At 37.2% G+C, this 144,179-nt stretch overlaps 1 protein-coding gene, 1 long non-coding RNA gene and 1 pseudogene across 3 annotated transcripts; 2 read left to right on the top strand and 1 right to left on the bottom strand.

The window, feature by feature from the left end:
- The first annotated feature begins 23,004 nt into the window (after positions 1–23,004).
- LOC133082694 (uncharacterized) lies at positions 23,005–30,588 on the top strand. Its single transcript, XR_009698976.1, has 3 exons — positions 23,005–23,162; positions 23,490–23,582; positions 30,378–30,588. It is a non-coding gene; the product is annotated as an uncharacterized LOC133082694 (long non-coding RNA).
- A 314-nt stretch (positions 30,589–30,902) lies between these two features.
- On the bottom strand, positions 30,903–120,170 carry USP9X (ubiquitin specific peptidase 9 X-linked). Of its 2 annotated transcripts, none has more exons than XM_061179407.1 (44): positions 119,978–120,170; positions 115,777–115,922; positions 113,146–113,225; positions 110,979–111,091; positions 109,452–109,670; positions 106,724–106,839; positions 106,011–106,262; positions 105,796–105,934; positions 103,393–103,545; positions 102,374–102,478; positions 98,035–98,241; positions 96,516–96,652; positions 95,196–95,329; positions 89,254–89,341; positions 86,205–86,547; positions 84,144–84,239; positions 83,104–83,315; positions 80,909–81,149; positions 80,397–80,546; positions 79,497–79,617; positions 71,998–72,128; positions 71,520–71,798; positions 67,846–67,971; positions 66,758–66,883; positions 65,534–65,700; positions 60,181–60,289; positions 59,804–59,950; positions 59,069–59,215; positions 58,047–58,269; positions 55,222–55,442; positions 52,463–52,653; positions 48,713–48,886; positions 45,850–45,991; positions 43,847–44,600; positions 43,329–43,452; positions 42,243–42,468; positions 41,604–41,733; positions 38,732–38,917; positions 38,064–38,284; positions 37,745–37,833; positions 34,109–34,265; positions 33,548–33,760; positions 33,087–33,182; positions 30,903–31,275 (listed from the first exon to the last, which is right to left on the bottom strand). In XM_061179407.1, the coding sequence occupies exons 1-44, from the start codon at positions 120,071–120,073 to the stop codon at positions 31,138–31,140; spliced, it is 7,665 nt and encodes a 2,554-aa protein (XP_061035390.1). In that variant the 5' UTR covers positions 120,074–120,170; the 3' UTR covers positions 30,903–31,137. The 2 variants fall into 2 exon arrangements, with proteins under 2 accessions (XP_061035390.1, XP_061035389.1); XM_061179406.1 differs by having other exon boundaries at positions 33,500–33,760; positions 119,978–120,073.
- Positions 55,678–56,898, top strand: LOC133082627 (large ribosomal subunit protein eL33-like; annotated as a pseudogene).
- Positions 120,171–144,179: the final 24,009 nt, after the last annotated feature.

The following is a 144,179-nucleotide window of genomic DNA, read 5'->3' as shown; positions in this document are numbered from 1 at the left end:
GAATGGAAGTCAGCTGTTGCACTTATGTTCATCAGCACCTTTTTACTGATAAAAAGAGCTGCTCCAAAGCACACACATGTCTCAAGAAAAGGGGTCTTGTGCCTCTTTTTACTTAATGAGCCTATAGTTCTTGATTCTCATGTATGTGATGAGTGGGTGTGTGTGGGTGTCCGTATGAGGTGGCTCCAGGTTTTGTCGGTTTTTGAAGATTATATAATTTGGAGGGACTTAAAAAAACCCAGCAAATTAGGAATACAGAATTAGGAAAGGAATGTTCTTTAGAATCAGAAAGAAAACACAGTACATAACATTTTAAAAGCTGAGAAATACCTCAAATCTCACATAATTCAGAAAACTGACATAACGTTTTGTTAACTGCCTGACAAACCTCTATAACACTTTTTTCCCTACGATTTTTGTCTGCAGATGCTTTGCTTGCCTTTTCATATGACAACAATCTTGTAATATCATTTTCTAGCAAGAGGATAGAAAGATAATTCATTGTGATTTTCTTTTAGCATGGTTGATGGAAATTTGGTTTTCATTATTGATACTGTAGAAAAATTTCAGCTTTGCGATTTGTTATTAGTAATGCTGTGTACATTTTTAGGACTGCTGTCAAATTGGGGGAAACCTCTATCAAGTTTCTTTCATATAAAAGCTGTAAATTTTCTGGGCATATCAAGGTTTCATGTTCAGAGACCCATCTTAAATACTCTGAATTGACAATACTCAGGCAACCTGACCTCAGTGTCTTGTAGAGATCTATTAGGAGATTTGTGTTATTTTTGTCAATATCAGTATTTTGGTCAAGTCAGCAAGACATTTAATTTTTTTCCCAGTGTGTTCATATACTTCACTTCTTCTCATTAAGTATATTATTAATCCCCAAACCCATATATTGTCTCTTTTCGGATTTTATCTCTCTCTTTTGGTATAATCTGAAAAAAATTTTGTCACAATTTACTTCTCCATGCCAGAATCATTTCTGTTGGTTACAGATGGGCATACTTGAAAAATAATTTCATTTTATAGGGAGTTTGCAATTATATTCACTGCATTTTTTTTCCCACTGCATTATTGATGATACACTTAACAAGAAAAACTTCCGTTTTGAGCTGCTCGTAAGTTTAGGCATTTGATGATTGGAAGAATTTCCCACAGATCAGCTTCCGGCTCTGTACATTTCAAACCTTGTTTCTCCTCCGCCTCCTCCCACATCCCAGCTGCTCTAGTGCTCAGTGTCATGATGCCAGGTGGGCAGTGGGATTATTCCTGGAAGTCATTCCTGCCCCAGGATGGTCAGTAATAACTATGTAAACAGATCCCATGAAGGTCACAGTAAAATGTGTCCCCAACTCAACTTCCTCTTAGGCAGCTTCTAATGCTTCAGGACCCGAGGGGAAGTGTGACAGAATCAGGGTGGGGAGAGAGCCATCTTAACCAATTACAATTCAATACAGATCTTAAACTAATTTACAGTTCACTTCTGCAGATTGTACCAACACGTATGACCGGGCGAACCCATTTCTGAGGGCCCTGCCAAGAGTCTTCTGCAAATGAGGGGCCCTGCCGCTTAAGCTTCATCAGCTCTGTATAGGTACGAGCCTGTGAGGGGTTTTTGTTTGTTTCTTTGAATTGACAAGCGGCAGCGAAATACCAAAGGGCCGACTCCGGAAGGCTTGGATCTGTGTTTCCCCGTGACCTTGAACAGATCGTGCCCCTCTCTGTTCGCCTTGGTCCCTCACCTCCCAGCCTCCCACGCACGAAGGGCCCCCTAGCGCCCGCCCAGTCCGGGTCCCCCGCCGTGTCAGCACGCGGCCACTAGAGGGCACCACACCCCCGTCCCGGAGCCGGGGCGGCCGCGGGACTGGGGGCTGGGTTGCCAAGGCGACGGCAGCGGCAGTCTAGCTGCTGCTGGCCAGTCTCCCAGGGCTGTAGATACTTTGTGCGACAATCACGAATCGTGCTCCATGGGAAACGTCGACACCCACAGAAAACTGGTAAACCAGGCAGGGCCTTGTGCAGAACCCGCTTGGTCTTGAATGGCCGCTCGTGATGGGACAGGAGCCTCAGAGAGCTAGCCGGTTCCCTACTGATGGGCAAAGGGCCGTGACCCCTGCCGTGGCCTGGGAGGGGCCCTCCCTGCTACCAGGCCTCCCCTGGGGATTTTGCCATCCCTCAGGCTCCTGAAGTGCATGGGACACTCCTTGATTTGAGGTGTCTGGGATGGGGAGGGGGTGTTCACTAAGTGATCTTGGGGTGCTTGTGACGGGCGGGACCACCAGCTAGAGAATAAGGCTCAGGGCCTCCCAGGCTGCTGCTCTTCCGGCTCCAGTCCTGGAGGGCCTGTGTTGGTGACACCACCCTGGGCTGGGTGGCAGGATCTGATGGGGTCCGCAGAGCCCACTGGTCCCTGACCAATGCCAATCACCCTCTAAGGGGGCCACAGGGCAGGATGGGCTCCTCTCCCGCTGCATGGCCTGACCTCCAAATGGGGGCTCTGTGGACCCCATCAGATCAGCATGGGCTCGAACCCATGTCCCCTGCCTTGGCAGGCGGATTCTTAACCACTGCTCCACCAGGGAAGTTCTCCAAAAAATTTTAAAGCATACAATTCAGTAGCATTTAATATGTTCACAGCGTTGTGCAACCATCAACATTCTCTAGTTCCAGAACATTTTCATCATCCCAAAAGGAAACCCACACCCATTAGCAGTCACTCCCTATTCCCCCCAGCCCCTGGCAACCAATAATCTACTTTCTGTCCCTGTGAATTTGCCTATTCTGGACATTTCACTTAGATGCAGTCATACAATGTGTGGTCTTTGTGTCTGGCTTTCGCTCAGCACAATCTTTCTAAAGTTCATCCATGTTGTAGCAGGTATTTAGTACTTCATTCATCTTTATGGCCAAATAATATTCCATTGTGTTGATAGTCCGCATTTTGTGTATCCATTCAGCTGTTTATGAGCACTTGGGCTGTTTTCACATTTTGGTGATTGTGAATAGAAGCACATGTACCTTTACGTCTGCATCTTGCTGTCATCTGTGGGCCCCTCTGAGGGCGGCTCTCTGCGAATGTTGGGCTGTGAGCAGGTCTTCCGGCATCTACCCCACCTCCCAACCCACCCCAGCCCAGGGGACCTTTGTGTGGTCTGGGGGGGCTTGGACTCATCAGTCACCACCTCAAACAGAGAGGGTCCACTGGAGTTATTTTGTTTCCTCTCAGGGGCTAGGCCTTTACAACTCAGACACCAGAATCTGCTCCTTTTTCTCTGTTTTCTGCTAATACATCCGTAAGGCAGAGAACAAGACTGGTCTGGTTGCTGCCACAATGAGAGGGTGGATGAGCCAGGACGACGGAAGACACTAGAAGATGGGGGACATGAGGGAACAAAGGTGACAGTTTGAAAATATGAGCCTACATACTTTCATTTTTACTTATTCTCTTGATGACAACTTGTACACATGATTAGAGGGTGGGACAACGTGGGACATGGAAGCCACGGCCCAGGAAAATGCGGAGGGGAGATCGGGAGGGGCCCTCTTCCCCCTCATCAGGGCCAGTCTGCCCAGGCCCTGATATGAAGCAGGAAGGGGGGAGGCAGGGTCTGTATGTGGAGCAGGGGGGCAACCCCGCTTAGACAAGCAGACCCAGGTGGTCCTTCTTTACCAAGGGAGATGGGCAAATTGTGATCGCCAGTTCTGGAAAAGGTAGCCAGTGGGCCTTGGCAGGGGAAATCTCTCCCCAAATCCACAAAAATCCACATGGAGGGAATCCTCCATAAGCCTGTGGATCAACGAACAAACTACGTCAAGGTAGGATTTTAATGGCCTGGGATCCTTTGATCCATCGAGTCCTCTAGTTACAGAAAAGAAACCCTCCGCTCTCCTCTCTGATCCGCCCTGCCCTTTGCTAGAGTCTAAATCGGCTGTTCCAGTGAACACAAGCAGCCCCACCCAACTTACCGCATTTGGGATTCAGCATTTACTGAGATGTCCTGGATGAGCTGCTCTCAGATTCCCAGGTTTCACTTCTTTTTTTTTAAAGATTTTTTCGGATAAATTTATTTATTTATTTAGGCTGCATTGGGTCTTCGTTGCTGCGTGCGGGCTTTCTCTAGTTGTGGCGAGCGGGGGCTATTCTTTGTTGTAGGTTGCAGAGCACGGGCTCTAGGTGCGCGGGCTTCAGTAGTTGTGACTTGTGGGCTCTAGAGCATAGGCTCAGTAGTTGTGGTGCACGGGCTTAGTTGCTCTGCGGCATGTGGGATCTTCCCGGACCAGGGCTCGAATCCGCGTCCCCTGCATTAGCAGGCGGATTCTCAACCACTGCGCCACCAGGGAAGTCCCTCACTTCTTTTTTTTTTTTTTTTTTTTTTTAAAGGGGACCAACATTGGTTTGCCAACTTTGTTTTGTTTTTTCTTCTTTAGATCCTTTTTTTTTTTAATTGAAGTACAGTTGATTTACGATGTTGTGTTAGTTTCTGGTGTACAGCAAAGTGATTTAGTTATATATACATATATATGTATTTCTTTTTCAGGTTCTTTTTCATTATAGTTTATTATAAGATATTGAATATAGTTCCCTGTGCTATACAGTAGGGCCTTGTTGTTTATTTTATCAATATATATTGTAGTGTGTGTATATTAATCCCAAATTCCTAATTTATCCCTCCCTCCTCCCCCTTCCCCCTTTGGTAACCATAAGTTTGTTTTCTCTGACTGGGGGTCTGTTTCTGTTTTGTAAATAAGTTCACTTGTATCATTTTTTAGATTCCACATATAAGTGATATATTTGTCTTACTTCACTTAGTATGATAATCTCTAGGTCCATCCACGTTTCTGCAAATGGCATTATTTCGTTCTTTTTTATGGCTGAATAGTCCATTGTATATATGTACCACATCTTCTTTACCCATTCATCTGTTGATGGACATTCAGGTTATTTCCATGTCTTGGCTATTGTAAATAGTGCTGGTATGAACATTGGGGTGCATGTATTTTTTGAGTTAGAGTTTTCTCCAGGTATTTGCCCAGGAGTGGGATTGCTGGATCATATGGTAAATCTATTTTTAGTTTTTTAAGGAACCTCCCTACTGTTTTCCATAGTGCCTGCACCAATTTACATTCCCACCAACAGTGTAGGAGGGTTCCCTTTTCTCCATGCCCTCTCCAGCATTTATTTTTTGTAGACTTTTTTTTAATATTTATGTATTTATTTGGTTGCCCTGAGTCTTAGTTATGGCACGTGCGCTCCTTCGTTGCAGCAGGCAGGCTCCTTAGTTGTGGCATGCGAACTCTTAGTTGCAGCATGCATGTGGGATCTAGTTCCCTGACCAGGGATCGAACCTGGACCTCCTGCATTGGGAGCGCAGAGTCTTATCCACTGCACCACCAGGGAAGTCCCTGTAGACTTTTTTTTTTTTTTGATCTAACTAAAATGATGAACTGTTTTTTATCTTTTTTTTAATTGGAGTATAATTGCTTTACAATGTTGTATTAGTTTCTGCTGTACAATGAAGTGAATCAGCTATATGTATACCTATATCCCCTCCCTCTTGGAAAGCCCTCCCACCCACCCCCCCCATCCCATCCATCTAGGTCGTCACAGAGCACTGAGCTGAGCTCCCTGTGCTATACAGCAGGTTCCCACTAGCTATCTATTTTACACATGGTAGTGTATTTATGTCAAACCTAATCTCCCAATTCGTCCCACACTCCCCTTCCCCCACTGTGTCCACATGTCCGTTCTCTACATCTACGTCTCTATTCCTGCCCTGCAAATAGGTTCATCTGTACCATTATTCTAGGTTCCACATATATGCGTTAATATACGATATTTGTTTTTCTCTTTCTGGCTTACTTCACTCTGTATGACAGACTCAACAAATGACCCAATTTTGTTCCTTTTTAATGTCTGAGTAATATTCCATTGTATATATGTACCACATCTTCTTTATCCATTCATCTGTTGTTGAACATTTAGGTTGTTTCCATGTCCTGGCTATTGTAAATAGTGCCGCAATGAACACTGGGGTACATGTGTCCTTTTGAATTATGGTTTTCTTGGGGTATATGCCCAGTAGTGGGATTGCTGGGTCGTAGGGTAGTTCTATTTTTAGTTTTTTAAGGAACCTCCATACTGTTCTCCGGAGTGGCTGTACCAATTTACATTCCCACTAAAAGTGTAGGAGGGTCCCCTTTTCTCCACACCCTCTCTAGCATTTATTGTTTGTAGATTTTTTGATGATGGCCATTCTGACTGGTGTGAGGTGATACCTCATTGTAGTTTTGATTTGCATTTCTCTAATGGTGATGTTGAGCATCTTTTCATGTGCCTCTTGGCCATTTGTATGTCTTCTTTGGTGAAATGTCTATTTAGGTTTTCCGCCCATTTTTTTTTTTTTTTTTTTTTTTTAGGTTTTTTTTTTTTTTTTTTTTTTTTTTTTAGTTTTATTTATTTATTTATTTATTTTTGGCTGTGTTGGGTCTTCGTTTCTGTGCGAGGGCTTTCTCTAGTTGTGGCAAGCGGGGGCCGCTCTTCATCGCGGTGCGCAGGCCTCTCACTATCGCGGCCTCTCTTGTTGTGGAGCACAGGCTCCAGACGCGCAGGCTCAGTAGTTGTGGCTCACGGGCCTAGTTGCTCCGCGGCATGTGGGATCTTCCCAGACCAGGGCTTGAACCCGTGTCCCCTGCATTGGCAGGCAGATTCTCAACCACTGCGCCACCAGGGAAGCCCTTCCGCCCATTTTTTAATTGGGTTGTTTGTTTTTTTGATATTGAGCTCCATGAGCTGTTTGCATATTTTGGAGATTAATCCTTTGTCCGTTGCTTCGTTTGCAAATATTTTCTCCCATTCTGAGGGTTGTCTTTTCATCTTGTTTATGGATTCCTTTGCTATGCAAAAGCTTTTAAGTTTAATTAGGTCCCATTTGTTTATTTTTGTTTTTCTTTTCATTACTCTAGGATGTGGGTCAAAAAAGATCTTGCTGTGGTTTATGTCAAAGAGTGTTTTTCCTATGTTTTCCTCTAAGAGTTTTATAGTATCCGGTCTTACATTTAAGTCTTTAATCCATTTTGAGTTTATTTTTGTGTATGGTGTTAGAGAATGTTTTAGTTTCATTCTGTTAATATAGCTGTTCAGTTTTCCTAGCACCACTTATTGAAGAGGCTGTCTTTTCTCCATTGTATGTTCTTGCCTCCTTTGTCATAAATTAGGTGACCATATGTGCGTGGGTTTATCTCTGAGCTTTCTATCCTGTACCATTGATCTATATTTCTGTTTTTGTGCCAGTACCATACTGTCTTGATTGCTGTAGCTTTGTAGTATAGTATAAAGTCAGGGAGCCTGATCCCTCCAGCTCCGTTTTTCTTTCTCAAGATTGCTTTGTCTATTCGGGGTTTTTTGTGTTTCCATACAAATTGTAAAAATCTTTTTTCTAATTCTGTGAAGAATGCCATTGGTAATTTGATAGGGATTGCATTGAATCTGTAGATTGCTTTGGGCAGTATGGTCATTTTCACAATATTGATTCTTCCAATCCAAAAACATGGTGTATTTCTCCATCTGTTTATGTCATCTTTGATTTCTTTCATCAGTGTTTTATAGTTTTCTGAGTACAAGTCTTTTGCCTCCTTAGGTAGGTTTATTCCTAGCTATTTTATTCTTTTTATTGTGATGGTGAATGGGATTGTTTCCTTAATTTTACTTTCTGATTTTTCATTGTTAGTGTATAGGAATGCAAGAGATTTCTGTGCATTAATTTTGTATCCTGAAACCTTACCAAATTCATTGATTGGTTCTAGTAGTTTTCTAGTGGCATCTTTAGGATTTCCTATGTATAGTATCATGTCATCTGCAAACAGTGACAGTTTTACTTCTTTTCCAATTTGTATTCCTTTTATTTCTTTTTCTTCTCTGATTGCCGTGGCTAGGACTTCCAAAACTATGTTGAATAAGAGTGGCGAAAACGGACATCCTTGTCTTGTTCCTGATCTTAGTGGAAATGCTTTCAGTTTTTCAGCATTGAGAATGATGTTTGCTGTGGGTTTGTCATGTATGACTTTTATTATGTTGAGGTAGGTTCCTTCTATGCCCATTTTCTGGAGAGTTTTTATCATAAATGGGTGTTGAATTTTGTCAAAAGCTATTTCTGTATCTATTGAGATGATCATATGGTTTTTATTCCTTAATTTGTTAATATGGTGTATCCATTGATTGGTTTGCATATATTGAAGAATCCTTGCATCCCTGGGATAAATCCCACTTGATCATGGTGTGTGATCCTTTTAATGTGTTGTTGGATTCTGTTTGCTAGTATTTTGTTGAGGATTTTTGCATCTATGTTAATCAGTGATATTGGTTGGTAATTTTCTTTTTTGTGATATCTTTGTCTTGTTTTGGTATCAGGGTGATGGTGGCCTCATAGAACGAGTTTGGGAGTGTTCCTCCCTCTGCAATTTTTTGGAAGAGTTTGAGAAGGATAGGTGTTAGCTCTTCTCTAAATGTTTGATAGAATTCGCTGGTGAAGTCATCTGGTCCTGGACTTTTATTAGTGGGAAGATCTTTTATTACAGTTTCAATTTCATTACTTGTGATAGGTCTGTTTATTTTTTAAAATTTATTTTATTTTTGGCTGTGTTGGGTCTTCATTGTTGCGCATGGGCTTTCTCTAGTTGCTGCGAGCGGGGGCTATTCTTCGTTGCGGTGTGTGGGCTTCTCATTGCGGTGGCTTCTCCTGTTGTGGAGCACAGGCTCTAGGCACGTGGCTTCAGTAGTTGTGGCACGTGGGCTTAGTTGCTCCACATCATGTGGGATCTTCCCAGACCAGGGATTGAACCCATGTCCCCTGCAGTGGCAGGCAGATTCTTAACCACTGTGCCACCAGGGAAGCCCTCATAGGTCTGTTTGTATTTTCTAATTTTTCCTGGTTCAGTCTTGGAAAGTTGTACCTTTCTAAGAATTTGTCCATTTCTTCCAGGTTGTCCATTTTATTGGCATAGAGTTGCTTGTAGTAGTCTCTTAGGATGCTTTGTATTTCTGCTATGTCTGTTGTAACTTCTCCTTTTTCATTTCTAATTTTATTGATTTGAGTCCCCTCCCTCTTTTTCTTGAAGAGTCTGGCTAATGGTTTATCAATTTTGTTTATCAAAGAACCAGCTTTTAGTTTCATTGATCTTTGCTATTGTTTTTTTTTGTTTCTGTTTCATTTTTCTGCTCTGATCTTTATGATTTCTTTCCTTCTACTAACTTTGGGTTTTGTTTATTCTTCTTTCTCTAGTTCCTTTAGGTGTAAGGTTAAATTGTTTATTTGAGATGTTTGTTGTTTCTTGAGGTAGGATTGTATTGCTATAAAATTCCCTCTTAGAACTGCTTTTGCTGCATCCCATAGGTTTTGGATCGTCGTGTTTTCATTGTCATTTGTCTCTAGGTATTTTTTGATTTCCTCTTTGATTTCTTCAGTGATCTCTTGGTTATTTAGTAATGTATTGTTTAGCCACGATGTGTTTGTGTTCTTTACGTTTTTTTCCCTGTAATTCATTTCTAATCTCATAGCGTTGTGGTCAGAAAAGATGCTTGATATGATTTCAATTTTCTTAAATTTACTGAGGCTTGATTTGTGACCCAAGATGTGATCTATCCTGGAGAATGTTCCGTGCGCACTTGAGAAGAAAGTGTAATCTGCTGTTTTTGGATGGAATGGCCTATAAATATCAATTAAATCTATCTGGTCTATTGTGTCATTTAAAGCTTGTGTTTCCTTATTAATTTTCTGTCTGGATGATCTGTCCATTGGTGTAAGTGAGGTGTTAAAGTCCCCCACTGTTATTGTGTTATGTAGATTTCCTCTTTTATAGCTGTTAGCAGTTGCCTTATATATTGAGGTGCTCCTATGTTGGGTACATATATATTTATAATTGTTATATCTTCTTCTTGGATTGATCCCTTGATCATTATGTAGTGTCCTTCCTTGTCTCTTGTAACATTCTTTATTTTAAAGTCTATTTTATCTGATATGAGTATTGCTACTCCAGCTTTCTTTTGATTTCCATTTGCATGGAATATCTTTTTCCATCCCTTCTCTTTCAGTCTGTATGTGTCCCTAGGTCTGAAGTGGGTCTCTTGTAGACAGCATATATATGGGTCTTGTTTTTGTATCCATTCAGCAAGCCTGTGTCTTTTGGTTGGAGCATTTAATCCATTCAGGTTTAAGGTAATTATCGATATGTATGTTCCTATTACCATTTTCTTAATTGTTTCGGGTTTGATTTTGTAGGTCGTTTTCTTCTCTTGTGTTTCCCACTTAGAGAAGTTCCTTTAGCATTTGTTGTAGAGCTGGTTTGGTGGTGCTGAATTCTCTTAGCTTTTGCTTGTCTGTAAAGCTTTTGATTTCTCCATCGAATCTGAATGAGATCCTTGCCGGGTAAAGTAATCTTGGTTGTAGGTTCTTACCTTTCATAACTTTAAATATATCATGCCACTCCCTTCTGGCTTGTAGAGTTTCTGCTGAGAAAGCAGCTGTTAACCTTATGGGAGTTCCCTTGTATGTTATTTGTCATTTTTCCCTTGCTGCTTTCAATAATTTTTCTTTGTCTTTAATTTTTGTCAATTTGATTACCATGAGTCTCGGCATGTTTCTCCTTGGGTTTATCCTGTATGGGACTCTTTGTGCTTCCTGGACTTGGGTGGCTATTTCCTTTCCCATGTTAGGGAAATTTTCGACTATAATCTCTTCAAATATTTTCTCGGGTCCTTTCCCTCTCTCTTCTCCTTCTGGGACCCCTATAATGTGAATGTTGTTGTGTTTAATGCTGTCCCAGAGGTCTCTTAGGCTGTCTTCATTTCTTTTCATTCTTTTTTCTTTATTCTGTTCTGCGGCAGTGAATTCCACCATTCTGTCTTCCAGGTCACTTATCCGTTCTTCTGCCTCAGTTATTCTGCTATTGATTCCTTCTAGTGTATTTTTCATTTCAGTTATTATATTGTTCATCTCTGTTTGTTTGTTCTTTAATTCTTCTAGGTGTTTGTTCTTTAATTCTTCTAGGTCTTTGTTAAACATTTCTTGCATCTTCTCGATCTTTGCCTCCATTCTTTTTCCGAGGTCCTGGATCATCTTCACTGTCATTATTCTGAAATCTTTTTCTGGAAGGTTGCCTATCTCCACTTCATTTAGTTGTTTTTCTGGGTTTTTTTCTTGTTCCTTCATCTGGTACATAGGCCTCTGCCTTTTCATCTTGTCTGTCTTTCTGTGAATGTGGTTTTTGTTCCACAAGCTGCAGGATTGTAGTTCTTCTTGCTTCTGCTGTCTGCCTTCTGGTGAATAAGGCTATCTAAGAGGCTTGTGCAAGGTTCCTGATGGGAGGGACTGGTGACAGGTAGAGCTGGGTGTTGCTCTGGTGGGCAGAGCTCAGTAAAACTTTAATCCGCTTCTCTGCTGATGGGTGGGGCTGGGTTCCCTCCCTGTTGGTTGTTTGGCCTGAGGCGACCCAACACTGGAGCCTATCTGGGCTCTTTGGTGGGGCTCATGGCAGACTCTGGGAGGGCTCATGCCAAGGAGTACTTCCCAGAACTTCTGCTGCCAGTATCCTTGTCCTCATGGTGAGACACAGCCACCCCCCACCTCTGCAGGAGACCTTCCAACACTAGCAGGTAGGTATGGTTCAGTCTCCTATGGGGTCACTGCTCCTTCCCCTGGGTCCCGATGTGCACACTACTTTGTGTGTGCCCTCCAAGAGTGGAGTCTATGTCTCCCCGAGTCCTGTTGAAGTCCTGCAATCAAATCCCACTAGGCTTCAAAGTCTGATTCTCTAGGAATTCCTCCTCCCGTTGCCAGACCCCCAGTTTGGAAAGCCTGATATGGGGCTCAGAACCTTCACTCCAGTGGGTGGACTTCTGTGGTATAAGTGTTTTCCAGTTTGTGAGTCACCCACCCAGCAGTTATGGGATTTTATTTTATTTTGATTGCGCCCCTCCTACCGTCTCATTATGGCTTCTCCTTTGTCTTTGGATGTGGGGGATCTTTTTTGGTGAGTTCCAGTGTCTTCCTGTCGATGATTGTTCAGCAGTTAGTTGTGATTCCGGTGCTCTCGCAAGAGGGAGTGAGAGCACGTCCTTCTACTCCACCATCTTGAACCAATATAGCTCCTTCAGTATTTTTATAACCTCCTTTTTTAACTCAGGATCTAGTAGACTGGAGAGGTCTGTTTCACTGTTTTTTCTTTCGGGGATTTCTCTTGTTCTTTTAATTGGGAGTGGTCCTCTGCTTCATTTTACTTATATTTGTCTGACTATGAATTTAGGAGAAACAGTTATTTACTGTCATCTCGAAGGTGTTTGCCAACTTTGTGTTGAACCAATTAGAGAATTAAAAAACAAAAAAACCAAAAAAACACAACCACCCACTACTATCTTCACCATATAAGGATGGAGATTTAAATTTCAAAAGATCCATCTATATAAAATTGATAACAAACACGGACCTACTCTATAGCACAGAGAAATACATTCAACATCTTGTAATAACCTATAGTGGAAGAGAATGTAAAAAAGGAATATATATAGATATAGATATATACACACACACATACACATTTCAATAAAAATTTAAAATAAATAAAAAAATAATTACCAAAAATGATCCAAAGATCCTATAATCTCATAGGGCAGTCTTTCAAATGGAGCAAATTCAGTCTTATGAAAATCTTACTATGTTGTCCCGATTTCTCTCATTCTTCCTCAGTTTGACCAGAGAAGTGCTCAGAGTATGAGGTTTGGGGACCAGCCCAGGGTTTAGAAACCTCCTCCCTGACCTCCCCACCAGGACCCCTGGAATCTTCTCATCTGGTTATCTTGTTTCCTTCTTCAAGTATTATTCCCAGTTTGCTTTTAAATTTTTTTATTTATCTTTTTAATTTAATTTTTGTTTTATATTGGAGTATAGTTGATTTACAATGTTGTGTTAGTTTCAGGTATACAGCAAAGTGATTCAGTTATGCATATACATATATTCATTCTTTTTCAGATTCTTTTCCCATATAGGTTATTACCGAATACTGAGTAGAGTTCCCTGTGCTATACAGTAGGTCCTTGTTGATTATCTATTTTATATATAGTAGTGTGTATATGTTAATCCCAATCTCCTAATTTATCCTTCCCCCCACATTTCCCTTTTGGTAACCATAAATTTGTTTTCAAAGTCTGTGAGTCTATTTCTGTTTTGTAAATAAGTTCATTTGTACCTGTTTTTTCTTAGATTCCACATATAAGTGATACCATATGATATTTGTCTTTCTCTGTGTGACTTCACTTAGTATGATAATCTCTAGGTCCATCCATGTTGCTGCAAATGGTATTATTTCATTCTTTTTTGTGGCTGAGTGATATTCCATTGTATATGTGTACCACATCATTTTTTTTTTCTTTTTTGGCCATGCCCTCAGCAGTGAGAGCACAGAGTCCTAACCAGTGGACCACCAGGGAATTCCCTGTACCACATCTTTTGTATCCATTCCTCTGTCGATGGACATTCAGGTTGCTTTCATATCTTGGCTATTGTAAATAGTGCTGCTATGAATGTTGGGGTGCATGTATCTTTTCAAATTAGAGTTTTCTCCAGATATGTGCCCAGGAGTAGGATTGCTGGATCATATGGTAGTTTTGTTTTTGTTTTTTCCAAAGAATTTTTTTTAGCAGTTTTAAAATTTTTATTTATTTATTTATTTAAAAAATTTTATTTAGTTTTGGCTTCGTTGGGTCTTCGCTGCAGCACACAGGATCTTTGTTGAGGCATGCGGGATCTTTCCTTGCGGCGCATGGGCTCTTCATTGTGGTGCGTGGGCTTCTCTCTAGTTGTGGCATGCAGATTTTCTCTTGTTGTGGCACACAGGCTCCAGGGCGCATGGGCTCTGTAGTTGTGGCGCATGGGTTCCAGAGCACGTGGGCTCTGTAGTTTACAGCGTGTGAGCTCAGTTGTCCTGCAGCATGTGGGATCTTAGTTCCCTGACCAGGGATCAAACCCACGTCCCCTGCATTGTAAGGCTGATTCTTTACCACTGGACCACCAGGGAAGTCCCCATATGGTAGTTCTATTTTAGTTTTCTAAGGAACCTCCATACTGTTCTCCATAGTGGTTGTACTAATTTACATTTCCACCAACAGTGTAGGAGGGTTCCCTTTTCTCCACACTCTCTCCAGAATTTATTGTTTGTAGATTTTGTGATGATGGCCATTCTGACTGGTGTGAAGTGATATCTCATTGTAGTTTTGATTTGCATTTCTCTAATAATTAGTGATGTTGAGCATCTTTTCATGTGTCTTTTGGCCATCTGTACGTCTTCTTTGGAGAAATGTCTACTTTGATCTTCTGCCCATTTTTTGATTGGGTTGTTTGTTTTTTTGATATTGAGCTGCATGAGCTGTTTGTCTATTTTGGAGATTAATCTCTTGTCAGTTGCTTCATTTGCAAATGTTTTCTCCCATTCTGTGGGTTGTCTTTTCATTTTGTTTATGGTTTTCTTTGCTGTGCAAAAGCTTTTAAGTTTAATTAGGTCCCATTTTTTAATTTTTGTTTTTACTCTAGGAGGTGGATCCAAAGAGATATTGCTGCGATTTATGTCAAAGAGTGTTCTGCCTATGTTTGCTTCTAAGAGTTTTATAGTATCCTGGCCTTACATTTAGGTCTTTAATCCATTTTGAGTTTATTTTTGTGTATGGTATTAGAGAATGTTCTAATTTCATTCTTTTACATGTAGCTGTCTAGTTTTCCTAGCACCGCTTATTGAAGAGACTGTCTTTCCTCCATTGTATATTCTTGCCTCCTTTGTCATAGATTAATTGACCATAGGTGCATGGGTTTATTTCTGGGCTTTCTATCCTGTTCCATTGATCTATATTTCTGTTCTTGTTCCAGTACCATACTGTTTTGATTACTGTAGCTTTGTAGTATAGTCTGAAGTCAGGGAGCCTGATTCCTCCAGCTCCGTTTTTCTTTCTTAGGATTGCTTTGGCTATTCCAGGGTCTTTTGTGTTTCCATACAAATTAAAAAATTTTTTGTTCTAGTTCTGTGAAAAATGCCATTGGTAATTTGATAGGGATTGCATTGGATCTGTACATTGCCTTGGTATTCCCAGTTTGCTTTTTTTCAAATTGAAGTATAGATGATTTCCAGTTTGCTTAAAAAAAAACTTTATTGAGGAATAATTGACAAATATAATTGTATTTAAAGTGTACAACATGATTATTTGATATACATACACATTATAGAATGATTACCAAGATCAAGATAATTAACACATCCATCACCTCACATAGTTAACATAGTTAACTCTTTTTGGGTATGTGTGTGGTGAGAATGCTTACAATCTACTCTCGCTGACTTTCAAGTATCCAGTACTGTATTATTAGCTACAGTCAGCATGCTGTACATTACAGCCTCCAAACTTATTCTTCTTGTAGCTGCAAATTTGTACCCTTTGACCTACAGCACCCCCTACCCTCCTTCCGCCCAGTTTTCTTTGTCAGGCATTCATAGGGTCTTTGGCTAATTAGAAATCATACTGCTCAAATTAGAACGTCTTATAGCTTCTAGAAATCTCTACATTAGTATATTAGTGTGAGCCACCTTTATTTTCCCCTGCAAGAGCCAATTTAGGGGGAAAAATAATGCTTAGAGGCTGCCTGTATTTGCATTCCAAATGAGAATAACTTTGAGTCCTGTGGGGGGGAATATGTATTTTCTTCCAGGGGAGCATGCCTGTGCAATCAAGTAGATTTATGCTAATGAGCAACCGGTGCTACTTGCCAGTTACTAAAATGGTAATATCGGCAGAATTGAAAACTAGTCACATAGAGGCAGCTTTCTAATTTTTTATCCTAAAATTATTTGATAGGCTGAAGGTATAGATAAATAGAAGAGCATAAAACCATTTATTACAAGCAGTAGGCTTCATCTCTCCCCCTTTGATCAATCAGTTAGATTTGTTTTGATGCACTACAGGAAACCAGCTTATTAAGAATTCTGCTTGTTGTTAATACGTTGCAAACTGTACATTTCAGTCAGAACTCAGATAGTTTCTAAGGTGTAGCCATAAAGGCCAGTGATCAAAACAGCTGCTGTCCCCAGGGAGTGAGGGCTTCGTAAGAGGTCCTTAAGGGACCCCAGAGTGAATCTACTGGAATCATTCTTTTTGGAGGCTTTAAAAAAATATATTACAAAAATAAGTGCTTATGTGTTATCAGGCAGATTTTTACATCCAGATCATAACTTAAATTACTGTGTGGTTGACACTTCTATTAACTAAATCACTTGTGTCCTAGATGACTAAAGCTATGATACAAGGAATTTGATTCCTTTGATTCTTAGGTGCCTGAGTTTGCATCTGGAGTCAAACTGCCCAGGTTGGAACCCCTGAGAAAGCACTGTTAACTAACAGTGGTAACTGTTAGTTACCACTCTGTTCTGGCTACTAGTACAGAGGGACTTACAGAAAGGACCAGAGGAGGGTAAGGGGGTTAGCAAGATGTCAAATATGGGAACTTATTAATGATTCAGCAGAGGAGGAACAGACACAGGGTACAGAAAACTTGGAGAAACCACATGATCTAGGAGATGCTTCAGAATTCATTTCCTTATGTTTGTTGTTTCAGGTGAGAATATTCCTTACCATAGCAAGACTAAGTACAATTGTCTGCCAGGCCTTAATTCTTAAATGGGTTTCGTTGTTAAAAAATGACTTTAAAAAGTCTGAGTGGTGCTTTCTGTGGAATCTGCAGCATTGCAGAGCCCATTTATTAGAGGCCATGAAAGCTACAGAAGTTCTCCTTATCTTATTTTCTGCATTTCTAGTTTTATGCAATTTCATTAGACTTTTCTGCTTTGGTAGTGAATTTAGAAGGGAGAAGGAAAAAAATCACATATTTAAAAATACAACCCTTATTACAATTTACTCGCCAATAATTAATAACTTTAATCCCTGCAGCGCAGTTTTTCTAACTGCAATATATCTAACACATAACGTTGTGCAAATTTAAAGCTCAATTTTTCCTTTGTTTCCTTTGAAGATAGTGTAACCTGTTTCTGGACAAAAACATCTTCAATATTCTCTCCTCTGGGTATGTAGCATTAATCTTGCGGGGATAGAATTGGTTAACAAATAGTATCTGGCACAGCCATGTAACGCCACTGATCTCTTCAAAGAAATAAAACCATGTATTTTTGTCCCCAGTTATGCAGATGAAACATTTCATTGTTAAATGCTGACGGATTACACAGTCAACAGTCATGACACAAGAGCCACAGCCATCAGTACCGTTCATAAACCATGCAGTACGTTTGAAATGCTACCTCCTGTTTATTTATTTGACCAATAGTTTAATACAAAGAAGGCAATTTCTCATTTTTCTCTCTCCCTGCTGAGCAACCCCAGAAAAGTCATTTAAGCTCTTTGAGCTGAAATTTCTTCATGTGTATGATGAGGATATTCTGTCTACCTCATATGATTATGAGGATTAGGGCTGTCCTGCTTGCTGAGGTTGAAATATCCAATCTTTTCATGTCTTCCTATTCTGTAGAAGAGAGCAAATAAATATAATACTATCTTGTGATATCACTTAGCAAATCAACAGGGAAAAATCCCCACAGGATTTTATGCAAACATAAAACTGGATTTTTATGTTTGTTATGCAAACATAGAGCAAAGCTAACTGCCATTGGTCCTCCATGAAAATCGTCCGTCAAGCGTTACCAAGAATCGCTTGGTGAACTAGTTAGGCCGATGTTCCAGAAGATCCTTTCTGCTAATTTCAGCAACAAAGCCAAATTTAAACATAAAAGCACACCCTCAAAGTTGTGACACCCCCATGTTTTCTTTGCTTTTCTTCAAAAAGGAGGGGTGCCTAAGCAACACCAGAGCACACTGCATTTGTTGCTCGAAAGCAAATTACATGTTCCCAAAACACCTTGGCTAAATATAAATTAAGTTGTGTTTCTTTCTGAGATAGAAATTGCTTTTGGCTGCTTACCCAACCATGCTTTTTGCTAAACTCTGGGCTTTGTTTTTGCTTTTTATTGAAGCAGGTTTATAAACACCAGAGGCAAAATGCACCAACTCGAACAGATGGCTAAAGTGCTATTTCGTTCGTCATTATTTGTTCGGGGAATATTGCAAAGTCGGGCTGCTGGGATTGCAGCCTTACGGCTAGAGGAATTGTCTTGGGCAGAAACAAAGCCCCTAGCTGCAAAGCTGGGGCTCAGTACTTTCCTAGTAAAAAGGAACATTCAGCAAAGAAACCATCCTCTTCTTGCCCATGGGACTCTTCCCACAGGTGAGAAAAATCAGATGACTAGAAATCTTGTTTCTACAAATGGGGGAAGGCAGTGTTGATAAAAATAATCAATAAACAATCTATAATAGGAATAGAAAAGAGTTTTATTTGAGCCAAACTGAGGACTATAGCCCGGGAGACAGCCTCTCAGATAACTCCAGAGGAGCATGGTTTTCAGCATAGTTTTATATCTTGTCAGAACAAAGAACATTAAACGAGTCAGGGATACATTCCTTCAAGGTTTAAAAAAAAAAAAAACAGATCAGCACATACACAGCAAGTCAGTATGGCGTCAGCACCTGGGAAGGAGTCTTATCAACGAAGGAGTACCAGCATGAGCGTCCCAGGAAGGGTGGCCTTTAATCTTTATTTTTAACATGGACTTTCTTTACTTCTGGTCAATGTGCCCTTCTCTGTAATAATTAAAGCAGATGTACAATGTATGTTTCATAAGCCACAAACAGGCTGTTTCAGTTAGCATGAAATTCGAGTTAAATCGTGTATAAGCCAGAATGACTTCCCCATACCTCAACGTGTGAAACCTTCTTCCATCAGCAGTCATGTCATATCCCACGTCCATGGAGAAGAAAACCATTTCTAACCCAGAGCCCTGTGACCACTTCTGGAGAAACACTGTCAATTCCTTTGGACCTCTGACACCTTTGCCTAGAAAATACTACGCTATGGTCGTTTTGCTCACACAATGCGTTGTCGATGTTCCTGAATTTACCAAATCTTTTTCTTTTTTCGTGGGGTTCTTTAAGTAAGATCCTCCCGCTCCTTCTCTGGAGAAACCCGACTTCCGCTTTTCCCTGTGAAATGCCCAGTGTCAGGTTGCTGCGGCTCCTGCACTGGCCACCTGGCAGCAGGGCTGGGCACCATCACAAACGGAGCCTGAAGGACGTGCGCTGAGTCACGACCGTGGTGGCTTCTGAAGCGGGGGACGGGAATGGGGCTGAGGATCGGGGGGAAACGGGGGCTTTATTGTAGTACCTGATTTCTTTTTTTTAATGTATTTATTATTTTATATTTATTTTTGGTTGCGTTGGGTCTTCCTTGCTGCGCACGGGCTTTCTCTAGTTGCGGCGAGCGGGGGCTACTCTTCGTTGCGGTGCACGGGCTTCTCATTGCGGTGGCTTCTCTTGTTGTGGAGCACGGGCTCTAGGCGCGCGGGCTTCAGTAGCTGTGGCTCGCGGTCTCTAGAGCACAGGCTCAGTAGTTGTGGCGCACGGGCTTAGTTGCTCTGCGGCATGTGGGATCTTCCCGGACCAGGGCTCGAACCTGTGTCTCCTGCATTGGCAGGCGGATTCTTAACCACTGCGCCACCAGGGAATTCCAGTATCTGATTTCTTTTAACGAAAATAATACTTGAAGCAAATATGACAGTTCTGGGTAATAGGTACCTGGGTGTTTGTCTACTTCTCTATAAAGTTTGGCAAACCACCACCTCTCCTTTTTTTAAGAACAGCAGTGCACTATGGAAATGGTTTTCAAACCTGACTGCAGTTACACGTGGAACTTTAAAAAATGTTTCAGATTCCTGGGCCTGCCACACCTGTACTCAGTTTCCAAGAGTGGGACCCAGAAACTGGCTTTCTTAAAAAGCTCCCCACATGTTCCTCATTCAGCCAGTCCGGTGTCAGCCCTCAGCTTTGAAGCACCGCTACCTTGCAAAAGTCATTCTGTGTATACTTATAAGTATTATAATACAATCCTATGGATAACCCCAAACTGTGTTAACTTACACTGCTGGGTTGTTGGGGTTTTTTTAGTCTTTTTTGTGAAAACTGGGTCAAAACTCATTTGACAACATATAGACTAGGATCCTTGTGCAGTTTTAGAGCTAAAGTTTTAAACGTTAATAGCTTAGATTACAACACAATCTGTAAATGGCCTTTCAATATAAATGGAATTTCCTTTTCAATCTGTAGCTTTAATTCTGCCAGGTTTAGGCCAGTTCAACTTGACAATAGCATCTTTTTCATGGTAGGATTGGATATTATCGAATTGTACACAAGATTTCTTTTGATTGTCCTCGTTTTTAGCCGTAAGTTTCTTTTCCAATGTTCACTCAATTTTTAATTTTTATTTTTCATTAATTTTATTTATTTATTTTTTGGCTGCGCAGCTTGTGGGATCTTAGTTCCCTGACCAGGGATCAAACCCAGGCCCGCAGTAGAAGCGCAGAGTCCTGACCCCTGGACCACAAGGGAATTCCCCCATGTTCACTCAAAATGATTGTTTTGAAGGTAATGAGTTTAAGTCCACATATGCATACTTACATTTACATGTGCACAGTCACTCCTTGGCACTGATGCCCCAGTGGCACACGTGAAGTCCCTCACTTACTTCTTGCTTATTATTATTATTATTATTTTTTTTAGTTTTGTCTTTTATTTTATTTTATTTATTTATTTATTATTTATGGCTGTGTTGGGTCTTCGTTTCTGTGCGAGGGCCTCTCATTATCGTGGTCTCTCTTGTTGCGGAGCACAGGCTCCAGACGCGCAGGCTCAGTAATTGTGGCTCACGGGCCTAGTTGCTCCGCGGCATATGGGATCTTCCCAGACCAGGGCTCGAAGCCGTGTCCCCTGCATTGGCAGGCAGATTCTCAACCACTGCGCCACCAGGGAAGCCCTTGCTTATTATTATTTCTTTTTTTTTTTTTTTTTTTATTTATTTAATTTATTTTTTGGCTGTGTTGGGTTTTCGTTTCTGTGCGAGGGCTTTCTCCAGTTGCGGCAAGCGGGGGCCACTCCTCATCGCGGTGCGCGGGCCTCTCACTATCGCGGCCTCTCTTGTTGCGGAGCACAGGCTCCAGATGCGCAGGCTCAGTAGTTGTGGCTCACGGGCCCAGTTGCTCTGCGGCATGTGGGATCTTCCCGGACCAGAGCTCGAACCCATGTCCCCTGCATTGGCAGGCGGATTCTTAACCACTGCGCCACCAGGGAAGCCCGCTTATTATTATTATTACTACAATTATTATTATTATTTTGCCATTACCCCCATCCTCCATGAGATGGTAAGCAAACAAAACAAGGAAGTGAAATTAAATAGTTCTCTTTGCTGTTTGACAGCAGCTTGGTAGCAGGTACCTAAACCTAATAAATCAAAACCAGGACAATTCTATGACCACCTATGGCTTTCTAGCAAGCATTTTTTTTTTAACATCTTTATTGGAGTATAATTGCTTTACAATGGTGTGTTAGTTTCTGCTGTATAACAAAGTTAATCAGCTAGATGTATACATATACCCCCCTATCTTCTCCCTTTAGCAAGCATATGTTATAGTTTGCTTCCATCATGACAGCTAAGGCTAGGCTGTATTTTTCTGCTTCTTTTAAAATTTAAGATTGATTCTCTAACAGGTGAGAAGAACTTCCGGGTTGGAAGGGCCCTTCGGCCCCAGCTATCAGGACTGTGCTCGGGACGAGTGTGCCGGTGAGGCTGGCCCGCTTCAGGCTGGGCAGATTCTTCGCCCAACTCAGTAGGAATCATCAGGTGCTCCTGGGACCCCTGTCACGTTCCAGTGTCCTACATGCATATTCCTGGGATACCTGTCACATGTCCAACAATGTCATACGTACATTTCAGTAAATAGCAAAAATTGAGAAGATTCCCCTCTTCTCAATGTAAAATTCTCTTATCCTCTGACTTGTTTACAGATTTACTGATATGGAAAGGCTTATTATAAGAGCAGAGCCGGAGACCTAGTGACCAGCTCTACTCATGTGAGGTGTCTCTGCTCTTTTTGGCCGGCTCCAGGCCTTTCTTAAGGGCCACTGCAGCCCTTGCTGGTTCCTTGATTTTATAACATTAGAAAAAGGAAAGCAAGTTCAAGTCTACGGGAGCACTGGAATAGCAAAGAGCTCAATCTTTTTCTTTCTTTCTTTCTTTCTTTTTTGTGCTGCACCACGCGGCATGTGGGATCTTAGTTCCCCAACCAGGGATCAAACCTTGTACCCCCTGCAGTGGAAGAGTGGAGTTTTAACCGCTGGACCACCAGGGAAATTCCTCAGTCATTTTCACTGAAAATTAATACAAACAAATACAAAGAAAAGTAGACAAAGTTGGACAAAATAATATTCCTTAAATGTGTTTATGTTCAAAATCTGAATAAGATATTAAAAAGTAAATACGAACAAGCAACTAAAAAGCCAACAATACAAACAAACCATTTTGGGCTGTATCAACCTATCCAGGTAACCACGCTCAACATTAAGATTTTATTTACAGAAATCCTAAACTTACACTTTTTCGATTTTAATTCAAAGCTGAAAGATTTGACTGGTTGCCTTTCTTAAAACATGGAGGTTGCATTGTCTGTAAAGAAAACTGGCTTTTCTTATAAAAGACACAAATACATCTGAAAACCCCCAGCAAGGACATGCTGACCCTAGCATTTTTCTGGACCGAACACAAATGACTTTACACAGGATTAAAGACTATGCACTTAGTGACAGAGACCAGAGCTTTCCAGAGATGCAGTTGGGACCGAATCCCCCATATCAAGAGAGCAACTGAGACAATGCAATTTAAGGCATTATCGAAAGAGTTTGCGTTTGAGTGAGAAGTGTGCTTGACACGCAGAACTTGTGCTCTGTTCGTTCTGATAACCGCCCTCACCTCCTTAATTGGCTACATTCATTTATTTCTTCAGGGCCCATAACATGTTTGCTAAGTACTATTTCGGAATGACTGTTACAGCAAAATTAACTTCTGATGAAAACTCATTTTAACAAAGACCAGAGTGAAATGCAAATGAGAAAAATCCCTGGTCTGAGGCTACCCATGTGCAGTTTGAATTCAGACCATTCCAGAAAGGGTTATAAGGAGGTGAGTCTTTAATCAAAATTACCATGGTTGGGTTTAATATGAATAAACAAGCTTTTTATTTTTTAATGGAGGAAAACATTCATAGTTGAGATCCAACTTAAAAACCATATACAAAGACTGTTCTATTAGCTCTAGGCATTGCCATTTGACTGGGCAAGAACACAGCTCACAGGCCACCTCTTCTGTTTGGTGTTGGACTGAAGTCACCCACTGGGGCCCATGGCATCCATACTTTAGAGCTGCCGAGGACATGGCGGGGAGCGGTGCTGGGTCAGGGTACATCCTGCTGTCACTTGGAAATATGAGTTGCCATTTTCTTTTCCCCAGGGACCTACGTTTTTTGAAGAGAACGTTAGCATCTTTCCTTCTCATTCCAAGAATTGGCTACAAGAAACCTCTCATCTGAGCTACTAGAAATGTGTGAGTATAGCTTTTCAAAATGTACTTATTTTCAAATCAGAGCTAAGAAAGAGTAAAAGGCATATTTCAGTTCTCAAAGTTGTAACCCCACGTCAAATTCTTAACTAAAGCTGTTCCTCTATGGGAGCTCACACTAAATGCATGGCAAAGGTCTACCTACAGTTAATGTAGAGCATAATTTAAAATACAGGATATTATTTTAGGCAGCTGTATTTCCTCTTTTAACCTAGACTCAAAATGTAACACTATGTTTCAGATTTAATACATCTGTAAACAAATTCAGAACACACAAAAAAGCCTTACTTTTTTTTCCTTATTCACCAGCCAAATTTAGAAGGTCACGTTTTAACAACTGCTTTTAAACCAACCTAACATTGAACCTCAGTATTTAGGAGATTCAGGTATGACATTTATGTCTTCCTTTGGTTCTAGCTTTGTATTTTCAGTTCATTCTTGACTTTAAAGAAAGCATTTAAATGTAAACATTCTGGAGTTAAATCGGCTTCTCTCTTACTCTTCTTTTCGGCCTCAAACTGATTTTATAATGACTGTTGCCCGTCACACTTCGGCACAGGGGAACAGCTATTAATAACTTAAATGTGAAAAAAAAAATGGTCATGAAGAACCTAGGGGCAAGACGGGAATAAAGACGCAGACCTACTGGAGAATGGACTTGAGGACACAGGGAGGGGGAAGGGTAAGCTGGGACGAAGTGAGAGACTGGCATGGACGTATATACACTACCAAATGTAAAATAGCTAGCTAGTGGGAAGCAGTCACATAGCACAGGGAGATCAGCTCGGTGCTTTGTGACCACCTAGAGGGGTGGGATAAGGAGGGTGAGAGGGAGGGAGATGCAAGAGGGAAGAGCTAAGGGGGATATATGTATATGTATAACTGACTCGCTTTGTTATAAAGCAGAAGCTAACACACCATTGTAAAGCAATTATACTCCAATAAAAATGTTAAAAAGCATAGTCTAATTTTTTAAGTTGTTGTAAATTAAGGCTGATTCTGTAAACAATACTTAAGAAACACTAAGCCTTTATCATTAAATAATTTTAATAAAATAAAAACATTTCCTTTCAAACAAAACCAAAAAAAAAAAAAAAAGACTTAAATGTGAATTGCATATTGGTAAGTTATAACTGCTGAAAAGCACCTGAAAAATATAACTGCTGCTCTTGGTTACTTGGCATCATGCTTTTCTAAAGACAAAAACACAGTGAGAGGGACATCCTGTAGCCATTTCTCGTTTATCATGAGTGTAAGGTTTTTCCAGCACTCACTACATTCTACTCTAGCGTGCACTCCTTCCAAAACAGTATGTTGGATTCTTTTCCCTGTAAGAATGGAGTATCTGCTAACCTCAGTGTAAGAAGCCTATGTCAAGTGTCTAATGCTGTGTGGATAAGTGCTAAACAAAAACTCAACATCCAGTTTATCTAAGCACTTACATTACTAGTGACAGTTAAGTAAACCAAGCTTCAGTAAATTAATTAGAAAGGCAAATCTGTTCATATTTTACTGCAAATCTGAATTTTTGGTTTTTAATTAAAAAATCCCAACCTTGGGGCAATACAGAAGGCTACCTACAACCTAAGAGCTTGGTATTTAAAACTGACTTAGTAACTTAAGCTTTTAAGTCTCTTTAGTACATTCATGGTCTTAGCCTTTGACCTAGTCAGACTTCCTAAGGAAGATATGGTTAACACAGCCTTATGGGAATCTGCATAAGGCCCATTTTGCTGAGAAAGGATTTATACTAAATGCTTAAGACATCCTGAAAGTAGATGGCTGAAAGAACGAACTACTAGTACTACTGATTAATATTTCCAGTAAGGGAAGGTACTCACCAACTTTAAGCAGTCACCATCTAGATTTCTGATTTTAAACACACAGCTTGAAAAAGCTGTTTCCCTATTCACCGGAACAGAACACAGTAATTTACATCCCCTTCAGGGACACATCCTAAACGTAGAGGCCTTTGGAAAAAGGATTACGAAGGGCTCTTCCTCAACACACACTGAGCCCTAGGCATTGACCTATTTCCTTGGCATCCCGCAGACACTCTTCCTTGCTGACAGTTGTGGTTCTTAAGTCAGTCAGAAGGGAAGGACATTCCGAACCTTCACGATACGAATACTTACTTCTCCCCGGTCCCACCTAAAGCACCAGATTTAAGACTCCAAAGTTAGTTATCTTTGCTTCTGAATTCCAAAGAAGGTGCACCCAGTGTTTTAAAGGGTGGGGAAAAATTAAATGGGAACTCTAAGAATACATTTCGACTCCTCACGCAGGTGAATCCCTCCGCAGGACTCACTCATGGAAAAACTTTCCAGTATCCAAAGCAATCGTTTTGAATATTCTTACATCTATACAATTGAAGAGAAATAGAAAATGAATAACTTCTATCATCTTGCAGGGTGGCCCCCGCTGGGCTCCCTCTGGGGCAGGAGGGTGGCGAAGGGAAGGCAGCGAGGCCGGGGCAGCTGGAGAATACCCACGGGGGGGGCGGGGGGCGCCAGAAAGTCGGCCCGGTGTCTGGAAAGTCATGTACGTGAAAAGGGAACTGGAAGCCATGACACAGAAACGTCTCAAAGGTCTGCCCCTACTGGACAGTACCGACAACTCCTCAAAGGTTCAGTTCCGTCAAGCCTTTTCTTCATAAAAGTGGCCAATTTACAAGTTTATCACTAATTACACATAAAAATAGGGTTTTTATATTTCGGCAGGTTAATGGAAAAATAAGCAACTCGAGAAAAGCCCACCACAATGAAAAACTTCTATTTCTAGATAAATGTTGATGGAGCCCAAGGAGACGACCTTGTTTTCAGATGACAACTAAAAGCATTTCCATTTTACTCTTGAGCTGTGTACATCTCAGTGGAATGTCTTTAAAACAATTAACTGATTTTTGTATGGGTCTGTAATTTGTTTTGTGGAGGAAAGTTTTAGTGTGGTTTAAGAACATTTCCCTTGAGACTTTACAACCTAAGAAAACGAGTTAGTAAAACCTTTGATATAACCCCAACTTTAAACTTTGAGGTATAAAAACTGTCAATTTTCTACCTACCTGTAAATTATCAGATTACAATGAAGCAGTTCAAAATATTAGTGGCCATATTCTCATTGTTGTGTTCACGTGGCTAAAAATACTTAAAATTCAAACGGTTTAATCCAACTGGAGTTTTCCAAACTGCAGAACACTAGTTTATTAATCTTCTGGTTCTCTTAAAAAAATAAGAGTTTGAGGAAAAAGAGTATGTCTCTTTCTTTCTTTAGCAGTAATCCTTGCAGTAACCCAACTGTAGGGAAGCACCAACAGGTTTCTATGGAAGTCTTATTTCTTTGGAACATGGCAACAAATAATTACTTCTCAGATACCCAAAAGCAGAGCAGATGGAATTTGCTAGAGAATTAAATGAATTTTCACTTCTATCACTCCCGTCAAATACGTGACCTGCTTTATTTCTGATTTAAATGAACTTTGAAACACCAAAGTGTTTGACAAATCTTGGTCTTAGAATGAACGGTTAAGCCAGCAATTAGATCACAATCCCATTTTTGAAAGGCTTAGATGTGAATATAGAAAATAAGGGCTGAATTCCTCTACTTGTAAACATTTCCCCTTTAAAGTTCCCTTTAAATCGATTACACCTCTAATTTACTTTCCGTTTAGAAATCTTATTTTAATAAATAAAAGGGGAAACCGAAATTTAATTTATAAAGTTTTATTTTTGTATATGTGCTAAATCTTAGGAACTGTGGACAATCTTCAGTCAGTCTGTTGGCTTGTAAAAGGCTGAGAAGTATGTGATCTGGGTGGTGAAATTTCCTCTTGGGAATCTGGATTTCAAAATGAAAAAAAATTTTCACTCATTTGCAAGTTTAAAACATGGTGCACCTTTCCCCCTTTTTTTCTTACACCTAATAAATTCGGAGGAAAAGTGCTACATTTCTGCAAACGTAAAATAATCTAAAATAATCGTTGTAAATACAATCGGCAGCAAGTTCTTAATACATTTAGCACTTCTGTAGTGATTTACCACACCCAAAACCTTATTTTCAAACACTAAACACTCACATAGGTGCAGGACCAATTTTGGTTGAGCCCTGCTAGGAAACCAGGACTGAATGGTTTTTCTCAGTAACACAAGAACTGGGGGGAGGGGAGGGGTGTTTTACTTTCTCGGCAGTATGTAGTACCTTCAAACTAGAGACCAAAATTGGGCACTTATGAAAAGGCAATTTTAAAAAAAATCCAGTTATAATTCTAAATAAGGCAGGATATATCCACCAAAGTAACCACAAAATTCAGCAAAGTAAGAGTTCACGGGAGAACATATGCTGGAAAAATACTAAGAAAAAACGGAAAGGAACTATTTCGGAGTAGTCATCTGAGTATTCACAGACTTGCTTTCATTTACAAACGTAATTCAAATAAAAAAGGCTCCTCATCTTTTTAACCCACTACTAGGATTAAATACTTAAGTTGTTATCATTCACTAATAAAAGTTAATCATGAAAAAAATATAAAACATTTTAATTCTAAATTTGTACATATAACAGCTAAAAGAGACAAGGTTGGGAAATGATCATTGAGAGAAAAATGAACCAAGACAAAAACCCCAAATATGATTATGTTCTTATTTCTGCCTCTACAATGCTGAACATGAAAATTTGGTTGGTGGAGGGCTTAGAAACAGCAGCAATATGGTTTTTACCAAGTTGTGCACTGAAATACTTAGATCCTATAGGGCAAAGCCCTTGTTCACACAGATTAACAATGAAAACATCTTCAGTCTTTCTGTTAACAGATTCTACTGTCTTCTATAAAGTAATCATGCCATTTAGAATTCCGGGGGTACTTCTTTGAAAGGAAGACTAGTGATTCCGCAACAAACATGTAAAGTAGGAAATATATATATGGCTCAAGAAATCAGTTGAGGGAGAATTAAATAATCTTTAGGCACTTTGAAGACTTGGAAGTTTAAAATGTGCCATTTATGTTCAGAAAAAGACCTCGAAATCCACCACTATGTTGCTCTTACAATAACATGCATCTTAAAATTTTCAGTTATACATTAATGCTTGCTTAAGAGTTAAATATAGAAAATAATTTGCACAAACAAACAAAAATAGCTCTCTCCATTCACCTCTCCTAGATCCTGGTCACAACACAGACCATTCTTCCTCAGATGGAGGGGGAAAGGACTCACAAGCCCTCACCTGGCACTAGGGGACTTGTAAATTCAAAGCAACGAAGGTGGGATCCCCCTCCAAGGAGAAAAATTCACAGCCTTTTAAAATGTCAGGTTTTTCGTGTCTAGGAAGTCATTCGTTTTAAAATTAAGTATATTACATACTTTTGTTAAGGACCAGGAAACACAAAAAATCATCTCAGATGGTTAGATGGTGTATTTAATGATAGCAACTTGTCCAAATAAATTTAGCCTATTCTGCTCCTTGTTAAGGAGGCTTGGAATTGAGGAACTTCTAAATTAGAATTACCAACTGGAATTGCAGACAGTGTGTATGACTCTGGCTCACACTTAACAAACTCAGATGTAATATACTTAAGGCAAAAACAGGATCTATCTGGTGTCAAAATTTCCTAATATTACAGAAAACCTAGAAGCACAGATTGACTACAGAGTACTGCAAATAAGATACCCAAAGCTTTATCTTAAATACCTGCCCCTTTTAATCACAAAATAACACAATTCTCAATTTTGTTTCTGCTTTGTTCAATTCCAACTATAGCCTTTTTGACAAAACATTTGCCTATTAACTGAACTGTAAAAAATACAACCAAGCTTGTGCTCATTAAATATACATGTATATAAAAAACATACAAAAAGTACAAGATTGATTATGTTAGGAAACTTTTACAGTGTCAACAATCCTGTTTTTCTCTAAATCTGTTAGTAAAGGGCCAAAGGTCAAATCTTTCTGTGCACAAAAACTCAATGTGACTGAACTCCTGAATTCAGTGTCATGCCTAGGCATGCTATGCACAGAATTATTTTTAATGTGCAGTCCTTAAAAAACAAACAAACAAAAAAAGACAAAAAATTAACCAAAAAACCAAAACACACCACAGGACAAAAAGTTCTTCTTAAATCAAATTCTATTTGTGAATTCAGCAAAATAATTTCTATAAAATAAAACAGCAAAATATTTAAATAGAATAGGGTGGACTGTATCTGTTTGCAGGGGTATTTGGTTTTTAGACAGGTTCCAAAAAATTACACACATTCAAGTTACCAATTCTCTTTTAAATACAGTATTGATTGATGAGTTCCTTACCTTTAATTAAATGCTTATTCTGAAATTATACCTCAATTATATTAACTAACCAGTTTCCTTTTTAATTAGACCCTGCTTCAAATGTTAAAATTTTTGGAATAATGGAAAAGGAGCTAGGACAATTCTTGCTTTCAAGTAAAACTGTGACTGTGCAGCGGTACTCCAAGTACTGTGGGATTCTGATGACTTCCACTTCACTGGGATCCAGCAGAAGGACAGTTTTAAAAGGGTCTCCTAATAAGCTCTACCAAAGAAACAGAACAAGCACACCAAATACAGTCTTCTATTATGCTCCAAGCATCCTGGCATAGCAAATTTTTGCATATTTGTTTTAAATCTTTTAAAATTCCCATTACTGATACTTAAGTTTCCTTATCCCACCCAGAGGTTGAACTGTCAAACATTAGATGTAAGCAACATATGTGTAACTGAAAACCACCTGTTTATCACATTTCTCCCCTTGTTTTGTATTTTATATTCTAGGTGTAAGACGGAAAAGCTCTGAGCAATACAGCTGTCGCGCTGGGACAACTGCTGTCATTATGGTAATTTTTTCCTCATTGGCTACACTAACCTGGTGTGAAGCCATGCTACATGTTACAGCGTAACTATAGCTTCAAAGTGATTAACCTACCCTCAGAATAAAAAGGCAATGAAAAAGATCTAGAAACAATGTTACATCACCAAATTTTCCACATCAACCAAATAATTTAAAGGTTACCAGCCTTTCACTGCTCATAATAAAACTGACTCCAGTGGCAAAGAATTAACATGAAACTATTGGTGTGGTTGAAATGGATGGGCTCTGGTTTGTTGCTGTTGGTTTATTTTTTGTTTTTGTAAAGGAGTTGATCCAACTGCCGTTAAGGCAGGCAACACTGGTTGCAGAGTGCAATGGGTATGACAAGGAAATTAACTTTTGTAGGTTTTGTAGATCTGTGAGTCTCATCAAGAAAAAAGTTTCTTGCTTAAGAATTAACAGTCAAACATTAATATACTATATACACCTTTGCCATTTACACGTTAGCATCAGGCCATTTATTACAAAACACTATACACTTTCCACTGCAGGCGGGTTATATATTGACAGCAAATTTCTGCAGGTAAGACAGTGAATAAACTTTCCACTCCATGTTGATTAGGAATAGTTTTTCTAGTTTTAAATATTAGCCAGACACAGAAAAAGGTTGGACTGTAAGGCCTGGGTGCACAGTCTTGATGGAACCAGTTAATCATGTGCATTTCACTGATCCTTCGTCTGAGGTGGGGATACTTCTTCACTGCCTTCATAATTTTCTTGTGCTCGTTGGCCAGTTCTCTGAGGGTTGTTCATGTGATGTGCTGCTGGGCCTGTATACGGCTGTCCATGCACATGGTTATTCTGGGAGGGGAGAAGAGATCTGCATGTTAAAACTTTTCATACATTAAACTTCAACTTTAAAGATCACAGGCTGAAGTTTGTGGAAATGTAAACATTTCTTTTATTCCTAGGACTTACAAAGAGTAAATACACTTGGGCTAATGATGGAAAAGAAAGAAAAAAAAAAAAAGTGGTTTGAAAGAGAAAAGGTAGCCTAAATTCAAACCCCAAAGCCCCAAATAAGAGCAGTGTAGGTCTGTTTAATTCTTTGGCCAAAGTGATTTTAAGTGCCAAAAATTATTTAGATTCAAGTCTGACAAATAAGGGATAACACAGCCCATTATTGCTCGTGGTAAAAAATATTCATGAAAAGTATCTGTAAGCTGGAACACATCTATCCTCACACTCTTCTGAGCACCTTGAAACTCCCATATGAGAAATCTGATTGAATGATCATATGAGGTCTGCATGAGCAACAATCCGGAACACAGGATGATGTTAATGAAAACAAAACAACACTGAAGATGTGGATTAACCGGGCATGATTAATATATGAGTTTTCTCAGGGCGGAGGAAAGTAACTCTTCTCCTTGTGGATTTGGGTCCTTAATGTTTTAAACCCCTGAACTCTCATTTTTCTGTACGTTCCCCACCAGTCAAGCCAAGAAGATTATAGGCTTTAACTTTCTATAATTTCTATTACGAAAATTATGAATATGCATTTTCCAGTCATATTCAACATTTCTAGTCAGCATGCTTCTATTTCCACCCTGAAATATAAGACAGAATGCTTACATAATGGTTTTGAAAGCATGGTTCCTAGACCAGTAGCAGCAGCAGCTGGGAACTCGTTAGAAATGTACTGAGGGGGATTCCCTGGTGGCGCAGTGGTTGAGAATCTGCCTGCCAATGCAGGGGACACGGGTTCGAGCCCTGGTCTGGGAAGATCCCACATGCCGCGGAGCAACTGGGCCCGTGAGCCACAATTACTGAGCCTGCACGTCTGGAGCCTGTGCTCCGCAACAAGAGAGGCCGCGATAGTGAGAAGCCCGCGCACCGCGATGAAGAGTGGCCCCCACTGGCCGCAACTAGAGAAAGCCCTCGCATAGAAACGAAGACCCAACACAGCCATACATACATACATACATACATACATACATAAATAAAAAAAAGAAATGTACTGAATGAGAAACGCTGGGGTGGGGCCTAGCACTCTGCTGCAACAGCCCACCAGGGGATTCCCATGCTTGTGCAAGTTTAAGGACCACTGCCTCAAAAGATCTGAATTAGTCACATCTGGGGTTTAGAAAGAGACGCTCTCATTTAGAACGTTTCTTCATCTAAATTTATTTAGTTATTGATTTCACAGAAAAATTCATGGAAATCTGTCAAATCCCTCATTTTTTTCCAACAATTTTTACTGTCATTGTCTTGGTTATGCTAAGTAATAAGCAAACACTTCTTCCTTCACTGCCATATCTAAGTGCCTTCAAAATCCACTCACACACTTAGCCTAACAGGAAATGTGGTCTTAATCCATTATACTAAATATTGATTATCATTTTATATTGACGTGAATAATCATAGTTTTACGAACTTCATCTACTAGTACAAGAGGGGCACATATTTGACCAGGAAAACACCACAGGGGCAAGCTCAAACATGCCACATTGTGACCCCATGCCAACCATTCCTCTTTTGATCATGCCCCCAAAGCTAGTCTAGATAATCCCTCTATTACTTTACAGTCACAACAAGAAACTTAGCCATCCTTTAAATAAAGCATAAAGATTGGTTCTAGGGAATAAAAACACGAACCAAGCCCAATATACCTGCTGATACTGAGATCCAGGTGAATGGGGGTATAATGGGGCATCTTCAGGTGGAGGCGACTCATGCTCATCTGGGGCATCTTGGTCATCTGGCTCCTGATTTTAAGTATTTAAAGATAAAGAATTATGTAGCCAAATTCAAGTTTATTTTTAATTTTTTTTCTATTTGAAATAAAATCTTTAAAATCTAAAAAACTGACCCACTAACAACTTTTCTTTTACTACAGATAAACAAAGTAAACTGAAAGGAACCTGATTTGGGTTCTCTTAGAAATACTAGATTCAGGCAATTTCACAAATATTTCTCTAAAAGAAGGTTCCCTCATTAAGACCACATATAAATAAAACTTCAACATAATTTTTTCCCCATTATCATTAATACATAAACACTGGCCTATAAAGTAAAGAATTACTTTGCTTTCTTCCATTTCTATCTGCTGCACACTGGTGGCTTTTTTTACCTCCTCTGGACAGAGTTCACAAGCTTTTGCAAGTGTCATCCTAGCACTATGTGATCTCTCCAAGAAATAACCATTTGATGTTTCATTGCTTTGCACCGGAGGAGACCAATTGTTGTAAGTGTACTGAGGATTGCCAGTGTATGGTCGTCTTTCAAGTTCATCTCCAAGCCATTCCACTGCCCAGGTCCACTTTCTTTTAAGATCTCCATTGCCCTTCAAAAGAAAATAAAACTATATATGTAAAAGGTTTTGGAATGCTTTTCAAAGGTAACTTTAAACGACAACTCCAAATTCTCATAATTCTCTTCTTTTAAAACAGAATCCTTAATTCTGATTCAGATTTCTACAAAATTATATGTGTGTGTGTATATATATACACATATATATATATATATAGAGAGAGAGAGAGAGAGCGCGCGCGCGCGCGCGCGAGAGAGAGAGAGAGAGAGAGAGAGAGAGAGAGAGAGAGAGAGAGAGAGAGAGAGAGAGAGCGAGAGAGCAAGAGAGAGCAAGAGAGAGCAAGAGAGAGCAAGAGAGAGAGAGGGAGAGAGAGACCCTCACCTGCAGAATCTGGTAAGCAACAGGACAATTGCTAAAGAGAGCTACCATACATTTTATACACTGGTATGCTCTTTTTTGATAGTGATTCTTAGAGCGCTGGATTGTGTCAAAGAGCCCATCTCGGTCATCTGGGATTCCTTTAAGTGCATTATGAATTCTGAAAGAGAACCAGATAAATAAAAACTTCTAAAATCAAATAGCAGCTAACATTACTGAGTGCCTACTATGTGCCATTCAATAAATGTCTTTGATGTAGTCATGTAATCTAATGCTAGACAGTAAGTCCTCTTCTTAAACCCTTGAACACAGATAAGAAAAATAGAGAGGTTAAAAGACTTGCAACCCAAGGTCATATGGCCGCCTGGTACCAACTTATTACCAATCCAAAATGACAAATATCATATGATTCCAGTTATATGAGGTATTTAGAGAATAGGCAAAAATCAGAGAAAGCAAGAATAATGGGTACAGAGTTTCAGTTTGGGATGATGAAAAAGTTCTGGAGATGGATAGTGGTGATGGTTAACACAATATTGTGAACGTACTTAATTCCACCAAATTGTACACTTAAAAATGGTTAAAATGGTAAATTTTGTTATGAATATTTTACAATGTTTCAAAAAATATTTTAAAATTTACCTGCCTGCGATTCTACTCTAAGCTATATATCCAAGAGAATTGAAAACAGGTGTTTAAAAAGAAATACAAAACTTGTACATGAATGTTCACAACAGTATTATTCACAGCAGCCAAAAGGTGGAAACAACCCAAATATCTACCAACAGATGAACGAGTATACAAAATGTAATGTACCCATACAATGGAATATTATTCAGCCATAAAAAGCAATGAAGTACAGATATGTACTCTAACATGGATGAATTTGAAAACATTATGCCAAGTGAAAAAAGCCAGATACAAAAGAACACATTGTATGATTCCATTCATATGAGATGTCCAGGCAAGTCCTGGATATTTTGCCTATGGACAGACCAATTCATAGAGATAGAAAGCAGATTAGTGGTTGTCAGGGGCTGGGGGATGGGAGGACTAGGGAGTGACTGCTTAACTGGGTTTGGATTTTCCTTTTGGAGTGATGAAAATGTTCTGGAATTAGACAGTGGTAATGGTTGCACAACACTGTGAATGTACTAAAAGCCACTGAATTGTATGCTTTAAAATGGTTAAAATAGTGAATTTTACGTTAAGTGAATTTTACCTCAATAAAGAAACATTACCTAAAAAACCTTTTGTATACCTTATATTTTACTTAATAGAACGTTCCAAATCAAAATTCAAGTTTGTTTTGTTTTTTTGTATTACATGCATTTATAAAATCTGTTTTGTTTGGAAATCATGACTTTGTAATTTTGCAAAGTTTAATCATTTCAGACCACACAATCAACCATGTACAGGCTTCCTGCTATTTAATCTGAAACACTGCAGTGTATATTCTGTTTTTACCTTCAGTTTTGTCAAGTGATAATGAATCAACTGCTTTCAAATGCCATTTTTATCAATATTACCTTTCCCTCCCTTGTTCCCCAATGCTTAACGGTGCCAGGCCCACGGGAGATGCTCCATAAATACACACTGCTTACTAAATGACCTAAAAGCACACTATGAGAAAATTATTTTCAAGCTTGGTGCCAGGGACTCGTAACAACAATCTTATCATTACACAAAAGTCAAATTCCCATGTTTAATCCTGCACACATGCCTTTAGCATTATTACTTGCTCTAATGAAACAAGAGAACTAAGATGTGGCTAATTGGCTTAAAGCTATAAATGCATACAATATTTTCAAAAGAAAATAATGAAAAGTTAGATTCCATTTCAACCAACTCTTAAGTTTCAGATCCTTTGATCATATTGAGAAGAGTACTGGTAGTATTCAAAATAAGCGGCTATAGTTTTAGAACTACTAAATTTTGTGTTTAATGAAAATTGATTTCTGGTTTAATGCTATTTTTACAATATTAATTCAACTGTTGGAAATCTATGATGGTAATTCTGGTGAATAATTTGAAAATATTATTTCATGAATTCTGGCATTTGCAATCCCCACTAAGACTCAAGATTTTAATTTCTCTTTAAGCATTTTGTTGTTATAAAACTTGTTTTCAGGTTTCTGTTATTGATTGATTGATTGATTGATTGTGTGGCCGTGCCGTGCAGCATGTGGGATCTTAGTTCCCCGACCAAGGATTGAACCCTTGCCCCCTGTAATGGAAGCGAAGTGTCTTAACAACTGGACTGCCAGGGAAGTCCCAGGTTTCTGTTTTAATTATTACACTGACAGACAGGAGGCAGTCTGTTATATGGATTCTCAGTTGTTTCCCAACATAAACTCTTACACTACTGTCCATGTAGGGAGGGAAGTTATACAATCTGGCAAAGTTGCCAACTAATTCCATAGTTCATCATCATCTGTATTGCTCTTGGGATTAAGGATAATGTATTAAGCTTTTACGTAAAAAGAGGAATTCTGGAGGAACCTTGAGGGACAGCTAAGCTGGATAACCTTAGTCCTAAATTAATAAATATTAAAAATAAAATTTAAAAATTAAATAATAAAATAAAAATAAATAAAAAATTGCTAACTCCTAAACCTCTCGTACGTATACTGAAAAACTAGTTACGGTTCATGCTCATTTATTCACGGATTCCGTATCTGCAGTTTTGCCTACTTGCTAAACTTGATCTGTAATGGCAAAAATCAACTCTTTGCAATTGCAGTCACGTGCAGAGTAGCAAAAACAACTGAGTTGCCCAACACACGTTCCCATCTGAAGTGGAACAAAGTGATATTCGGCCTTGTTTTAGCTCATACTGTAAACAAGTATCCTTTTTCCCATCTATTTCAGTGACAGCTTTTCACATTTTTGTGCTTTGTGTTATCTCACTGTTTAGAAAGGGCCTCAAATGTGTAGTGCTAAAGTGCTGTCTAATGTTCCTAAGCCCAAAAAGGCTGTGATGTGCTTTGCAGAGAAAATGTGTGTCAGATAAGCTTTGTTCAGACCCGATTTATTGTGAATTCAATGTTAATAAGTCAGCAATATATATTAAATAACGTGTCTTTAAACAGAAACACACATTAAAAAAAGGTTATGTATTGATTGGTTGGAAAAAAAAAGTAACCAGAGACTGGCAAGAACCTAACCCTGTTTTTTCCCCAGGAGCAATGATTTAGTATTTGCTCATTCAGTGTTCACAGTGACTTTCAGACCGTTAACTACCATGAATAATGGGAACTGACTGTACTTACTGAAGGCACTATTTTTAGATGACCAAGTGTTATCTCATGTAATTCTAAAACTAACGTAATCTTATCCTAAAATAACCCTAGAGCATCATTAATGAAATGGAAACATTTACAAAAAAATCCCCCCAAACAAAAAACACAACAATTGAAAGAAAAAGGTTAGTATATTAAGTATGCAACTTGGGCAATGAGAGCAAAAAATAAAAAATGAAATAAAACTGTGAGGAATGGGGGACCTTTTTATTCATTCTTATGTTTTGTTTAAGATAAAACATTTATTAGATCTTCACGAGGTAAAAAAAAAAATATGTGCCGACTGGTAATTTCAGTTACTCTAAAAGCTGGGCAAGGAACAAAAAAGGGTATCTACCTGTGAGTCTGCCAGGAGTCCTCAATCAGTAAGATCTGCAAAAGCAGATCCAAATAGGGCCGGAGTTCATAAGTATAGGAATATGCAACCTAAAAACAGGTAAGACATGGTGAAGAACTTATTTAAAGCAGCAACAGTGGTGATCCTTTTGTAATGTGTAATGTATAAAAATATCAAATCACTATGTTGCACATCTAAAACTAATATAATTGTAAAGTCAATTATACTTAAAAAAAAACTATTTAAAAAAATAAAAATATAAAATAAAGGAATAACAAATCAAATTATAGAGACATATGAATGTGTATTTTCCTTTAACCTGCCAGAGAAGTTCACTGAGGACAGTAGATGAGAACTGAGGATTCTCCCAGCAGCAAAAACGAAGCAATTTGACGGTTTCCTCTGAGTTACTGCAGTCCTCAATGATTTTCTTCACATAACTTGTCCTCACAAATAAAATGTCTGCCACATTCTGCTGAATTGGCATTATAGGTTGTGATAAATTAGGATCACCAAAAGGATTGGGAAGAGGAGGATTACCTAGAATACAGATTTGTCATCAATGAAAAACAGATCGGCTTCTCCACAGAAAATAGCTTATGAATTTTTTATTTTATGAAAATAATATTTTAAATCAAGTTTCCTGAGTACAACAAAGAAAGTAATATTAAGCATTATAATGATCACATATATCAAGATGATAAAATGTAAAACTGAAATGCCAACACTGGCGTTTTCTTTATATAAAAGTTAATTCTTAAACTACTTTATAAACAAGGTACCAACCTCAGTAACAAGTAGACAGAAAGATTCCCTTTAAATATGAGGAAAAAGGTGCAAGACTCAAAATATTATAAAATATTCCAAGCATGGACTTTCAGACTCTCGTTTTATTTTTAAATATCTTTGGAATTACTTTGAATCAGGTACTATATATGGCCAGCAGTACTTTAAAACCAACGTAAAGAATGGAGTATTTGACTTTACCGTTGATTGAAGACTGCATTCTTGACGAGACATTGCAGCATCGGATTAGCTGTGACACTACTGAGTATAATTTGCCTAATTCAGCATACTGATACTTGATTGGAGGACCTGGACCTTCATCTAAAGACACAAGCATAAAGGTAGCAGGTACACTCAATTTCAGAAGCTGTGTCTTCTCCGCCACACCTACAATAAAGAAGGGAGAAGCAGGAAGAGAGGGGAAGAATTATATGAGAGGAAAGAACTGGGACGGAAGGGCTTCATAATAAAATATCTTTCTACAACTTTTATGATCAGAAGATCACTTTTACTTAGCATTTACTTACTTCAGCAATCAGAACCAAAAATCTACTGAGTTAGTATAACTGGATTTAAGTATTAAAATGGTTAAACAGTGACTATGACATTCCAATCCTACTGGGCATAAGGAAGAGGAACACTTTCTATGGCCTGGGGAGTCTCGGCAACTAGCCTAGTCTGCAATCCTCATCATTAGGTGAATGATGAAAACTGAGAAATAAGAATTCTTTTATGAATTGCCTTTCTTCCTCAGCCAGGCTTCTTGAAAGACGCCTAAACTCGTTCCCTCTACTTTCTCATCTTCCCAGTCCTCAACCCATGCCTATTTGGCTTCTGCCCCCTTTTCTGGTTTAAAGCTAAGGAATAGTTCTCAAACCATAACCATTTCCTCCTTTCTTGGGTTCCTCTCTTATTTTCTTTCTACCTCTTCTTATTCTTTTTTTTTTTTTTTTTTTCTTATTCTTATTTGTGAGTCCTCCTTCCTCTCTTCAAAAGTGATGGTCCTCAAAGTTCCCACGTCAGGCTATCTTCTCACACCGTATGCCTTCCCTGGACGATCAAACCCACTCTAATGGCTTCAAGTTCCAGCTATTTTCATTCAGCTGATTCCAAAATATTTCCAGACAAATAGATCACCGCTCTACTGGACAGCTCTATTTGGGTGTCACAAAGACTCAAATTCCCTGTCCACGTTCTTCCTCCTGGGTTTCCCCTCTCAGTACATGGCACTACTACCTGCTCAGTTTGTCAAGTTGGAATTCTGGGCATCATTCTTAACATCTCTTCTGTGTTCCCCTTCCCTGAATACCCAATCACCAAATCCTACTGTCCTTATCTCCAATAAAAAGCACCAGAATCTGACTACTTGTATCCCGCTCACTGCCAGTTCCTCAGTATAAGCCACAACGATTTTCTATCTATAGATTACTTTAACAATCTCTAGTCTTACTCCCCAATAATCCATTCCACACTGCAGCCTGGATCTTTCTAGAAGCCATGTCTATTCAAAACTCTACAATGGCTCATCAATGCCCTCAGGATAAAGTCCAGAATCTCTCACAAGGCTTGACAGAATAGCACAATTAGAGAATTCTGCTCACCACTCCTGCCATCCCCATATTACATCAATTCTAGTCAGACTGAATAACTTTCATTTCCTCCAATAAGCCATGCTGAATTTATTCCAAGTCTCTGCACCTGCTGTTCACTCTGGATGGAAAAACTCAACCGACCAATTCCCACATCCTCTCCACTAAGTCCCCCACACTCCCCCTATGATGTACTTCCATAGCACTTTGTATTTTCCCCATTATAGCCATAAACATATTTTATGGCAAGTACCTTTTAATTTGCTTCTATACCCCATTAGAAAATAGGTGTCTTATTTATTGCCATGTTCCAAGAAGTATAGTAAATACAGGTCCACAAATCCCTTATCTGAAATCCTGAGATTCAAACAGCCCTTAACATCAATATAAACAAAGTTCATTCATAAAGTTGCCGTGAAAATCTGGCCTGAACTGACAAGAGGCTATTTACATCTTCAATCATCCCCTCCCAGTGTGAATATTCACGTGTATGATTACAAAATGCTGTTTCGGACCCTGCTCTAGGGATGTTACATAATTTAGGGCATATGGGCTATTTTACCTTTCTTAAAACCAAACAGTTCTGAACCACAAAGCGTATCTGGTCCTAAGGATTTCGTATTAAAGTTTATAGACCCATATTTGCTTTTAGCAGGGAAATTTTAATTAGATTAGATTATGGACCAACGATGCATGTTTTCTGAACAGGGAATACCTAAAAAGGGAGTTGAACAGAGTGAGATTTTTATAAATACCTAAGATTTGGCATTTCTAAGTATGAAATACAGATTCCCCTTATGCTTGTTTGCATAAATATTCTTTTCAACTACAAATATGCAAGCATCTCCAGTATGGGAAGGTAAGGGAAAAGACGACAAACGCAAAGTAGAATGTTGCTTATGTTAAAAGGGCCATGGATCAACTGGCAATTGGTAAGTTCATGCACAAAAAACCTGGAATGACAGGGATGTTTGGGTTTAGAACTTAACATAAATAACAGGTAATTTAAGTGAACATTTATATTATCCCCGATTTTAGTTTAGTTTACGTCAACAAAAACTTACGTACAGACTAAGTCCTTTACCCAAACTTGGTGAGTATTACACATCCATCTGGGACCTTTTGAAAATGTGGATTCCTTGTGTTAGCTCTGAGAATTCTTATTCAGTTGGTTTGGGATGGGGCCTAGGCATCAGTATTTAAAAAAAAAAAAAAGGTCTAGCACCACTACTTCAGGAGATAAAAATATGATTAAGATACAGATTTTGACCTGTGTCTGGTGCAGAGATAAGACACATGCATAAATAATGATAAAATACAAGGAGAAAAGTGCAGTGTAAAAAAAAAAAAGCTTCAGATAAAATTCACAATAGGTTTTATGGAACACTGTTTCTATTTTAGACCAGGTTATATTTCATCATGTGACTTACATGACTTCATTACTTAATACATTAAAAGAGAATTATGAAAACTTAAATTCTTACCTAAATTGGCATACATTACAAACAGGTTGAAATACTGCTGTAAATGACGCCCATGCTCTGAAACTTCTCTTCTCAGTAGATTTAGTACTGCTCTTAGTAAGTGATCACTCAGGCTTAAGTTGTCATAAGCCTGTAAAGGATAAAACGTTGGTTGTTTTTCAGCAACAAGGTGCAGGTACGATATAATTCTCTTTGCATGAAAAAGGGACATGCACATATACATGTTAAATATAGGCAGAAATTTCTGGAAGGACTGATCACACAAGAAATTATTAAAAAGGGTTGCTTTTTAGGAAAGGGGATGAAGATCCAATGTAGATTTCATTATAGAGGCTTCATACTGTTCTAAGTTTTAACAAATGGAAGTCCACTTAAATTTATATAACAGTAAGTGTATAACTAAGCCACTGAATGTAACTGAATTAACAGAAAATTCCGTTATGTTTTAAAGAGCCAATAGTCACTATTCACTGCTGGGAAGTGCTTTAAATGGAACTCATATAAACATTGAGGCATCGGACTCTATGGTTATTACGTGCTCATGCACGTTTGTTAGGTAAACGTATCAAACAGATGCACATATATCTGTGACTTCAACTTCCAGGAAACAGAATTTATTTCTGTTAACTGGGCAATTACCTGACTAGAAGGTCCTGGAGATGCAAAAGGTGAAGGACATGGCCCATCTTGCAAGGAAAAATGTGCAATAAAAACTATAAGTTTTGCAAATGCACCTCTCACTTCTGCACTAGGGCACTCCAGAAGGTATTCAGAGAAGCGATTTGAAACATTAAAAAGGACATTGTGAGCAAACCAAAAACGTACATTCTTGCTGTGACGAAGGAGAATACATAATGCATCATACCTAAGACAAAACCAAACAAAAATCTATGAATATCGATTCAGTAACATGTTTCCTATAGTACAGGGATGGGTCTCTATGAACCAAACAAACAAACAAAAAAATCAAAGAACCTCTTTTACTACTGGAGGGAGAGAACCAGCAATGGTAGCTTCTAGTACTAATATTAAAAAGATAAATACTATGACTTGGTCTATTTTCAGAGTGACAAAATAAATAGACGAAAACTTATACAGTCCTCTACAAATCCATGACCAAACTCTTCCTAGGTTCAATGACAAAACAATAATCCCCATTCCCTTAACATCTTACTACTAGAATAGTAAGTAAATATTGTTAAATCGAGGTATTATAATGGCCTCTAAATTTATACAGTTAGAAACTTAAACTCATTTTAAGTTTCTACCTTTTTAATCTATGGCTGAATTTAATCTAGGGAAGCTAAAATGTTAACACTTTTGTGATTAGACAGCTTAGACTTTTAAGTATCATCCTGTAATGTTTTGTACAGAGATGTCAAAGATATGATACAAGGTAACAGAAGCAGAAGCCAACTTCTGAATAATAAAAGGCGGTATTTAATCTCAGTAATTATTTTTTTTAATTTATTTTCTATACAGGTTCTTATTAGTTATCTATTTTATACATATTAATGTATATATGTCAATCCCAATCTCCCAATTCATCCCACCACTCAGTAATTATTTAAATATGATTTCTCTCACTATCGCTACCAAGATTTTTTAAATTCTGCATTCCAAATCTGAAATGAGATTATCATGGCTTGGAAAAAATAAAGCAGTATATTAAGGAACCAAACTAAATGCCAGTAATAATAGGAATGAAAATTCAAAGCAATGTACCAATCACTGGCAGAGCCACGGACTACTTTCTTGGTGTGAAATCCTGTGGTAAAGAGGAACCTAGCAGCAAGCTGAATACTAATCATAGTGATTTCTTCTGCTTCAGGCAACAGGTGATCTTGCCCTAAAAATAAAATGTAGATTAAAAAATAGTCAAACAAATTTCTGTGCTCAAGCCCCATTTTCATTTTCAAAAACAAATCTGCATTATCAACAATTTTCCAAGTCCTAACTATGTTAAAACCCCTGGGCTACTTATGAAATAATTCTTAGTAGTTCAGTAAAGCACCCTTCAACTAATGCTTGAGTAAAAAAACCAAACTGTTGTAACAAACAAAAGCTCCTCTGTCTCTAAATGGCAAGACAATATATAAAGCTCAAAGGTAACAGTCATCTGAAACATGACTTTAAAACAACCAAAAAGAAAGAAAACAAACATGTTGATGCCTGCTAAGAAACCCTGCAAGTAAAAGAAGAGGTATGCTTTATTACTAAGAAGCTAAATTCTTGACACTTACCTGGAGGAGGATTTAAGTAAACACCATTACATGTAAGCAGTTTTTTCATAAACTGAAAATATTCCGTACTGTACTGCATTCGGTTATGCATGAATTGCACATTCTGTTTCCGTACACTTCTCTCAATGGCTGATGGCATAATGATCTGATGGGGTCTTGTGGTGATAGCAAGCTCTGATATATACCTTATCAACTCATCATCTTGGTCTATTGTGTCCAATCGTTCATAAAAAAGTATATAAGCATTCCACCACCTTTTCTGGCGCCTGTATGACATGCGCTTCATCATGTGATCGAATACTTCTCCCATGTACTCTCCACCAAAACACTGGTTTTTCATTTCTTCATCGTCATCCATTTTACATTCAGTTACATCTCCATCATCAAATTTATACCAGCGATTTCTCTCGCCATCTCCTCCGTTCCTTTGAATGATGTAAGAGTAGTAATGTCCCCCGCTCGCCTGACCGCTGTGTACAAGCACCCCCACAAGTCTGTATTTCGTGCTTCCTGCTGGCTCACTGTCAGACTGCTCGTTCTGTTGTATCAACTGACTCTCTGGGTTTACGTTATCTCCTTCCAGCTTTGCCACACCGGCAACTGTGTAAGGTTCCATGTCCAGTTCGCGAGGAAATTCAAAGTAATCATTAAACTTGATTGCACATTCTCTTTCCCAGTCATAGTCGAATCGTTTTAGTTGGATAGCGAGAACAGGAGGTAATTTTTTAATAAGCAAGCGCTTTACAGTATCAACCTAAAATGAACAGAGCAAATTACTAGATGTTCTCTTATAATCCACTGCAAAAACCCCCCAATTTAAAACTCTACTATTAAATTCTCAGGATTAATCTGAAATTTTAAGTATAAACAAATATATGATAATGAACATAATCAGAGCATTTCTGTCAGTTGATATTTTAAACATGTTCACTAAAACTAATACGAAGTAGCTGATGCCTTTTGCTACAACTTGCAAAAATTAGTGATATAGACATTATTCGCTGTCTGATTTCTATATTGGAAGTGCTATCTAACCATTATTACTTGTTTGATATTTACTGTTATTTTAATGAAGTTTGCTGTGAGCAAACTACAGAAATATAATAATAGCAGCTATTATTTATTGGGCAATTAGGTGCCAAGTTATATGATGCTAAGAGCTGTCCAAGTAGTAACATGTTTAATCCTTACAACCCTCCCAACCCTGAAACTTAGGGATGAGACTTAGGAGTAGTAGAGAGATAACTTGCCTCAAGTCTTAGAGCTGTGAGAGGCATGGAGTATGGCTTTACAGCTCATGATCTCAACCTCTAGATTTTAATACCTCTCTAAGTGGTATGTAAAGTCAAAACAATACAGGTGACTTAGAGGTGAGAGGGCTTGGGAGCCCAGAAAGATACACATTATTTACCATATGTATGCATAAATTGTCTCTCCTAAAGAACTGTTAAATGCCCACAGACAAAAACCAAGCAAGTGAGTCTAAAAATCTGATCCAAGTGGTTTAAAAAACACAGGTTGTAGAAGAAATCTTTTGTGGCTAAATAAAGTAATTAACGGTTTGGCTTCAGCAAACTTCTTGGTCTTGGGTAGCAACTCTGGACATGAGAGGAGAAATGTTTTCCTCTATGAGCTCTGTAGCTTCGAGGAGTTCAAGAGCAGGTTGGTTGAATATGGATGAAAAGTGCCTGTGTAACTCAGACAAGAGACTGATATTAAGCTACTATGAACTCTGAAGTGATTCACTCTTATCTTTACCTGTTTTCCCTAGCCCTTCTGGCACTATTTTCTCTCAATTGTCTTTACCTGACAAACCTTTCTCTCAATCATCTTTACCTGACAGACCTTTAAGTCAGTTATCTTAACTACCTCTCTGTTACCACTATAACAAAGCAGGGTAGGGAATAAAGAGGGTGAATTTTGAGGACAAACAAAAACAACCATTCTTCCAAACCCATTAAATGTAATCATAATTATTTTAAACAAAACTGGGCAATTCATACCTTTTTATTGCATTTTTCACAATGATAAGCATTTGCACCTTCTAATAAATCTCCTTTGACATATTGTTCCAAAGAATCAAGAAGATTTTGGTGATTTCTAATGTCTACATTCAAAGTCGTAAAAGATTCTTCACACTCGTATCTAAAGATATTATTTAAGAAATGATCAAAGAGAATTTATTCCTTAGTTTTCTAAACATCTTATTTAGTTATGGACTCAATGAAAACTACTTTTGCAATTTTTATAACATAACACAAAACCCATAAGTCATAAAATGTTACCAATAAATGACAGTTACCATTTATGAGTCACTTATCCTCTGCTGGGCATACATTAGGTTGTTTACACACTACACATAACAGGTGCTTTGTCTTCATGACAAATATTTCTCTATCACCATCTCCACGTCAGAGATGAGGGAAGTGGGGTTCAGAATGTGAATCTGGTCAAGATTACTAGGTGAAATGGTGTTTTCAAGCTAGGTCTGGCTGGCTTCACAGCTCAATCTCTTTATAGTCTACCATGCTGCTTCCGCCATCATCTGTTTAGATCTATTAATGAGCTGAATTTTTAAATGTTTCTCCTCTTCTGTAATGGAAACCTTACTAAAGCACAAGTTTGAACACACAAATGAATACGGGATAAGCAATCTGAATAGGAGCCACAATCCCACCTTGTGGCAATTTTCTACCAAAGGAATTTTCAGATTTCTGATGAGACATTTTCATACATTTAGAACGTGGGATGTGAGGAATTCATTCTCAACCATTAAATTCATTCACTCAACAAATACACTGAGTGCCTACCATGTTTAAAGCCCTGTGGGATAGTCAATGTTTAAGACAGTCCCTCATATTTAGGGCTTTTCAATTTAGTTAGGGAAAAAGGTACACAAATAAAGGCATTTATAAGTGACATGAATGGAATATGAAGTATTAAGCAAACTGTTACTATAACTGGGGAACAGCCCATAGAAGAGAAAAGAGAAATTAGATTTTATGATTCCAGTTAAAAATTAGGACATTTGAAGCTGAGAAGTCAGCAAAGTTTTTCTGTAAAAGGCCAGATAGTAAATATTACAGGCTTTTTGGGGCCATGAGGTCCCTATGGCAACTACTCAACTCTGCTGTTATAGTGAAAGCGGTCAGACAGTAAGTAAAGGAGTGGGTATGTTCCAATAAAACTTTACAAAAACAGATGCAGGGCTGGATTTGACCTATGGTCCACAGTTTGTTAACCCCTGCTCTTGATAAATAAATACCATAAAACAGATTGTCTCAGGACCCTTTATGTAACCTTCCAGCATATAACAAGACTAATTTAGTTGTGGAATAGGTATTTGAACTTTAGGGATTTTACTTAAGATCATGCTCTCTGGACATTTTCACTTGGCAAAGGAAATCAATAATTTCCAAATAATTCTGAAAACTGTCTAAAACAAACCAAGAAAAACTGACCAAAACAGATGACCACAAAATTTTATTTTTATCAGTAATTAAAAACAGGAGGTTAAAATGACAATTTTATTGTCCACCTAATGCACAAGATCTTTCAAAAGGAACAAAAGTTGCCCAGTCTCAAGACGGGAATAAAGACACAGACCTACTAGAGGATGGACTTGAGGATATGGGGAGGGGGAAGGGTAAGCTGGGACGAAGTGAGAGAGTGGCATGGACATATATACACTACCAAACGTAAAACAGATAGCTAGTGGGAAGCAGCTGCATAGCACAGGGAGATCAGCTCGGTGCTTTGTGACCACCTAGAGGGGTGGGATAGGGAGGATGGGAGGGAGACGCAAGAGAGAGGGGACATGGGGATATATGTATACGTATAGCTGATTTACTTTGTTATACAGCAGAAACTAACATACCATTGTAAAGCAATTATACTCCAATAAAGACGTTAACAACAACAACAAAAAATTGCCCAGTCTATGCAAACAATTTTATGGCCTCATTCAGAATGAGTAGTTTAACATTTACATATAGTATTAGCACTTCCTCAATCATTTCCCTGTGTTCAAAAATAAAGCACATACACACACAACCTATGACTGTATATAATGCTATTTAGACTTGCAGAAAATACTATCCTACTGTGATAGTCTGGTGAGAAGGGATTTCAAACCAACATTAATTGACAACATACAAGAGAAGTTCCAAAGTAAAACTTCCATACAATAGGCATAAACGTGTATCTATCAGTAATGAACTTTAATAGTTAACTATTTTCAACAAGAGCCCTTAATCAACTTCCCCTTTAAGAAAACCAAAAACCAAAAACCAAAAACCAAAAAACACCAAAACCCAATTTGTTTAGTCAGCTTTTGCTATAAAGATTTTGTGTGGGAAACATACCTTAAAGACAATGACAGTAATCAATGCTATTTTCAAAAAGTCAGTATTTCATTTGTATAGGAAATAGTGCTCCATGCCTGTCATCTTCTAAACTTAACATATTTACAATATTATAACTATTTTAATTCTAAGATAAAGGGCAAATTCATAAGTAATACCTGTAGCTATGCAAAATACCATTTTATTTTCTTAGGCATGATCACACATAAGAACATGTGAGAGTATGAAACAGTAAGAGCTTAGGTGGAGTTAAAGGAACCAAGTATTATTTGACAAAAACAAACAGACCCATAAAGGTCATGGGACTTTTCTGTACTGTTAAACTTCATTGTAATAAAATGAGAAAACAAACAAAACCCCCCCACAGTAGTAAGGTATGCGCAATATGTAATTCATCCAGCCTCAGGTATTTAGTAATCGGTAGCGTACTTCACTTTTGTACATAACTAATAGTAAAAATAAACAGTACAACATACACTTTAAGTATGAAATTAGCACTTACCTATGTGGGCAGCCTTGGCAAATCTTCTGATCAGCAAAGGAACCTCCTAAAACTTTACTTAGCATAGCTGGGTGTCCTAAGGCTTTCAAAGCTTCATCTAAACTATCCACCAATGAATTAAAAAATTCTAAAGCATCATGTTGTTCACGAAGATTAACAGGCTCACCCCAAAGCCTAAGAAATGAATGGAGTAAAATATGTAATGTGCGACACTCCCAGAACAATATATACAATATATTTTTCAGGAAAAAAGCAATACAACCACAAATGACATCACAAAAACTGAGATTTTATTCCTCAACTACAGGAAGTAGAAAAAAACAAATGCCGTTTATGTTATCGATTGCTGTGGGGAAGAAAGTGAGATTCATAGTAAAAGTGGTACTTCAGTGGGGAAGAAATACCATGAAACTACTGGTGTAGCTGGATGGACAGTATAGCTCCAGGAAGGATGGTTTCTGTAGGTAATATAGTATAAGCATGCATTTTGAATCCAACTGAAGACACTGTTAAAATTGGGTGGCTGATCTCACTCTTACGTAGATAATTACTACTTCATTTCTTTCATTTTGCTTAAATTTTGGGTTACAGATACAGTGCAAAGATAATATTTACTCTTAATTAAATTGACTTTTCCGATCGAAAAGAGAAAGGTTTGACTTGTTTTACAGTTCATCTCTTTTGAATAATCTGAGGATTTAAATTAGGTAAATCAATCCTGAGAAAAGAAAATATCAATTATGTGAATGACAAAATAAGAAGTGATACTAATAAAACCTAGGCACTGCTGGAAACTATGACATCTAATTTTGTATTTATAGAGTAATATACATAGAGAATATAAGTGAATTCATTCTAAGCAACAGATATGACAAACGTATTTTAAGTATGCAAGAGGAACTAATTGTCTTTTAATAAACTCCTTTGTAACACTTCTACTATGTAGCAAATAATTTCACCCTAATTATATTTCAGCTGTTAAATTTGCATATAGTGAGTTAGAAATCAAATATATCACTTGTTAAAAGATATTTTACAATGGAGAGATTTGTTAAGACACCAAGGGATCAACGCTAACATCACCAATAATCAGATAAACTGATACCATGTGCCTCTGAATGCAATGCAATGAGAAGCATATAATAACATCACCTATGTAGTTTTCTTGCCAAAAAGCTTAACCTGAATCTAATCATGGGGAAATAATCACACAAATCAAGAAAGTACCATAAAGGTCATGACAAGTTAGGGAGATTATTTTAGAGAAGACTAAAGAGGTAACAACCAAATACTTGTGATTCCTTCTAGGATACCAGTCTGGAATTGGAAAAAAAGAGTCAGAAAGAATATTTTGGGGAAATTGAAATACATATTGATGAATATCAGGCATTACTAAATATTAAATTTCATGCATGTGATAATTGTATTAAACATTACGTAGAAAAATGTCCTTATTCTTAGAGGATACATGTTGAAGCATGTAGGGGGGTTAAAGTGTCATATTTGCAACTATCAACTCGTTTAGAAAAAACAAACAAAAACCAAAACCCAAGTATACATATAAGCAAATATGGCAAAATGTTAACAACCGGTGAATCTGGGTAAAGAGTATATATCATAAAGGTGATTATTATACTACTTTACCTTTTCTGTTGGTTTGAAATTCTTCAACATAAAAAATCGGGGGTGGGAAATGTGGTTAACTAACCCACATGTATCTAGAGTATATTATGTGTCTAAAGTGTGGATAATCCAAAAGTGCTAGTCTAGACAAACTGCGAGCTCCACTAGCATAGGGAGTAATTAATTAAGAAGTCAAAAATGCAAGTGCATTATAAGATAAGCAATAACTGTAACTGAATGACAAATTTTAAGACAAAAGCTCAAAAAGCTTGAGAGTAATTTGGAAGAGGAGGAACAGAAATGCTAAAAGCCTTATGGCAGAGACGAGACAAGCTAGAGAAAGAATGAGAACCGGAATAGTCAGAGAGGAAGACGAGAGGTGTTGAGAGGTGATGGGACCAAAAGAGCAAAAGCAGAGCTGGGAAGGAGGGTGGTGCATGCAAGCCAATAAGTATGGATTAAGTAGGGGGCCTAGTTAGAGGAATCGGAAGAATTTATACGGTGAGTCATAGGGAGGTCATTGTATTATAAAGCAGTGGTTTCAAAAGAAATCTACGTAGTATCCTTGTAGGTAAAAGGGGAGCTGCTCTGATTGAAGCAGGGAAGGTGGACGAGAGCGGCAGTGTCAGGTGACCCTTTGCTTCTCTTGCTCTCAGCTGTCTGGGAGATACCTTGAAGGGATTCTAAGGAGTATTATTTAAGGGAATTCCCTGGCGGTCCAGTGGTTAGGACTCCATGCTTTCACTGCAAAGGGCTCAGGTTCAATCCCTGGTTGGGGAACTAAGATCCCACAAGCCGTGCAGTGCGGGCAAAAAACAGAAAAAAAAAAAAAAGTAGTATTATTTAAAAAATCCAATGCTATGAAGGATTATAGCATTCTCATACACAGTACAGATATGTGGTTGTACTATAGTATTTTAGCACAGTGCACGACATGATAGGCGATGATAAAAAAAACAAATGAAATAAATGAAGCCAGAGAAATAAGATCAAGACATAATCGAAGATTTTTAAAAAATTAACAACAACAACAAAACCCAACGTATTTATCGCACCTTTCCTATAAAATTGTACATTAGAATAGCCAAAGAGTTGCTATGGGGAAGTTTTCCTTTATAGACCTCTTCTAGCTAATAAATGAAAGAATGATAAAATTAGAATGTTGCCATTTTGTAATCCTGATGAAATGCTGCATTTAGGCAATGATGATCAATGGCTGTTATAAGACAGAGACAGACAGACAGACATTATGTACTTCTCCTCACTGAGGTCATCGTTATCACCTACGAAGCAAGCCTTGTCTATCCACTCCAGAAAAAGAAAAATCACACCTGAATTTGATCAAGCCTCTAGATCTCACTACCTATTTATATGATGTACAGGGGACTGAGGAAAACAGAAAACACCACAGGGATCCCATCAATAAAATCCAGATGGGAAAATTTACAGAGCTAACTACCTGTTTGTTTTTTTTTCTCCCCAACAAATAACTCCAAGGGTGAAAAAAGATTAGAAGAGACTAAAGAGTCATGTCAACATCTGCAGCATATGGACTTCACTTGGATCATGATTTCAAAAAATTTATAGTAAAAAACAATTATGAGGTAATTGGGTAAAATCAGACATTGACAAGGATATTAAGGAATTTTTATAAGACATGATAATAGTATCATGGTCATGTTAAAAAAAAAAGACGTTAGAGATACACACTGACATATTTATGGATGAAATTATGTATTTGCTTCAAAACAATCTAAAAAGAAGTAGATGGCAGTGTAGATGAAATAAGATTGGCCATGAGTTGACAACTGTTGAAGCTGAGTGATGAATACATAAGGGGTCATACTCTTCTCCCTACTTATGTAAATATTAGAAGCTTTCAAAATAAAAAATTATTAACATCTTAAGAGACTAAAGAATGCTGCCTCTTACTATGACACTTTCTACCTCCTTTGGGGACAATGAGAGAACTAACCTAACTATGAAGTAAAGTTTGATTCTTACTACTGCTTAAATATTAAACACAGAAGTGCCTTCCAGTATAGGTTTTAGAAGTTTAATGTTAGTGTCATGAGATAGTCATAAAGGTTTAAGCAGTATCCCAATTACTATTCATCCATAGTTTACCTGAACTGTTTCCAAAATCCTCTGGGCACATAGTACTGTAGTCGAGAAGCAGCTAAATGACCAAAGATGACCTGAAGGTGTCTTAGAACACCAATATTGTACTCTTTCCTATCTTCTGTTTTACTTAATGCTGGTTTCTCTTCAAATTGTTGAGGGTATCCAAATACATCATCTCTGGGATCAACATTGCTCTAGAAACCAAAAGTTATCATTAATGAGCTAATCTAACTTCAAAGTATAGTAAAAATATGTTGAGACAAATGCTAAACGATTAGTGAACAAATCGCCTGTACTTCTATTTATTTCCAAAGCACTTAACTTTCAATTTATAAATTTTAGTTTACAATATCAGTGTTTATATCCCCACCCCTTTCACATAAGAGTTGTCATAAAGGAATAACCCTCACTAAGTATCGTAGAGGCAGGTAATATAGCAAAATACAGTAAAAGTGATTAACTTAGACTGAACTGGACACAAATGCAGGCTTTGCTACTTAGAAGCTAAGTAACTGAGCAATTAAGTGCCTCATGTGTAAATGGGTTAACACATTCTTCATGTAGCTGTTGTGAGGATTATATGAGATAATGTATATAGAGTGCTCAGACTTGTAAACATTCAATACAATATACATATTAAGATTAGTAGTACTCTTCAACAAATGGTGCTGGAAAAACTAGATATCCATATGCAAAGGAATAAGGTTGGACTTTTCCCTAACACTATACACAAAAATTTACTCAATACAGATCAAAGATTTGAATGTAAGAGCTAAAACTATGAAACTCCTAAAACATAGAGCAAAAACTTCACGACACTGGATTTGACAATGATTTATCGGATATGACACCAAATGCACAGGCAACGAAAGAATAGAGACATACTGGACCTCATGAAAATGAAAAAGTTCTGTGCAAAGAAATTGGAACCCTTGCACACTGTTGGTGGGAAATGTAAAATGGTGCAGCCACTGTAGAAAACAGTTCCTAAAAAAATTAAAAATAAAACTATCAAATGACCCAGCGATTCCACTTCTGGGTAAAACACCCAAAAGAACTGCAAGAAAGGTCCTGAAGAGATATTTGTATACCCATGTTCAGAGCAGCCTTATTCACAATTTTGAATTCCACCAAAAGGTGGAATCAGGGACTTCCCTGGCAGTCCAGTGGTTAAGACTCTGTGCTCCCAATGCAGGGGAAGCGGGTTCGATCCCTGGTCGGGAACTAAGATCCCGCAGGCCGCGCCGTGTGCACCACCCCCCACAAAAAGGTGGAAGCAACCCAAATGTCCACTGATGAATAAATGGATAAACAAAATGTGGTATATACATTCAAAGGAATGTTATTCAGCCTTTAAAAGAAAGGAAATTCTGACACATGCTATGAAATGGTCGTTACGTTAAGTCAAACAAGCCAGTCACAAAAAAACAAGTATGGTATGATTCCACTTATATGAGGTACCTAGAATAGTCAAATTCATAGAGATGGAAAGAGAATGGTGGCTGCAGAACTCTGTGTGGGACCTGGATGTAGAAATAGACAATGTCCAGTCCCTGCCCACGAGAAACTTAGTCTAGGGAAGGAAAAAAGCACACAGGCAAAAAACCAAAACCAAAACACCCCACAGTGCAATGGGGTGCCGAGACAACACAGAGCAGAGGGTACCATGAGAGCAAAGTTGAGACACCTTATTTGAACTGTATCATACTTTGTTTGCTGGTACAATTAGCTATCTCTACTGTGCTTAACTCAACAACCTAGAGATGTGATGAATCACAGAACTAGAATCTGAACTCCAATTTTCACCCAGAGCAGTGGTTCTTAACCAGGTACATGGTGTGAGCAATGCCTATGAAGCTTCTTAAAAAAGTAAAAACGCTCAGACCCCAATCCCTGGATGATGCGGTTCAGCAGACCTAGGGAAGAGTTGGGGTCTAGTGTAAGTTTCAGAAGCCCTCCCTGTAAGTGATAAACTACCTCAGAGCAAATAGTTCGGTGACTGACGAGAGGGAATGAGAAAAGAACCATTTAAGATATTTACTGCAATCAGAGCATGCTCTGACTTCTCTCTTCAGCTCTCACCAACACAACACCATGAGTGGGAAAAGGTCAAATAAAAACAAAGAAATACAGGGTGGACACAAACATGACCACAGCTTATTAAGTCTGGCCATAGTCTCTTCTTTAAAGAACCATGCCATAGTTATGTCAACTCTGATCCACCACTACAACCTAATTTTTTCACAGCTTTATTCTGCATTGGATACTTGGTAGGAGCCTAAATTTCGTCACAAGTAGAAGTTTGTTTCCTAAGCAAAAATAGTTATGATCTGGGAGAAATGCGAAAGTAATCTAAAAGTAAGCACAGACAATGAAACTGGCATAGCACATTATCTTGGCATAAATAAATGGAGATACATAATTAAAATATCAAACAGAAAAGTAAAAATATAATTTAGACTATTATTAAAAATGAAGATTCTTATCATTATACAAACTCTAAATTATACCAAACCCCCAAAAGTGAGTACATTAACTGTTGCTTTAAAACATATAAACTATCATAAAAATTAACTGTAGTTGCAAGTCTGTTAGGTAGTGAGCACTATGTCGAGGTAGCAGTCTGTGCTGGGAGATTCTAGCTTTATTTTCAAATATTTGCCAACAGGTCCAGTGAAAGTCTAACGCTTTCTGAGAGAGAACAACAGTATCTCGTATCAGAACTTCAAACACAGAAAACAAAAATGCTAAATAAAATTTACCTCGTTGTCCTGCTTCTCATCCCCAGACATGTCATCATCTACATCACTACCTGTGCCTTCAATTGCAAGAATACCATTCCTAATGGACGGAATCATGTAGAGTTGCTGAATCACAGAATTCATGTAACAAGTAGCACCAGCGTTTTTCAGCCCCACAAATCCTTTTGGTGGGCGGGGTCCAACAGGTGGCAGATATTCCCACTCAGTAAGTGCTTCACAAGCTGAGAGAAGACAAAAGATTCTTGTAGCACGAATAAAAACATTTTGTCCACTTTAGACTTTATTAAGCTGATAAATTAACATTACCAACAATTCCACTACTCCTATAGCCACCTGAAATAGTGCTCTAGGTATGCATTTCGCCCTCAACAAATCGAAGATACACAGCAACACGTACCACTATATAGATTCTTACCCCACCATCTACGAACCCATGCTTTATCTGATGTTGCTTCTATGGCAGTCTCAGCAGTCTCACAAGATGGTACAAGGCTAATTTCTACAGGTTAACTTTACTTTTAACTTTATTATAATTTAGTCATTATGAACTTTAACTTTTTTTACTTTTATATGTTTTTTCAAGTGCCTTCAAACTCATTCTGGCATGAAATGTTATACAAATATATCAACATATGATAGCTTACTAAGTTTTAAATAATCCTAAGATATCACCTGGGTTCACATCCAGGTTCTGATGCTTACCAACTCTTTCATCTTCAGGCAAGCCTCTGTTTCCTTCTTAATAAATGTAGTAATAAGAGTAACACGTGCTTTGCCTATAATCACAATGTTATTTTGAGGAGCAAACAAGATAGTGGATTTGAGTTCTGTGAGAACTGTAAATCACTGCCTATCTCCCTCTACCTGGTATAAACCTGGAAACAATGTAAATATCATCATCTATAAGACCAGTTAAATAAATTATATAGTATACTGAACTGAAAGGTGGAAAGGTATATAGCTAATAAATGGATTTAGATAAATATTTATGTGTTGATAGGAAATGATCACAGATATATTAAGGGGAAAACAAAGTGGAGAACACTGTGCACTCCAGACCAATCTGTGGTTAAAAAACTAAACAAACAAACAAAAAAAGATTTTGTATGTGGATTTTGCATACTCAGAGATTCTGGGAGGATAGACATGAACTGAAGATAACGGTTACAGCTATCAAAGGGGACCAGGGGAATGGAATGGGCAGGAAAAATGTTTTAGAATACATCCTTCTCTGGTACTTGAAATTTTTACCACACAAATGTACTACTTAAGAACAAGCGGCCTTTCTCTTTCTGCCATCTTGGAGCCTGTGGAGGAGTGCTGGGAATAGGACTTCTAAAACAGCAAATAGGTCTGGAAGGCTGTGGTCCAAGGCTCTATTTTTGCTGGCTATAAGCAGGGTCCTGTGAAACCAGAGGGTTCCTCTTCTTAAAATTGAAGGTGTTTATGCCGTAGATGAAACTGAATTCTACCTGGGCAAGAGACGTGCTCATGTGTACAAAGCAAAGAACAACAGTGACTCCTGGTGGCAAACTGAACAAAACCAGAAGAATCTGGGGAAAGGTAACTTGTGCTCATGGAAACAGTGGCTTGGTTCGTGTCAAATTCCAAAGCAACCTTCCTGCTAAGGCCATCGGCCACAGAATCTGTGTGCTGCTGTACCCCTTGAGGGTTTAAACTTATTGAAAACTAAATAAATAAAAGTGTGGATTTGTTTAAAAACAAACAAAAACCCCCACCCTACTATATACAAATTTGATAGAATAACTGTCTAACCTTTAAGAACTTTAATCAGCAGCTCCTAAAATGTTATTAAAAAGTCCTTATAGGGCTTCCCTGGTGGCGCAGTGGTTGAGAGTCTGCCTGCCAATGCAGGGGACACGGGTTCGAGCCCTGGTCTGGGAAGATCCCACATGTCGCGGAGCAACTAGGCCTGTAAGCCACAATTACTGAGCCTGCGCGTCTGGAGCCTGGGCTCCGCAACAAGAGAGGCCGCGACAGTGAGAGGCCCGTGCACCGCGATGAGGAGTGGCCCCCGCTTGCCGCAACTAGAGAAAGCCCTCACACAGAAACGAAGACACAAAACAGCCAAAAAAAAATACATAAATAAATAAATGAAAAAAAAAAGTCCTTATATTCTAAAATACAACATATCAAAAAATAATCTGACATGTTCTTAAAGATTTACTATCATCAATTATATTCTTAAGCTTTGTAGATAAATGGTTTTCTCCTAAAACAGAACAGCCTCCACTGTGGTTTGCTTTCTTATTTCTGCTGTCTCAGTCATTTTATATTGCCCTCATCCCTTTTGAGCTTCAGTTCTATATCAGTAAGATCTACAGTCTACAGTCTGTTTCATGGGCTTCATGTGAGCATTAACTGAGGACCAAGGGCACTAAAATGTTATCTTCTCACATTCTAATCTTTAAAACCAGATTTTCTTAGAACTCATATGAAAATAACATTAAAGAGCTTCTAAAGTGAGGGCCTGAAAGGTTTTCCAATGCATGTAATTTGAATTTTTAAGTTTGAACTCTGAAATTTATTTTGACTGTTTATTATTCTGGAGTTTGGATTTTAGTCCAGATTTGACTGAAATGAAATTTATTTTGTTGCTCAATACTTGCACCACTTACAGGAAGACATTTAACAAACATTTGAAAACTTTTCTACATTAAGACTCATTGCTTGTAATGGTCTTAAATGTTAAACTAGTTGCTGAAAGAAAGGAAAACATGAGTTGAAGATGTTTACTAAAAGGAAAACAGAATTTGAACACATTAGAGAACTGCCATCAGAACTTTGTATTTTAAAATACTTACTAGTTATTGCTGTGCCAATGTAGTACATTTCAGTCAAAGAATCTACTATCTGTTTGAGGTTCCTCACACAGCCAACAGCTAATGCTACAAGTAACTCAAAGCCTGCATTAATGGTAGCTGGTGAACTACAGACTGGAATAGCCTGTTCAGCTGGCAGTTCTCCATTTCTCATATACTGTAGGTAAACATTGGATGCAGGGAAGATGAAATCATCAATTAATTCCTACAAAGTTGAAAAACGGATTATGTATTAGAAATGATACATATTTATATAAAAATACATGTAAAGTTATATATGCGTATGTGTATGTATTTTTTTTTAAAGAAAGAAATGTCTCTTGGAAGGAAATAATGTTAAATTAATTGTCAGAATTCAAGATTTCACTGCATGTCAGAAAACTTACTTGGATTTTCTAATAAAAAGATCCCACTTCAAAACACTATTTACTACAATTAACAAACAAACTCGATTTCTCAGGTTAAAAACTCATCAAGAATGAGTTGACTGTAGCACTTAACAAAAATTCACATTAAGTAAATTTACTCTTTTAATCACATGTATACCAAAGCTCATTTTGAATAAAAATTAAATGTCCTAAAATGATACTTTTTGTTTCCTTGAGTTACCACGTATGTGAAAAAACTCATCAAAGAAACACGGTAAATATGCACAGTCTTACATAACAGAGGTTTGTCTCATTCTAAATAAAGTAAAAAGGTGATGAAGTAAAAAGTCTGTGATAAGTAAAAAGTCTGATGAAGTAAAAAGTTCAGATTTTCTAAATAGAAAAATTAAATAGTGCTTACTTACTTTACACAGTACTGAAATTTTATTCATGTACAAAATTTAGAAACGATATTTTAAAAGTTACTGTAACCTCTATATTCTTTAAAAGTAGAAAAGAGAAATGATCAAGAAAATACACCAAAGACATGATACCATAAATTAACCAGACAGATTTGGTAATAAACATGTAGAACGTTAATGATATATAGCTTAGGACCAAGCCGACAAAACTTACCTTAATAAGATTAGCACCTCCTTTTTCACAACCAATATGATATTTTTTCTCAGGGGTTTGAAAGGCCAGTAACTCTTTTGTTACCCCAAGGTGGCCTTCCAAGATTGTCTCTTCAACACCCGTTTCACCTGTTCTTTTAACATCATCCTGCCAAAGAAAAATATCAAATGCCTAACTTACGAAAGGGTGGTGAGATGTCAGAACAAGAGTGAGCTAGACAGAGGCAATTCCTTCAAACCTTTCCATTCTAAGCGATTTTTTCTCTTCAGAACTTTCTAGAAGTAGGCTTTACAAACTAGTAGAAGAAATGCTAATCTGAAGGCTAAAAGCTACCAATCTCTTCAGAAATAAATTCTCATACAACTCTAAGTAAGAAGTATCAGGTGTTAAGATCAAAAGTTAAATTAAGTGCTAGTCTATCAGACTCATTTTTTGATGAAAACAATTCAAGAATACTTTTTAAAAGATGAAAATTTGCAAAATGGGCCCATTTTAAAATGGAAGAAGCTGAATATCAGTGTTTCAAGTTTTAAGTAAAGCAAGGCATTTGACAAAACTACTTACGCATTCATTCTGTGAATCATGAGTTAGTAATATCCACCAACACAGAGTATATTCTTTGGTCCTTTTTATTACTCTTTGTTGTTTTTCATTTAACCAAAATGCTCAAAACTATAAACTACTAATAAAATATCTTATTTATTGATGATAAACACAGTATTAAATGCAACTTACCCTAATTCTTTTAAGCCAATCAATTTCATTATTGAGAAGAACTTCAGCATTGGGTATATTAATATTACTATTGTAAGCATAATTAAGAAGGTGCCTTAAAAGAGTAAAGTAGTCGCCTGAATGTTTAGCTCTCTCTCTGGCTGTGCTCTGAAACAATAAAGTAGAATAATATGAATTTACATGTCCATGCTCAGAATCCACTTTTTAAAAACCCAGAATTAACTAGAGTAAATGACTAACATAGGATGGGAAATTACTAATATTTTTAAAATAAATATAGACTGCTCTAACTTTAATACAAGCTAAAACCATGAATTCTTGACTGTTCCATGTACAAGAATGAATCACAATGATAAGTATATTAAAAAATGTCTCACCCCCAAAACGGTGAAGAGCAGAGTAATGAAGAAAAGTAAAGGCCTGTGTCCCATGCAACATCTGGTGCACATTAAAAAGAACTGCTCCTGTGCCACCTGGCGAACAGTTCTGAAAAAAAAATGTTTCACATTTCATATATTAGCTTCATGAAGAAAAAGAAAAAAAAAAAGATTCCAACACTGTCTCTTGGGGTGGGGGTGGGGTGTTAAGGGGTATGTAAATTAAAAGTAAAAATACAAGAATACGTAACACCCCTTTAAGCAGCAACGTTTAACAGATGAACTTAGGCTGTGTGTCAAGAACTAAAACCTCAAATTGTCACTGAAGAGTTCAAGGGATACCTTCTAACACCCCTTTCTTGGAACAGGCTGGAAATGTTCCTCTAGGTACAAGAGTTGTACGGTAAGCCTTAAGCATCTTTTGGGCATTCCATAGAATTATTCCATTGTGCTCTGGAGCGAACAACTCTGTAGAAATTCTGTTGCAATTACACAATAAGGATGTTGCTGCAGATGTCCCTGATATTATACTAGCGATTCCCAAAGCATGTTACCCAGATCAGCAGCATCAGCAGCATCTGAGAACTTGTTAAGAATGCAATTTCTCAGGCCCCAGCAACCTGCGTTTTAATAAAGCCTTCAGGTGATTCTAACGTGTGCTAAAGATCGAGAACCACCGTATTATACAATATTCTATGATTACCCATGGGAAAAACTTGTCTCTAGTCACAGTACTGGGAATTTTACCTGAGCATCATGGGTCTCTTAAAAAAATATGTATACTATACAGATCTCACTAGAATAAATGCTCCAAGAGGGCAAAGACATCATCTATTTAGTTTACTACTGTGCCTCCAGAATGAAGAATGATGCCTGGCATATAACAGGTGCTAAGAACCAGTTACCAGATGTATAAATACTGTTTGTTTACAAGATGGAGCTCTGTCTCCATTAGAAAGTAAGCTCTTTCAGGGCAGGGCTTTGCTTTGTTGAAGCATGAGTTCCTGGCACCTAGAACAACATCTGACATATGGAAGATGCTCAAAAAGTATCTGCTAATGAAGCATTTGTCTATTGTACAGACATTACAAACTACATTTGGTGAATAACTATGTTTCTGCCAATGTGCTAGCTGATAAACAGCTTAGAAACAAATTTTTAGTTCAATGTAAGAACTTGACAGTATACATTCTGTGTACTAACCTCCCTCCTGGATATTTTTTAGGTTTCTGAAACCTGTACATGGTCCTATAAACCATAGGAACCTTTAGAAGCTTTGTGGGTTAGGTTTAGTGGAATTCAAATAAACTGACATCAGGAGTACTTGGTTTTGTTGGGGAGAAGGTCCATAACTTTTACCAGATTTTCAGAGGTATATGTCATTCATACTGCCCTAGTTTATTTTTTAAAAAGTTAGGTATGCGGCCCAAATAGAGTGAGGGTCTATAAAGAGTTGATGCTTGTCAGTTCCTGATGAACCCTCCCTCACACATGCAGACTTTGGTAATGCTTCAAAAGAAACACATCTACTAAAAAATCCTGTTGCCTGTATCTTCACAACATACTCAAAATCTGATCATTTCTCACCACTTCTACTATTGCCATACTTCCAGACTCTCTCATCTTTTATTTGGATTAATGAAATAGTCTAAGTGCCTTTCCTGCAAAGCAACCAGAATAAACTTAAAATGTTAACTCAGAGCATATCATTCTTCTGCTCAAAACCCTCCAATGGGGGACTTCCCTGGTGGTCCAGTAGTTAAGACTCTGTGCTCCCAATGCAGGGGACACAGGTTTGATCCCTGGTCAAGGAACTAAGATCCCGCATGCCGCGGCAAAAAACCAAAAAAAAAAAAAAAAACCCCAATGGATTCCCATCTCACTTAGGGTAAAAGTTAATGTCTTTACAATGATCTATAAAATCCTTACAGGCTGCTTATTGCCTCTCTGGCCTCACCTCCTACAACTCCCCCACCTCTGCTGTTCCAGACACACCCGGCTCCATGTTTTTCTTTACATGTCAGGCATGTTCCTGCCTTGGGACACTTGCATCTGTTGTTTCTTCTGCTTAAAACACACTTACCCGGGGCGGGGGGATAAAGTTGGAATTTGGGATTAACAGACTACTACATATAAAATAGATAAACAACAAGGACCTACTATATAATACAGGAAATACAGTATTTCGTAATAATCTATGATTGAAAAGAATCTGAAAAAAAAATATATATGTATAACTGAATCACTGTGCTGTACACCTGAAACACTGTAAAGCAGCTATATATACCTCAATTAAAAAATAAAAATTAAAAAAATATATATTTGGTCATTCAGATGACCAAAATGTATTTCTCATATAAAAAATAAAATAAAATTTAAAATGAAATATGATGGAGGTGTTAGCTAACCTTAGGCTATGGTGGTAATCATACTGCAAGATATGACTGTATCAAATCAACACTTTGTACACCTTAAAGTTACACAGTTATATGCTGATTATATCTCAATAAAGCTGAACAAAATAAAAAATACAATTTAAAATGAAAAACAAAACACAAAAAACCCCCACCCAAAAACCCAACACACTTCCCCCATTAACTGCATGGATCACTACCTCACTCTTTCAGAGCTCTGTTTCAAAGGTCACCCTTCTCTGGGAAGTCTTCTCTGACTATCCTACATAAAACTGAACTCCAATGACCCTGCCTCCCCACGCATCCCCATTCCTGATTTATTTCTCTCGATAGCATTTATTAATATAACATACTATATATTTTCCCATATGTCTTCCCTTCCCACTCCCCATCCCCTTTAGTACAGACTCCAAAAAGGCTGACATTTTGTCTGTTTTGTTTACTGCTATATTCCCAGTAGCTAGAACACTGCCTGGTGCATAATGGGTACTTGATAAATTATTCATCAGTGAGACTGCCTACAATATTAAAATCTAACACTACTTGGATCTCAGCATCAAAGGTCTTCTGTAAACTGATGCCTACTAATCTCCTTTTCTGCATTATCCCTTTCTCTTCTTCTACCAGAATACTCAGCTGTGCCTTGAAAGCACTATGCCAGGAGTGGCAAACTCAAATGCCTCCATGGATCATCAAGGTAACATAAAGGAGTTAAACAGGCAGAGTATAAAAGCAACAGGTGCTGGAGGAGGCTTAAAAAAAAACAAACAAACAAATCCACTTAAAGGAATTCAAATCCAATTACGAGCAATTACAACAAAATATCAGTGTTGTTATGTGGAAGCAGACCTCTTCTAATAGGAACAGCGGTCTAGGAGACCTCTAGGGATAAGGAAAACTTATTGGAAAATGTGGCCCTGAAGTTGAAATTTTCGAGTGCGTAGAAGCAAGAGCCAAATTGTGGAGTGCTTATAAACCAAATTTAAATGTTTACACTTAATTCAAAGACAATGGGAAGACATGGAAAGATTTTAAGCAGGAAAACAACACGATCATATTTTGCAAGATACACTCTGCAAGTATCGAAGCCCGGTACTCTGATATTTATAATATGATGATTTAAAACTGCAGGGCAGGGCTTCCCTGGTGGTGCAGTGGTTAAGAATCCGCCTGCCAATGCAGGGGACACGGGTTCGAGCTCTGGTCCGGGAACATCCCGGGTTCGAGCCCTCGTCTGGGAAGATCCCACAGGCCGCGGAACAGCTAAGCCCGTGCGCCCCAACTACTGAGCCTGAGCTCTAGAACCCACGAGCCACAACTACTGAAGCCCGCGTGCCTAGAGCCCGTGCTCCGCAATAAGAGAAGCCACCGCGATGAGACGCCTGCTCACGCAACGAAGAACCAAAGCAGCCAAAAATAAAAATAAATAAATAAATAAATACATACATACATAACTAAAACTGCAGGGCAGGGTGAGAGTCAGTACTAGGGAAGAAAATCAGATACCTAAAGCTCAAAAAAGATCTTAACCTTAGAAGACCCCCCTTGTTGTCAAAGACAAAACAACAAGAGGCATGAGAAGAAGTGCTGTGTACGGTACTTTTTACTTCATTGTGCACAAGTTTCAGGGAGAAGAGGAGTCAAATGGTTCTAACTTCCTATAATGGGGATTTTCGTAAAAAGTAGAGGGCAGAAAACTTATTAAACGAAGTTCCTTGATACTTAGTAGCAAAGAAAGTGACATAAGTTCCTAATTTAGTTTAAGATTTAAAAAAATCAACATAGATTTAGAAATTTGTACCTCCAGGTCTGACTTCATCAAAACTCATGGCTAATCATCTTTCCCCTCCTCCAGACTTATTCAACCTATTTATCTTTCTTAACATACAGAGTTGTCCAACGATGATAAAGTTTTCTCAAAGAGATAGCAAGCTCAAGCTTATTTGGGGAGTGGGGATCCCATCAAAGAACTTTCTGAATAGGCTGAACTAGATGTCTTCAAGGAAATTACCAAGGAACTTCTAAAATAATAAGAGATTCCCACTTGAGACCACTAAATTACTTTACAGCATCCCCTGGAGTGAGTTGAACCTACTACTCCATCACACCATGTACACTTAAAAAAACAAACAAACAAAAAACAAAAAAACTTTACCACTAGGCTTCATGTCAGCAAAGTGCTTATTTTGACTTCACACTAACTTTTCATCAGTGATTTCTGTCATCGTTGAATGGAATGTGAAAGAATAAACAAAGTGAACATTTCCTGGGTCTTTTTGCAAAATGTATGTGAGATAGATTAATTACATATAACAGTGATATTGATTAGAGCTCAAGTTTAAAAAGTTACCTTATGAAGGTCAAGATTAGATTGACATAAGAGGATGGAAAACCTACATTTTCTACAAATTTGATTGACCTGCACAAAAAGAAGCCCAAAACAAAATTAATGCCACTGAATAAATGCTCTTAAAATGAAAAACTAGGACTTTATAATTGGTCTTTATTCTCAGTGTAAAATGCAAAAGTTCTTACCATAACCATGCCTTGTGAATTCCACATTGACTTAACAACTTCACTAAAAAAAACACTTGGCTCTAGGTATCTAAGAAAGGAAGCTAAATGTCCTATTTAATTTAAATCTTGGAAACCAGATTTTTTAAATGGGCTAAAATACATACCTCTTAGGTGAAACTAAATTCTGGAATTACAGAAAAATTAATTTTACTTTGAGAATTAATGTTCACGTTTTGTAGACAGTAAAACCAAACAAATTCAGGTCTAGGCAAAACACAGTTAAATAAAAATTTCCTAAACATTAGTGTGCTATAGAGACAATAAATATTGGATTCCTGGGATAAATTCTGCCAACACAAATTAATTCATTTCTGCTTAAAAAAAATAAGATCAAATTTCTTACAATTAAAAAAGACACTTACTTGCTGTGACAGTGCAACAGTAAATCAATAATGAATGTCTGCCAAGCCTTTTCTTTACTAAGAGCGTCTAAGGCTGTCGGAATCAAGGCAAAACATAACGTCATCACCTCCAACGCTTCACAGCAAACCTGCTCATCTTCCAAATCTGGCTCATTGCCTGCATTGGTCTGTAAAATTATAGTCAGGGACAAATTACCTAGAGATGTATTTAAGAAAAATCTCATACAAACTTCAAGTTAGTGCTTAAAGCTTACCTAGTCACTTAAACCACTTGGCCTCAGCTTCTTTACCTACAACTCTTGAGGCCCCTTTGAAATAGCACGGAAATGAGTATAAACAGATGATGAAGTCTAATTCTACTCTTTTGCTACGTCCCAAGGATGGCTGAAGGAGCACACTGAGCATATTACCTGCTTCTTTGCCCCCCAGGCTCCTAGAGACCTTCTGAGTTGTGTACTTCTGCACCAACAATCATTCCTTCCTCAAGAACCACTCTGGCACTGCAGTCAGAGTACCCAACTTCTGACTAGTCCCATTATGTAGCTTACCTACAGTGCCATTTTATTCAAAAGCAATTGTCTCAGACAACCGTTCAGGAAAGGTTTGAAGGTTTTACGACCTAAAATATGCTTGGGTAGGTAGCTAATAAATTCTAACCTGAAGTTATCAATAAGTAATATTTATAGTACATGCCTGAAAAAGAACAGGCATTCAAATATTAGCTGAGTGAATAACCAACAGTATAGGACATCAACATACATCCCAGGCAAATCACGGTTATGTTGGCCATAAAAGGGAAGCTCCTATAACTTAATTTCCCCTTCTAAATAAGCAGCAGTGGCTATCAGGGGCAGATATATATAACAGAAAATCAAAGAGTCAAACACAGTCTCTCTTCTGTAAATAACTTGATTAATCTAATGGAAGATCAAGGATGATACCTAATTGGCTGACACTCTTGAATGCTTTAAGAGAGTCAAAAATACGTAAATGCCATGATATCACAACTGACAGTTACCTAAACCAAAATACATAGGACAGAAAGATGATGAAAGAAGAACAAAGAGAATAGGAGAAAGCAAATTCAGTATGAAATAATTATACCTGACTTTAGTGAGAAGTAGAAAAAGACAGTTTCATATTAAGATGGCAGACATAATAATTCAGCCTCATGCACAATTAAACATTTTCTTAAAGGTAATATATTTCTGCGATAATTCTTACCTTCTCATAAATTTTAGTGATTTCTTCATTTGGGCTAAATACTAGCTGTAATGCCCCACATCCTGATGCCCAGATAATTTTTTGTATAGCTCTAATTACACAAATATCAGGCATATATCTTGAAGCCTGCAAGATAATGAGTAATTAAAACAGTTGACACAGTATTAGAGTGGAATAATCACTAGAAAAGCAAAAATGTTTCTCCCTGTAAAGGAAACAGGAATGGCTGTGAAGTAGTACCACTGTCTTTAGGTTCCCAAGTTGCCTTTGTCCCATTATTTCGTTTAACAGCAATACCACAAAGCATGCTCTCCAAGTTATTATCTGGCTCTACTCTACTTTCAGAAGAACCTTAAAAAGACTACAGAGGTGATCAAACCATTCCACTCCTAGTTTTTTACCCAAAAGAAATAAAAACTTAGGTCCACACAAACACTTGTACAGAATGTTCACAGCAGCTTTATTCACAGCTAAGAAAGAGAATGTCCTTTACCAAGTATATGGATAAACACAATGTGGAATATTCATAATGGGATATTACTCAGCAATAAAAAGGAATGGACTAATGGTCCACACCACACAGGTAATTCTCAAAGTCATTATTCTGAGTGACAGAAGCCAGACATAAAAGAACACACACTGTATGATTCCACTTGTGTAAAATTCTAGAAAATGAAAACTACTATATAGTAACAAAAGATCAGTGGTTATCTGAGGCCAGGGGTAGACAGGGAAGAAGAAGAGACTTCAAAGGGGCATATGGAAGAGTGATGGAGACATTCTGTGTCTTGACTATGGTGGACGTGTGACACAAATATGTATTTGTCAAATTTCACCTAATTATATGCTTTAAAAGGATGCTGTTCATTGTACATAAAGGTGATTAAAACCAGAAAGTACTAATATTATCGTTAGGTAAAATTCATGTTAAGGGAACTTTATCTAGACTGAGTCAGTGATTAAAATGAGTGGGCCTAGGAAAATTAAGCCCCAAAATGTGATAAGGGTTATTTCTACATAAAGAGAGGGTCAAAAGTGAAAGAAATGAACCTTCCAGAATTTCAGAGCTTTACAAATTTAATACTAACCTCATCAGATATTTGCTGAGCAAGACGAATTGACACATTTCTAAGCATGCATTCAGATGACGGATTAGGAATGCTCTGAAGGGCACTTTGTAGCACCACTGCTTGATCATGAGTAACTTGGTTGACCTGAAAAAAGATAAATATTTTACTTTAATACTGCGTACATAACCAAATCCAATCATTTACTCCTCACTCAGCACCACTCCCTCAGGATGACCTCCCTTCTGTATATATTCAATACACTGTAGAACCCGTGTGACTTACACAAAAAGTTCTTTGCATTGCCAACAATGTGGGCTTCCTCTTTTTCTTGTGTAGTGGAGTGCCACATATCCCTCTGCAAACCCCCATTCTAGATCAATCCAACTCGTGTCTCTACATCTGCATTCAGCACAACTTGCAGAGGTGAGTGATAAACTGAACTGACTGGTCGCAGTCCCAACTAGAAACTCAGTGAAGTACTTCACATGCATGCTCCTGGGCAGACCCTGCTCCCCATTCACCCTGGTCATCAAACTCTTTTCAGAAAAGAAAAATTAAGGAATATCAATAACAGAAGAAAAATACTAATGTATAAAAGGTACCAGACCAAATTTTTAAGCCCATAAAGAAAAAAGATTACTTTTAAGTAGTTATTAGCCAGGCAATTCTGACAGCCTTTCAAGTTCTAACTCTTCTCCATACTGTAAGTATTTCTACAACAGTATTTAAGACAAGTCTGTTTTTACTAATTTTGCCTTTACCGCCCTATTGACTGTGAGCTCCTTGAGATTAGAGGCTATTATGTACCTCTGTATACACAGTGGCACATTTTCTGAATAAAAGAGAGAAGTGAAAGAGGGGAGCATTTATATTTTCTGTGTACTTCATTAAGCTCCTGTGTCAGGGATTACGGTAAGAATCTGTTTTTATCTTAAGAAGAACACCACTTTTAAAAAATCCTAGTAAGCGTGGTACCTTTAATGCAAAACAATTTAAGACTTGGGCCACTTTTTTTCATTACCCTTTTTAATGAAAATTTCTAACATATATGAAAGTGGAGAGAAAAGGATTATGAACTCACATGTACCCACCGCCCAGCTTCAACAATTATGAACAAAGGACCAAAATTACTTTGTCTAACCACTCCCCTCACTTTCCATCCCTGCCCCACCCCAGGATTATTTTGAAGCAAATCCTAAATATCATATAATTTCATCTGTAAATACTTCAACAATTTTTTTTTAAAAGAGGGGGCTCTTCCTTTTAAACATAACCACAGTATCATCATCACACCTAAAACAATTATAAATGCTATTATCTCAATTATATGTGATTATTATAGTATCACATATCTAATCAATATTCTAATCTCAAGGCCTAAGCCATTCTTAAAATAGAAAATCTATATTCCTGAAGCTTTTATCTTCTATTGGTAACTTAGTAAACCATCACTTATGATGCATATAAAACAAGTCAAATGCATAGTTTGACTTCTCATAAATAGGCATCGAATTCTGGCATGTCTTGAGAACCTTTGGTAAAATGGATCAAGGTAAAAACAGAGTCAAAATAAGTTCAGAATTGGAGGTTAAGCCTGTCAAGGTGGGAAGAGGCTGGCAACAGGCTAAATCAATTACAGTTGATCCTTGAACAGCATGGGGGTTAGGAGTACAGACATTCTAGGAGTCGAAAATCTGCACAAAACTTTACAGTCGGCCCTGGGTATCTGTGGTTCCAATCAATTTAGGATCGTGTAGTACTGTAGTACTTACTGAAAAATCCATGTATAAGCAGACTCGAGCAGTTCAAACCTGTGTTGTACAAGGGTCAACTGTATATCTTTTTTATTGCCATCTGTGTATATATATACATATGCCAGATACGAGCTAGGAAGAGATTCATATGGAGTTTTTAGTAGGTTTAAAATAATTGAAAGAAGGACTTCCCTGGCGGTCCAGTGGTTAGGACTCTGCGCTTTCACTGCCAAGGGCCTGGGTTCAATCCCTGGTCGGGGAACTAGGATCCCTCAAGTGGTGCAGTGAGGCCGAAAAATAAAATAATTAAAAGACTATTTGGGGTATTTAGCGGTTCCATACAAATTTTAGGATTATCTGTTCTAGTTCTGTGAAAAATGTCACAAGTTTTGATAGCGATTGAATTAAATCTATACATTGCGTTGGGTATGAACATTTTAACATTAATTCTTCCAATCCATGAACACAGGATAACTTTCCATTTCTTTGTATCGTATTACAATTTCCTTTTATCAACGTTTTATAGTTTTCAGAGTATAGGTCTTTCACTTCCTCAGTTAAATTTATTGCCAGGTGTTTTTTTTTGATGTGATTGCTTCCTTGATTTCTCTGATAGTTCATTATTAGTGTATAGAAATGCAACAGAGTTCTGTATATCAATCTTGTGTCCTGCAGCTTTACTGAATTCACTTATTAGTTCTAATGGTTTTTTGGTGGAGTCTTTAGGGTTCTATACGTATAGAATAGTACCATGATCATCTGCAAACAGTGATCCAGCAATTCCAGTCCTGTGTATATATCTGAAGAACATGAAAACACTAATTTGAAAAGATATATGCACCTCAGTGTTCACAGCAGCATTATTCACAATAGCCAAGATATGGAAGCAACGTAAGTGTTCATCAACAGATGAATGGATAAAAAAGATGTGGGGTGTGTGTATACAATGGAATATTATATTATTCAACCATAAAAAGAATGAAATAAGTCCGACAAAGAAAAGACAAATACTGTATATTTTCACGTATATGTGGAATCTAAAAAATAAAACAAACAAATATAACTAAACAGGAACAGAACCACAGATACAGAAAACAAACTAGTGGTTACCAGAGGGGAGAGAGGCAAAATAGGTGAAGGGGATTAAGAGGTACAAACTACTAGGTATAAAATAAGTGAGCTATAAGGATGTAAGGCGGGGACTTCCCTGGTGGTGCAGTGGTTAAGAATCCGCCTGCCAATGCAGGGGACACGGGTTTGAGTCCTGGTCCGGGAAGATCCCACATGCCGTGGAACAACTAAGCCCGTGCACCACAACTACTGAAGCCCGTGCGCCTAGAGCCCGTGCTCCGCAACAAGAGAAGACACCGCAATGAGAAGCCCATGCACCGCAACGAAGAGTAGATCCCACTCGCCGCAACTAGAAAAAGCCCGCGCGTAGCAACAAAGACCCAACGCAGCCAAAAATAAATAAATAAACAAATTAAAAAAAGGATGTAAGGTACAACACAGGGAATATAGCCAATATTTTATAATAACTATATGGAGTATAATCTATAAAAATATCAAATCACTTTGTTGCACACCTGAAACTAATATTGTAAGTCAACTACACATCAAAAAAAAAAAAAAAAAAGTATTAATCAAAAGTCAAACAGGATTTGAGGGAACAGGGAAGAACTGCCCTCTCAGAGTAGAGTCAGTGAAAAGCATCTGTAATTTTAATACAAATATAATTTAATAGAAGGAAACCGTTAAAATGAGGAACCACTGGAAAGGAACTGAAAACATTTTTTAAAATTTTTTTAAAATTTTTTTTCTGAAAACATTTTGAATCAACTCTGAACTCTATAAGCAACTCTTAAGAGTTTCTAAGAAGTTTAACTTTAAAAGTTGCCATCTATTATTACAAAAATATTTTTAAAAAGTCTGTATTACCGACGCCATGGGATTCACGCCTTCCACACCTGGCTGACAAGCTTCCGCCACAGCTCGAACGTGGCCATAGCCAATGGCAGTTAGCAACAGCTTGGCTATTTTAAGAGCATTGAGGTAGGCACCCCTTCGAGTTTCCATATCTGCATTTGGTAGGAAGTTATTTCTGGTTAGCATACTCAGGACAAGGGGTAGGCCACCACTTTTCAAGAAGTGAAATTGAAAATCAGAGGAATCATCAGCCAGAGGTGCACCAGCAGGCATTAACAAGGCATAGACTACCTGGAAAAAAGTAGAAGAACTGTATTAAAAGGTTTTAAGATAATTTCTTATTTTCCTCATCATCATTAGTTTAAAATTTTCCCATATTTTGAAAGAATTTCAAAAATATTTCATTACAATTTTATCCATGTTCTTCACATTATCATATAAAAGGTCAAATTTCAAGAACATGGAATAAATTCAAAAAGTAAAAACCAACCTCTGTTAGGTATAGCACTTGTGAGGCTGAAGGACCAAAGAAAAGCGAGTCAAGAGATGGACTAAGGCTGCTTTCTCCAAGTTTGGCGTGGTCTAAACAAATAGCTCTTAATTTTTCTATTGTTGTGCTATCTGTAAGAAAAAAAGATACATAGTCTAAAACAAAACATAATTCATGCATTCATAGTATTTTACTTTTGATATTCTGAAGACTACTTTAGTATGGAATAAGAATCAATTCAGCTGAGTTACAGGCTCAAACTTCACAAGACATAACCAGATCTGGATTGGTTAAAAAAAAAAAAAAAAAAAAAAAAAGTCACAATCAACCAGGGCTCTTTAATCACTCAACCCAAACACGAAGGAAGCAGTCTCCTCCTACTCAGAGACCTCAAATCAACATGTCTTCCTCAGGCACTAGAGACCAAAAAACTGCAACACACTTCAAAAGGAAGTAGTTCTTATTGAAAATAAAAAAAACGGAAATATGACAAGCTCTTCCTTCCAACTTATGTTAGCCTCCACGACACTGTGTATTAACTCAGCAGTCTCCAACCTTTTTGGCACCAAGCACCAGTTTCATGGAAGACAATTTTTCCACAGACCGGGGTGGGGGGGATGGTTTCGGGATGATTCAAGTGCATTATATTTATTGTACACTTTATTTCTATTATTATTACATTGTAATATATAATGAAATAATTATACAACTCACCATAATGCAGAATCAGTGGGACACTCACTGATAGGGTTTTGATATGAGTCTGCAAGCAATTGATTTATTATGGTCTCTGTGCAGTCAAACCTCTCTGCTAATGATAATCTGTATCTGCAGCCACTCCCCAGCACTAGCATCACTGCCTCAGCTCCACCTCAGATCAGGCATTAGATTCTCATAAGGAGCCCTCAACCTAGATCCCTTGCATGCACAGTTCAAAGTAGGGTTCGAGTTCCTATGAGAATCTAATGCTGCCGCTAATCTGACAGGAGGCGGAGCTCAGGCAGTAATGAGAGTGATGAGGAGCGGCTGTGAATACAGATGAAGCTTCGTTCGCTCACTGGTCCGGCCTGCTGCTCACCCCCTGCTGTGCGGCCAGGTTCCTAACAGGCCACAGACCGGTAGCAGTCCCTGGCTCGGGGGTTGGGGACCCCTGTACGAACTGGTTTGTTACAATGAAAGAAGCTTACTGGTATCCTTGGAAACTGAACCTTAAAAAGCAAACATTAAAAACAAAACAAAACAAAACAAAAAAGGGAACAGTGCCTAATGTGCACATCAAGTAAGAAGATTTTTTTGATAATATTAAAAGATGAGTTTCACTTAAATCACACTAAAAAGATACGGTAAAAAAGAAACAATCCCATTATTAGCTACCAAACACTCAAATTTACTTCAGAAAGTACTTCAATAATCAAATTATTTCCAAGGTAAATGCCCTATGATTAAAATACCACTCGATAAATAAGATTTTCTTTTTAAGTAAAAGCTTTTCTTGAAGAATAAAGATAACTGAAAATTACTATAATTTCCTTAGGGTAAGCTAATTTTTACAGGCCTGGAAATACCTTATGAAAAAAACTTCAATTTGTGTTAAAACTGTTGGCTTTCCCTATTCTGAAAGGAGAGTGACATATAACTAAATGAAATATTCAGTTTTAATAATAAAGCATTTGTATCTTCTCCTGTCATTAAATAGTCATCCCCTATATCATTTTATATTAATGATTAAAATGACATGTCCTTTTGCCAGTACACTAGTTTAATCTCTAACACTGGGTATTTAGGTTTTCTCAATTTTTTTTTAAACAATAAAGATCCAAGTTACTCTCTAAAAAGAAACCAATTCATATGCTGTACCTGAAAATATCTTGCTTAGTTTAAAAATATTCTGAGTGAAGAAGGGAGGGCAAAGGCAATAGGAGAAAAGAAACAAGAGCTCTAAGAAAAGGAAGCACTGAATTTTAAGCAAATCATTTAATGTTGTTGGATTATAGTTTATTCATTTGAGGGATCTGAACCAAATGATCACTAGTGGCCATTCCAGCTTTAGCATTCATGAACCTAAATAATCTTAGGTCCCCGATTATGCACATGCTCATTTAACAAAATATGGAAAATAGAGACAACAAATTTAAACTGCCCATAATCCTGGATTTTAGTTTCTTTCTTTCTAGTCTGTTGAAGAGATACCTAATAAGCCTAATCAATTATATGATTATAGCAACATAGTATAAAAAAGTCTAGAAAACGTTGAGCAGTAACACACAGGTTAACAGTACAAACTTTGGAGCCCAACTGCATGCATTATCCTAGAACTGCCTTTAAGCTCTGTGTCTCTGGTCAAAAGGAATAATCTCTCGGTGCCTCAGTTTCCCCATCTTTAAAATAGAAATAAAAATAGTAATTCCCTCCCTAGGAATGTTGTGAGGTTTAAATGAGTTAACAAGTGTGAAGTGCTCATAACAGATTTTGCCATATTTTAAGATATTAATTAGACCAAACTCCTGGGAAAAGGAAGCTCTGAAGAGGAAAAGCAACTCATTCTGCTTAGTGAAGCAATATACATTTTAATTTCTCTGTATCAAGCAAGAACCTGTTTTCCTGATGCGTATAAAGGTCACAGGAACTCCTGAGGAGTTTAAATTACAAGAGTTTAAATTAGCTACAGAGACTACTGTAGAAATTCCAAGTTTAACAGCAAATCATAATGGAGGCACTGGACTTTAGGCAAAGATTCAGAATAAACAAAAGTAAAGTCAATGACTAATAAAAAAGCTTCTAATTCCATCTTGTTTTTTTCCTCCTTTTAAAATACGTGCATGTGTGCACAAACACTAAATGATTACCTAAATGTTAGAAACAGAATTTATAACTACTTCCTTTTCTTAGAGCTCCTGCTTCCTATCTTAAAGAAGAATGTGTGTGCGTACACGCCCATGTGTGTAACAACCACAGTGACAGAGTAGGTTAACATTTCTTGAATAGTGATTAAATACCCGCCACTAGGCTAGGGGTTTTCCATACATGACCCCATTTAATCCATGCAATTCTATGAAATAGTTATTATTAGCTCAGTTTTACAAATAAGGAAGCTCTGAAGAAAACTCATGTCTAAGGCAACTTGAAGAAGCAGGACTTGAACTCAAGTCCATTTGAGTCCAAAGCCTATGATTTGTCTACTGTCATACAATCATTACTGGCATTTTCGAAGCTGGCTATTTCAAATTTAGGCACTATACTTCGATTATATAAAATAAGATAAAAGCACCCTCGTAAGTTTCCTGCTTGAGCTGCTCGGCAAGAGCTCCCTCCCGCCATCTAGTGGCACTATGCTCAAATCACAAGGTCAGGGATTATGAGATGGGTTTTCCTTTTCAAATGTTGAATCTGTGTACATAAAGCAACAACAGCTGTTACTCAGATACTAGTAAGTAAAACAATACAAATTCTAAACTACACAACAGATAAGGATCAAATTAAATTAAATCATTAAGAAAAGCCTTAACAGAGCAAATAAAAACTCAATTAGAAAGAAAAAAAAGAAAAGCCTTATTTAAGAATCTAATTAACATCTGAATCGATTCTGTACCGTATGACTCAGAAAGTGAGATCGGATGGGAAAGGTCAGCAGGGTGCCTACTTTAGAAAAAGGAGATAATGTAAACACAACAGTTTTAAAAATTATCTGGGCCAATTATTGAACTGCATTTGTCAGCAATGCATCCATAAACCCCACTAAAATGAGAATAAAATATAAAATACATAAACTCCGAAGGATACAGAAGTTAAAAGCTGAAGGAACATTAGAGATGTCAGCAAATTACTGAAGGTGTAGAGGGGATGGAAGATAGCTGGCTTAGCTGAACCCAAGAAGTGCTTCTTGGGGGGTAAGAGAAAGAGGGAGAGGGTACCTATAAATCAGCACTCCACCAAGTCCTAGAAAAGTTAAGGATATGAAAACAAAACATAATTGAGAAGGTACAGATGAATCAAAGACTTAAAAACAGAGTGCCTGAAATCTGCCTAAGAGGCAAATTTCTACTCTACCTCCCTCCCCAATAGACTGATGAAGCTGGGAAGCAGATATCTCACTAATGTAGAGAACAGATACAAATATGGAATGCAAAAGACTAAAAAGCTGGATTAGTACCAGTATGAACCCATGTTTGTTTTTTTTGATATAAATGTGTTTACATATATGTGTGTGTGTGTTTAAGTGTGTATTACTTCCTAAGTCCAATGAAAATGCCTAGACCACAAGAACACCCCAGTAGTAATGAGCACAATTTAGCCCTCACATTCTGGTTTCTAAATATCTTCCCTCACTAAAAGGAGAAATGTCTGATTCTAGGGCTGGAATAGAGAAAGTACTAGATGAACTTTAAATATCTTATGCCAGAAAGTAAAAAGTATTCAAAAGATGATGAAGCTATGTTAAAAAAAAAGCACTGGGTTCATGTAAAAAAGACAGTTGGGTACACATCCACTGACCATACCTGGGACAACTGAGCATCAAAATAAATAATGACTATAATGGCTATAACCCAATGGATAAAATAAGAATCCATGAGTAAACAGTGATAACACATAATTAATAGGGGAGAAGGCAAAGCTCTACTTTATAGTAGAATGCCAATATCCTTGCGTGTTGGAAATACACAATAAAGTATTTAAGGATGATGGGACATCAGACCAGCAGCAAATTACTCTCAAATGGTTCTTGAAGTCCTTGAATTATACTTCAAACTTTTCTGTAAGGTTGTAAATGTTTCCAAAAAACATTAAAAAAAAATTTTTTAAGTTGTATAGGATTGAATGATCTGATCGAATTCTCTCTTTCCACAAGCTCTGTTATTTTTAGTGCATAACTTTGTAGAACGTTAGGTTTTAGAGGAAAACACATATATTAGAGCAGAAACACTGAAATGTGCTCATGAAAAAATCCTATGGAAAAGGATCACTTGGAGGAAGGTCTTGAAAATTTAACACTAGAATATCTGGGGGCAAAACGTCAACAGAAGAGCTGGAAAAAGTAAGGATACCACCCAAAGCTGGAATAAAATTAATGAGAGGAGAAAGGAAAGGTAAGAAAATCAGATTTAGTAGATTCAACACCACAGTCAAAGACATTTCAAAGATCCACAAAAAGCAAAACACGGAGAAGTAAATTAGCAAAGAAAGAACAGAAATCTCTCACAAATTAGGACTCTCCAGGCCCACTGAAAACCCATCACAAAGCGGACCTATACCAAGCAAGGCATTTCATCAGGAAAGTTCTAAACTCAATGATAAAACCAAAACTTCCAGAAACAAAGATCAAAAGCAAAGGAGTATCTTGCACTGTTGGTGGGAATGTAAATTGATACAGCCACTATGGAGAGCAGTATGGAGGTTCCTTAAAAAACTAAAAATAGAACTACCATACCATCCAGCAATCCCACTACTGGGCATATACCCTGAGAAAACCATAATTCAAAAACAGTCATGTACCACAGTGTTCACTGCAGCTCTATTTACAATAGCCAGGACGTGGAAGTAACCTAAGTGTCCATCGACAGATGAATGGATAAAGATGTGGCACAAATATACAATGGAATCTTACTCAGCCATAAAAAGAAACGAAATTGAGTTATTTGTAGCAAGGTGGATGGATCTAGAGACTGTCATACAGAGTGAAGTCAGTCAGAAAGAGAAAAACAAATACCGTATGCTAACACATACATATGGAATCAAAAAAATGGTTCTGAAGAACCTAGGGGCAGGACAGGAATAAAGACGCAGACGTAGAGAATGGACTTGAGGACACGGGGAGGGGGAGGGGGAGGGGGAAGGGTAAGCTGGGACGAAGTGAGAGAGTAGCATGGACATATATACACTACCAAATGTAAAACAGAGAGCTAGTGGGAAGCAGCCACATAGCACAGGGAGATCAGCTCGGTGCTTTATGACCACCTAGAGGGGTGGAATAGGGAGGATGGGAGGGAGACGCAAGACGGAGGAGATATGCGGATATACGTATATGTATAGCTGATTCACTTTGTTATAAAGCAGAAACTAACACACCATTGTAAAGCAATTATACTCCAATAAAGATGTTAAAAAAAGAAAAAAGCATATGTAACTATTAAAAAAAAAAAAAAAAAAAGCAAAGGAATAGAACTCAGGAGAGCTTTGGTCTTCACACAAGCAACATTACCAGCTAGACAGCTGAGTAAATTTTCAAGCTAGAATTCAATACCCAAACTACTAATCAAATGTGAAGGTTAAGCATTCAGATTAGCAATGTTTCAGAAACAAAAAAACAAAACCACCTCCCACGTACCCTTTCTGAAATAAGTGCAGGAGGGTGTGCTTCAGCAAAATGACAGAGCCCCTCAAGAAAGGCTCAAGACATAGGAGCCAGTGAACAGGGATCCACCATAGGAAAGCTGAAGAAAGAAGTCCCCAAATGGTAGCTGTGTAGCGAACAACAACCAGAGGAGAGGAGGCAGAAGAAAAGTTCCAGGACAACAGTGGAGCCGACAGATTATATAATACACATAATAATGGAAAATTATTTTGAGAGGTTACTAGAGAATATGTGGAAAGAATTAGTAATAGGTGTATAGAAAATCAAGAAAATAAAAAGGGGAAATTATTAAACCCTGAAAAAAAAGTTGCCATTAATCCAGCAAACTACTTTTCACACACTCTTGAAAAAACAAATGCTGAATATGAATTTAAGAAAAAACTGGAAGAGGGACTTCCCTGGCAGCCCAGTGGTTAAGACTCCACGCTTCCACTGCAGGGGGCGCGGGTTTGACCCCTGGTTGGGGAACTAAGATCCCACATGCCACATGGTGTGGCAAAAAAAAGAAAAGAAAAAAGAAAAAATCGGAAGAATGTGGAAGTAAGAGTTAAGTTTTCATTTACACAACAGAAAATCAGTAGGCATCTAAAACTGACAAACAGTTTTATTTACAGATAGTATAGACATAGATAAGAATAAGAGCTACCAATTGAAAGTGGTTGTTTCCCAGGAATAAAAAAGGAACAATGCTATAGATGACACATGACCCAAAACCCAGTCCAGGGGCCAGAAAATTTTTTCTGTAAAGGGTCAGATAGTAAATATTTAAGGCTTTGCAGGCCATATGGTCTCTGCCACAACTGCTGCTGTGCTAAGACAAAAGCAGCTAAGACAGCGTGTACATGAATGAGCATGGCTTGTACACCAATAAAACTTCGTTTATGGACACCAAAATTTAAATTTCATATAATTTTCATTAAGTCACAAAATATTATTCTTTTGATTTTTTCTTCAGCAATTAGAAAATGTAAAAACCATCCTTAGCTCTTGGGCTGTACCAAAAACAGACAGTGGGTTGGATTTGGCCAGTGAGCTATAGTTTGCCAACTCCTGTTATTTTCCATCTAGGAAGAGAATTTGCTAACATACCCCTTTACTGTCCAACATGTACTTTATCAACATTACTATCATTTAAAAAGAAATTTCTTACCTGGTGGCATAAGTTTCATAAGTATTCTTGCTCCATCTCTAAGAGGGGGCATATTTAGGCTGCTACCCAAGTCTGCAACTTGCCAAAGGAAAGAGATGTATCTGGGATGCAGTGACATTATCTAGAATACAAAATATTTACCTGTAAATTACACCTCCCCAAAAAAATGTTTTGATTAATCTCCACAGTTTTGCTTATGTCATTTCTATCCTGAAATGGTCTGCCTACCCCATCATCTCACTTTTAGAAATCCTTCATAATGTAGACTGAATACATTATCCAAGCCACCTCCAGTACTTTGTGTGTGACAGCTTTTTTACTGTTTTGTTAAACTATTCCTCTTGTACATACAAGTCAGACTCTGTATAAACAAACGGCTGCCATGCCCATTAACAGTTAAATTCCTAATCCAACTGTTGTAGAGAGCCAATCCTTCTGACACTGGAGTGGCTGGTATTATTGTAGCCATTAAAATTTTTGTGGGGAGGTAAGGAAGGAATCACTTTCTTTAGAAACAAGATATGTTACTGACAATCTAAGAAAGACTGCAGATATTTTCCTACGGAAACAGTTCTGAAGAATTCATTTTTGTGGTACAAATACAAAATACAGTGGTTATTTTGCTCAATAAGCTCAACAGTTATAATTAAGTTGTATAATGGGCTAGTTTTATGTAAATATAACAACACTATATCTATACAAAATGTGGTTTTAAATTTCAACCAAGTTACAATCACCTTTCAAAGGGATCCATTCTGAAGTTGATGGTTAAATGTACAGTTTTTGATATTTTGCCTAATGTAATTGTAAGTTCAAGAAAAAAGAACTATTCTGTATACTTTATTCTTAAACAACCTAGCAAAATGCCTTGCATACAATAGCTCAAAACTATCTACTCACCACCCCGGGCAAACAGCTCTCCACTTCTGGATTGGGACCATCACTGTAATGATTACCATGGTTTCCAGGAGATCCAGTTGAGGAATCAGAAGAACTATCAGGGCTTGAAGGCATATTGGAACTTATTTGTGTAAGTTTGGCTGTAATTAGCTGAAAATGATATACTATGTTAGTACCAAAGACAAGGAAAAATACACAAAACAGAAGTTAGTGACATACCAACAAAAAACAAAAAACTACACACTATATTTTTAGAAATATAATTTATAACTGTCGTCTAACATAACCACTTAAAATAGTTTTGTTTTTAGAAATCTTTTCCTCTACTATATTATAGGTACCATAATGCCTGTCTTATTTAGTGTTACAATTCAAACACCTAATACAGAAAATACAGAGCCTCACACATAACAGATGCTCCATTAACATTTATTGAGTGAAATGTTGACTACAAAAATGAAAGAGTCCCCGGTTTGATTTTCTTGAAAAGTTTGGTAATTATAGATACTTACTGATTTATCCTTTAAGTTTAACTGTCCAATCAACTTTCTATCATCTGCAGGATCTATCAGTTCACCGCCTACAAAGAGCTCAATTTTTGTATGAGCTACATTGGCTTTGATACGATTGAGAATACATCGTCGTACTGAACCGATTGTATCATTTGTATGAGACCATACGTCCAAGTCATCAACCTGTCTGCCCTGGTTTGGAAATCGAACTATAAAAGAAAGGTGTTTACCACGGAAAGCTCTGGGGGAAAAAAAAGGGAAAACATCATCATATTCAGCAGATTTTCAAATCTTCTTGCAAAGAAAATAAAGCTAGCAATTTAAAATTGAATATTTTCTTACTAAACAAGAGAAAGTGAGTTAAAGACACATTATTTTTAGGATCTTGAAAATATTCACTGCTCCTTTTAACTACAAATATTATAAGTAATCTTCAAAACACAACAATCATATTTCACTGTTGTTACTCTTGGACCTATAGTTTACAGGTATCTAGTTACAAGACATTAAAACAGAGACATGAGTAACATTTCATTTATTTTTAATGCTATAAAAGCCCAACTAATATCAAAAGTCATCCCCAAAATGATATTTATGTTGGCATATTATCTTCCTGCAGGTAAGATACAAAAAAATAAAAAACATATTCAAGGAGCAATTTTAATAATTTCATGGTTAAAAAGAGAACTCAAATACTAATGGCTCACATTCTATAAATATCTCTAAATTATACATATTATTTGAGTATACTAAATGGTGAAATCTTAAGAGAAACGTTAATAGACCCGAAGATGAGGGAATTAGGTAACGGAAATTTTAAGAGGTACAAACTTCCAGTTACAAAATAAATGAGTCATGGTGGTAACAGGTGGTAACTAATCATGGTGATCATTTTGGTGATCATTTTGTAATGGAAAGAAATATTCAGGCACTATGTTGTGTACCAGGAACTAACATAGTGTTGTAGGTCAATTATACTTCAAAATCAAACAAACTCACAGAAAAAGAGATCAGATTTGTGATTACCGGGCTGGGGGGCAGGACAGGGGAGGAAGAATTGGATGAAGGCGGTTAAAAGGTACAAACTTCCAGTTATAAGATAACTGAGTACTAGAGATGTAATGCTCAACATGATTAATATAATTAACACTGCTCTATGTTATATATGAAAGCTGTTAAGAGAATAAATCCTGAGTTCTTGTCACAAGGGAAGAGTATTTTTTCTTTTTTCTTTCTTTTGTATTTATATGAGATGATGGATGTTCACTAAACTTATTGTGGTAATCATTTCATGATGTACCAAGTCAAATTATTATAAACTTATAAAGGCTGTATGTCAATTATATCTCAATAAAACTGGAAGAAAAAAAAAGAGAGAAATGTTAGTAGACCATTTAAAAATATTTCTTGCTATACTGGCTATCTGTCAAAGCAGCTTTTACGAGTTCTCTCCAATTACTCTGCAAACAGACTATGCTATTATTTTTAACAGTGGAAATGAATGGCATCAAAGCACTTCAATGGCAAAATACCCCTGGCAACACTTAATGGGCAACAAAGTCAATGGCAAAACAAACAAACAAAAAAAGACCAACCAGAATAAAAAGAAGAAACTAGAGGGCTTCCCTGGTGGCGCAGTGGTTAAGAATCCCCTTGCCATTGCAGGGAACACGGGTTCGAACCCTGGTCTGGGAAGATCCCACATGCCACGGAGCAACTAAGCCCGTGCGCCACAACTACTGAGCCTGTGCTCTAGAGCCCGCGTGCCTAGAGCCTGTGCTCCGCAACAAGAGAAGCCACTGCAATGAGAAGCCCACGCACCACAACGAAGAGCAGCCCCCGCTCGCCGCAACTAGAGAAAGCCCACGCACAGCAACGAAGACCCAACGCAGCCAAAAAAAAAAAAAAAAAAAAAAAAGCCATTAAGTTAAAAAAAAAAAAAGAAACTAGATTTAATTGAGAATGCCCTAAACAAAAACAAGCAAAAAACAGATCCTGAAAACAAAACAAAAAAGGTCTACTATTAAAAAAAAAAATTCTATAAGATACAAATACTGTTTTTAAGCAAGACACTAACGTTTTCAAAAAATGAAAAATTTCCTTTCTTCCTGTACATCATCACTTCTTAAAATCAAATGGCTAGGAAAATGTCAAATAATTAAGAAGTAGCACTAGTAGATCAGTTATTCACAAACCTTGACATAGGTAGAATTGTTCTTTCCTCATGATAATCACTGTCACATTCATTTATATACTCCCGTAACACAGTTAATACTCGAACCATTCGAACAGCTTCCTGTCTTGCACAATTAATACTGTCTTTGTCACCATCCAAAACACACAGTGTGTCATAGGAGGCTTTCAAACGATCAAAGCAAGACTGAATGAAGTCTTCATGGATTACCACCTACAAATAATGGGCCAAATAAAGACAGTTCAAGTTTTATATGTATATAAAGTGTTTCATATATATATTAATAAAACATTAATCTAATTAAAGATGGCAACAATTTAAAGGTAGATCTCATTTAACCATGATCCTATTTAACGAGAGAATCTATATTGATAATTGATAATAAAATATGTTTGAGAACAGACTTGTGGCTGCCAAGGGGGAGAGAGGGTGGGGGAGGGATGGATTGGGAGTTTGGGATTAGCACATGCAAACTATTATATACAGAATGGATAAAAAACAAGGTCCTACTGTATAGCACAGGTAACTATATTCAATGTCCTTTGATAAACCATAATGGAAAAGAATATAAACAAAGAATGTATATGTATGTATAAGTGAATCACTTAGCTGTGCAGCAGAAATTAACACAACATTGTAAAATCTACTATACATCAATAAAATAGAACCAATAATAATAAACACACACTATGTTTTGTCAAAGGAAGCTAACGTTATTTAAGTTAACAAGTATAAACTAGATACACAAAAAATGAACTTCAGGATTAGGTGTCAGAATGGAAAGAAATTCGGCCGAAATCTCCTACCATAACTATACTCAAAATAATCACTTCAAGATAATTATATCAAGATGAGACTCATTTAGACAGCATTTTGTAGGAGAGAAATGTGGACTAAATATTTTAGGTATGTTTTTATAATACGAATTGAAACAAAAACAATTTCTAGTTAATCTTGAAGTAAAGAAAAAAATTCTTATTAGCAAGAGTTCTTCAATCAGAATTCAAATTTGTGGAAGTTTTAATACATGTCAATCCTCACCTGATTGACCTGTAGCCTTGGACCAAGGTTCGTGTATATCTCTTTAAGGAGATCTATAGCTCTGCTGGCAATATCATCATTACTCTGAATCACCACCTAGGTTCAAAAAGATTCAAGTGTAAATACCTTTCAAGAAATATTTCAGTTGGGCATTTCCATTCAAACCATACCTTCAGTTATTTTTAATACAGCATTCAATAATTTAAAAGGGAACATCGACTTTGATAATCAAGTAAAATTAAAGTGAGAAAACAGACCAAAAATATAACAAATGCAAAACTCAAGTCTTTGAATAAATCAAGTTAAGAAAGAAAGACACATTTTACTAAGAATAAAATATGCTGTCATTAGTATTATTTAACCCTGCAATTCAACACCCTGGTAACCAAGCAGTGAGATATTAAGGAAGGAATTCAAATTAGTTAAAGGAAACAAAGATTATATGAAATACAGCTTACCATAAAAGGCTACCCACCCCTACCCCATTTGTATAGATCTTCATCACTCATCTAATCGTATCAGTGGTTTTCAAACTATGTATAGAACTCTAGGAGTGATGACGAGTTTTAGGGATGAACCCTGTAATAGGCTTGGGAGGGGGAAGGGAGTGAAGCATAGGGAGACTGAGTCGCAAGAAAAAAATCACACTTTCCTTTCTCACTTCAACTAGTTGTACATTTTGGAGTATTATCTAAATTTTGACTTTTAAAAAGGGTCTCTGCTGTTTAAAAATCTTGAAAACCACGCACCTAAAGTCTGAATAATCAAATACCAAAGTAAACAACTTGGTCTGTCTGCAGAAAAACATTTCATATCCAGAAAACAATATAAACTGCTGTGAACAGATCAGATTTTTAAAGACAGGAATAATATATTAATACTATATTACAACAACATGGATGGAACTTGAGGGCATGGAACTTGAGGGCATTATGCTAAGTGCTAATAAGTCAGACAGAGAGAGACAAATACTGTGTGATCTCACTTATATGTGGAATCTAAAAAAATAAAAAACACAAACAAAAAATTGAACTCATAGATACAGAGAACAGATTAATGGTTGCCAAATGGTGAACAGGTTCAAAAGGTACAAACTTCCAGTTATAAAATAAGTAAGTCCTGGGGATGTTAATGCAGAGCACAGTGACTACAGGTAATAATACTGTACTGCATATCTGAAAGAGTGAATGGTAAGAGAGTAAATTTTTTTTTTGGCCGAGCCACACAGCTTTCGGGACCTTAGTTCTCCAACCAGGGATTGAACCCGGGCCACAGCAGTGAAAGCACCGAGTCCTAACCACTGGATCACCAGGGAATTCTCCAGTAAATCTTAAAAGTTCTCATTACAAGAAAAAAAAATGTAACTGTGTAGTGATAGATGTTAACTAGACTTATTGTGATCATTTTGCAGTACGTACACATCAAATCATTATGCTGTATACCTGAAACTAATGTAGTGTTGTATGTCAATTATATCTCAACTAAAAAAAAAAAAAAAAAAAAAATATATATATATATATATATATATATATATATATATATACACACACTATAAAGATGGAAAGGTGGAAAAATTAGCCTTAAGTAGATAATATTTTACTCAGGTATCTAAAAATATCACAAGTTAAACACTGCTGATAAAGTATACATTCATAATCCTTTCTAAATAAAGTCTTTTTTTCTGTCCTCTATTTTAGCATTAAATGGATAAGCTAAAATTAATGCTGAAGAAGAAACAGAGGTCTACATTAAACTAAAAAAGGGAAGAAAATAACTTTCATGGAGGGGCATGAAAGATCTGTATGGTTAGTGCATTTACTTCTAAACACATCTGGGACAGACAGATTCTAAGCCAAGACAAAAGGAACATCAGTGGCAGAAGGAGGGGGAGGTGGAGGGAGGGAGGGAGAAAAGTAAGATAAAGATGAACTATCACTACCTCCTGCGACAAGCATCAGAGCAGCATACATACATATAATTCATTTGTACAAATGTGATTTCCTACCTATTTGAAAAACTACATCAGATACACTGCTTACAAAGTTCCTACTTTTCACTTACCCTCCAAAGGTAGTCTAATCCTATTAACTCCAAATCATCCATCATATATGCTCTCCTTTTTGCTACTAGTTTTCCTTCTCGACAATTCACAGCTTTGAAGAATCGCTCAAAACATTTCATTCCATTTTCAGTCAGTAGAGAAGGATCAAGCTGAAGTACATTGCTTTCAAAGAAGTCCTTATTAATATCAGGATCCAAGTCTGGTTCATCGCCCATCAACTTGGAGTACCACTTAAAACAGGCTTCACGATCACAAAGGTAAACTGCGTTCTCTGCTAAGCATTTCCATATTTGCTTTGCCTGAGGAGCGCAGAGCCACAGTTGGCCATCCTTCAATAAAAATCTTGAAAGACATAAAAAATTAGCAATTGGATCTACATAATTTTTTATCCTGAAAGGCAATCTGTCTCTATATATGGGAAATAATCCATTTATCACAATTATATTTTAACTACAGGTAAAAAGATGTCAGTTTTTTATCAATATCTTAAAATAACTTATTTCTTAATTTTTATCTATTACTAAAAAATACTAGATATTAATTCATTCAACAAGCACATATTAAGCACCTACAATGTGCCAGGAACTCTGCTACATCACTGGACCTAAACTGAAAAAAAGATTTGTTCCCTGTACACGTGAAACACTGTAAATCAACTATACTTCAATAAAAATAAAATAAAATAAAAGGATACACATTGGGAGAAAAAAAGATTTGTTCCCTGAACTTAAACAGTTTCATCTTTGAAACCAGCCATTTTGAAAGTATGTTTACTAGGTTACCTGAGTTTTAGCATTGTGCTTATATGGTATCATTGGAGAAAGAGGTATTCTATTATGTGACTTTATAGATAACCAACTCATCAACGCTGAAGAGTTAAAATTGCTTAAATTTTAATATTTGATGATGATCTAATATTCATCACTCAGTACTTGGCCACATTGAACAGAATAACCGACGTATTTTAAACTTTTTAATGTCAAAACTCGACAGGATGTTTATTAATTATTCAGTGGCATTCTCGAGGGTCTTTTTAGTTTTGGGACTAAAGGTTTAGTTCAAGTGAATTCTGTTTCAACTAGTTTCTTATGTTAGCTTCCTTTTTCTTTTAGCATTCATCCACCCACCCTGTCGGCCATATCTCTGAATGACAAGAGAATGAACATCTCATTTTTATTCTGAAGAACTTAACACAATCTTTAGCTAATGTAATGGTGGCTCCATTCCCAATTATATAGTAAGGTGAATGTATTTAAGGTTCCCTCTTCATTTCAAAGCATCTTGAGTTATCAATTCTAGTGTCTTTGATATTTTCATAGTATTGCTGAGCTTAAAGTGGGCTTCTAGCACCTGTCCTACCTAACCCTGTCACCTCTAATTTACAGATAGGAAACTGAGGTCCAATATGATAAAATACAGTTGTTTTCAGTTTTGAGTTGTGGTTTGGTTTGGTTTGGTTTGGTTTTTAAAAACAGCAGCAGAAAACTTTCTTCAAGCAAAAATTCCATTTGGAAGGCCAATGTATAAAAATAAAAGCAGAGCTGTTTCAATTGTTGGGAAGAGGAGGAAAGAAGTGAGAAATGGGGATAAAACCTCTACTGCTTGTCCAGAAATCTTGGAGGAAGCTCCTCAGAAGCCCTAAGGCTCCAAGGTAGGTTTGAAAAATCACTGGTCTAATAGAAAGAGCACAGACTTAAGTCAGATACACCTAGTTGAGTAGTGCAGCACTATGATATACTGGCTGTGTGATTTCAAACAAGCTAGTTTAAGCCATGCGAATCTCAGTTTTCTTATTAATCAAACTGGGATAATACCTGCCTCCCTGCACTGCTATGAGGATTAAATGTAAAGCATTTAACACAGGCCAAATACAGAGTGAGTAAAGTTCGGTTCCCGTCCCTTGAGAGAATTGCTGTAGGTCATATAGATAGGTACTAATAGAGCAAGGACTAAAAACAAGTCCTCTGATCCCAAACTTTAATTTAGCAAAAGAGCTGATAACCACTCTTCTGTTCTAGGCAATCTAAAAGATACAACACACACCAATCAATAACAATGGCTCCCTATGGCAATGATTCTCAATCTGGGGAGGAAGGTCCTTCCATCCAGATGGTTGAAAAACAAAACACACACAAAACCACTTCACTTTAAACAAATGCCAAATTTCTTAAAATCTGGTGTCTAGAGTTTTCCCTCAAGTTAAAATCTTAATGTAACTACTTATGTCAATGTTTCCAAGTAAGCACATAATTCAATAAACGTAAGCCTATAATTAATGTAGCCCAGGAGAAAATTCCCCAGTGTATCAAAATAATAAATGCAATAGATTTTCTGAGGCACTGATAATCTGGGCATTTCCCTCAGCATGCTTATGATCTGAATAAGCTCTTCTGCTATATGATGTGGTTTCTGAATTCACAAGAAACCTCTCATCATGAAAAATTTTAACAATTTCAAATCTACAAGTGTATAATCATTAAAAGCTAAACATCAATGAGTAAATCAAGCCTTGGACTGCATTTAACTCTGGCTTAAGGGAATAAACCTCTTTTCCTCATCCCCATCAGAATAATGTTATTAACCCATGACCCCAGACTGCCTTTGTCAGCCACTGTTAGGATAAACGAGGCACCAAAGAACTCAAATCACTCTTTTGGGGTGCTGGTCCAACAGCCTTTTCTCCCCATTTCCTTAGTGTCTATGATATCATTAAGGTCAATATGGTTCTCTAGCTGGTTCTGTCAAAATATGGAAATCTCTTCTTTAAAAATAAATATAAACAAATATGAAGACCAGAATTCTATACAAAAGGTTTAAATGTGTTCTCTTCAAATACTGCAAAGAAGAAAAGTTAAAACTCAGCCAATAATTTAAAAATATTTAATAACGAACACATAGGGAAATGTCCTGTGACTTTCATGTAATGATTTCCACATGGGGAAATAAAATGTGGCAAGAGCCACCTAACAAAGACCTAGTCATATAGCATATCAACTTGGTATTCTTTATCTGTCTTAAAAAGAGCGACACTAATTGTTTAAAACAAACCTAAGGAAGTTAAGCCGTTCTTGGACTTCTTGAACATGACTATATCTACTTCCCAGCCTCACAGTTTGTGGGTCATAGTCTTCATGGTCTGCAAATTAAGAAAAACCTTGCATTATACACATGGTTATCCATATCATTGCTGACTTTAATCAAAGGAAGATAAGTCAGTTAAAAAGTCGTTAATCCTTTATCACTAAAAGGCAACATGAAATTTACTAATTACTGGTAGTTTCTACCCATCTCCTTTTTTCCCCAACCAAAACAACCTTTCCTTTCACATAACCAAAAGAAAATAGTCTGTTAAATGTGCTGTCAAAAATAATTCTTCATACAACCCCTTCGCCCAATTTTCATACATAATGAAGTAATTTCTGATTACAGCCTAAGACTGACCTGAGTGGTCTATGTTATAAAAAATTATATTACTAACCTCTATCTAGGAAGTTATAGTTAATGCAAGATGCTACTCTACATAATGAAGTTATCATACCATAATCACCACCAGCATGTTATGAAAGCCTTGAACATTCTCAGATAAATTTAAGAAAACCTACCCTTCTATCACGGCACGACGATGGGTATATATTGGTCACTAGGCCTAGCTTAATTTGGAAATTCCTTAAAAAAATTTTAATAAAATAAAGCTAGTAAACCCTTTGGTTTTACTCTCATTAGAGTATACCCTACAATGGAAGAAAAAAGTCTCAGTGTTGGCAATGAAAGACCAGAGCAAAAAAAACCTTTAAAAGCACCTCCGGTCCTAAAAACACATTGGACAGTGTTTTTTTGTTTTTATTTTATTGGAAAAAGCCATATATGATCTGGAAATGGTCAAGTTAATTTGTGGCTTAGAGCAGAAGAAAGCTGAAGTAAATGTTCTGAACAAGTGCTTTCAACTACTTGGGAATCAGTGACATTTCTTCCAGAAAGTTGAGGCAAGTTATGCAGGAATAAGAAATTATGTAATTTTTTTTTTTTTTTAGAAATTGTATAATTTAATTAGCATTAATTATTGGTATTTTCATACCCTGGATCTTATGGTATGTGTATGCTAGTGCCAAAGAATTCTGATTGTGAGAGACCCTTTAGACATAGTAATGGTAATCAATGTCTTTTTTTTTTTTTTTTAAATTTATTTTTGGCTGCATTGGGTCTTCGTTGCTGCACGCGGGCTTTCTCTAGTTGCGGCGAGCGGGGGCTACTCTTCGTTGTGGTGCACGGGCTTCTCATTGCGGTGGCTTCTCTTTGTTGCAGATCATGGACTCTAGGCACACAGGCTTCAGCAGTTGTGGCGCACGGGCTTAGCTGCTCCGTGGCATGTGGGATCTTCCCAGACCAGGGCTCAAACCCGTGTCCCCTGCATTGGCAGGCGGATTCTTAAGCACTGTGCCACCAGGGAAGTCCAGGAGCGCAGAGTCTTAACCACTGGACCACCAGGGAAGTTCCTGTATATTGATCTTAATTCCTGCAATCTAGTAGAACTCATTTATTAGTTTTAATAGATTTTAGCAGATTCTTTAGAATTTTCTGTATATGAGATGGTGTTATCTATTAGACATAATTTACAATTTCTTTTCCAATCTGGATGCTTTTTATTTCTTTTTCATGTCTAGTTGATCTCGCTAGCATCTCCAATAGAATGTTAAATAGAAGGGACTAGAGTGGACATCCTTGTCTCATTCCTAATCCTAAGAGGAAAGCAGCCAGTCTTTCACCATTAAGTATGATGTTAGCTGTAGGTTTTTTGAGATGCCCTTTATCAGGTTGAGGAAACTTCCTTCTATTCCTGGTTTGTTGAATGTTTTTATAATGAAAGGTGTTGGATTTTGTCAAATGCTTTTTCTGCATCTACTGAGATGATCTCATAGTTTTGGTCCTTTATTCTATTAATATGGTATATTACAGTTGACTTGGGGTGTCAAATCAACATTGTGTTACAGGGATACATTCCATTTGGCCCTGGTGCATAATCCTTTTTATATGTTGCTGGATTCTGTTTGCTTGTTTTTTTGATAACTTTTGACTATATCACAAGGTATAATGATCTGCAATTTTCTTTTGATGTCTTTGTATTATTTTGGTAGCAGGATAATAATGGCTTCATACTATGAGCCTGGAAGTATTCCCCTTTTTGAAAGAATATGTGAAGGACTGGTGTTAATTCTTCTTTAAATATTCAGTAAATTCACTAATGAAATTCACTAATGACCTGGTTCTGGGCTTTTCTTTGTGGGAAGTTTTTTGATTACTAATTCAATCTTTTTACTTGTTATACATCTATTCAAATTTTCAATTGCTTCTTGGGTCAATTTCAGTAATTCGGCATTCTCTTATTTTTTAAATTTTTGTTAAGGTTAGTGGTGATGGCCTCTCCTTTTTGACTTTCACAACTGAGCCTAACTAAAGGTTTGTAAATTTTGCTGATCTTTTCAAAGAACCAACTTTCAGTTTCATTGATTTTCTCTTCTCTATTTCACTTATTTCTGCTCTAATCTTTATTAATTCCTTTTTGTTTTCGGGTTAGTTTTCTCTATTCTACTTTTTGAAGGTGAAATGTTACTGATTTGCTATCTTTCTTCTTTAATACAGGAATTCTGCAGTATAAATTTCCTCTAAGCACTGATTTAGGAACACTCCATAAGTTTTGACATTTTATGTTCTTTTTCATTCATCTCGGCATATTCTCATTTCACTTGGCATTTCATCTTTGACCCACTGGTTAGTAAAGAATGTATACTTTCCATACACCTGTGAAATTCCCAAATTTATTTTTAATTTATAATTTAATTCCACTGTGTACAAAAAACCTACTTGTGTAATTTCAATGCTTTTAAAGTTAATAAGGCTTGCTTATAGCCTAGAGTATGGTCTGTCCTGGAGGATATTCTGTGTATACGTGAGAAGAACGTACATTCTGCTGTTTTCGGGTGGAGTATTCTACAGATATCTTTTAGGTATAGTTTATGGGTTTATAGTGTTCAGGTCTTCTATTCCGCCCCCCCCCCGCCCCCCGTGGCTTTGAATTACTGTCTGCTGTCAGTTGCTTTCAGCCTAATTACTTCCTTTAGTATTTCTCCAAAGGCAAGTTGGCTAGCAACAAATTATTGCAACGTCTGAGAATGTCTTTACTTTGCCTTCATTTCTGAAAGACAGTTTTGATGAATGTAAGGTTCTTAGTTGTCAGGTCCCTCCCCTGCCCCTGGCACTTTGAATAGGTTGTCCTACTGCCTTTTGGCCTCCAATGTTCTGATAAATCAGTTGTTAATTTTATTGGGGTTTCCTTGTATATGAGGAGGTAATTGAAAGTGGCAGTCCTCAGAAGACAGAATGCAAAAATGTGATCTACAATAAAGACAAGTCCTCCAACTCTATCCAGAAACCAGGAAAAATGGTAAATAAAATTTTATAAGTGTTCAAGTCAGTACAAAGCCTATCTTACCAATAAGGTAAACCTTAAGTGAAAACTGAGAGATGGTTTTATACTGTGTTGTATGCATATAAAAAACTTTTAAAAAATGACTTGGTAAGCACCAATGCTTGAAGGCAATAAGAACACATGAGTAAGTACTGAAGATAATTTTAGTAAGTTCATTACTTTATCTAAATAATGTTAAAACAGGAGGCAGAATCAGCTGACCATGCTACTGAGGAAATGTCGTCACCCCTCTTGCCAAAGCTTAAGATACTAGTACAGATGAAACATGGGCAGGACAAATAATACTGGTGAAATACTTATCAGAAATTGAGAATATCAGTAAACTAGAAGCCTGATGTTATCCTGCTGCATAATGTCTCATACCTAATGGGATCCATGCAACATTTTATTATATAGAGGCTAAAACATAATTTATTTTTGAATTGCAAATTTGGAAATCGGTGGTTGATCGATTTCCAAATGGTGTGAAAAGTTTGTTTTAACAGGAGAATTTTACTAGCTTTAAAAATTACTTTTTCCCCATATTTAAGTATCTGGAGACTGATCAGTATTAATCAGAAGATTACTACAATAGAGGAAGAAAAGGTATCAAAGTTAGTTAGGACGAACAGAAGGTATGGTGTCAATAAAGTCAGGGGAACATATCAGTAGCAACAAGAATTCAAGGGCTTACTATGTACCAGGCATTATTCTAGCATAAATAACTTGTTCAAGGTCATACACCTAATATGTTAGGTCATGTTTCAAAATCTAGGCAATCTTACTATGCAGATTCACATCGCTTACTTTGTGAAGATACAGACAATATAAGAAGGGGAAACTGAAGCCTGAAGACATTCAGTCCATGAAATTGAGATGAAGCAATGACTCATGTAGAATTTGACTACAAAGGAAAAGAAAACCCTAGTGAGGCTGAACTGTACGTGTATCATCTCCTGATAGCCTCGAGAGCAGGATTCTCAACCTCTGACAATGAAATTAAATGAAATACCACATGCAAATAAATTAAGTAAAGATTAGCAATGCAACACATGTGGTTTATATTAAGGCTTCATTTGGGGGGAAGGCCTGCATTGGCATCTGTGAGGGTTTTGTACCATCAAGAAGAGGTGACATCATAACAGAATGTGAGTTACATTAAACTGAGCCGAGATGTTTGAATGCTTGGGAGTACTACTTGCAAACCTCTTTGCCTCTCTCAGATTTTGTTTGCATTTGGTATATAACATAAATCATACGGTTGCATGCCTATGTTGTCCTGATTATTCTATCATGCTACTTAGATGAACTTAGGACTTAAATGATAAAAGATTATTGCCTGGTGCCTATCAGTTGCCTGATGCTTAAACTGGCTATGCAATCTATTAACTAGGAGGACTCAGCTGGCCCAGAGTGGTAAATGGAAGAACAGAGTCAACAAAATCAGTTCAGGTATCTTGAGCTGCTTAGTTTTTCAATTATGTTTATCTGAGTTTTATATGGGAATGTATGTATGTACCTTAAGTGTTAAGCAAAAACCTTGTGATTTATAAGCACCTTGGTTGGGATTTTATTCAACAATGCCAAGAATCTACTCTAACTCTTCAAATAATGAGTATTAGAAATATCCTCATTTTTAATACATATATTGGCTTCTGCAGACTCTACTATAACATGTTAAAGGAGTGGTATGTTCAGTAACCATTATGTTCAATTCTATCTCTGTGGTAGTATAAAGTTTTCTTTCTATGGCAATGTGAAGAAACTTAAACCTACAAGATAGTTCTGGGGTTTATTTTGGGGCCTATGAGTTTGGCATAAGACAGAGGAATATGTACCAAGAACCCATCTGTACCCTAGCACACAGACTCAGACACAACTGTCAGAGGGCAAAAGCACATTGAAACAGAGCTCCACATATGGCAGGCGCTTAAAAACGGACTGTTAACACCACAGAAATCTTTACCTTAACATGTTAAAACAAATTCACACTTTGAAACCAATGTAAACATGTGGATTCTAGTAGCCTCGGATCTCTTTCTTATAAACTTTTAATTCATAAAGTCTGAAGAACTTATGAAACATGGACTTAGGATTACAAAAGAACTATAGTATTTGCAAGAACAGACTTAGACAAAAGGTTTCTTGAAAAGATAAGGGTGGTGGTAGTAAGGAAACAAAGGATGAAAATGAGTCAGGTACACACCTAGGAAGGTAACAACCAATTGTAGTATAGGCAGGCAGAGCTCCCAGGCAGGGAAGAAAAAGAAATCAATTTAACAAGGAGAGTGGGTAAGGCAAGCACTTAGTAAAGAGCCTTGAAATGCTGGCCTGGAGTTTAGAGTGTGTAAGATTTGGGAGTAAAAGTGGATCACAAGTTCATAAAGGAACACAGTTTATAAAATCAACTACCTCGCATCTTTAAAAATACATTTGTTGTCACTTCTAAGGTAACTGATAAAAAAAAAATGCTGGTAAGGGAAACTGCTGTTATTTTTCATAGTTCATGTTAGCTTACAATACATACCTCTAGCATATAGTCTCATGCTTTCCATATAAGTTGCAAGGTTTTCTGCTACCAAAGTAACTAGGGCATGATTGTGCTGAAGTTGATTGATTAAGTCATGGCGATAGAATACATGGGGACTTCGCTGAGTTTGACTGAAACGAGAAGAACTTAACAATATAATTAGGCAATTAAACTCTGTTGTAATCGAAAGAGCTTATACAATCTATATTCTGAGATACTAATTTAAACACTTAAAATGGTTTCCTTCACAACAGAATTAACTTTGGGCCATTTATTTTCTTTAATGACAATATTAAGCTATTTAAAAGAAAATAATCAATGCCTCAAAAACAACACATTAATTCCACTATTCTTACTTCATACAAAAACTATGCATTAATATTCTCCAATTTCACACTATGGGAAAATCAATGACTGATTTCTTCTCCCATACTACAGTAGTACCAAAGCACTTACAAGTTTACATGATTATTTCCAGAATTATAAAATAGAAACACTTCTTGTAACATTAGCACCACAAAGATTATGTTGTAAATGTAGTGGAGAATTTAATCAAAGAAAGTGCTTTCGTTAAAATTTTATTTATTAGGCATTCAAAGTACAGAATTATCTCTTATTTCCATCAAGTATGCCAGATAATTTCAGTGGCATGTGTTGTATCTATTAATCTCATTCCTCACTGCATTTTATCCTTCCTGTTTTGTTTCCCTTTTTGCCTGTATCTACCCTAATCCGTATTATATATTTCTTACAGACATTATATTTCCGTAATTGGTTTACTTTGCAATGTTTTAACGTTTTATTAACTTCGAAATGTCATACTACAGAAGTTTTCACAGTAAAATAAACCTATTGGCTTTTTAAATAGTTTTTAAAGTTAATTTCAAACATTAGATTTCAGGTATGTTCAAATGATGAAAGATGACAGGTATAGTTTAAAAATACTTTTTTCTGATTTATTTTAGCTAAATTTCTGTTAAATAGCCGACTTCAAATATCTTACATGCCAAACTTTAGTTACTGGAATAATTTGTTCTTGTACTTTCTGGTTGTAAGAGTTGGAACAGATAACATGAAAGCAATATTATCATCTTTATTCTGATACTTATCACTAAACTGTGTCTGGCTTCCTCATCAATAAAAGAGGTGGATATGATAAAGGAATCCTCTTTTGTTCAAATTTAATCCACGTGTAAGCGTCCTGTCACCCCACTGTAATTTTCTTTTTTAAAACTTGCTTTCACCAACTGACAATGCCGTTTCTTTTCAATAAAATACATAAATAAAAATATTGAAATTTTCTGTTAAAAGCCTTACCTCAAATTTTGAGGTGCTTCGCCAAACAAACTACAAATTTCTCTAATCTGTTTCAGTGCAGGAATTACCCATTTGTCATTTGTACGAAGTTCTTCTATAAAGCGATCTATCCACTGTATCTTCTGTGTGTCACGGTCCTTCAAAAACAATTTCAATGTTTTATATAGATCAATACTCAGGAGAATTCCACCTTCAAATTAGTTTGAGAATTACAAAATAGAGCTTTTCTTATAAGATTAGCATCATACACATTATGCTGTAACTGCAGTGAAGAATTTAATAATAATAAAAAGCTGCTTTTAAGTACATTTTTATTCCACATATACTACCAAAACTCCCAAAAGTAAAACACTATTATAAAAACTCAACATGACACAGATTCAGATATATCTACAGAAAGGTATTAAGCACACTGAAAAGTTTGATTTTAAAAGTTGCCAGGAGGTAGACATTTAGCTTTATCCAATGTATTAAGAGATTCTACCACATAATAAAATCCAGCAATAACATGTAACTCCGATTGTTACTCTGTATGGGTTTGTTTTTAGCATAGTAAGGAACATTGAAAATTTATATTTTACCAAGAAAATAGTATGGCAACTGAGTGAAGAAAATTCACCAATAATACATTCACACACAAGGAGAGAAAGAGACAGAAACAGGTATAAGCAATTAAAAATTAATGTTATAAAATCAAAATTACTTCAGATATATTTTACTTCTCATACTTTATTTACTTTACTCCTTCCCTGAGTCAATAATAATCAGAAATGTAGGTTTGTGTACCTAACAATTTTAAGTACAGATTATTTTTATTTTGTGTTGGTGTCTCTCTTTAATGAAATAATTTAAACTCAAGGTTCTTATTACTATTTGGTATACTACATACTTAATGAACTACTAGTACAAGTGTAGTAAAAAAAAAAAAACAAAACAAAACACCTACACTTACGTGAGCTTATTAGTTCTTATATAAATTTCAGTTCATTAGTATAGGAAATTAGTTATTCAGCAATATTCATTTTACCATGAATTAAAAAGATACACATGCTACAAGTTAGAATGCAGGGAAGTTGTTGTGTGATCTGCTCATAGGGAAGGCACTAAATGTTTTAGTGTTTAGGAAGTTCTACTAATTTTTCTTAATTTCCGTAAGAAGCAAAGAAAACCTAACTTCTCTTACCTCTAAAGTCCATAATCAACTTTAATATCTTATATGATCTATTGAAATTTGAAACTGGTATTTCAGCACCATACATCTGACACTACCACCAGTATATTACTTGTTTTGTTTATACCGTCTTTCTACTAAGAAGACTAAACTGCTTTTAGATGATGCACGAAACTTAGACGTAGAGACCTAAGAGGAAGGTGGACTTACATGAACAAAGTATGTCAATTCTTGAAGATCACTTCAAAAATAACAATGTCAGAAAAACCTGGAACTATTCTATATCTAAGCCATTCTCATGGCGAAGGAGAAGGGTCATAAAAAGTGAGCAAGGCAGCACAACCTCACCTGGGAGCAACTATAATCTAGTATTTTTATGTGGGCACTGAGAGCCAGGTCCATGATGTCTACAGGCACATCATCACTATGGGCCAGATTCCACAGGAGGTTCAACACTTTGTGTGCCATCACACCATCTTTATCATCTTCTGCAAGACGACGTATCAGCTCAAGTAGCTTTTCTCGCTGCTTTTTACTTGCATTTGTCCAACTGGCCTAGAAAATTTTTTTTAAATGATATGGAAACAACACATATTTATTGGTCACTGCTTAAAATTGTCACTGGATAAACTATATTCATCAGAAAAACAACACAGCTGAGCACAGCATTATTCAAGTGGTATCTGAGCGATAAGATAGGACAGATTTTAACTCCAGGAAAAACAAAAGAATCTCCATTTACAGTTAAATACCGTAGATCAGAGTTTCTCAACCTTGGTACTACAAACATTCTGGACTGGAAAACTCTTTTTCCAGTTTTGTGGGGGGCTGTCACGTGCATTGTAGGAAGTTTAACAGCACCCCTGGCCTCTACCCCACTAGAAGCCAGTAGCAACTCCTCCTCCTAGCTGTGACAACGAAAAATATCTCCAGGTATTGCCAAGCATCTCTGGGAAGCAGAACAGCCTCCTGTTGAAAACTACTGCCTTAGATTCAGTCTGTCATTTGCGCCTTTAAAATTATATTAAAAGATGTTAAAGACAACTTGATATACAAAGATTTTCATAATAAATGAAAAAAGCCTTTTATAGAGCAATGTGCATTACACGCATTTAAAAACAGAAGTCTATAACAAAGTCTGTTATTATCCAAGACTTACACAGAACAGAAATGATACAATGCTATTTCAATTTAGAAGACAGAATACTCATTTAAAAACTCTAAAATGGAAAACAAAACAAAAAAAACAACAAAAAAAACCCCTCTCTAAAATGGTACTTTTAAAATGCCCAGTTTATACAATGGGGTATGTGTGCAGGCTGGTGGCATCTGGTGGGTAGAGGTCAGGGATGTTGCTAAACAACATGAGAAAAGGTGTATGTATAAAGTTGATAATCAGTGTTTATTGGAAGATAAACTGAAATCAACCTAATGGCAAATAGCAGAAGGATGATTAAGTAAATTACAGAAGATCCTTTCAATGGAATTATTACTCAGACATTTACAATGTGATAAATACAGGATATGTCGTAAGTCAACTGGAGCGCATACTTCTAATTCCTCCTAGACCCCTTAAAATTATGAAAGGAATAAGATAAAGCTGCTATGAATATAAGAAAAGACTGAAATATTAGACTATATTACAATTAAGAACATTTTAAAGAGAGAGACCAGCAAGCATTATGTGCCTCCTAAAGAAGAGCACATAACCACCTATGATATATTCTAGCAAAACAACAACAAAAAAGGCTCTGTATCATACTTTTGATATACAGCAAAGCAATAATCAATCCAGTTTCCTCAACAAATAATTTACAAGGAAAAAGTAAAGAAAAAGGGGGGAACTGTAGATTCAAAGAGACTTAAAAGACATATGCAACTGATTACAAACTATGGAGCCTAGCTCAAACAAACTCCAAAAATAAGGTATAATCTGAGGCAACTGAAGTTTCATCACTATTTGACAATATTAAGGAATTATTAGTTTTTAGGTATGATAAGGATATTGTGAAGTTTTTCTTCATGTACTTATCTCTAACAGACATATACTAAAATCATTAAATATGAAAAGGAGAATCCATTAAGAACATTTGTTCAGGGCTTCCCTGGTGGCACAGCGGTTAAGAATCCACCTGCTAATGCTGGGGACACGGGTCCGAGCCCTCGTCCGGGAAGATCCCACATGCCGTGGAGCAACTAAGCCCGTGCACCACAACTCCTGAGCCTGCGCTCTAGAGCCCGCAAGCCACAACTACTGAGCCCACATGCCACAACTACTGAAGCCTGCACGCCTAGAGCCCATGCTCCACAAGAGAAGCCACCACAATGAGAAGCCCGCACACCACAATGAAGAGTAGCTCCCGCTTGCCACAACTAGAGAAAGCCCACGCACAGCAACAAAGACCCAACGCAGCCAAATAAATAAATAAATAAATAAAAATTCCTTCCTTAAAAAAATAAAGAACATTTGTTCATCCAAAGCCACCATGAGTAAAAAAAAAAAAAAAAAAACAACCACAATTTGCAACACTTGAACTGATAAAGATGACTAGTGTTCAGAATATCTCAAGAATTCCTAAGAATCAATAAGAAAAGTACAAACAACTCAAAAGGGAAAAATTAGGCAAAAGACTTGAATAGGCTTTTCACACACACACAAAAGGAGAATAGAAACATATGAAAAGATGTTCAACTTCATTAGTGATCAAGGATATAAAAACCAATACGACAATGAAGTAACATTTCATACCAAGCAGACTGTCAAAAATCCCAAATTCTGACAAAAACAAGTGCTGGCAAGGATGTGAAAATCTCGATGGGACTGTAAACTGGTATAACCACTTTGAAGAACGAAGACTTAATTAGAACTCAAACACTGAAAAACTAGACCAGCTAGGCCAGGCAAGTACATAAGTCTAATCAATAAGCTTTGAAATCATTTGGTTGCACTCTATAAAGAACTGCAAAGTGACCTGGACTTCACGCTTCTTTTGAATCATCTTTAGTAGAAAGTTTCAAGACACACTCCATAAGAACGTTAGTTTTACCAACACCTCAAAAAACAGTGCTTGTTACCAAATAGTAAGTGCTCAATAAACATCTATTAATCCAAAGGGGGGGGGAGCATAGATGATGGAATTATTTTTATATTTAGACTATTATTGTATTTAGACCACTCTTAGAAGAGGGGGTGGAGGGTCCAGAGAATGTAATAACAATCAACCTCTTCTTTCTCCTCCCATCACGGTCATCACTGGTCATGTTACCATCATTTCATAAGTCATCTCAAAATTAAAAATGAATGGCAATTAACTTTAGAGTACCCACCATAACTGATTCTGTTATTTCCTTAGCTGCCTTTGTTGTACTTCAAACTTAATTTTTCCATAAGGCAGTGATTTACAACTTTAATGTACTTAAGATTCATCTGAGAATCTTGCTTAAAATACAGACTCCCAGGCCCCATTCCTAGCAACTCCGAGTTAATTGGTCTTGGGTAGAAGCCAGTAATTGGTATTATTTTTTCTTCAATTGTGAAATACACATCAAGAAAGGTACAAACATACACATTATACTACATAATGTAAACACCTACGTAACTATTACCCAGGTCAAAAATAATATGGTAAGCAGCACTCCAGAAGCTAGCTGGGTCTATTTCTGAAGTTTATTATGTTAATGCAATCAAGGTATATGAAATTCTTGTGTGCCTTCATTCCTTTCTTCAACCTTCTGTTTATTAGACTCGCCCTTGTGGTTGAGCTGCTCAAATCTGCTCATTCTCATTGTTATGTTTCATTATATGAACATTCCACAATTTATCCATGTTACATAGCAATTTTTAGCTATTATTAATAATTCTGCCACAAATGTTGACTGTGTATACTGGTGTACATATGCATGAGTTTCTCTACAGTATATATTCAGAAGTCAAACCGATTAAGTCATGAAAATCTTACACTTTTCCAGAAACACCAAACTATTCTCCTAAGTGGTTGTAGGAACTTATGTTCCCACCAGCAGTCAGTATAACTGTTATAACTGTTATTTTTAACAAGATACCTGCGTGATCTAATGCCAGTTGTTAACAGAATGCCCCTCAGTGAACACTGCCATAACATCTTGTGTTCTTAATCCACAAATTCACCAAACACTTGGCTTTTACAAACCCAGCACTAGTAACTGGAGAGAGACCACTACACAATATGGCTTTAAAAAGTGCATGATGGCACCAATGCAGATATGACTGTAGGAGCTCTTGGGCTACCTTTTGAATTATATTTCCATTAAGTCCATGAATTACATTTCCAATTTGCCTGTGCATATCACCCCAGACTATTAAGGTATTGGTAGTCCTTGCTGTTGATTCTTTATTTTTCATTGCAACCAATTAATCCTTCCCTGCAGTCCTACAGTTCACTTGAACCTATAGTAAAAACACAAACTGCTAGGGGAAAGGAATTCAAATTGACAACTGAATTAAAAAAAAAAAATTCCTTATTTATGAAGACTATTATTATAAAAATGAACATCAAGATCCCATTGAAAAAGAAAACAATGGTCAATTCCTTTACACTAGAAACTGTTTAATGATTTCCATTTAAGTACTTATTGGGTAAGAACCACTCATAGATTTAATGAATTAATTCTATTAAAAATGAAACTGTACTACTACGTTAACTATTACCTTAAAGCAATCAAAAAGATGATCAAGTTGCTCAGGAGAAAAATCCCATGCCAACTTTGCCAGTAGATCATGTACATTCTTCACAATGGCTTCATGCTTCCCCGCCTATTGAAAAACCAAAGAAAATCAGAGCATACTAAAATTTGAACAGCAATAAGTAGCATACACTGTCTGTGGAAAACTATTAATTAATAAAGTATTCCCATCTCTGACTAACTGTGTAACCTGAGAAAATTCCTAACATTTTACATGTTTTAGAACTGCCATCTAAAACCTGACAACTCAATTTCTTGACATACATGGTTAATGTAGACTTTGGGAATTCATGTGAACTTTTATTACAGTTTATTGAATTTAACATGCCAGTTCTAACATGGCAAATAGGAGAATAAGGCCCACCAGTGGTGTTGTTTCAAAACTGGAACCTTAAGCACTCAAAGGCAAAACTGAATGCTTTCTTGGTTTCTACAGACTCAATAAACAAAGCTTTGTAATCTAGAACTCATCAATACTTCCCAAGTGATCCATGAATAGAAACTTGTCATTAGGATAATCAAAGGAATCACATAGTTTCTATCTCTGAGAGCAAAGATTACTTATCCTTCTAAAAGCTATTAATCCTTCGGATTATTACAGGTTTTTGTAAATAATCTAGTGATTTAACTTTCCTGACATTGGAGTTCTTTGTTTTAAGTATATGAAGAAACCAATTATGGATGTCTTATACTCTTTCAATAGACATTTCTTATTATTTTACTGTTTGCCTCTTATTTAAAACCTACAAATTGCCAACCTTTACCAAATACATACAGTAGATGTTGGAATATTTTTATTTTAAAAATATTACTGGCCATCTCAAAAGGATTCTTGACAGGACTTCTGTAAACAATAAGCACTTACTTATACTGAAAGTCAAACAGTGTAAGTCTTCATCCCATTTAACTACAACTACTACCATTTCTTTAGTTTTTAGTACATTTCTTTTACAAACCAAAGAGCCACCATCTTAAATTCCTTACCTGCGCTGCCCAGATATTATCAAGATCTTGTAAGGTCAGGGCCTTTTCTTTGATGACAAAACGAAGAATCTTCTCTAGCTTTTCTACATACTGTGGTTGATGAAGACTATCTCGCAAGACTATGGATAAAATATTGTTCTGCTGTATCCACTCCTAAATAGAATTCAAACACTTGTTTCAAAGCTTCTAAAAATATATACATAAAGTATTGTTCACACTTTTAGCTTCCAGGGTTTTTTTTCTTTCTTTCTTTTTTTTTTTAGTTGCAGCATGCATGTGGGATTTAGTTCCCCAACCAGGGATCGAACCAGGGCCCCCTGAATTGGGAGCACAGTCTTGCCCACTGAACCACCAGGGAAGTCCCTTGTTCACACTTTTAAACATTAGTAGGAAATTAAAAACTCAAAATATAATGCACTAATGTAACATGGTTATGTGTTCTTTTGATACAGAATTATGAAAAATCACAATAATTTCATGGAACTTAATTTTGCACATACAGAAATGTTTCCATAATTAGAAACAGTGAAATCATTAAAAAGATTTTACTCCAGCATTTACTCAGAAAATTATTATTTAAATGTAGCAATCGGGCTTCCCTGGTGGCGCAGTGGTTAAGAACCCGCCTGCCAATGCAGGGGACACAGGTTCGCGCCCTGGTCTGGGAAGATCCCACATACCACTGAGCAACTAAGCCCGTGCGCCACAACTACTGAGCCTGCGCTCTAGAGCCCACGAGCCACAACTACTGAAGCCTGCTCACCTAGAGCCGGTGCTCCGCAACAAGAGAAGCCACTGCAATGAGAAGCCCACGCACCGCAACAAAGAGTAGCCCCCGCTCGCCACAACTAGAGAAAGCCTGCGCACAGCAACGAAGACCCAACGCAGCCAAAAATAAATAAATAAAATAAATTTTAAAATAAATAAATAAATGTAGCGATCACCATGGTTTAGGTATGGTGGGTTATAGGACCCATTTTAGGATCTTTAGATTTTTTTATACCAGTTTTGATTTGGGTGAAAAGGTACTTTTTTTATTTTTTACTTTTATTTATTAACCAATTACACTATTATTGCTTATCCATTAGCTTTTTAATCTTCTAAACAATCCTAATGAGGGCTGTATTACCCTATTACAGAAAAGTAAACAGGCTCAGAAGTGTTGGAACCAGAATCTGAATCAAGGCTGAAAGCTTCCCAAGTCTGTGTTTCTCTAACACTATGCTATATTGCTTGACAGGTATTTATTTAATATTTAAATCAACAAAAGAAAACTAACTCATGATACAATACAAAGGTAACAGACCACACTGTATGATTTTACACTATTCAATTTAATGAGAATAAAAAGTATTTAGCCCCAAAATGTGCTAGAGAAAAGAAATACACTTCTCAGCTGGTAAAGGTCCTTTTTTACTTCCAATCTATTACAGACAGGTATTTTTTTTTGTAGAATACAATTAAAATGTGGCAATATCAAATTGCTACAGAAGTTTCTAAACACTCAATGCCATCTGCCATATTCATCTAGCCTTGGCAACAGCTCAAGGACCAGAACCAGACCTCAGACCACACTGAGTAGCTCTGTGTTCGACTTTCCACAAGGTGAACAGACAAACCAGATACACAAAACTAGATGACTACCACCTGACCCCCTAACACAGGGCCAATGTGTCGAGGCATCCTCCACATACCTTTTATCACATTCTAATCACTGTTTTCCCTATTAAACTGAGGCCTCCTTGAGGTCAAGGACAGTTCTTTTACAGATGTCTCCTCAGTACTGTCAGACAGTATGCACTAAAGTTATTCAACCAATATTTAAGTAGCATTCTTATTCATTTTTAAACTATAATATATGCAAATTATCTAGGGTAAATAAAGTTTCCTAAACTTTCAACATCAAAATGATGTAAATATAAGTGCTTAAGCAAAGTCCTTACAATGATAACAAAACATTAACTCATGTGTATCTTATTCTAATAATTATATTTCCTATTTTAAAATCTTTAAGTGGAATTCGTCAAATGAATAGGCCACTTCATTCAATAGCTACCAGATACTACCCAACCTATTCCCCAAATCACCTTTATTTACTCAATCTCAACCCCCCACCCGACAAGCTAATAATTACTTCAGAACACCTACATTCAGCAGTAAGCTTATCAAAGATGTGCTAAGCTATCCATTATCATCAAACAATTATATATCACCAAATATACCAAATAATAAACCATGTTATCACAAAAAGTTCTCAGGATTAACAGAGTTGTAAATCAATCCAAACACCTCCCAATTTCAAAGTTTTCTTTAAAATGTTAATATTACTAACTTTAAGTAGAGCTATTCTGATTTTTGCCTTAGATAGATTCTTATTCGTGAAAGTAGAATCAAAGGACTTACTGCCATTCGTTCAGCTGTGAGCCATTCTTCCTCCTCAGGATTACCATGCCGATGAGTGTAGTATGATACACTAGATATCACCTTATTAACTTCATTAAGTGCATTCATCTTTCCATTAAAAGAAGAAATTTGCAATAATCTGTAAGAGAAATTCAGTGCTAAATACGATTCTAAGCATTCACATAAATAATTATTTCAAGAGGTAAATATCTTACCTAAGTATCATTTTTAACCTAAATATTTCTAAATTTTTTACAGTTTCTTCTTGTCCTGGAACCCTTGAAGCTAAATTTTTCAAAGATTTAATAATCATTGAAAGAGCATCATTTTTGGCTTCATTCTTTGCTTCTTTTTTCAGTTCTTCATCAGTTAAGTTTTCTAAAAACTGTGGAACCATTTCTATTACTGGAAGGAAGTACTTTTTCACCGTATGAAGAGTGAGAAACTCATAGCATTGTCCAAATGGTCTGAAACAAGAAAGACAAAAATCTCTTTTAATATTCAATTTCTTACAATTCAACTAGGACTGAACTCAGACTGTACCTATTACTTTAAAACAATCCGGGGACTTCCCTGGTGGTCCAGTGGTTAAGACTCCGCACTCCCAATGCAGGGCGTGCGGGTTCAATCCCTGATTGGGGAACTAGATCCTGCATGCTGCAACTAAGAGCCCGCATGCTGCAACCAAAGATCCTGCGTGCCGCAACAAAGACCCGGCACAGCCAAATAAATATTTTTAAAAAGTAATAATAAAAAATAAAAAATAAAAAAATAAAATAAACCAGAGTAATTTCCCTTAAAAAAATAAAAAATCCAAGTTACCAGCTAAAGAGAAGAAACCACATTTGAAAAAAGAAACAATTTTTATCAAGCAATTAAGTAGCAATTTCTATAATGCACTGAAGATTAATTTTAAAACATAACTTACTTAATAAGGGCTGCAATTATTTGAACATTTAATGCTGATCCATTAATAAAACGATCATGCAAAATCTGAAACCCATTTAAAGTGCCGAATTTGTTGAGAAGATCCACGAGCCAACCCTGCAACAATACAGTTAATAAAAAAGTTAACTTCCTGCTTTTGGGGGGAGGGAAATGCTATCTGAAGTAATTTCTTGATTGAAACATACTAGAAACAGGAAATTCAATAAAAGAAAATTATTATGTAAAACCATCTTTGAAAAAAGACACGAAATAATTGCATATTGTTCACAGTAATCCTGTCTGTGAGAAAAGCATAAGTAGTAGTATAGATCACTAGGGCACAGCTGTTTGTTTGTAACGATATAGCTGGTGAACAGGAATTAGAAGCCACGCTTCTATCTCAGAGATCCCACCATATGAGAATACCTTATTATCTGAAGGTCTATTTTAAAAAATTTAAGGGGGTAAAAAGACTCTTTAAAAAAAAAAAGATATTTGGTAACCTAAGATATTGTTTGAATTTATTTTTTGTTGTAGTTGTGAATAACTACAAACACCCTAGAAATACAATAATCTTAAAGCCAAAGAGTGACCTATCCATTAAAAACTAATACCTGGTATTCTATTTTTTGTTCCTAACTAGAACATGCTGGTTGATGCTTTGTGCTGACTCATGTGAATACACCCAGTTCTCACCTTAGAGGTACCACAATACAATAGTAAGAATTATCTTTCAACCTCTTCTCTAAGGGATAGCAAGTAACTCACAAGTACAGTGCAGCTGGGATAGGCAAATTAAAAAGGAATCAAAAGCTTATATAGATAAAAGAATCAAATGTATCTAAAAAGTCATGTACTTAAGACAACCTTTAATTCCTTGCCTTCTTCTAAAATGCCACATTTTGGAAGTCACTGAAGGAAGAAAAACAAGAGGGGGAAAAAGGGGCACTTTCTCTACTTAAGTCTTAAGCAAAAGTAGTTTCTACAGCTATTCAAAAAAAACAAAAAGCAGTGTTCAGGACAACAGGAAAACGCTAAGTAAAAGGTAACTGCTTTAAAGAGACACTATGGTAGTTCTGATATGATTTTTATGAGACTCTACATCAATTAAATTCTCAAATAAATCAACTACCGTATTTCTATGTAAGTTCATTATAATGTTTTCCTTTTTATTTGGCCTTAAAAGGCTAAATCAAAACAATTAAAACTCTGATTCTTACAAAGAAATCTGTTGAGATAAAGTCAGATACAAAAGAATTTATGTCAATTTAATTTTCATAAGGTATTTTAAATAGACAAAACTAAACTACCGGGATTATGGACATGTGCTTGAGTCCAGCTATAAAGAAAAGCAAGGAAATGATTTTATTAGTCAGGACATTACTTAACGTTAGGAAGGCCAGAGGGGGCAATGATTGGGAGGGAGTGTGGAAGGGGGCCTCCAGGGAGTGACAATGTACTATTTCTTGACCATTTCTTGACCTGAGTGGGTTACATGGATGCTCATTTTGCAATAAATCATTAAGCTATTTAAAAAGAAATTAAATATCTGAGCATTTAATTCACCAGCTCCCTTTTGGCATTCAGCAATTCTAAGAAAGTACATACTTATTATGTAATGTATTTTTATTTCTCCAGTAACTGGAATGAGACAACTAGGCTGATATACTCAACAGTTATGTATACATAACACAGTATATATATGTGCACAAAGAATCAGTCTAAAGCTAATCTCATATGTTTTCAGCTGCAATGTACACTTACGCAATTAGGAACACTCAAAAATTAGTAATACTCAAGAAAAGCTAGGCTTCAAAGAAAGATATATAAAAATGTCTTCAACCAGAAGCCATCCTAAATCAACTTGTTCCCATCGAGACTCTTACAGATTACTATTGACCTATAGAGCAAAAAATTAAGTAAAATTTTTAAAAAAATACAGGTATATTTTAGAGATTGCCATTATTTAAATATTAGTTTGATTTACTCAAACAAAAAAAGTCTGAAGTGGCAACAACAGGAACCTTGGGAAATACCAGAAACTCTCAGCTCTAAGTTCAATAAGTTTTGATGATTTCCACTTTTAACAGAATAAACCAAACTATATATATATATATATATATATATATATATATTCAAATTTTCCTGTTTTTTTAAAAAAAATAAGGTCATCAATATTTAAAAAGTCTTCCTAAATTCTAAAATTTAAAAATTATATATGGTTAATTATTTAATATTTATTAAAAGAAGTACAGCTTAGGGATACATTTTTTAATGTACATTCTGTTTATGCTGGCATAGAAAATTTACATTGGAGAACTTTTACGTTTATGTATACTATATATATTTCATTGATATTTGTAAGTTTTGCTATTTTGCTTTCATTTGTAATTTCTATAGTTTTATGACACATTAGCCAGGCCTTGGTCAAAGACGTAATCTCCTACTCTACTCTTATTTAAAAGGAAAAATATGCTCTGTTTCATACCAACCCAAATTATGACTATTTCCCAAGAGGCTGGGCAGAAGACAACGGGAACTAACTACATGGAGAAAGCCAAAAATATTTTTAAATTAAAAAAAAAAAATTATAAAATAATGCAAAATCCCTTTAAGAGCAATGTGAAATTACCCTCCTCCATGTTAACAGTAGGTTCAGATCATTTAAAGTTCTATAGCAGAGCAAAACAACTGTAATATTTAACTTTGAAAATAACAAACCAACACACTTTTGGTGATCGAGGGTCTGGAGAACGAGCAAAGAGTTCATCTTCAGGCAACTGAACATTTGAGGAAACGGATTCACATGGACGTGTACCATTGTAGATATGGAATTTGCAATGAGGATTTAAGGCCATGGAGAGAAGTTCTAGAAGTGGAAACCAGTCTTGGGACAACTTGGCCACACATAGCTCCACCAGGCGATGAGTATTGTTGATAATACACCTCTGTTATATAAAGAATTATTAATGAGATCAAACCATTCCGAACAGAAATATCTTCCGATCTTGATTAATTATATCTTAATAATGACCTCTCAACTGTGCTATACCGATCATTTGAGTTATGTTTAATTTTACTAATATTGGGATCAAATTGATATATCAAAAAAGAAATTAGCATTTACTTTATAATTTATATAGTACCTACTTTCAAAAGCTATTTGCAATGACTTACAAAATGAAGTAGGCACTGCTCTATGTCCCCAGACAAGATGCAAATTACCACTGCTTTCTCTATGCAATTTTCCGACTAGAGGCAACAATTCTAAAATCTAAACAACGTATCATCAAATATCCCAGATGGAGTAGGTTTGCTATCTACGCCTCAATGCAAAAGTCTGATACCACTCCCAAAGTTTCCATTCTATACTTAAAAACTTACATGTTGAATTAGAAGATGTTGGTATTTTTATGCTATGGTTATATTTGAGAAATAGTTCACTGGGCATAAAAATATGCCTTGCTTCACAATTTATAAACATATTTCCATATTATAAACAAGAACAGAGACTTGGGAGTAATTATGGTACTTGAATCTAAAAATGCACATTTCTTTTCACTTTTTAAGATCTCTGGAATCTGATTGTATCACATAATCAATGCATAGTGCATTTACCTAGACTGAAGGTATTTGTAGAGATTTGTCTTGGTTTCTGCCAGTCATCTGGGGACACCACCAACCTGAGACCACTTTAAGTTCCCCATTTGATATTTTTTGTATCACAACTCTGATTTGAATTCAGCCTTCAAAACTGTTTGAATACTGGCTTGTGGTTTAAGTTTTTAAGAGATTTTTTTTCCCCCTCTACCAGGTGCCAAAGTTGAAATGTGCAGGTTTCTTTGGTGTTTCTTTCTGTATGTTAAGTTTATTTCTCTGCATTGACCCTTTGTGTCTCAGATAATAGATTCCCCATCTTGGGTGTTTTCCTTCCTCAGTGGTACATAAAGTAAGTGAGTGGTGCATTTCACAACTGTCATATTTTCAGTGAAATATGGTCACTTGTCAAAAGTCACAAGGCACCTGAGAACCAAGGAGACAGATTAAACCAATGTTTTCTAACTCTAAATCTCACACTCATTCTAAATGATCATGCTTCTTTCAACAGAAATTATAACTAATAAAAAGTATTTTTAAAGTTTCTCATTTTAAAATCCTTTAATTAATGGATCAAATATATAACCAAATATACTATATAAGAAAACACACTCATCACTATATAAATCTGATTTTTAAAATTCAAATGAAAGACTCACATGAATTTCAAACTTCCAGCCACTCACTGCCTCGTCTGTAAGGATTTTAGTGAAAGATATTGTTAGCCCATCTCGAAAAAATCGCTGACATGCTTCACTTTTAACATCAAGGCCTAAGAAAAGGAGAGAAAAATTAATGTAAACAAAATATTTCTCTGGTTGTCTTACAATGTCCAATTATATGATAAAAAGTAATAACTGTAAAATACAGCTAACAAATGCCGACTAGCTTTGGAAAAAAACTCACAGCATTATGTATAAGAGGTCAAAAAGGTAACAGATTCAGAAACAAAAATAATCTTCAATGAATTTCAAAAATACTTAACTGTATAAAAGTACATTAATCCAAGTAATATTAAGATGAATCGAAACTATTTCAAATTATGACACTGGACCGACCTTAAATACAAAATGGTTATGAGTACCATGTGATAGGGGATTTAAATATACTTCACAGTATTTTACTCTCTGACAACAAATCTTAAAATTTTTAAAATGACGTTTCTCGGGGACTTCCCTGGTGGCGCAGTGGTTAAGAATCCGCCTGCCAATGCAGGGGACATGGGTACAAGCCCTGGTCCGGGAAGATCCCACATGCCACGGAGCACCTAAGCTCGTGTGCCACAACTACTGAAGCCCGCGTGCCTAGAGCCCATGCTCCACAACAAGAGAAGCCACTGCAACGAGAAGCCTGCGCACCGCAATGAACAGTAGCCCCCGCTCACCACAACTAGAGAAAGCCCGCGCGCAGCAATGAAGACCCAACGCAGACAAAAATAAATAAAATTAATAAAAATTTTTTTAAAAATGACGTTTCTCAACTATTTTTAAAATCTCATTTTGGTTGTACATTATCCATTTGACATCAAATACTATTCTACTATGCTACAGAAGAGTTTAATCGATTAAAGATAAATTATCATCTTCCATATTAGTCTCTTCCACTGGCTCAACGTCTACGCTTCTTTATATCTTTCTTTTAATTTCACCGGATTTCAGAAAGGCAACAGAGCTACGTGCCCCCAGACACACAAAATAATCTTTAACTCTTGATGACAAAATGAAAAGCCATTCAATTTGAACATGAGAGTATTATACGATTTTGGATGTACAAAAGACATGACATTTAAGCCCAGTACTGTAGTTTAAAAAATCTGAACCTTGTCTAAAATTAAAATAAACCATGGTCCCAAAGAAATATGGGGAGGAGGAGGGGATTGCATGTCCAATGACTGTCAATGATATTAAATGAAATACCACTGTGTGTTTTTACCTATCACTGTACAGTCAGGACCTAAAACATGTCTAGGACAGAAGTCTTCAAAAATTTGCTGAACTGATGAGTAAATGTGTAAACGAACAAAAGAAATTTGAGTGGTGAAAACAATGGTAATCTGATAATGCATTTTCATAGCTCATTAGATTGGTTTTCTAAGATTAATAAGGTGTAAAGACACGTTCCTTAAATGAAGGAGGGTAATTACTCTAAGACAGGAAATTTTACCCTTGCTGTGGAATGAGACAGACTTAAGCAAGGTACTAAAGACAATAATTTTTACAACATTTAATTTCAATTGTGATAATTCCTATTGATAATTAGAACACATCCATGGCTACCCTATTTCAGAAATTGAAATGTTATTGCTGTTTATTTTAATCTCCAATGCCTTAAAAATGAGTAGATATTACAATAGTAGCCCTTTACTAAGAGAATTCAATTGCACCTAAAGAAAACCAGTCACTGAAAAAAATAATGATTAATTCCAAAATTAAGCTTTTACTTCTAGACAAGAATAACAGCATGACTCCTTTTTATTGGGTTATTTTTTTAAAAAAACACAGGACCTCATCTTTCGGTCTTTTTTTTCTTTTAGAGAAAATCCAAACCTTTTCTGTGTATTAAAGAATAATCAACACATAAGCTAGACAGTTTAAATATGAATGTATACAAATTTTATGTGTAACTTCAGAGAGTTCACAAACATCCTTGAAGGCTGTCCAAAGGATATGAAATGAACCCTTGCTCTAGGGACAAATCATAAGCCATAGCAAGAAAACTTAGTTAAATGTTCTAGTCTAGGAATACACAGAAAAAGTCTTCAGGCATGAAGTGAAACTATTAGCTAGTAGCATACATTATGGAAAGCATAAGACCATTTAAACTTACCTTTTTTACTAAGATCAATAGCAGCTTCTAAAAGCACTTCTAATTCCCCTTTCGGCAAAACTGGAACCACCCATCGAGGCCTAAGAGTTTTAATAATATAAAAAGATGTTTATTGGTTGAACACTGAAAGAGGCACTATAAATGAGTTACTAATTACAACTACTCACTTAGCTCACCATGAAAATATTAAAATGAAACTAAAATATTAAAACCACAAGGTTGGCAGAACATCTGCTTTGTGGGACTAAGCATCATCTGTTGTCTCTACAAACAAAAATTTTTTAAGGAACTGTCAAACAAAAGATACAGCAATGAGAGAAGGGGGAAAATAAAATTATTTTAATAACACAGAATATAAAACTACTATAATAATCAAGTATCACTAGAATATAAAACTACTATAATAATCAAGTATCACTTAAATGGATACCTATGTTAGAGTTCATAGGAAAGTGCTCTTTCAGGCTTCAGGTTAAAGGAGACATGATGCATCTCTTAGTTGTCATCCACTTCCTCACAAAGAAGAAAATATCTAGGTGGCAAATGACTAATTTCTGCCTCATCAACTTTTTCCTGAAGGTTAAGTTAGACGCAGGTCTCCAAGTCTTTATGCCTCCACAGGCACCCTCCTCCCTCAAACAACGATGCAGCATACACCCAGGTGGTGCTTTCTCTGCTCCCAGTGCCAGCGGCCCAACCATCTGGGAGTCCATCCTCTTCCTACTCCTTCATCCCTCACTACCACCCAACTTACCCAGTGCTCCAAAAACCCCCATTTTGATAAAAAGTGCTCCATGACCACATAATCTATTAGAAACAAATGTATACCACCCTTTCTCATTGTTTTTATTTACATAAAAAAACATCACTTGTGCTTTTCTCCCCCTGCAGATTTGCTAACATGCAACTTTGCCCTTGAGTGAGCATAAGAAGTACACTTTATCATCAGCAACCACCAGACAAAAATTGAAAAGCAACAGTACAACTTTTTGCTATCATAACTCTGCTACAGAGAATGGGCAGGGACATTACAACTTTATACAACTGTTTGTTTGTTTGACTAATTCATTATATACCATTACTATAGGCATCTGCCAGAAGAATGACATTTAATGTGTTCTTTCAAATATACCTTTAAAAACAATGAGTTAAATATATATTTATTAATAGGAAAAATATTTAAAATAAATGAAGTGAGGAAAACAAGTCATAAAATGATATTATAGTAAGAATTCCATATTTGTACAGAAAGCAGCACATATGATAATAAACACAAAGACAACCTGGAAGAATGTACACCTTATTGTTAGTAGTAACTTTTGGTTGGAAGGTGTGTATCTACGGAGGAAATTACAAAGAACATTATTGACATAATATATTTCTATGTTTAACAAGATGTACTTACATTATATTACTTATGTAATCAGAATGTTTTTTTAAAAACGCAAAGGGTTTCTATTTCCCCTGACATTATATATGTAATGGTGTTAACTGATTTTTAAAAAGTAAACTTACTGGGGCTTCTCTGGTGGTGCAGTGGTTGAGAATCTGCCTGCCAATGCAGGGGACACGGGGTCGAGCCCTGGTCTGGGAAGATCCCACATGCCACGGAGCAACTAGGCCCGTGAGCCACAATTACTGAGCCTGCGCGTTTGGAGCCTGTGCTCCGCAACAAGAGAGGCCGCGATAATGAGAGGCCCGCGCACCGCGATGAAGAGTGGCCCCCGCTTGCCGCAATTAGAGAAAGCCCTCGCACAGAAACGAAGACCCAACACAGCAATCAATCAATCAATCAATCAATAAACAAACAAACAAACCCACCCAAAGTTTAAAAAAAAAAAAGTAAACTTACTAAGGCAAGTAAGTGCCTATAAGTGTATTTTCCTTACTTTTCTTTTGGGGGGTTGGAGGGATGTGTCACACCTCCCTAGGACTCACTTGTTGAGCTCACAGCCTGGTGAAGACCACAGACATGCAGGATGGTTCCCTGAAACGTTCTTCCCGTATCTTCTTCAAATCTTTTCCTTCCCATACACACAAGCTTAAACTTTCACAGTCTCAAGAGTCTTACTCCAAATAATCAAAGTGTGGGGTGGGGAGGTGGGTGTGGGTGAATGTTTGTACTATGAGTATGAAAATGTATACTCTGAACCACTCCCCTGAGATGAAGATCAGGAGAAACAAATAGCTGAGATGGTTAAATGTCTCAAACTAATCAAGGGTTCACAAGGGGGCAGGCTCTGAGGATCTCAATCTTCTTATGACCTGGTTTACCTCAGGGCCATGCAAGAAGTATTAAAGTCATCCAGTAACCCACATGCCAATAAGAAAAAAAAACGGGAAATCACACATACGGTTCTACTTCAGTAACACACCAGCTAGGGTGATCATCAGTAATCTGAACACTTTATTGACATTGTTACTTCCTTTCATTTTTTAAATCCATTAAGAACCATGGGTTGCAAAGTACGTGGCAATGACTAAGATGTTAAGGCTATTTAAGGAGGCAGTATGGTTACTGGGATATTCCTATCCGCTCTTTCTCTTTTCTTAGTACTAATCACTGTGCTGAAATACTTTTGTTTTTCCTCTGTATGACACACTTTAAAAAGCAAAACAAAATCAACTCACCTATTGATCATGTCATCCAACTTTGCCAGGTCAGTATGTGGAAATGCAGGTTCCTCATCTTCAAGCTGTGGTGGGGCATCAACTTGACCTTGTTCATCTGGGGGAGTTGCCGGGGAATTTTCATTGGAAGAATCAGGCGATGAAGTCTTAATTAAATTCAAACACCAACACAGATTAGGGGGAAATAATGTAAACTTTTAAAGAAGATGTGATCATTGTAAGTTTATGATGTTTCAGGCAGTCTCTGTGCTACTATGCTTTAAAATAATTTCATTTAATCCTCAACAGCCTAAGGAAGTATTCTTCTGCCACTTAACAGATGAAAAAAACAAACTCAGACAATAAGTAATTAGCCCTAGGTCACACAGCTCCAATTCTGTGGTCAGGATCTGAATCCAGGTCTAATTCTAAAGTTTGAGTTCTTATCCACAGTGTATGCTGCTTCTCCGCCTACATTTCCCATTATATGAGCCCTTCATGATAGAAATCATCGTACACACTTTACAGATTAAAAAGTTTCTGACATAACATTTATTTTTCATTTTGAAGAGAAAAAATAAATTTTATTCCACAATTCCCCTAGTCTCCAACTATTATCCAAACAATTATTAAAACTTCATTGTGGCTTCTAAATAAGTCACATCATTTTCAACTAATAAGGCTAATTTTATTCTTTCATTCTTCATTCTTAGTGCTTCTTTTTCTTTCCCCCCATACTTTAGCTGTGTACAATATTTCCACAATTAAGTGAATGAACTTTTATGACCCTTAATAATTTTGAAAGCAGATGGTATTTTTCTCTTTCAAATTGAGACTAATCCACATTTTAAGCTGACTTTTACTCGTATATTCTTGAATTTTCTACCTACTGTAGGTTGATGGCCCTTTTAGAGAAGAAGGCCCCTTTCCCTATCATTTTAGCATTTATTGAACAGATGCATAAATAAGTACTTGTACTGAAGACAGGTGGGTATACCACCATTAATATATTCTACTTACAAAGTTTATATATGAACTCACAGAGCCAATTTGCAAGTAAACAGCAAACTTTTACTTAAGATGGCGAACACTACGCAGGTGCTATAGGGCTAGTTTCAAGGCAAAAATCTATAGAACAGAATTCAAGTTTAGAAGCCCAACAGAAATATTTCCATTTCAAGTATGTAACTTAGGAAGTCTGCTTCATTACTTTTTAAAAAGGCCCATTTCCCCTAGTATATATGTATTATATATATGCTCACAGAAATCCTAGACAAAAATAACAATTAAGATACCTGCAATAGCACACCAACAGATAAGCACCAATGACATTTTCAATTATTTCCTTGCAATTTTTCTTCTATGTGACCCCCCCAAAATCCTGTCTATATATATGTATAAATTTTCAATAAAATTGGGATTATACTTGCTTAAGTCTGTGTCCTTTTCCATTCAACATTTGAGTATTTTCCCACATCATAAACAATCTTTTTAAAAGAGCTGATTAATGGCCACATAGTATTAAATTAATTAAACAAAATTAAGGGACATTTAGCATTCTGCAATTTTTATTGCTAACATAAAACAAAACTATACTGAATCTTTTATATATAAATCTTTGTGTTGAACTTCAATTTTTCCTTAGGACAGAACCCTGGAAATATAATTACTACAACAACAGTATAAATTATTTCTTTTAGGGCTACTGACATATATTTTACTAAATTCCATTCCAGAAAGTCTGCACCCTCCCATGAACATCTCCCAAGAGTGTTCATCCCATAGGGCCTTTGCCAAGGCTGTTTCATTTATCACTGAGCTTTATTATATATACTAGAGCCTAAAATTCTCTCCTATGGGAACACCCTTTTAAAAACTATTACACTGATTGGTTTTAGAAATTCCCTTTATGCCAACGTGAAAAAAGCATTTTCAAAGTAAGCCGTAAGCTGGGTAGTGATTAATGAATGCTATGGTTGCTTCCTCTTGGTCCAGTAAGTGTCAAACCTTCTTCTGAAATAACTAAAATCCTAACATTAAAAAGTAGAGAATAAGAAAGTGAAAGAGGGATTCTACAGATAGTTAAGAATGCAATTTGTGGGAATTCCCTGGCGGTCCAGTGGTTAGGACTCCGTGCTCTCACTGAGGGCCCGGGTTCAATCCCTGGTTGGGGAACTAAGTTCCCACAAGCCGAGTGGCGCGGCCCCCCCAAAAAAAAAATACAATTTGTTTGTTCCTTTGTTTGTTTTAATTATCATTCATCCTCAAAAATGTAAAGAGCTATTTAAAGGAAGAGGACATAATGCAGATACCTAATATTAAGCTGAGTATCACAAACCCAAGAGCTCTTAGAATTATCAAGTACACCTTAAAATAAAAGTAAGGTTAGAGGTTTAATTTCTGTCTAAAGCCATGCAAACCACAAACACTGCAGGAGAAGTTAAAAGTCCATGCACGATGCAGGTATGAAACAGAAAAGAGAGAGCAAAAGATACTGGAACTCAAACTACAAGCTCCTGGTTTAAAAATATAAATCTCTGGCATCCAACATAAACTTTAGACTATGTTTAAAGAAACATGAGTACTGGCTAACAAATTTATGACACAGGAAACACTTAACGACTCTGTCCAAGACTTGTGACCATATACTTAAGTATTACATGTCCTAAAAGTGGGAACTGGAGAGGAAAAGGAATAAAGTTGACATTTACTTGGAAAAAAAACATTAAAACCTGACTTGCTCACTTCTCTAAAATGGCAGAGGGAGAGGATGAAAGGGGGGAAGGGGGGAGGGAGGGAAAGTGCACCAGCGCACGCGCACACACACGCAGCTCTTTCCTATCATACCTGTAATAGAGAGAATACGTAATCTATAATAGCTGGACAATAAGAACTTAACCACAAATGACAAATGTAAGTACTCTACAATAACAGTACTTTTGCCTAAAAACTTATCCATACAGAATTCTACACAAACATGTACCAACTGTAAGCAGCAAGTCTGTGATTCACATGCATGCACCTCAGCTACAAATTCACCTCTAAGTACTGTTTGAGCTGCATATCACAAGTTTTAATGTTTGTCTTATTCGGTTTAATATGTCCCAGTATAAAACTGCATACAATAGAAGGCTGAAAATTAATTATCTAAACTTACATGTCAAGAAATGAGAAAAAGAGCAGCAATCCAAACCCAAAAGAAGTAAAGGGAACAAGAAATAAGAGTTAAAAGCATGTAAGTGGGAAGGGCGGAGAGAGTTAAAGCCAAAAATTGGTTTTGGGGAAGGTTTGATGAAATTGATAAATCCTTTAGGAAAGAGTAATCAGGAGAGAGAATACAAATTAGCAGTATCAGAGATGAAAAAGGAGATGTTACCACAGACCCTAAGACATTAAAAAGAATAAAAAAGGATATTATAAAGTTTTACTCCAATAATTTGACAATCTAGATGAAGTGGACAAATTCCTTGAAAAACACATTACCAAAAGCCACTAAAAAAAAAAAAAAAAAAAATCAGAAAATTCCCCTATTTAAAAAAAAAGTTGGATCTGCAATTACAACCTTTCCACAAATAAAGCCCCAGGCCAGATGGTTTCATCAGTAAAATCTAAATAATTAATGAAGAAATAACTGAAGTCTTACACAAATTCACCCAGAGAATAGAAGAAGAAAGAATATTATGAGTTTTGAGGCCCAGCATAAAAATCTAGATACCAAAATCTATTTTAAGCTCTTTGCAAACATTATTTCATTTGATCCTCTTAATGATCCTACGAAGTAGTTATACTATTGTTATCCTTATTTTATAGCTAAAAAACTGAGGCGTAAAGGTCATATAATTTACCCAAAGTCACAAAGCTAGCATGGTGCAAAGGTAAAATTTGAACACAAGCAATATGACTTGAGTCCATACTCTAACCACAGGCTACATCAAATGATTTAATGCTTTGCTCTGGAACTGACACAGGGCTTAAATACTTGATTTTAATGATTACTGATAGTATAAGACACCAGGAAAAAAAAAGGGGGGGGGGACCTGCATACCCAAGCATCACCATCTACAGCACTTGAGCTTCTTGTTACTGTGTAAGACCTATGTTTATATTTCTTAAAATAACAGTTTTATGGTTACTTCACAAATTATTCAGAACATGCTCCATTATTTAATATCCCATAATAGACACACCAATGTAGCTTTAACTAGTATCTTAAACGTCCTACCTGATTCTGTTGGAGGGGGGGCTGAGACTGTCCATCAGGAGCCTGGCCCTGGTTGTCATTCCCTCCTACAGGAGAGCCACGAGTCGTGGCTGTCATACTCGACACAGGGCAGATCTTTGCAATTTTGTCTGCTTATGTAGTTGTCTTGAAAAAAGAAATTATAGTCCACTTATAGAAGATGAAGTACCAGCATTTGTCAGTCTTAAAAAGCTCCAATTCAAGAATAAACCATCTTGCAGAGACCATTGCATAACCTACAAGTAGAAGAAAAAAAGCACATTGTTTTAGACATAAAAAACATGAACTAAGGAATTGTTCGAATTTAATATTACCAGTGAATCTAGTCAGGAGAAGGTGGTTATATAAATGAGAGAGAGGACAAAGCTGAAAAGCTCAAGTTTCATTAATACTATATTTAACTTAATAAACTGATAACAGTACATCAGCAGTTATGTCAAGAAAACATACAAGTATAGCCTTATAATATTTCAGTCTCTTCCTGGGATTCCAAAGACATTATCAAGGTATTTACTTAGTTGTCATTTCGATTCAATTATGGAGTGGCAAAACTGTCTTCAATTTGCTAATGCCTTGAATATACACATTCCTACAATGTATTTAAGACATAAACCAAGTAATAAAATCTGATTGTTAACAGTATACTACTCCTCCAATACGACCTATTTTGTCAAATGACCTTGACTCTCCCCTTTTGGGAAGGTTTTGGCCACAGGCACTCCCAGGGCCATGACAGGGCTACAGACCCAAACTGTTTAACAATGGAATTCCTCTTTGCAGAAATCTAGCAAAGGTGTATAGAGGAATACCACCAAACCCTCAATTCTATATTCTTAGCTGTGTAGTAAAATCATCCAAAGTGCTTTTAAAAACACCGACGTCCAAACCCCTCTCCAGATTGAATAAATTACAATATTCGGGAGTTAAGCCTAGGCATCAGTACTTTTCAAAAAATCTCCCCCATGACTGATTCTAATGTACCACGAGATTGAGAACCTCAGCTGACTGATTTATAGATATTTGGTTATGAGGCAACCACACTTCCATTTAGTCCATGGTATTTACTTCAAGCTTAAATATAATCACTTAACCCAGAGATGGCAATCTAGCAAGATTTTGTTTCACTTATCAAATTGGCATAATAAAAAGCTTAAGACTGATAACATCGGGTACTGGGACAGCTAAAAACAGAAAAATCTTTAACACATAAAGTGGAAAAACAATTAAAAGATAACATGGTTGAACAGCCTCCCTTTCACTTTTGTTTTCCATTTTTATACAACCTACATACACTAACAAAGAATTTTATGTGAAGTAGACAATTTTAAAACCCAGAAAAACCCACCTATCATTGTCTTCAGCCACTTTGGGTTGGCTGGCAAATTGTTTAAACTTTTTTTTTCTTACCACTCAAAATATCAGCTAACCAATTCAACGTCATTCTCTCTACTTCAGATCTGCTCACGATCCCCAATGAATGACGCTCCCTCAATCTTTTCCCGGAAACCTTGTTCTTAGCCTATAAATATGCTTGAATCTTTGTTACTGAAATGAAAAATCACCAACCTCTGTCCTTCCCTTTCCCCCCAAATCTTAAAAAGAATGCCTCTGCTTCTCCCTTCCCTTTCACTTCTTCCATTCTCTCTCATCATCTAGCTGTACCTAAGCTATCAAAACTGTTTTAAGCCACTGGGTCTTAACTGAAGTCTATGGATGGGTTTGAGGATCAACTCCCCTAAAATGACATGCAAAGCTTTGTAAATACGTACATTTGGGGGTGGGGGAGGTCTGGTTCACAGATCATCAATGCTCTACTAATTGACAATTAACTGATAATCAAATGACTGCCCCTCGCCGTTCACCCTGTTTGCCCTCTTCTCAACGTTAGCCACAACTGGCTGCCACTACCCCCACCTCCCTTGAAGCTGAGCTTTCTTGGCTTATACAATCCTGGACTCAAGTTTCCTTTCCTTTCTACTTCTTTTCAAAGGGGAGGGTAGAGAATAGTAGGTAGCAGTGATGGCAGTGACAAATACAGTTTTCGACACTGAAACAGAGGTGAAAACATCCACTAGACAATTGACTCTAAGTCAGGAATTGAAGGAGAACTTGCGGGTCTTGAACAGAACGCTAATGCTCACAAGAGTGGGAGATGGATTCATTAGCATCATCTGGGAGCCCCCCGAATACACACTTCCTTCTGAAAGTGAGGAGGTCACAATCTTGGGGGGTGGGAAGAAATAGCATAATATATTCCCAAGTGTCGGGCAAGTTGGGGAGGGGGGACGAACCCTGAGGCACACCAAAATTAAAGTGGTGTTTTTAAAGTAAATCCTTACACTTTACATAGAATGTGGCATTTTCCTATAAATTAGAAAACCACAGCTCTAAGAAGTGACTTGACCAAAGCACAGATAGAAAGTAAGTCTAAAAAATTAATTCTATTACTTTGTCCACGAAACCAACGCTATCGCTCTTCAAAAATTATTTCCGGGAAGCAACCCAAGGATGAATGGATAAACAACATTTGGTATATACATACAATGTAATAGTATTTAGTGTTAAAAAGGAAGGAAATTCTGACTTGGATGAACCTTGAGGATGTAATGCTAAGTGAAATAAACCAATCACAAAGGGGCAGATATTCCATGACTCCACTTATATGAGGTACCTACAGTCAGAGAAGGAAAGTAGAAGGGTGGTTACCAGGGGTTGGGAAGAGCAGGAAATGGGGAATTATTGTTTAATGGGTACAGAGTTGCAGTTTGGGAAGATGAAAAGTTCTGGATATGGATGGTGGTGATGGCTGCACAATGTTAATGCACTTAATGCCACTGAACTATACTTAATAATGGTTAAAATTGTAAATTGGTTATATATTTTTCCCACAATAAAAAACATACACATACACACACACACACACACACACACGGCACTGACTGCTCTCTTGCTTTGCACTCCTTTAACGTTAGATTATTTGAGTTAAAACATCTTAAAATTATATTCTCGTGTTGTTTTGTTTATGCTCAACACTGTTCCATCTACATGCATCCCAATAACTCTCCATCCACAGACAAATCAAAAATATCTGGCAAAAATCAGAGGACAAATTATTCTAGACAAAAGCATTCTGTGGATAACTAAGGGACTGTCCCTTTCAACAAAGTAACATTAAGGTAAATGGAAAAGGTGGCAGTCTGAATGAAACCTCTCCCCAAACAAAATACCTTTCTCTCAGACCACAGAACTAAATCACCTTCTGCTTCTTGCAAAGTATTCCATTGGCAAAGCCTCAAGATGCTTGCCATCCCTATCCCTTATATACTCTCACCTTTCTGTCTCTTGGTTTCTCAGTTTCTTCTACCTCTAAGTTCTCCATATTTCTAGATTTCCAACGCTGCTGGGCAGGTACAGCAGGTCTCAAGGTCTCAGCATAGCATACTCTGCTCTATTCTGCTGTTTTCAACAGCCATCTCTCTACCATCACATAAGAATTGAATACTTTTTCCTTAATGTGCTAGGTTGATTAAGAGCAAGACAGAGGAATGGAGCAAGTAAAAATAACTTCTGGATTCAAACATAACTCTTATTCAAAATCCCACCTCTGCCACTTACAAGCTGCCCTATCCTAAAGGCCAGTAACAACTACTCTCACTAATTTTCCAGGTCTTTAAAACTGAAACAATGCTACCCACAAAAATGCCATGAGGGGACTTCCCTGGCAGTCCAGTGGTTAAGCCTCCAAGCTCCCAATGCAGGGGGCACAGGTTCGATCCCTGGCTGGGGAATTAAGATCCCACGTGCAGCACAGTGCAGCCAAAAAAAACCACCAGAAGTTAAAATGGTAAATTTTACATTATGTACATTTTACCACCCAAAAAAGGGGAGAACAGATAACAAGTGTTGGCGAGGATGTGGAGAAAGTGGGACCTTCATACACTGTTAGCAAGAACGCAAAATGGTACAGCCCCTTTGAAAAACAGTTTGGCAATTTCTCAAAAAGTTAAACACAGAATTAACAAATGACCCAGTCATTCCACTCCTATGTACATATTCAAGAGAAATAACATACGTCCACACCAAAAACATGTACACAAATGTTTATAGCAGCATTAATCATACTAGCCAAAATGCGGAAACAACCCAAATGTCCATCAACCAATGAAAGAACAAAATGTGGTGTATTCATACAAAAGAATATTTTTCAGTCGTAAAAAGAAATACAGTTCTGATACATGCTACAACATGGATAAGCCTTGAAAACACCATGCTAAGTGAATTAAACCACATACAAAAGGACAAATACTGTATGGTTCCACTTATATGAATATCTAGAATAGGCAAATTCATAGACAGAAATTAGAGGTTACTAGGGGCTGGGGGAAAAGGAAGATGAAGAATTATTGGAGAACGGTTACAAAATTTCTGCTTGGGGTGATGAACAAGTTTTGGAAATAGTTGTGATGGTTGTACAACATTGTGAATGTAAATAATGCCACTAAATTGTACACTTAAAATGGTTAAAGTAGCAAGTTTTGTGATATATATACATATTTCAACACAATTTTTAAAAATTATTGATAGGACAAAAACCATTGAATTGTACACTTTAAATGGATGAATTGTATGGTATGTGAATGTCTCAATAAATCTGTTAAAAGAATATTAACAAAAAACATAGTGGAAAAAATGATTAAAAGGAATTAAAATACATTAGAAAACATTCACTTAAGGCAGAAGAAACCAGTAAAGGAAGAAGAAAGGAACAAAAAAGCCATGAGATATAGAAAACAAAGTAAAATGGCAAATGTAAATCCACCTATATCAATAATGACATTAAACGTGAATGGCTCATAAAATCCAATCAAAACACAGAGATAGACTGGATTTAAAAAGAAAGATCCAGGGACTTCCCTGGTGGTCTAGTGGGTAAGACTCTGCATTCCCAATGCAGGGGGGGGCCTGGGTTCAACCCCTGGTGGGGGAACTAAATCCCGCATGCATGCCACAACTAAGAGTCTGCATGCCACAACTAAAAGAAGATCCCGCATGCTGCAACCAAAAGATCACACATGTCACAACAAAGATCCCGCGTGCCACAACTAAGACCCAGTGTAGCCAAAATAAATAAATTTTTTTTTAAAAAAAAGAAAGAGAAGAAAAAAAGAAAGATCCAACCACATGCTGTCAATTGGAGACAGATCTTGGATTCAAGGATATAAACTGGTAGAAAGTAAAAGGATGGAAAAATATGCATCATGCAAAACAGCAACCATAAGAAAGCTGGAGTGGCTATATGTTTATCAGAAAAAAAAGACTGTAAGACAAAAAAATATTACTAAAGATAAAGAGGAACATTTTACGATAATAAAAGGGTCCATTCATCAAGAAGATATGACAATTATATATATGCATATATATATATATGCGCACAACCTAACAGAGCCTCAAAACATATGAAGCAAAAAATGACAGAGGAGCGAGAAACAGACAATCCAACAATAATAGTTAAAGATTTCAGGGCCTTCCCTGGCAGTCCAGTGGTTAAGACTCTGCACTCCCACTGCAGGGGGCGCGGGTTCGATCCCTGGTTGGGGAACTAAGATCCCACATGCTGCATGGTGCGGGCCAAAAAAAAAAAAAAAAAAGAGAAGACTTCAACTCCCCACTTTCAATAATGGATAGAACTAAGCAGAAGATCACCAAGTAAACAGAAAACTTTAACAACTATATACCAACTAGATCATACAGACATCTATAGAACACTCTACCCAACAACAAGAATATACAGTCTTCTTGAGTACACATGAACATCCTCCAGGACTGACCATATGCTAGGCTGTAAATTAAGTCTCAATAAACTTAAGGGATTGAAAGTTAAGTATATTCTTTGAACACAGTGGAATGAAATTAGAGTTCATCCAAAGGAAATTTCACAAGCACGTGAAAATTAAATAGATTTATTTTGCCATGGTAATCATATTTAAATAACTTACTAGCTCCTCAGTTGATTTTCCTGGTATAAAATCCTGCCATCTACAAATAATAAAAATTCTGAATTCTCCTTAAAGATAAAACTAAGGTAAGATGTTGTCACTGAAATATACCGTAACACTATTTCTTTTCTTGCTTAATGTTAAGAACTTCGGCACACAAAAAGGTTAGACTAAAATAGCTGCACAGCACTTACCTTAAGAAACAAAACAAGTCCTCACAATCACTATTTTTTAAAACTGTCCAGCCCTACAAACAACAGGCATCCAAACATATTCACCCAAAACATCAATGAAAACTTAGGAAGTGATGGAAACATCAATAGTCATAAGTACAATCTATATTTAATCTATTTCAAATCAATGATATGAAGAGATAGGGAGGGGAAGAGAGAAATGAGGAAAACGGTATAGAATTACAGTAGAAAAAGAACGAACCAAAAAGGAAATGAGAGAAGCAATGAGGAGTGACAAACAGTTAACATCTATTGAGCAGTCACCATGTGCCAGGTACCATTTAAAAGTTTTGATCTATTAACTCACTTAATACTCAATCTCAAGAGGTAAGTACTCATTATTACCATTTTACAGACAAAAAACTGAGGTACATAAAGATAATCTGAGTAAAATGAAATAACTAATAGGGAACAAAGCTAGCAAATCAAATTTCAAATCTAGATACCTTGGTACCAACAGTTCTGCTTATCCCCTTGCTATGCTACATTGCTCTTTCTATTTCAGTGCTATAGGAGGAGAGACCATAGAGGGGAGAAACAGAGGTACTTCATCAATCCTATTAAGTGTGTTAGTCAACCACTCTTGTTAAAGATCTCAAACTTATTTTGCCAGAAGCAGTGTGGTATACAAAAGCAATTTTCTAACCAGAAATATATGAACTTAAATTTCTACTCTAGTACTTAACTGTGTGACCTTAGGCAAAGTTCCCAAACCTCTTTGGGACTTAGTCTCCTCACCTGAGGACACAAGGCTATGGTTGTTGATGATTAAATGAGGTAATGATTATCTTTAAATGTCAGACAGAGCTGTCCAGTTAAGTATTAGTTCTCTTTCCTCTCAAATAACATTCCACTGGAGGGGAGACACTTTAAAGACAACTATTTGTAATTTAGTACTGAGGATGGAACATGTGTGAGGGTTTTGGAGTGAAAAAAGACTTGGTAAATATGAAGTCTGTTCTGCTACAAAACATGTACAGGCATACCTTGGAGATACTGTGGGTTCAGTTCCAGACCACCACAATAAAGCAAATATCACAAAGCGAGTCACACGAAGTTTTCGGTTTCCCAGTACACATAAAAATTATGTTTATAGTATACTGTAGTCTATTAAGTGTGCAACAGCGTCATGTCTAAAAACACAATGTACATACCTTAATTCAAAAATACTTTATTGCTAAAAATGCTAACCATCACCTTAGCCTTCAGCAAGTCATAATCTTCTTGCAACAGTAACAAAGATCACTGATCACAGGTAAGCATAACAAATATAATAATGAAAAAGCTTCAAATATTGTGAGAATTACCAAAGTGTGACAGAGACACAAAGTGAGCAAATGCTGTTGGAAAAATGGCACCAACAGACTTGCTCGATGCAAGGTGGCCACAAACCTTCAATTTGCAAAAAAACACATTATCTGCCGAGAGCATTAAGCGAAACGCGATAAAGTAAGGTATACCTGTAGTTTTGTGATGGTATTTAGCTCACTGGCAAATACAAGTAAACACACCTGCAAATCATGTTACTTCATAAGCAATTTTCCCCTCAACACATTAATGTTTTGCACCAAGTAACAGGAGCTGAATGCAGCATGAGGGTTGGGGATAAAGGTCTGGACCAGATAGCCATCACCCTACATTTTTCTTGGCTCAGTCTGGCCGCATGCTCTGTCTTGTCAGTATGTATACTGTTCCTCCTGACCTTTGTGCATTTAAATTTTATTTCAGCCTTGTGTCCCTAACTCAGTAACCTCAACCATTCCCTATATGGAAGGGTTCTATTAGGTTACCTTAAAAAAAAAAAAAAAGTCCTATATTTACCATAGTTTGTCAGGAGTTTAGGATCTTTAAAACTGTGCTGTTTATTTTATTGAAATTCTTATTGTTTTTGTTAGTGCTCTAATTACAAAGTCACATAGCTTCTGAGTGATCAGTTTGCTCTCAATCCTATTTCCCCCATAAGCCCTGTTACTTTTTGGTGCATGATTTTTGCAGAACATGAGGCTTTTCAGCAATTGCAATATAACAGATATACCTATAACAGATCATATTTAATCTCCAAGTATCTTCTTCTCTCTTTCAAGGTGGCTAATACCTTCAGAGATTGCTGGGAAGCTTTAATGGAAGAATGTATGTGAAGTGCCACGTACACAGAAGGCACACAACAAATAGTAGATGTTCTAACAACTGCTGGTTATTTCTCCCTTGAAATGCTAATTAGATTACTATGTACACTTGACAATTCTTATTCCCAGGCGCCCTGTCACCCTATGAATATGATCTCCAAATCACTCCAGAGGAAAAGTATTCTCCCAATTATAAATTACCAGGATTCTATGCTCCTGACATACATATTATACTTGCACAGGTTGAACTTTAAAATGAACAGCCTCAATAGTTTTATTAATATAGCTGCTTTTATTATTCTGTTACATTAACACAGAATCCTACCGTATCTCAAAAGTTTGCCCTACTTTTTAAAAAGTTTCAACTCAAATCTTACCATCTGTAAGACAATTCACAGCACAGTGTTCATATCAGAATTTGTGCTGGCTCTAAAGAAAACGTGACAATAGAAAGACTAAAGAAACCAGTAGGGACTTCCCTGGTGGCGCAGTGGTTAAGAATCCGCCTGCCAATGCAGGGGACAAGGGTTCGAGCCCTGCTCCAGGAAGATCCCACATGCCATGGAGCAACTAAGCCCGTGCACCACAACTACTGAGCCTGCGCTCTAGAGCCCGCGAGCCACAACTAGTGAAGCCCGCGCGCCTAGAGCCCGTGCTCCGCAACGAGAAGCCACCGCAATGAGAAGCCCACGCACCGCAACAAAGAGTAGCCCCCGCTCACCGCAACTAGAGAAAGCCCGCGCGCAGCAACGAAGACCCAACGCAGCCAAAAATAAATAAATTAAAAAAAAAACAAAACAGTAACAAAGAGGCATCAAAATTATGCAGTGCTACACAGTAAGTAAACTAATTATCTGTTGAGTAAAAGAATGGACAAATGAACCACCCTTTTAGGTAGAAATACAAGTATATTTTTCATTCAAGAAATAGGGAAGTAACCTGGTAAATATGGAATTGGAGTCCCGGTTCCAGTCATCTGACTCCAAGCACCAGGTTTCTATCAACAATATACTAAGCTGGCTCAAGTTTGCCAAATCTGGTTCTACCTTAACAGCATTTTAAAAAATTAAATTACTTTCTATTTTAATGCTGCTTAAATATGTGCATAAATGAAATCAGAATTCAACTCCTTTTGCTTATTGCTCTTCTACAAAACAAATTTGCAAACTAAATACAAACAAAACTATTAATATTAATAATATGTGACAGATGGCAGCATACTGCTGACTGCTAAGGCATAGGTTCCTTTGAGTTTTGCACGGCTATCCTACTACTATCATGTACCATGTGGGAAACACAGCTTTCCTACTTGAATCACTACATCACTCTGTACACATGGTTTGCCATGACATCATTTTTCCTTCACACCAACACATCATGTATGTGTTAAGTCTGCTTCTGTTGCTCTCATCTGACAAATTAAATTGTACAACTGAGCATCAACGTGTTAAAAACACAAAGCTAACATCAGTGGCTGAAATGGTTTGGCGGTTCCTGATTACGAGACAATCATCCAGGTACTCAAAAACACATGTACTAACGTTTAAGAATATCATAAAAATGAAAAGACTTGTTTTAAAAAGAAAATACTTGTTCTAACTTGAGCACAAAAAGGGCACCAACGAGATACTTTGAAGGCTAGAACCTCGCAGGGAATCAGGGAGAGGTGTTCAAAGACTATTAAGATTTGGAAATTAACTGCTCCAATTGTAGGAAATACTACATTTAAATCTTCCCTTTAAAGGTTTTTGGTTACAACACTGTGAAGCTCATTGCTATCAGCAAGAAGGTCTCTCTTTGGGCTTCCCTGGTGGTGCAGTGGTTGAGAATCTGCCTGCCAATGCAGGGGACATGGGTTCGAGCCCTGGTCTGGGAAGATCCCACATGCCACGGAGCAACTAGGCCCATGAGCCACAATTACTGAGCCTGCGCGTCTGGAGCCTGTGCTCCGCAACAAGAGAGGCCGCGATAGTGAGAGGCCCGTGCACCGCGATGAAGAGTGGCCCCCGCTTGCCACAACTGGAGAAAGCCCTCGCACAGAAACGAAGACCCAACACAGCCATAAATAAATAAATTTAAAAAAAAAAAAAAAAAAAAAAAAAAAGAACGTCTCTCTTTTACTGAGTCTAAAGTCTATTTCCCTTGTCACTGATACCTATAGCTTATAGTTCGGCCCACAGAAACAAAAGTTAATATTCACCACTTTTTAAATTATAATCCTTCAAAATACTGAGATTTATAGTGCACACACACCCAGGTCACTTTTCAATAAAAGATATACTTTTACTTAAATATTCCTTTTATTTACTAAATCCTTACCAAGGGTGCAAGGTCTCAATAAATTCTAGTCCCTAAACAAAGCAACCTACTCACAAAAAGCAAGTGAGCAACGTTGGCTTAAAATATTAGACACAGTCACATACCAAATGTCACAGAAGGTATGCCTACTTATCAGTCTATTCTTCGTTAAAAGACAGATTAAGATAAACGACTCAAAGTTATTTATTAATAGCTCTTACCAATCTTTATCAAAATTAGTTAACACTTTTAGAAGTTAACTAATCCAATCATGAAATGCTGATCCAACACAATGAAAAGAGAGACTTCATTTCATTTAGTCAACATTTTAAGCAAGGCAGACACATTATTGATAATTACCATTTTCAAGGTGCATCCAGTAGGTACTCTTTTTGCCTGAAACTTCCACAATGAGATTGAATCACAAATGTAAAGAATTTGAAAAGGAAACCAAGAATTTGAAATTCCTTCTAGTCGTTGAGATTATCTTCACTATGTTTGAAGTTACATATTATAGTTTTTAAATAAGTCTTGAAATATAATTCACATACTATATAAAACACTCTAAGTGTACCATTCAACTGTTTTTAGTTTATTCAGAGCTGTACAGCTATCACCACAATCAATTTTAGAATATTTTCATCACCCCAAAAAGAAACCCCATACCTATTAGCAGCAATCACTCCCCCTTCCCTCCTCCCTCACCCCCAGCCCCAAGCTAACCTACTTTTTGTCTTTATAGATTTGCCTATTCTGAACACTTCATATAAATGGTATCATACAACATGGAATCTTTTGTGATTGGCTTCTTTCACTTAGCATGATTGTTTTCAAGGCTCATCCAAATTGTACCATGTATCAGTACACTTCATTTCTCTTTATAGTTGAAAAATATTCCATTGTATGGTACACATTTTATTTAGGCATTATTTGGACATTTACATTATTCTGCAACATGATTTTATATATGTAGACTCCATTAAGAGAGATGTATGAAAAAAAAGCTATCCTTTCAACTCTGTATGTCTGTGTACAATTAATCCTAAAGGTTCAAAATAACACTCTGCAGTATACCATGAAGGCTAATACTCAAATCAAAAGTGAAAGCTATATGAACTTACTGAAAATGACACCATTAAAAACTTTAAATGTGGTGTATATAGGGACTTCCTGGTGGCACAGTGGTTAATAATCTGCCTGCCAATGCAGGGGACACGGGTTCGAGCCCTGGTCCGGGAAGATCCCACATGCCGTGGAGCAACTAAGCCCATGCACCACGACTACTGAGTCTGCACTCTACAGCCTGTGAGCCACAACTACTGAGCCCGCGCACCTAGAGCCTGTGCTCCGCAACAAGAGAAGCCACAGCAATGAGAAGCCCGTGCACCACAACGAAGAGTAGCTCCCACTCGCCAACGCAACTAGAGAAAGCCGGCCAACGCAACTAGAGAAAGCCGGCACAGCAACGAAGGCGGGAGGGAGGGAAAGGAAATAAATAAATAAACTGGTTTTTTTTAAAATGTGGTATATAAAATATAAAACTAAAACATTCTAATTCAATTATGGCACCCCCCCCTTAGTATATTGAGATACTACTAAAAAAAGAGGCCAGACGTCAGCAGTATTTTTTACAGATCACAAATGAAACGAGAAGCAGAAGTGCTAAAGGCAAGGGAACCTCGTTTTTAAAATGGGAGAGCTGCAGGCTAGGTCCCTTTAGCTATGTTTTATGAAAAAGCAGTTAATGTCTACGTGCTGTTGGCAAATGCAAGGCAAAAGAAGGCCAAATTAATAAGGGGAAAATGCTAACAGAACTCATTTACTCAGACATTATACAGGGTAGTGGTTAATAAGAGTACAGAATGAAGATAAACTGCCTCAGTTTGAATTCCTGTTCTGCCACTTACTAGATGTCCAAGCTGGACAAGTTCCTTAACATCCACATCTTGCTTTCCTTATATATAAAATGAGGGAAATAGTAGCTACCTTTTCAAGATTGCTGTAAGAATATAAAGAATTTATGCATATATAATATATATAGGCACTAAGTATTAGCTATTGCTCTGAGAGGTTTACAAAGTAGAACACAAGAATATCTAAGAACTAAATTAAAAACCTATAATTTACAACACAGAAGGGCAATGTGAGCACCAAGGAAAAACATCTAAATTAAACTGGAATATACTAAAATATTTAAGATGAAATCCTGCCTGGGATTTGCTTCAAAATGGAGGGGGTACATAAAAAGAATAGCCATGAATTGAAGCTAGTTGATGGGAGTTTATCTACATCTATGTATGTTTGATTTTTCCTTAATAAAAAGTTTGGGAAGGTGGGAACATAAATTAGTTGAGGGTAGAGAATATCTACAAAAGCTTCTTAGAAGAACGATATCTGAGCTGCATCTTACAGAATAAAGATGAGTAGTACGCCAAGTTAATGTGTGTAGGGATGGAGCAAAAAAGGCATAAGAAACAGCATGGAATAGCCTAATGCAGTCAATGTGACAGTAGTTCAAAATAACAAAAGACCAGCACCAATTACCAAGTAAGGTTGATGGTATGCAAAACTGGGTGGCATCCATAACCTTGGTTCTCCCACCTCTGGCACTGTAATTATTTTTTGGGGGGGAGGGGGGTGCCGTACTGCATGTGGGATCTTAGATCGTAGTTCCCTGACCAGGGATTGAACCCGTGCCCCCTGGAGTGGAAGCACGGAGTCTTAACCACTGGACCGCCAGGGAAGACCCTAGGTGTAAAATTTTAACAAAGAAAATTTGGCCTAGGGGCTTCCCTGGTGGCGCTATGGTTGAGAATCCGCCTGCCAATGCAGGGGACACGGGTTCGAGCCCTGGTCCGGGAAGATCCCACATGTCGCGGAGCAACTGGGCCTGTGTGCCACAACTACTGAGCCTGCGCTCTAGAGCCTTCGAGCCACAACTACTGAAGCCTGTGCGCCTAGAGCCCGTGCTCCACAACAAGAGAGGCCACCGCAATGAGAGGCCTGCGCACCGCAACGAAGAGTAGCCCCCGTGGGCCGCAGCTAGAGAAAGACCGTGCGCAGCAACAAAGACCCAATGCAGCCAAAAATAAATAAATAAATAAATAAATTTATATATACATATAAAAAAAATTTGGCCTATACAAAAAGTTCACTGGTGGTAAAACATGCAATCTTATTAAAACAAATCAGATATTCTTAAGGGTATTCAAGAGTTATCTCTATCCTTGCCCATCCCTTAAAGCATGTTTATATAGATGAAATCTGGTTAAATAATGAAAGGTAGGGTAAAAAAAAAAAATCTATGGAAACCTGTTTATCTTGGTGACATTATAGAGTACCGACTCTGCACCAGACCCTGAAAAGACAGAACAGTAAACAACACTCAGTTTCTGCCCTTAAGGAATTCACCAGTCTAGCCCCCTCACCACCAAAGGAACAGAATAGCAAGTAAATTCTTTAAAATGTATTTCATAACCATGAATTTCACACAAAAAAGAATGATAGCTAAGCTTAGAGACATTTGTTGGGATACATAAAAAAAGTCCTGGAGAGTGGAACGAATGTAGAATGGAATAAGCTTCCTGGTTTATATCTTTTTTGATAATGAACGTATTACTTTTTTTTTTTTTTTACCTTTTGACCCACTTCACCCATTTCTCCCACTCCACCCCCTACCTCTGTCAATCACCAATCTGTTCTCTGTATCTATGAGCTTGGGTTGGTTTGTTTAAGATTCCACATACAAGAGAGATCATATTTGTCTTTATGCCTATGAAGTCCATCCATGTTGTCGCAAATGGCAAAATTTCATTCTTTTTCATGGCCGAGTAACATATACACACATACCACAATCTCTTTATCCATTCATCTATCAATGGACACTTAGGTTGTTTTGGCTATTGTAAATAATGCTGCAATGAACATGGGCGTGCATATGTCTTTTCAAGTTAGTGTTTTCCCTTTCTTAGGACAAATACCAGAAGTGGAATTGATAGATCATACCAGTTTCTTTCTTTCTTTCTTTTTTTTTTTAATTAATTTATTTATTTTTGGCTGCGTTGGGTCTTCGTTGCTGCGTGTGGGCTTTCTCTAGTTGCCGCAAGCGGGGGCTACTCCTCGTTGCAGTGCGCGGGCTTCTCACTGCAGTGGCTTTTCTTGTTGCAGAGCACGGGCTCTAGGCACATGGGCTTCAGTAGTTGCGGCACGCGGACCCAGAAGTTGTGGCTTGCAGACTCTAGAGCGCAGGCTCAGTAGTTGTGGCGCACGGGCTTAGTTGCTCCGTGGCATGTGGGATCTTCCCAGACCTGGGCTCAAACCCGTGTCCCCTGCATTGGCAGGCGGATTCTTAACCACTGTGCCATCAGGGAAGCCCCGTAGCTTCTATTTTTAATTTGAGGAACCTCCATACTGTTTTCCACAGTGGCTGCACCAATTTACATCCCAGCAACACTGCACAAAGGTTCCCTTTTCTCCATACCCTCACCAATACTTGTTATTTCTTGTCTTCTTGGTTTATTTCTAAAGGCCATATTTTAATTTGAAGTATTGAATCTCTCAAGCGCAAAGATTTTTCCAGATGTATTCTAAAGCCAAAGATGCATAATTATTTTTTAAATTATCACAGGAATGTTTATCCTCTTTGTCACTACTAGATCAATTAAGTTCATTTTAAAGAATCTCTTATTTCAGAGAATTCACTCAACTAGTGATTTTGAGCTGCAAGGGACTTTCAAGTCATCTACTGGCCAAACTTCAGATTTTATAGGTAAGATAGAGTTCAATGGACCAATAAATAGAGTTTAAAAGACCAATAAGCATATGAAAAGGTTCTAACGGCATTAAACACAGGCAAATGGATATTTAAGCCACAATTAGATATTGCTAAATCTCCACCCAAATGGCTAAACTTAAAAGGACCGACAATACTAAATGCTGCTAAGGAAGAATGACATCAACTACAGGGCTGATAGGATTCTAAACTAATATAACCAACTATTCCGGAAAATCCGTTTGGCAGCATCTACTAAAGCTAAACACACATATACCCTATAACCCAGCAATTTCACTTCTGGGTGTATACCAAAGAGACCATCAAAAGACACATACTGGACTTCCCTGGAGGTCCAGTGGTTAAGACTCCGAGCTTCCAATGCAGGAGGCACAGGTTTGAACCCTGGTCAGGGAACTAAGATCCCGCATGCCACACAGTGCGGCCAAAAAAATAATAATTAAAAAAAAGACACATACTAAAACAATCATGGCAACACTTTATAATTAGTGAAAACACTGTAAACAATCTGAATGTCCACCAACAGTAGAATGTATAGACAAATAATGGTATATTTCAAATAATGACATCTTAATGAAAAAGAAGAAATTAATCAATCATGTGTTGGGCAAAAGAAGCCAGAAGCAGAGTGCATATTGTATTATTCTGTTCATATGAAATTCAAAAACAGGCATGACTAATTCATTGAAAGATATGGGTCAGAATATTGGGGGGCAGGGGGTTGGAGGAGTAGACACATAAGAGAGTCTTCTAGGATTCTGGAAATGTTCTATATGTTGATCTGAATGATAGTTATACAGATGTATACATTTGTAAAATTTTTTCAAGCCACACACTTAATATTTGTGGACTTAAACTGTATGCAAGTTATATTTCAATTAAAAACCAAAACTGGGGACTTCCCTGGTGATCCAGTGGTTAAAGACTCTGTGCTGCCAATGCAGGGGGTACAGGTTCAAACTAAGTCGGGAAACTAAGATCCCGCATTCAGCACGGCCCAGGAAAAAAAAAAAAAAAAAAAGTAAAACTGTGTAGTAGGTAAGCCGCTCAAAAGATAATGTCAAACTTCCCTTGGGAGTCTAAGGCACTGGTTCTCAAAGTGTGGTCCACTAAGACCCTTGCAGGAGATCCAAGAGATTGTTTTCATAAAAGTAAGACATTATTTGCCATTTTCACTGTCATTCTCTCTCAGGTATACAGTGGAGTTCTTCCAGAGGCTACATGATGTATTATATCACAACAGACTGAAGAAGGAGACAGAGAATCCACCTGTTTTTCATTAAGTCAGATACAAGATATTTGCAAAAATGTAAAACAATGTCACTCTTCTCACTAACTTTTGTTTTGGAAGTTATTTTTCATAAAAGTATTATTTACATTAACTTGCAATGAGTTTTAGTTTTAAACACACACATAAAAATTTTAAATGTCTGTTTTAGTTTCTAATATAGTAATAAATATCAATGGATAGAACCCCACGTTAACAAAAGCTCTTTGAGGTCCTCAATAATTATAAAGAAGTCCTGAGACCAGTAAGTTTAAGAATGACTGGCCTACTGATACACAATAAAAATGATAGGCTTCTTTCGCTACTTCTCTTACAGTGATGAAAAACGAGGTTATCAACATTTTCTCTGAAACCATCTGTGCCAGACAAAAATCACTGCTACTCTATTTATCTGCATACTTTCATTCTCAATTCAGAAAAAAACAATTTCCCCGAAACATTATTTCCCCTGCAGGCTACATCATCTTTTAACAGCAGTACGTTCTTAAAGCTTAACCTAGACTTCAGATGAAAGCTTAACCAAACTTTAAGCTGCTCTGCCAGCCAAGAAATTTTACCCCTGGCTACCAAGTCTGTAGTCCCTAAATTCACACTGCAAGCTGTTGGGCAAACACGATTAACCCACAGGATACTAAATAAAATAAAGCCCTACACACACACACACACACACACACACACACACACACGAAAAACAAGGGAAACATTCAAATTACATTATCCCTCCCTTTACTTGTCAATCCAATACTAACTCCTAAGCCTATGAACCCTTTTTAAAAACCTTTCCTATGTTCCTTTACTTGAAAATGTCTCTTCTCTAGACTCCAGTTTTTCCCACATCTTTAGGGATAGATAGAAAATTTACTAACTTTAAAAGAGAAAAAAAAAAAAAGGTACCTTAAGTCATCTCTCATCCAACACCTTGGTTTTACAGGTAACTAATAACCTTTTGGGTCCTCACTGTTAAGTGACTTAACAGAGGGCAGGATTCTAAATCTAAAACACAGCCCTTTTGACTCCAAGTTCAGTACACTTCCACTGACTGTTATTTTCACTTCAAATATAAGCAGTTTTTTAAAACAAACAAAAAACCCCTCCAAAATAGAAGCCAATGGGATTACTGCAACTATTTAAACAACAACATTATTCATCTATTTTTGTGTATCAGTCTATTTCAAAAGCTGTAAAATATCACCTATACAAACCATGGCGAGCCTACAGTTAACATTCAACTGGATGCCAGATTGTAGTCCCCTACATGTTGGGGGAGGGGGTGGTTAAAAAAAAAAAAAGCATGTGCTTTGATAATCCACTGTTTAAGTAGTGGAGCCACATTGGGAAAACACAGTCATTCTATAACCCAGATTCCTTTCTCCTGATGACCTTTCAATAGATCTCAACAGACAGAAGCTCTCGGTGGGGAGAAAGAGTTGAAGAGGAAGATAATAAAGGTGTCTGGCTTTTTAGTTAAGTACAACATTCAGTGACAGAGAAGCCAAAGTCAAATTAGCAGCACCATCCTCATACAAGTGGAGTCCCAGGTACCTCATTCCTTTACTCCATTCCCTAAACCATTCTCTTATCTTTCAGCGAAACCCTTACAAATACTGTCTCAATTCCCTTGCTACCCAACTTTCCAACATGTCCACCATGATGCCATCAGAATTATCTTTCAGAAATAAACAACAGATCTAATTATCTCTACCTTTCACTTAAACTTGAAGGCCCGTCTCATTACCCCCAAAACAAAAGTGCCCTAACATGGCACTAAGGTCGCCCCTTGTGCTCTAGCCTCACTCAAATTACCTTTCTAGTCTCATATCCCCAAATCCCCCTCCCCTCCCAATATCTCCAGTGTTTCTTCTACATTCTACTACTAGTTTTCCTCTAAAAACATTACACTTTCACACTTCCATTCCTCCATTTCAAGTAGTGGTGCTCAAATACTGCCCCCAGGGCACATTTGGCAACGTCTGGAGATACTTTTAGTTGTCACAGCTGAGGGGGTGATGTACTACTGGCATTACGTGGGTAGAGATCAGGGAGGAACAGGAGAGCACCCCCACAACAAAGAATTATCTGGCCCAAGCTATCAACAGTGTTGAGGTTAAAAACCCTGATCTCAAGTTGCTTTCTCTGCCCAGAAGTCTCTGCTCTAATTCACAGGGCCACCAAAATAGTACACCTTTGAAAACCAACAAACCTCACTCAACACCAAACTAGAATGAGTTTTGTTTCTCTTATTTATTTATTTTTATTTATTTATTTTGGCCTGCGTTGGGTCTTCGTTGCTGCGTGCGGGCTTTCTCTAGTTGCGGCGAGCGGGGGCTACTCTTCGTTGCGGTGCGCGGGCTTCTCACTGCGGTGGCTTCTCTTGCTGCGGAGTACAGGCTTCAGTAGGTGCAGCACGTGGGCTCAATAGCTGTGGCACATGGGCTTAGTTGCTCCGCGGCATGCGGGATCTTCCCGGACCAGGGCTCAAACCCGTGTCCCCTGCACTGGCAGACGGATTCTTAACCACTGCGCCACCAGGGAAGTCCCTCTTCATCTCTTTTACCATTCTATTTTCCACACCACTATTTAGTACAGCACTTATCACACTGTATAGTCTGGCCCAACAGACGTTAGAGCCTAGGAGATAAGGATTTATCTTTATATCCCCTTGTGCCAGAATAGTATAAAATGAGTTCAATTCAATCGTTATAAGATAGCAGTCACCCAGTCCAAATCCTTCATTTTACAATTTCATCTAGGTTAAATAATTTGCTCACTAACTGGCAGTAGTTACAATCATAACCCAAGCCCTTTGACCGAGATTAGAGCTCTTTACTACCAACCACACTTTCTCAATCAGGCTGAGAGAGGTTCTGACCACCTACAAAGGACAGTTCAGATTTAGACACTATCAACTGAGCCTCAGGAAACTTCTCAGAGCCACCTTCCCAGAGGCTGTTTTTGAAGAAACATAAAGAAACAAAAAAAGTGGAATGCCAAGGGGCTTTCCTGGTGGCACAGTGGTTAAGAATCCGCCTGCCAGTGCAGGGGACACGAGTTTCGAGCCCTGGTCCAGGAAGATCCCACATGCCACGGAGCAAGTAAGCCCGTGCGCCACAACTACCCAGCCTGCGCTCTAGAGCCCGCAAGCCGCAACTACCGAGCCCGTGTGCCGCAATTACTGAAGCCCGCGTGCCTAGAGCCCATGCTCTGCAACGAGAAGCCACCGCAATGAGTAGCCCGTGCACCGCAACGAAGAGTAGCGCCTGCTCACCGCAACCAGAGAAAAGCCCGCACACAGCAACGAAGACCCAACGCAGCCAAATAAATAAATTAAAAAATAAAAAGTGGAATGCCAAAAGAAAAGCATGGGGGGTGGTGGTACATGCTACCAGAGTTCGGAGAAAATAACGACCACTTCCAACTGGAGAGAATCAGAAAACAGTTCATGAAGATGGCATGTGAGCTAGGTGGCACTGGTAGGCTAGCCACAAAAGGGAGACAGAGTTCCAAGAGTAAAGCCACGGGAATAGGAAAGACTGGCGCATCCACATCAACTATGGGTAATTTGATTACGTGAGAGAACAAAAAATAACCTCAGAAAAGTAGACCAGAATTACATCAAAATGACCTAGTTTGGGTAGAGCTGACATGGTAAGAGTTTGCAGCAGTATTTGGGAAGAGAGCAGGAAGAGAAATGGAGGTACTCGAAGAATCTGATTTTTGTGGTTGTGTAAATGAACAGAAGCCAAAGAATCCTTCCATTAGTCTCCTTTCACTGACGTGATTCTTCTTCCCATGATGCACTGAGGATAACTAAGGTAATCCTCAAGTAGGAGTAATTCGAGATAGCTGACCTATGGCTCAGATGATGACATCCGTTATGAGACAAGAAATACACCTACAAGCACTCCATTAGGCTTCTCCAACCCTCAGTCTAGACCCACAATCCCTCTCACCCCAGTTCAGCATGCTCCAAGTCAAAAACTCTCAAGAATTTTGGATAACTATATTGTACACTCGATACTGATACTGTGTACCAACTATAGTCAATAAAAAAAGAATTTTGGATAACTGATATCTATGTACGATGAACACAGTAAACAGATATATAGACAGATTAAATATAAGTAAATGAGACTTTCTGTAGTCATTTCCACAAGAGTCTAGGCAAACACTGTACATAGGCAGTACCCTCCTTTCATACATAATGCATTCCTGAAAATGTGATAGAAGACAAATATTTCAAAGCCAAACGATAGATTCACATGTTTCTAGGGGTTTTTCCAACTCTCAGAGTGAAGGAAAGTATTATAAAATCCCTAATTACACCTCACCTTTCACATACAGGCTTTATTACATACTCGCCATACTTAATTTCCTGTTTCGTTCTAATTATTTCACTCACCACTGAACAAAGTCAACCAACATAACCAATGAGCACAACCTAACCCAGTAAGGTTAAAGATTCATATCCCCAATCAGTCCCGTCTCAAAGATATTAGGTTTGAGCTCCCCAGCTGATGCACTTTTGTTTTCCCACTCATTTTATAAAAGGGCAAAATACAACTGAACTTACAAGTTAACACACAAGACAGTGCTGTACAAATACAGCAAAACTGCTGAAACAGAATAGTTCTCAGGCAGGCAATACCACCCTGCAATAAAAAGACACTTGCTTCATCAGCTAATGGACAGAAGTCTGAACTTGACTTAAAGAAGTCAAGTGTATTAATAGTGTATTAAGTGTATTTATAGCATATTAAAGTATTGATTATACAAAAATCAAATATATCACAGCTGAGGACTAACATGTTTCAAGTGGAAAAGGTACAGAAATAAGAATCAGAGCTCAAAGTTCTTGTAAGAAATCCTCCCTCTTTATATACACACAATTATAATATACAACTCTTACCTCCTTTCCCAGTCCACAGAACGTTTTTGGGGGGGTGGGGTGGGGTGGGGTGGGGAGGATTAGACTGGAACCACAACTCACAACAGTGAAAATAAAGATTATTGAGAAAATGAGATAGCTAAGAAAAGACAAAAACACAAAAACATTAATTCAAAAACGTCTGGGGCCGGGACTTCCCTGGTGGTCCAGTGGTTAAGAATCCGTCTTCCAATGCAGGGGACGCGGGTTTGATCCCTGGTCGGGGAACATGTTCGATCCCACGTGCCGCGGGGCAACTAAGCCCGCACACAACTAGAGAGAAGCCCGCTTGCCGCAATGAAAGATCCCGCGTGCCGTAACAAAGACCCCGAGTGCCGCAATGAAGATTCGACGCAGCCAAATAAATGAAAATAAATTAATTAATTAAAACAAAAAGTCTGGGGCCTTTTAGTATATATGTGAACCATCCTTAAACCTCAATAGCCACCAAAGAAGAAAAGCAACAAATGCATAAAATGAAACAGGCCAAAGAACAGTTAAATTATACTCTCGATGTTACTGCCACTGGCAAAGAACAGGAAGCCCCTTTGGAGATTGAAGAAACAAAGCAACAGAAGTGGGAAAGCACAGGAAGTGTATGGAGAATCCTGAGTCAAGTGAATGGAGAACAGGGGAAAAGAAAATTTTAAACAGTGGGAAAGCCGGAAAGTTATGTTAAAACCAACTTCATGATGAAATTTTTGAACAGTATTTACCAAAGCAGTATCTAAAAAAGGAACAGCGGAGTGAGGAAGGACCCCAAAACAGTGTCTTTAGGCAGGATGAACAAACGGCACATTCTGAAGTCCTGAAGCAGAAGTGGAGGCAGAGGACATGAGGAAACATGACTTAGTAAATTGATTAACTGAGAAGAACCTTTGATCTAACACACATCTAACATCTAATAATACGGTTACTTTTACATGATGGAATTATTAGGGGTGGGGTTTGTGTGTTTTGCTCTTTGCTTTTATTCCCTTATGCTACCCAAACTTTTTCTAATCGAATAGATTACAATAATCTCATAATCAGACAGAAGTTATAAAGGAAAAGTATATAACATCTTTAGAAAGCTTTCTATCAAATAATAAATTGGTTTAAGTATTTAAAAGCAAGCTTTGGTGTTCTGAAAAGTTCATTTATACAGAACTTTATTCCCTAAGACATCAAATTAATGAAATAGTTTGATAATGCCTCTTTCCAATTTAGCTTTCCTTTAACATGAGTATCAAACACCACTGCACTGCTTTCCAAATGGTGCTCTTTGTCCCCAGACTCTAGCTCTAAAGGGTTTGTGGAAATTAATTTTTAAGCTCCCTCTAACCAGTATGTATGACAGGGACAATTGTGTTTTGCTCACCGTGTGTATCCCTGTTACCTGGTATAACACGTAGCACGTAACAGGCATTTAACATGTAATTGTTGAATTTAAAACAAAGTACAAAATAAAGATTCAAGAAAAATTAAACAAAGTGATCAGCCTGATAAAAAAAATAGGATATGCTGGATTTCATCTCTAAACTGGTAATTCTCCAAGGGTAGATCCATGCTTGGGAACTTGTTAGAAATGCACATTCTTGGGCCCCATTCCATACTTAATGAATCAAACTCTGGGGGCAAGAGCCAGCAATCTGTTTTAACAAGCCCTCCAGGTTTGAGAACCACTGCTCTAAACCAGGGCTGCCAAACTATGGTCACACATTAAATCTAGCCTCCTGTTTTTGTACAGCCCACAAAACTGAGAATGGATTTCACACAGCGTCATTTACAATCAACTTGATGACAGGGAATATGAACTTTAAACCCCAAATAGGCAAAATACTGTATTATTAGCCTTCCCCCCAATTCTCTTCTTCTCATTAGACCTAAATTACAATTAATTGTACTCAACTATCATTATATTTTGAATTTCATCAACAAAAAATTTACCTAATAGCCTCGATTTTGCCTCTTAAGAACGCAAAGCCTAAAGCCTATAATATTTACAATCTGGCCCTGTACAAGAAAAAGTTTGCTGATCCCTGCTCTGAACCCCGACAGTGTCATCAAGGAGAGCAACCAAATCTTTCTACACTACCTTGATCAGGGACAACATACTCTGTTAGGCAGAACATGGATCTAATACCATATAATCTCCCTGTCCAAGTTAATCGAGTAGACTTATGTAGAAGTTCTAAGTAACCAGCTAAGAAAAAAGACCAGAAAAGAGAGATGCAACCAACAACCTAAACTTACAACTCTCAGTAACCACCAAAGTCAGTAGGAAGGAAATGAACATAATAGGACAGGAAAAAGAGGTTTCTCCTACTCCTTTTTCTCTTCCTAAATTTTCTTCTTCCCACTTCACAGGTAGGTAGCTGAAGATGGGATCCAAGACTTACCAGCTCAAAACTGTCCCAAGGAAAATAATTCCTTCAATAATGGTTGGCCAATATGGGTCTAAAGTGTTCAAACCATACATGACTGATCAATTACAGAAAGGATAAACAGAAAGGGGCTATAATATTATGATACATCAATTTTGTAC

The sequence above is a fragment of the Eubalaena glacialis genome, chromosome X (genome assembly GCF_028564815.1).
Source record: "Eubalaena glacialis isolate mEubGla1 chromosome X, mEubGla1.1.hap2.+ XY, whole genome shotgun sequence".
NCBI classification, from domain to species: domain Eukaryota; kingdom Metazoa; phylum Chordata; class Mammalia; order Artiodactyla; family Balaenidae; genus Eubalaena; species Eubalaena glacialis.
This window is presented reverse-complemented; position numbering and strand designations above follow the sequence as displayed.

Bases quoted from the DNA above. Each gene is read 5' to 3' on its own strand.
- USP9X (XM_061179406.1), bottom strand. From the start codon at position 120,073: ATGACAGCCACGACTCGTGGCTCTCCTGTAGGAGGGAATGACAACCAG. The intron at 109,671-110,978 runs GTGAGTCTTTCA...TTTATATAACAG, and splicing joins GCTGGAAGTTTGAAATTCAT to AGGTGTATTATCAACAATAC. The intron at 60,290-65,533 runs GTAAGTGTCTTT...TTTTTTTTTCAG, and splicing joins CTGTTGCACTGTCACAGCAA to AACTGTTCGCCAGGTGGCAC.